Raw genomic sequence first — 141,009 nt, forward strand, 5'->3', positions numbered from 1 at the left:
ATGCCAAAGTTAGAATTTGAGGGAAAAGTGTTTAGAGAAATTTAGAAAATTTTAGAAAAGAATTGGACTTAGATTTTTGGAGAAATGATGGGCTATATATATGGGTGTGGCCACCCCTATTAGGAGAATTGGGACCGGCCACATATGGTTGATTTGTGGGATTGATTGCAAGATATTATGTGAAATAATATCTTGCATTAATTTGGTAATTAATCCGAATTTGAAAAGAATAATTGGGAGTTACTTTGTGGGTGAGGATTTGATGAGGAGTGAAAAGAGTGTTTTAAAAGAATACCATTTTGATCACCTTTGACCTCGATTGAGCCGTTATTATCCGTTGCATGCGCGTGGGAATCCTGGTGTGCCTTAAGGGTAATTTTTTCTTTTTCACCCAAAAGTCCACGTGTCACCTTCATAATTTCCTTGATTATTTTTGGCTCCGCAAATGCCCCCACACCTGTTGGGTTGCTCGCAGGAAATGGCAACAGGTGTAGAGATTTTCCCTTGCTTTAGGAAACATAACATTGTTTCTTATTTTGATGTAGATTCCCACATTAGTTGGAAATTAGATCTTTCTAGGAAAGGAAAATAAATGACTTCAGAGAACAATTTATTCTACCCTACAAGAGAGAGAAAGCTAGAGGATATTTGTTCCCCTTCCCCTAGCAATCTTCTACACTTGCCCGTGCAAAGGATCGTCTTTCGTTGCTTTTTTCGTCTCTTTCACGCCACACTGGGGTAAGAAAAAAAATTAATTTTCGTTGTCTTCTTCTTAGATAGTGTTGTCACGGGGTAGTCGTTGGGGTGGCGTGGCATGTTGGCTGGCAAAAGCCAAGAGTCGGCTCGGCAGGGGCCAATAAGTGTTGTGGCAGGGACCACTGCTTGGCCTGGCTAGAGCCAAGGGCAGCTGTGCGGCTGGGGCCGCGGATTGAGGCGCTGGGGCGCAGTGCTAGTTAAGCCACATAGCTCATGTCATTTGGGCTCTTGGATCTGACGCGTGCCAGGTCGGCAATTGAGAGAAATGAGGAAGTCGTGTGCCCCATAGACTGCTGAAATGCTGGGCATGTAGGTCTCCTGCTTGTTGGTCTGAGAGAAAAAATGAGGAAAAAGCTAGTATGGGTTGAGCTCTTCCACTGAGTATCGTGAATGGCGTTGGCTGCTTAGTCCTCTTCGCTGAGAAAAATGTGGGCTGCTTCCGAGAGATAAGATAAAGAGGATCAAGGCAGATGCATTGGCTTGTTTGATCGTTATCGTGGGGCCTACTATGAATGAAGGTGGAAATAAGAGATTTTCCCAGCCTGCTCAAGAGATGCTGGTTAAGAAAAAATCGAAGACTTTCTTCACTGCTTAGAGGGTCCGCTGCTACCGAGAGGTCTGTGATTAACTTGACTTCTTCTAATACGAAGAAAAATGAGGCTGTTAGATTTGAACTTGTGGCTCTTGGCATGCCGAAAATGGCTAGTACAATTGCTGATAAGATTGCTTAGCGTAGAGGTTCTGTCATGCCCCTAGTGCCGAAATTTGTACCAAGACGTCCGTTGTGAGCTAAGTTTGGTTCACATTTGGAGAAGCTTTTTACTACAAAGAGCGATAAGGTGGATTTTGCTGCTAAAGTGGCGCCAAGGCCCATTCCCCTTGCTATTGAGACTGATTCGCCTGCTAAGAAAGAGGAGACTACTCACGTGGGCAGTTGTGAGAAATCCACCAAGCCTGTTTCTGGGGAGGCTGCTAAGATTTGTGCTTTTTTTAAACCAGTTTGCTTAAAGACATGGACGTGTGTGCAAAGCTTATTAATGGCATTAGAGGGGTTGTTTGCCCAAATTCCATCGCGAAGTATATAACCGAGTATAGAATGACGACTTTGCTTGCTATGACGCAGAAAAAGGTGATTTTGGTAGCTGAGTCTATGCTTCTTAACCAAGAGGATACCTAGGCTACCAAGGAGGTGGCAAAGACCATGGTAGTTGAAGCTTATTCCTCTGCCGAGAAGATCAAGAGGTTGGAATATGAGCTCGTTGCTTTGAAATGATTTAATATCTCTCCACCCCATTTTTATGCAGCTTGAGACTGCAGCTCGCCAAGAGATCGTTGATTTGAAAACTAGGCTTGATGCAATCCAAGTTAAGTATGAAAATGCAGAGAATGAGATTGGATGTCAACTACCTCAGATTCAAGTAATCCACTTCAAGAAGATCATCAATAGGCTTAAACCCCAAGTGTTGGAACTTCAAGGTGCATTGAAGATCAACGAAGTCTAAAGAATGAAATGTATGAGTTGCAGCGCATCCGTGTTGGTCTGCTCAAGGAGAACGAGTAGTTGAAGGGTGAGAATGTTGGGCTCGAAGCTTTGCTTGTTCAGAGTCAGACTGATTTCTACAAGCTGGGTTATGTATATCATCTATTTGGTAGTCCATCTAACTTTGAGTTTGTTGGGAAAGACTTTGAGACCTTTTCTATTTCTCTGGAAGACTTGTTTGCCTTACTTTTGAGGCTTCCATTGGTGAAGTAGTCAGAGAAGTTGGTGCCTTTGTTGGGGCAGCCGAAGGTGAAGCGCTGGATGGAACCGTTGCTAAGAGCGTCGCGGTTGCTGAATGTGTGGCGACCGAGTAGTTGTGGGATGTCCAAGTTACTGAAGAGTAGTCTTCTAGGTAGCCTTTAGGATTTTCTTTGTTTTCCTTGTTGCTTTTTGTTTTGCTTGAACTCCTTCAGCCTTTACTAGTTGTTTATCAAATTTGCTAGAAAATTTAATAAACTTGCTTCCTTCGCTTTTCTTTATCTTCGTTTCTTTTGTTCACTCCTCACTTTTGATCTTTAGACTAGCGATAGACGTGCTATTTTTCAATAAACAAACAGGCCCATGTAGCCTATGCAGTCGTAGGTGTTGGTATAGAATTTTTGCAAAGTTGTTAGCCATAGGATCGGCAGCTGGACGCCTTACTTACAGAAGCAGACTAATCCGCGTGACCACTTGGCTGTTAACCTTGGCTTTCTTTAATCCTTTGAGCTGTGTGGCCTGCATCACAACATACTAAAGATTTTTGGGTTATGAAATTTGCTAACCTTTCGTATCAAAGTACATGGTTGTATGGAATTTCGTAAGCAAAGGTCCTAGAAAACTCCTTGCTTTTTATGTAACCAATTATGTGGGTTGTGTAGCAAGTATTAACATTTTAGGAATTAGTGAAGATCTAAATGATTATTCCGTGTTTGGCAGAGGTGAAGTTTATCAACTGCGTAGCATGTCAGCAGTGGATAAAGCTTAGTATATGTACGCTAACCTTTCACAAAAATGTGCGGTTGTATAAGTTTATTGCGGCTTATTGCTCGAAGGGCAAGCCGTAGGTAGTCGTCTGAAATCGTAGGCTACATTAGTGCACTCAGTAGCAACTTTAGGGTTCCAAGGCTGCCGTTCATAGAGCGTATTGCGTAATGTGCCTCCTCCGTCTCTGAGGCCCGGTTCCCCACGGATTAGGCCAAGAGACCCAAAATCCTTTAATTAGCTAAACCTTGAAAAATACCAGTGTGGCTACTTCTAGGAATCCCAACGCAAGCCATTGTGCACCTACTTATACTAGGGTAGCCTAACTCATCCACGTCTGGATATTCAGAGTGTAAAGTTTATCCTCCCGCATTGGAGTGCAAACCCATGTGGGTGTTAGGGAATTGGTTTACCCTATCGCATTGGAGAACAATTAGTTTATCCTTTCGCATTGGAGAGCGGATCCAGATGGGTGTCAAGGAAATGGTTTACCCTCTCGTACTGAAGAGCATGGTTGGTCTCCTAGGGGGATCAATTCCTGCGATAAGTCCTTAAGAAGGGCGCGATCTTCTTTTGAAGTGTAGGAATGATTAGTTGTTGTAAATATGCAGCTATGCCAAGTTGTAGATTACTTCTGAATTCCTCATTGGAAAACAAGTGAAACGAACAAAAACTTAGCTATAAGGTAGGGACTGCATAACAACTGGATAGTCCTCGGCTTATGAGGTGGTACCCGTCGAGCTACTTGAGTCTTTGGGCTTTGATGTAGCAGGATGTCAAGCATGGTACTTCCTTAGATTGTAGGCATTTCATCTTTTCGGAGCCATCTTTACGAGCAATGATGAAGGCTTAGGACTAAATCTCTGGGCTGGAATTGTCGGATCTTGGCCTCTTTGTTATAGCTGGATAAGAGCTGTTGCTGGTAGGCTGCGATGCGGGTGATGGTCTTCTCACGTTTCTCCTCTGCCAGATCTAAGCTTATGGCCAACTCCTTACTATTCTGCTCGATGTTTGGCAGTAGAGTGCTGATACTTAGCACGATGACATTGGGAGGAATGATTGCTTTTGAACCAAATGCCAAAGAGAAAGAAATCTAACCGGTTGCTTGTCGTTTGGTTGTGCGATATGGCCATAAACATTCGGGGAGTTCGTCTGGCCATTTTCCCTTCTTGTCGAAAAGGATTTCTTGAGGCAGTCGAGAATCATCTTGTTGGATGCTTCGGCCTGCTCATTGCCTTGGGGATACCTTGGCATGTACATGTGCTGCTTAATGCCATATTTTAGGAAGAACTTTGCCAAATCTTTGCTTACGAATTGCGGGCCGTTGTTTGTGACGATGTATTGAAGGATGCCAAATCGGCCAATGATGTTTCTTCATATGAAGTGCTTTATGTCTGTTTGAGTTGTGGTTGTCATGGGTTCTACTTCTACCTACTTGGTGAAGTAGTCAATTACCACGATCATCATGCATCTGCCCTCAATAACGGGCGACATTGGCCTTACCAAATCGATTGTCCACTACATAAATAGCCAATGACTCGTCTATTGGTATAACTCGCTGGCAGGCAGTGTTGGTACTGATTTGTAGCGTTGGCAGTGGTTGCACTTTTGTACTAACTCCTTAGCGTCTTGATGCATAGTAGGCCAATAATATCATACGTGAAGAGTCTTTTGTGCTAATGATCGACCTCCGGATTGATTTCAACAAAGACCTTCATGGATTGAACTTATAACCTTTAGGTCGTCGAGAGGGGCTAGGCATCAGAGATGTGGTTTAGTGTAAAATCTTCGAATTAGAATGTCGTTCCACATGTAGTAACGTGCCATCTTTGTTTGAAGATTTCTAGACTTCAATTTTTCCATAGGGAGTGTGCCATTAACCAGGTAGTCTATAATGCAATCTTGCCAGTTTAAAGTTGTACTAACATATGACACCTCGGCTGTTGGCTCCGCCTCTATGCTTGGCTTGTCTAGATACTCCACCAGAACAGAGCATTTGAGTTAGTGGTCAATGACGGAGCTTAGTCCGGCTAGCGCGTTTGCGTGGGCGTTGTCTGCCCGCGGAACTTAAGTAAGGGTGTAAGCTTGAAACTCTTCTAGTTATTTTTATACCTTCTTTAGGTATTGCGCCATTTTTAGATGTTTTACTGTGTACTCCCCAGTAGTTTGGTTGGTGATTAGTGAGGAATCAGAATGAATTGCAAGTTTTTTCACTGCTAAGTTTTTTGCTATTCGGAGGCCTGCTAGTAAGACTTCATACTCTGCTTCATTGTTGGATGCTTTAAAGTCTCAAGTGATCACCTGCTCAAGCATCAAACCGTCTGGGGTGTCAAAGACCACGCTTGCTCCCGAGTCCTTGTAGTTTGATGCGTCGTCGTCTTGTAAATGCTAGAAGTCTTCATCAGGTGAAGTAGGTGTGGCTAAGGCGTGCTCAGTTGCCTCCGAGATGTCGTTAGGTTGCTCTGTTGTGTCGCCTAGGTTAGGCATAAAAACATGGTAGGGAGCCATGAAGCTGTCATTGGGTCGCTTTGTTGCATCGCCTAGGCTAGGCGTGAAAGCACTGTAGAGAGCTGTAAAGCTGGGGCTATGTTACACACAATATGAGATGCTCAACTGCAAGTATTAGGCTACTAAGGAGCTGAATTATGGAGCAAGGTTCGGTTGGGGCATGTAACGCGCAGCAGGATGTGGTGCTTAACTGCTAGTACATGTTGCTCCTATGTAGAATCTTTTGAGGCAACGAGAACAAAACTTGTTTCCGAGTGTGTCCTTCTAGTGTTCGTCTACCCTTGGTGCGTCTATTGGGCTAAGTTGCTGCGTTTGTCAAAAAATTTTGCATCCGCCAGTGTCTGCGTCTTTATTGTCGCGTGTCTGGATTAGGGCAAAATAATGTGTTCATGAGGATGATTGCATGCATTTGAAGGTATAACTTGAGCTTCCGGTGCAACAACTGTTGCCAAAGTTAGCTTTTAAATTTCTAGTAGCTAGTTTCTGCATCGAGAAGAGTTTTTGAATTGTGGAAGGTAGTCGGGCCCCCAACTATTCTTATATGAACATGCGCATAGGTCCTCCGCTGCTTCAGGTTTGGATAGTATGGAGGTAATATCAGGTACTCTTTCAAGTCCTTGAATCTGGATCGGAGAGCCTTGTCCCAAAGTGCATGCTTCTCTACCAGAGCGAAAAAGTATGCCAAAATTAGATCTTCCTTCATGATCAATTTTCCGAACAGCAGGTGGTCTGCTAGAAATCTTTTTTGGAAGGTTGCTCTAGCTATCAAATCGTTGCATCCAACTATCTTTGCCTTCTCTGCTTTTTAACCTTTTCAGATAGTTGTGAAGCGACTCCTTTGAGTTCTTGACATTGAATAAGTGGTTAGACTTCTTCTTGATCGAGCAATAGGATGAATATTCTTTGGTGAAAACCAAAGAAAGTTCGTTGAAACTTCGGATGGATTATGGCAGCAGGGTGTAGAACCAATCTTACTCCTCGCCTTGTAGAGTAGTGGTGAATATCTTGCACATGAGATCGTCGTTGTTTTGATAAATGATCATTGCGCTTTGGTAGTGATTCAAGTGTCTCTCCAGGTCTCCATTTCCTTTGAAGGATGTGAAATGTGGCATGCTAAACTTGAGTAGAGGCTCTATTTGCTCAATCTTGTCCGTGAAGGGTGACCTGCTCATGTTGGTCATATCTCGTTGTAGGGCCTTATTAGTGACAACGTTGCATTGGAAATCACATAATCACTTAGTCAAAAGCCTCTCTACTTCTTCCTGAATTTGCCTTTGGTAGGGTAATGGAGCTTTCGACTGCCCCCGTTCTTGACCTGCTAGTCTAAGTTGTTCTTCTATATGCTTGGATCGTCTACACCACGGTGCGGTGCATGTGGTACATCCCTAGCAGGCAAATGAGTTCCTCGCAAGCTTCTGGTTAAACTTAAGCTAGATTGAGTGATTAGGTCTCTCCGTCCTTCATGCTGCCTACTCCAGTGTGAGGTGGTGAATGCTCTTTGTAGGCTTAGCCACTAATAAACACTTCGTATGGAAGGTTATTTATGTTGATTATCAGAGATTGGACCTAACAGTGAGTGTATGCTTGCTCGTGGGCCTAACCGAGAGTGCACGCTCCTCCACGTACTAAGACGAGAGTATACGCTATCTCGGGGGCCTAGTCGAGAGTGTACACTGCCAGGACGCTCAATTCATGGCTGGTCTAATAGTTGTTTGCCGAGATACTGCTGGAGAGGTTCTTCGTCTGCCTATGTCCTATTTCTGGACACCTTGTCAGGGGCACGTTGCATCTCGGTGCACTGCAGGAGCTGATTCACCAAGGTCGTCTAATGTGCGAGGGTGCTCGTCAACTCTATAACTTGTCAAGACAAGTGTTGTTCTCCATTTAGGTTGGAAGAGCTTGGACGAAATGCGTCTCCTTAAGTAGTGGAAGTGTGGTAGACTCCAAATGAGAGATTTGAGTTGGGAAATGTCAAATCTATGGAGAAATGGGGTGAAAATGCCCCATGTTCAATTTTCAGCCTTGAAATTTGGAGCCGGGACGGTTGAACCGGTCTTGGACCGGTTTGGGCTGCTTGGGACACCACGAATGTGGGCTGCTCCATGTGCGGCACGCGTGGGAGTTAGGCCTGGGCTCGGCTCGGATTTGCATTGGGCTCACGCCGAGTCATGACTCAGGTAGACTCATCCTGGGCTTGGGCCCTTGAAGCTTGAAGTGGCACGGCTTAGGCCATCTGGTCATTGGCTCAGCCTTGGAGTGGATTGGGCTTGCGATGGCCTTGGGCCCGCAAGGCCTGGGCTGTTGCTCTTGCAGTGGCTACCTGATTATGAGTATGTTCAACTTGGGCCGAGCTGGGTTCCCTTATGGCACGGGTCTGGGCTCGACGCTACAAGGTGGCATAGGTCTGGGCTTGAGGCTGCAAGGTGACTCATTCACCGTGGGTGTGGGCCACGCCGAGGGTTGCCACAATGGTGGCTACTATGGTGGCTGCTATGGTGGTACCCCCATGGGGGTGATGTCGCTCCATTCATTGCCTTGTTAAGCCTTGTAGATTGTCGTGGTCCAAATTCTTGAATGTTGGAATTTCCATTCGTCGTGGTTTTCGATTATTTTGTCATTGTACTTTTCTTTTATGTTTATTCAAAGAATTAAAAAAAAATTTCAAGAAATAAGAACGTACGAAAAATCTACGAATGAACAAAAAATTAGAAACCTTAAATGCGAGAGTCTTCTACAAGAGTGTGAATCAAGATTCTCAATGAAAGTACCAATTTATGGATGCAAATTTCCACCTTCTTCTTCTTGGACAAAAATACACCTGCAAAACAATTAACACCTAAGATCAAGGCCTAGATCTTCACGAGCCCACAAGGAATGAGGGGGCTTTAGCTGAAAAATCACTGATATTAAAGTTAGAATTTGAGGGAAAAATGTTTAGAGAATTTTAGAAGAGAATTAAACTGAGGTTTTTTTGAGAAATGATGGACTATATATAGGGGTGCGGCTAGCGTTATTAGGAGAATTGAGACCGGCCACATATGGTTGATTTGTGGGATTGATTGCAAGATATTATGTGAAATAATATCTGGTAATTAATTTGGTAATTAATACCAATTTGAAAAAAATAATTGGGAGTTACCTTGTGAGTGAGGATTTGATGAGGAGTGATGAGAAAGTTTTAAAAGAATATCCTTGTGATCACCTTTGACCTTGATTGAGCAGTTATTGTTCGTTGCATGTGCATGGAAATTCCGGTGTGTCTTAAGAGTAATTTTGTCTTTTTACCTAAAATTTCACATGTCAATAAGACATAGTTAATCTATCCATTCCAGAAACCAGAAAGACTCACAGAGAAAAGTTTCACTGGAGCAAAATTGTTTGCCATCTTGAAATATTTCAACGAAAATGTCGTCGGAGTCGTGAAACGTTGAAAATGTCGTCGGAGTCGTAAAAGTTTCACTTGCATCTTTAATTTGCTCTTCAGTACGCTATAAAAATACGTATTTCTAGAAACCCGAATTATATTTGGATTCCGAAGGACCCGGCCCAAGTAATAACCCCAACACAAACACCCACGAAATTTTATGCGCGCATCTTTTCTAATCCCCATCGTCTCCTCCACGAGCACCCCTTTCCCTCTATTTCCCAAACCCTAAATTCCCAATTCCTCTAATTTCAAAACCCTAACAGCCCTTCCCTCTCATTTCTCCGGTGACCCCGCATTCTGCAACTGCTAGATTTCTCTTCCGAATTCCAGGTAAAAACTTAAATCTGTGATTAAATTCTCTGATTCCAGTTTGTTCTAAATTATCAAGTTTCAGTTAATTCGATTAAATTTCATGTTAAAACTTTGAAATTACTTCTGCAATTGGAATTAGCAAAGTTCACGTTTCGTTTTTGAGATTTGGAATCACTTTCTGGAGTTCAAAATTTGAAAAGCATTGAGAATTGCTAGAATTTGACTGGGTTGTACTGTTTTCCAGGCGAAAAAACCCTAGCCATGGCCTCCTACAAGGACGCAGACCCTTCCCTAGGGTTCCTAACCCGAAAGGACACTGAGGTCAAACTCCCACGACCCACTAGGGTTAAGAACAAAACCCCAGCCCCCGTCCAAATCACTGCAGAGCAAATTCTTCGGGAGGCACGTGAGCGTCAGGAGGCTGAAATTCGACCTCCCAAACAGAAGATAACTGATCCCACTGAGCTTGCTGATTACCGTCTCCGTAAGCGCAAAGAATTCGAGGACCTAATCCGGCGTGTGAGGTGGAATGTCAGCGTCTGGATCAAGTATGCCCAGTGGGAGGAGTCCCAGAAGGACTTCAAGCGCGCTCGCTCGGTTTGGGAGCGTGCCCTTGAGGTCGATTATCGAAACCACACCCTGTGGCTCAAGTATGCGGAGGTGGAGATGAAGAACAAGTTCATTAACCATGCGAGAAATGTGTGGGACCGTGCTGTTACGCTCTTGCCTAGAGTTGACCAGCTCTGGTACAAGTACATTCACATGGAAGAGATTATAGGGAATGTTGCTGGTGCTCGACAGATATATGAGAGGTGGATGAATTGGATGCCGGACCAGCAAGGCTGGCTCTCCTTTATCAAATTTGAACTTCGCTATAATGAAGTGGAGCGTGCTAGAGCAATTTTTGAGCGGTTTGTACAATGTCATCCAAAAGTTGGTGCTTGGATTCGGTTTGCCAAGTTTGAGATGAAGAATGGTGAGGTTGCGAGGGCAAGAAATGTATATGAGAGAGCAGTGGAGATTCTAGCCGATGATGAGGAGGCTGAACAGTTATTTGTGGCTTTCGCTGAATTCGAAGAACGGTGCAAAGAAACTGATCGAGCAAGGTGTATTTATAAGTTTGCACTTGATCATATACCCAAAGGAAGGGCCGATGACTTATATAAGAAGTTTGTGGGTTTCGAGAAGCAGTATGGAGATAGGCAAGGGATTGAAGATGCAATTGTGGGAAAGAGGAGGTTTCAGTATGAAGATGAGGTTAGGAAGAACCCTCGTAATTATGATGCGTGGTTTGATTATATAAGGCTAGAAGAGAGTGCAGGGAATAAGGATAGAATTAGAGAAGTTTACGAGCGAGCAATTGCTAATGTTCCTCCGGCTCCGGAGAAGCGATATTGGCAACGATACATTTATTTATGGTATGTGGTACATATACTAAGCCTTGGTTAGTTAGCGACTGTGCTAATGCTTTGACTTTAATGTGGCTTGATTTGTTTGAATAATATGTTGCTGATTGTTGCTTCTTTTGCAATGTTAGGATTAACTATGCACTCTACGAGGAGCTTGATGCTGAAGACATGGAACGTACTCGAGATGTGTATAGGTAAGCGTCATTTTGTTAAGCTATGTTTTGTTGATGTACCTGAAGATTGTTTTGTTCTTGACGTATTTTTCTTTTTAACTACTATTCAGGTCAATATTGATATGAAAATACTTATGTATAAAATTGGAAATAAATCTTGTTCATCTTTCTCGGTACATGCATTGCTACAGTACACTGGGACTGACAAAAGGTTTAACTGGATGTATATGAGGATAAGCTTGAAAACTATTACCCAAAGAAACTAATTTTTTCTTTTGGGTGAAAAGAAAACTAATGTTTAGTTGAACATTATGGGTATGAAGTTATATTTTTGGTGTTCTTATATGATATGTACCATTTTAGTTTATCATGACAGTGGACTGATGAGCCTTCGGCTTTTTTTGTAGTAAATCATGATTTGTTGTAGTAGTGTTTTAGACATCTCTTTGTTGCACCAACTAATTTGATGGTTTACACTTTGGAGGTTTTTGCAATGCATATTGCGGTTATTTGGTGAAAATATTCATGCAAATTAAAACAAGGATTCACAGTATAAGTTTACATTTGTTACCTTTGACATAGTTAGCATGTGGACACATCCTAAATACTTTGAACAGATTTCTCAATAACTAGAAATTCTTCCAGGGAGTGCCTTAATCTGATTCCTCACCAGAAATTTTCATTTGCAAAAATATGGCTTCTTGCTGCCCAGTTTGAGATACGGCAGCTGAATCTCAAGGGTGCACGACAGATCCTTGGCAATGCAATAGGAAAGGCACCCAAAGATAAGGTAATGTATATTTAGCAAATACACACTCATTTTACAAAGTTCATTTAACAAGTCAAAATGTATAGCTAGCATTCATAATATGCTTCCTTAAAACAGATATTTAAGAAGTATATTGAGATTGAGCTGAACCTTGGGAATATGGATCGATGTCGGAAGTTGTACGAAAAGTATCTGGAGTGGTCCCCAGAAAACTGTTATGCGTGGACCAAGTATGCAGAGTTAGAGCAATCTTTATGCGAGACAGAACGAACCAGGTCGCTTTTTGAACTTGCCATTGCCCAGCCATCACTTGACATGCCTGAGTTGTTGTGGAAGGTAAGACACAGGAACATCCTTTTTCTAATACAACTTTTATTGTTTGAATTTTGATAGTTTCTTATGGAATATAGTTAACCTTTTCTGCACTTTTGTACTCTTCTATGATGTTTCATTACATCTGGTATAATACCATAGATTTTAGTTGCACCAGTGCCATGCATAGTTATAATTCTTGACTCTTAAAACTTGAATTCGAAGAAATAGCAGAAGCAACTCTGTGCAACGCACCTATTATTCTCTGTTGTATCAAAGTTTTATTCATTGTATATCCTTTCTACTGATTGATTTATCACTAAAGCTAGTTTTGATATGGAGAACATGTTCCTAGCTACTCATTATACCAACAGCGATTCTTTCTAGAAAATCTATGACAAATATATTTGTTGGCTACGGCTGATGTTATTAATTTATGCACTACAGGTTCAAATGACAACATTATATTTGTTACTAATTTGATTGATAATTTGATAACAGGCATTCATTGACTTTGAAATATCGGAGGGTGAATTTGAGAGAACTAGAGAACTTTACGAGAGACTCCTAGACCGGACAAAACACCTCAAGGTGTGGATCAGTTATGCGAAATTTGAGGCATCTGCTATGGTGCAAGATGGCGTGGATTCAGATATGTCCGAAGATCAAGCCCAGGATTATCTCCTTGAACAAAAGAAACAATGTCTTCTGCGTGCCCGAAGTAAGCAGTTGTTACTAGATACAATAGTAATAGAGAGTTGTCTAATTTATATTCCTTTACAGTTGAGAATATCTAACCCTTGTGTTTTTTTTTTTGGGCTTCACCAGGGGTTTTTGAGAAAGCTGTTAACTATTTTAGAACTTCAGCACCCGAGTTGAAGGAAGAAAGAGGTATGTTGCTGGAAGAATGGTTGAATATGGAGGCTAGCTTTGGAGACTTGGGTGATGTTAGCTTAGTCCAATCTAAGCTTCCAAAGAAACTGAAGAAGAGGAGGCCAATAATGACTGAAGACGGCCCTGCTGGGTATGTGATCAACTCGCTCGTTTTTTACATTCCTAAGTTTTTATATTCGTTTCTCATTTATAATTATATATTCATCTCGCTGTAGAGAATCTTTTAGTTACTGAAAAATGGAGCAGAGTTTTAGTTTTCTTGTGTTCAATTCCATATGGCGAGTTCATTTCGTTTTTCCATATGTCAACTGATCTGTGTTGGGATTTGGCAGGTATGAGGAGTACATTGATTACATGTTCCCAGAGGAAGCTCAGACGACAAATCTCAAGATATTGGAAGCTGCCTACAAGTGGAAGAGGCAAAAGGTGTCTTCCGATGAGGACTAGTAAGTTTTTGCATTTTGTAGTTTCGTGTACTGTGTAAATACAGAGAAAAAGCGTCGTACGCCGATTGCTGAGCAAAATGGTTGCTTGGCTGATAATCATCTTGATTTTGAGAAACCATGCTTGATGGTGATAGAGAGAATGTCTAACGAAACTCTTTTTACCGTACCAAAACTCTCGTACTAATTACTGTACCAAACTTTCAGTTTGGCAAAATTTATTACCATTACCGTACCAAACTTCGATATATTGTCAAATGGTTCGGTTGACATGGTATGACAATGGTAATTACCATTTTGTTTTGGGACAAAATCTGTTTTTGTTTTTTTAACCCAATTCAAGGGCACACTTTATTTTTGTATCTTGATCTCATACATTGTAGCTTAAATTCATCTATTATTCATCATTCACAATTCACACACATAATAATTCAAATGATGCATCAAGATTCATGAAAATTAAGCTTATAACCCAAATAAAAGTTACGAACCAAAACAAATAGAAGTTAACAATCCAAATAGAAGTCAAAGTTTCAAACCAAATGAAGATTGGAACTAAACTTCAAAATGTAAAATTCATTAATCAATTCTTCAAGCTTGAGATGTTAAAGCTTTTGGAGGAGGTATTGAACTTATAGAAGATTGAGCTTGTGTCAAGTCTACATTTCAAACAAAGAAAACATATTAGTAGCAAGAAGAATTAAAGTTGAAAACCATTTAATAACAAATTTACTAAAAAAATTAAAGCATATCTTATTTGTTTCCACTTCTTCCATTTCCTTGTAAAATTGAAGCATATCTTCCGTTGGTTTCTTGTAGAAGTTTACTTCATCCGTCCTAAGCTAATCGCTAGTACACACTAGTGCCTCTACCATTTTAGGAGTCAATGATGCCCTGAAAGGGTCCACAACCCTCCTCCTTAGACTAAATGCATTTTCACTAGCAACGGTCGAAGTGAGGATTGCAAAGATATCCATGGCTATTTGTGAAAGAATTGAGAACTCTTTTGTGTTTAATTTCTACCAACTCAAGTGATCAAAGTCACCAACAACAAAGCTAAAATAAGTAGGGTTTTATTTTCAAATTATTGGAATATTATAAAAATATATATTATAATTAATATGTGTTATATAATTATATATTATATAATTTATAAATTATATTATATTTTCGATACGGTATGGTAATAACGTGGTAATTATATCCATTACCAATATCGTACCATGAAATTTCGGTACGGTACAATACCATACCATTACTGATTGGCACAAAAAATTCGGTACAAAATTGGTATGGCACGGTTGGCATGGTAATTTAGCAAAAAAAATTGTACCATGAAATTTCGGTACGGTACAATACTGTACCATTACTGATTGGCACAAAAAATTCGGCACAAAATTGGTATGGCATGGTTGGCATGGTAATTTGGCAAAAAAAATCCACCCCTAGAGAATTCTCTTATTGATGTAAAAAAAATTGTCTCTTGGTACCACTACAGTCTACCATTTATGTTTGTTGTAAGTGAGAAATCTTCAGTTTGAATATGATAAATAAAGAATTAGATATCATTTTGTTTTATCAAAATTTTAATTTATAAATCATTACGGACTTGTTTGAAAGTGATTTTGAAACACCCAAAGAGATTTCAAGTTTCCTCCTTTCCCATTGAGTTAGACATTTAAATAGAGTGTGATTTTTACGGCCACATAATTATTACAGTAGGCATATAGACATTGAAAATTGGACATTAAAACTGAATTAACTGAGGCTAATCACCCCAGATCTCCCATGTGTTACTTTTTTCTTTTCTTTTTTTTAAAAAGACAGATTATCTGGTGACTTCGTAGATTAGCCGGAAAGACTTACAGAGGCAGTCTTCCTCTGGCCACCATTGTGTGGTTCATTAGCATCAAGAATCGAACCCAATACGTACTTTGTGGAATATAGACCTAAAATTTGTCATCAACCATTGAATCATTCCGTGATGATTAATCTCCCATGTGTTACACTCACAATCACATGTTCCATGTCTATTTAATTGGCTACTAATTATAAACGTGGTCTATATTATTAATGATCATAAAAAAGTTAGGTATATGGGATACCTAAACTGCCAAACTGATAGATACCTCAGGTGCCCAAAGGTCAATACTCAAACTATTGACAATGATTCACACAACAAAACCATCAGGAAATACGGGCTTATAATATTCAACAATTTATAAGTAAGAAATGTCATGATGTTTAAAAAAATAATGATGTTATTCGTATTATTTATTTGTACCGTTATTGTATAATATTGGCAAGTAAGATAGACATCGGTCATTTAAATCAATCATAATTTTGATTCAATTAAAAACGAATTAAAAAACCAAAAAAAACAAACGAAAAATCCTAAAACCTAGCAACGTGGACCTAGGTTTCAAGTTGATCACTTTATCTGGCCGGCAATCAATCCCCGCCATGTTCTGTAAGACGGCGGGAAATACCGCACGTGGTAATTACAGAGTGAGTACCAAATTATGCCAAGTGTCAGCCTTTTTGGTCCCCAGTTAGCGCGAATCTCAGACGTTGATTTCCAATGGTTTCCGTTGTAATATTTGGAAAATCAGAAGAATAACCAAAAATCGAAAGAAGCGCCAATTTTTGGTTCTCCACAAAGGTAGGGGTAGGACACAAGAATAACCAGTTAAAAAAACCCAAGGAAATTACAGTTATTTCCTTTCCCATTCTTTCAATTTTTAACTCCCAAAATCCCGCTTTTCTTTTTCATTATTTTTTTGGTTTTTGAGGGAAAAAGATCTTAAATTCTGCTCGAATTGTAATCAAATATTTCTTTTTCCGCTGGATGAAAATGGCATTCCATTCCAGTTTCAGGTAATTTTTGTGGATAAATTATTCAAGATAATTTTATTTTATTTACTTTTACTGCGTGTTCTGCTTTAAAGATTTTCTAGTTCCAACTCGAGAAATATTTTTTTTGTTTGGTTTTATCTTACAGTTTGATATGAGCTAAGGAGCATGATTCAATAATTGTTTAGATAATAGGATTTTAGAAAACAAAAATATTTCCATTTCTTGTTACTCTTTGATGTGATTCTATCATTTACTTATTGTTTTCCTCCATTTACGTAACTTAGATGAATTTAATATAATTATTATATTGTCTGTTTAAAAAAAAAAATAGACAAATGAAATATAATATCAATAAATAAGGCTCCTCATTGTCTAATTTGGAAAAAGAACTTAATATTTTGGCAAATTTACTCTATTTGTTTTTTTGTTGGGAAATGTAAAGGTTATTCTCACATGTTATTTTATTGTTTGTGTATATAAATGTAGTGTTTTCCTATGCAAAACAAAGATGCGTTGAGAAAATTTCACTTTTATTCAAATTTGTTCAACTTTGATTGTCTTAGGTTGTAGAAAGATTATTCAGAGCTTACACAATAGATTTCGAGAATTGAAATCGGTAAATTCCTTCAATTTTAGGTTTGAGCGCTAAAAGATAATTATATGCCCTAAAATAATTAACCATGTCAATAAATAGTATCAAAGTTGAAGAAAATCGAGTAGAATCATCAATAAGAGCTTTAGACTTTAAAGTTTCTGGTATAAGATTTGGTAAATCGTTTCGATTTTAGGTTTAAGCTATAAAGGACTATTATGCCCTAAACAATCAACTTTGTTGATAAATGAGATCAAAGTTGAAGAAAATTAAGTAGAAGTGAGATTTTTCAATGCGTTCTACACAGAAAATTATACATCATTAAAATGTACTTGTGATTTCCATTGTTAGTGTCTTAATTTTTCTTTTACTTACTAAATCTTTAGTTGACCCTGCCATTACGATTGCCTGCACTGCTTGATGAAACAAATGCTATAACTTTCAACTCAATGAAAGAAATATTTAGTGGAACTTGAAGAATCACCAACCCATAGAATGCTTATAATGGTAATGAACTAATAATCCATAAGTGTTTCTCTGTCAATCTTACTCTCTAATCACAACATACATTTTCGTAAGAGCATTTTACTTCTTAGCTTTTCGATACGGATTATGATAATTTTTCTTCCCTTTTATTTGATGAGATTTTATATTTTGTTTGAATCTTGTTCTTGTTTGATTTTCAGGTCTTAGATATGTTGCGTGCAAGACGGATGGAGAACTGTGTTTGTGTGTGGTGATTTTTGAGTATTTGCTTAAGTATCCAAAATAGAGATGATAAAACATCGCTGGAGAGAGCTAGCTAAGTCCTTTAATAATCATGTTGATCCTGAAACAACTGAGCGGCTGAAGAGGACTAAAACAGGTGTAAACTTCTTTCCTCTCAACCTTTGATCTTCGACTAAAATGCCGGTCACTCATTCGATCCATGGATCCCGAAACAGACATTTTATTTTTAGGGAATTTGCCAAATTTCTGTTTCTGCAATGCCATGAAGAAAAAGACCATAACTGAGTACGATTTTCTGGAATTGATCTTCTTCTTTTTTTTTTTTTTTTTTTTTTTTTTTTTGTGTTGATGTGATTCAAATGTAGGGCATCAGTTCTTTTTCTAAAGTGAAACTGCGTTCTAGGGTTATAAAATTATGGCAGTCTGCTTGTTGCGCAAGGAAACCATTAAAAATTGTTACCCTAAATATTATGTGATAATATGAAAATTCGGATGCGTTGGTTGTGTGTTAAATTTGACAAATTTTCGAGTTTTCTCCCCGAATTCGAGAGTCGATCAATATGTTATTCCTTTTTGTTGCCACTTCATTTGATGTTGAAGTTATTTTTTATCTGCAGAAATTGAAAACAATGTGACAAGGATCTTCAAGCTTATAAAAATCGAAGACCAAGGGAAGAAAGATGTAAACCAAAAAGATTTGAAGCAAGAGTCGGAACTTGTTGCACTCATTGAGAACTTCTACCAACAGTACCAGTCACTATATGCTTTATATGATCATTTAGTAGGAGAGTCTGGGAGAATCGTTCATGGCAAGAAAGAGCAAAAAGGTTTTTCCATGTCTCCCCCAAGCTCAGATTCCGAATATTATTCCTCAGAAGACGTTGAAGGTAACAATGCCAGATTGGAAAGAGCTGACAGCATCAAGCATGAACTTAAGAATGAATATTCCGAAGGATCTGGTGATCTGAAGCGAAAATCGGTCTCTGAAAATGGAGAAAAGGAGGCGATAAATTCAGAATATTTGGCAGCATTGAGAAAAATAAAACAATCAGATATTGTAGACAATGATCTAAAGGATGAAGTGGATGAAAAAGTAAGAGAACTCTCAGCTCTTGTCGAAGTGCATGAGGCTCATGGGAATCATTCCTCAGCTCGGGTAAAAGAGTTAGAGGGACAGTTAACAGGCTTTAAAATGGAGTTGGAATCCTTATGCAGCCAGAAAAGAGATTTGGAAGCATGGAAAGAAGGTAAATCTGCTGAAGCTAAACAGCTAGGAGATAAAAATATCGGACTACATGCGCGAATTTTGGAACTTGAGTTAGTTTTAAAAGAAAGAGAGGATGAAATATCTGATTTCAAGAACAAACTCAAGGAAAATGAGGAGAGCTCAGCGTCGAAAATTTCAGACTTGATGACACATGCCGAAAATATGCAACAGGAAGTTGATTTGTTGTGTGCGCAAAAAGGTGAAATGGAGAAAAAGATGGCAAGTAAGAAAAATGAATCAGCGACGCAAGTCAGAGGCTTAAGTGAGCAGGTCAATGCAATGCAGAAGGAATTGAAGATCCTGCACCAGAAGAAAATTGAATCACAAGCACAACTGGATGAGAAGAATAAAGAAATCTCCAAGCATCTGCAACAGATGGAAATTCTGAAAGAGGAATTAACAAAAAAGGACACGGTTGAGAGGAAAATGATGGAAGAAAAAGAAATTTTTCTTGTGAAAGTGAATGACTTGGAATCGGAAGTGAATTCTCTACGTAACAAAAAAAGGAATGTGGAAAAGCAGATTAAAAACAGAAACCATGAGAACAGCAAGTTGAGACAGGAAAATGAGAGTCTTCTTTCTAGAATTTTCAGGTTGGAGAGAACTTTGACTGAGAGAGGGGATGAGATTTACGCTCTTCGTGGAGAATGTGAGCATGGAAAGAACGAAGCTTCTGCTCGACTTATTGAATTCACGACGCAGGTCAGCAATTTGAAACAGGAAATGGATTCCTTGCAGGCTCAGAAAAGCCAGTTGGACTTGCAGATTGAGATACAGAACAAGCGCTATTTGGAAAAACTGACTGAGATGGAAAATCTAAACGATAACTTGATAGTCAAGATTGGCCAAATTGACAGAGATAACCAAAAGTATTTGGAAATACTGAGTGAGAAGGAAAATCAAAACCATAATTTGACAGTCAAGATTTCCGATCAGCAGAAAATTATCAAGAAACATGAAGAAACTTTCAAGAAGTTCAACAAGGAGCATAAACAAGCTAAAATTTGGTTTCCCCAATCTAAGTTAAATGTACAATTTGCCGAAAGGAAGATGGAAGAATTAGCAGAGAAGTACCGAATCAATCTTGAAGACAACGTGCGCCTCTTGTACCAGAGGATCAGGGTAGCGGAACAAATACATAACGAAAACAAGGAGAGCTACAAGAAGTTCAAGGAGATGTACGAGAAAGAAAATGAAGATCTTAAAGAAAAGCTATCAACGTATCAAGATCCAGACAGAAAGATGAAGCAAATATCGGAAACAGCGAAAAGTACATTGCATGGATTGGACTTAGTGGTGCTTAAATTTGAGGAGGGACACAAGAACTTTCAAAACCAGATTGCCAAAATATCGGAGGAGCTTGAGTCTGCAAAAACTTGGGTTAAAGAGAATGCTGGCAAGATCAAACGGTTAAAGCACAATGTAGATTGCTTGACCACACAACTGAATGAGAAGGAAGAGCAAGAACTTGTGTTGAGAGAGAAAGTTTGGGAGTTGGAAGCATCGGCGAGCAAGGAAACCGGAGAGAAGCTCAACTTAATGAAAGAGTTTAGCCAACTTGAGAGTCAGGTGGGAAATCTTGAGAGGGAAGTAAAGTACAAGGATGAAGATTTGTTGAGCCTTGGGGAGGAGAAGAGGGAGGTCATACGGCAACTCTGCGTGTTGGTTGATCATCACCGAAGCCGCTACTATGATCTGAAGGAAGCAGTGTCAAAGAGGTCAGCTGCAACAAGTACTAGAGGCAGCAAGACTACAACTTAGGCCTCTCTTATAACCATTGTTGTGATAATTTTTGTTTGCCATTATAAACCCTATTCGACTCTTGTTCTTTCTTTTTGTACAAGGTAAGTGGATGTGTTGCTCAAAGTGAATTTCACCATCCATGATATACAATGAATTCATGGGATATATACAAGTATACATAATTTGCATTGTTTTTGAGTTAATTAAAAACGAAAGCGATCATTCGATCGTTTTTTCTTTGTTTTGTTATTGTGGGAGGGAGAATTCGAACATAAGATTTATTTCAACATTAGAAGAAATGTATAATTATACTTGTTGTGAACGTCTTTAAATGGAAGGCCTCAGGATCAAATTAGATAAACACCACGTCCAATTAGTGAGTCAATCCTATGTAAAATCAAAATGTAATTTCTCACTTCACTATCGATCATATCAAATATTCTCCAAATTTGTTTTTGGCTTGGTGTCAAATTTGCAATGACTTTTTGAATGTATACGTGGGTCATGCCTTTTACATTTGAACCTTAAACAACAAGGCACCTTCGTTTATGTTCCAATTGAGGTGAAGAACAAACTAGGAGGTTGATGTTGGAAGATAAGATCCTACATCGGATAGATGACAAAATAATATAATTAATATTTGAGACCTTTCACCTCTAATACCACTGAGACCATTTGTGGTACAACACAACACTTAGCAATAGGTGGTTAAGTTGAGACAATATCGGTGATGTTGGTGGTGGACCATGTTGAGCCTATAAAGTTTATCATGTTATCAAAACAAAATATTATTTCGACACATTCTAGGCTTGAATTTTTCTTCTTAAGTTGAGCTTTCAGAAAATTGTACTAGATCCAGCTTAAACGTAACGACCCGTCCCTTTTCGTCACACTCCCCCGAAAACACCGACGCCACCACCATCGTTAATTTCTCGACAACTTCAACCACCAACCACCATCGCTGACTCACCATAACTTCCTAAATACCATCCAACTCCTGTTTAGCGAGATTCAAGGAAGACCTTCTCGCATTAAGCAAGGAGATGAGCTTCAGCGATAGGCCAAGTTTTTCTGAATCCGCACACTTTTTTTCCGAATTCGATAGAAGAGGCCTAGATAGAGGAGGACTTCATTGAAGATTAGTGAGTGGACATTTATTTCAGAAAATGTTTTATTTATCTAAATTTCTAAGCATGCCTAGATAAATATGAATTTCAGTTATATTTTACAGATTATACCGGTATCATGATATATCTTCAAAGATAATTTATGGCATGATTTATGATTATGAGTTAGAAAGATTTTGAGATTTTACTACCAGACTTATGATTTATGATATATACTTTATGATTCATGATGATGACAATTTCAAGAATGTTATTCTTTTATTATACATATCTTGTGACAGCCCGTCTCGAATTTTCGTACCGTAGGGGTGAAATGACGGTTTTGCCCCTAGTGGATAATTGTTGTTTGTGTGGTTACTTTGGGTGCTTGATTGGTTGCATCTCAGCCACACATCCATCTTCATTTCCATCACCCTCTCCCGTTGACTCTCTCTATCCCGTATCCCTGTCTCTCTCTCTCTCTCTCTCTTCTTCATTAGTTTGTACGGACAAGAACCAACGTGCTCGAAAACGTTACGGATCGTGGAAGAAAATCATACCTTTGTGTTCGTGAGCTTCATACGAGTTCAACCATACCCATTTCAGGGTTGTAGGAAGCTTGGTGCGGTCCTTAGGAAGCTCGGGGTGATTCGTTTGAAGGTTTTGGACGTTGGGATCGTGAGTTGCAGGTTTGGCCGGATTTGGTGAAGTTTTTCCGACGAGATTTCGTTGATTTTAGTGCTTGAAAGTGTAAGGTTTTGTTCCTCTAGTTGCAAGCTTCATTTTGGTACCAATTTCGTGAAATTTGGGTGAAAAACGAGTGAGAAATGAAGTTTAGAAGTTTTTCCAGTTTTCCGGTGACGGCGACGGCGCCGGAGGTTGGCCGGAGAAGATGACGGAATATTCCGTCAGTATGGACGGAATATTCCTAACGGCATTAGGTTAACTTTAACGGAATCTGTTAGATTTAACGGAATATTCCTGACGGCTTTAACTGATGCCGTCAGTGTGTCAAGCACGTGCTTGCGCGTGGGAGGCGCATGTGGCCGTGCCTTGGCCGGCGCGTGGGGGCGCGTGTGGTGTCGGAAAATTATTTTAAAAATATAGGGATGTTCATGAGGTTGAGTAGATCACGTTGGTGTATTCACACACCCCATTTGAGCATTGTATGAGAAGTTATTACCTAGCTTGGGTTATGTGCATTAAATTAACATTTTATAGTTGTTTCGCATATAAGTGAAACCTATCCCGAGGACGAGCATAGTCACTCGAGGCAAGGGGGTTACGACCCTTATACATATCAGTGAGTGGGCTTTTGGTTTTCCATATATACCTATATACTTGTGATTTTCCCAAAAAATGAAATGAAATGTCTATATGTTTTAAATGCCATGCATTGCGTTGCCTATTTATTTTTGCATTAGTAGTTGCCTATATGTATGTTTAGTGCTACGGACGTACAGGTAAGTGCCAGGTAAGTTATGGTTTATGTTTGTGATTAGTAGTGATGTGAGATACGTAGAGAGCTCATAACCTGCACCCCCGGTGTTAGTGCTCCCGCCCAGAGTAGGGCCCAGTTCTTCACGTGATGTTCACTTCCCGCACCACACGCTCATCTTGGATCCAAGTTAGGTGCACAGTCCTGTCGTACAAACCACTTTAGATGGTTCCGACTCGTAGGTGACCAACGATTATTCACCCAGTCTTCACGTGATCGTAGTACTTGAGCGTACTTATTTACACCCAGTCATGTCATACAGACCACTTTAGGTGGTTTCGACTCGTGTGCAGGTATAGTTAGTGAGTTGTGGATTTGAGCTCTAGATTCAGCCGTACGGATCACGTTAGGTGACTCCGGCTGACAGACTACAGGGCATTGATTGACATTACCTGAGTACTTGCATTTTATTTGGAGGCATTCGACATGGCATATTTCTAAGCATGTTTTATATATATGTGTATATTCTATTTTCTGGGAAACTATACCGGTTTTACGGCGAGGGGTTAGAACTTTGTTAATGAAATGGTTTTGAAAAGATTTGTTTTTGCCTACTCACACTTTCTGTTTTGCGCCCCTCCAGGTTCTAGTTTGGATAGCTCTTTTGGTGGCTCTCGAGGAATTCTCGGCATATTTAACAAACTATCACCAGTGTAGGACCACCTCTGGGTGTGTTTATTTAGTGTTTGTTCCCTCGGACTGCACTAGGTCTTTTATGCTCTAAATATTGTTTTTCACACTTACGCTTGCACATGTATGTTTTCTACTTGGTGTATAGCTTGGTTTTTATTTATTTGTACTTTTATTATTATTTTCAGCTTCCGTACTGTGCACATGGTTACGTCACCCTCGCATGACGGCCAGCACGCCCTGATTTTGGTCGGGGTGTGTCATATCTTGTGGCACGTATACACCCATACATACTTAAAGTATTATTGTACGCTTCCACGACTTTGAGACATATCTTACACGTGTATGAATATTTTCAACTTGTCCACATTGTGACATGTCCTTCCGGTTTGTCATTGCCTCGACATTACTTGACAATGACATGATTATATTTCCAACTTACACTAGCTACGCCTAGTGTATGATTATATTTCCAGCTTACACATGTATTGGTACCATATTTATACTCTCAACTTGTCATTATTCGAGATTAGTCAGTAATGACATGATTATACAATTATATTCTCTACTTGTTATTGCCTCAAGATTACTTGGCAATGGCTTAATTATATTGTCCAACTTCCACTAGCTATGGCTAGTGAATGATATTGTATACTATGTAGCTGGCAAGTAGATGCTCAATATACATGTATCTATTAGCTCTCAGTGTATACAGATATATATATATATATATCAATATCAATTTTTAGTTTTTATGACATGCTTATGTTTTTCTAAAATTATATGTAGAGAATATATGTATTTTCAATAGAGGGTTAGTTGTTCAGAAAAAAAAAAATTTGTTTCAAAAAACTTTATTTTTCGTCCACTTACATTTTTATGTTTTGTGTCCCCTCATGAATTAGAAGCATTTTATGTAAGCATATACGACGTCGAGGCATCATTCCAGGCTCTAACATATCCTTATCGAGTAGGTTACCTATTCTGCTTTATTTGTAAAACTAGTATTGGACAATTATGCTATGAACCTGTTGTCATGCATGTAAAGGAGGGTCGAAGACATATTAAGGGTGGCCCTTCGGGAATGTGTTGAAATAAATGTGGTTACCTGTGGGTGTTTTACTTTGGGCTTATCTTTGTTTAATTGAAATTCTGCTGAATTTTTGGTAGATTTTATTAGTTGATAACTTTAGTTATGTTTTCATGCATATCATGGTTTGGTCACTCATTTGGGTGATGGCCAATGTGCCTCGGTCTTAGTGTCCATTGAGCACTGGGTTCGGGGTGTGTTGTTAAAGATATTGAATGACTCAGTCCTCAAAAAGTTCCATTGGCTCTAGTCCCCAAAGGATGACTAGGCTCTCTAAAAGTTACATTAATGCCGATATAATGACTCGACTGATTCTTGATGTGGGAATTGGTCTCGTGTGACCCATATAGGGTCACTCGTGATGGAGCGTGTTGAAGAATAGAATCCTACATCAGACATTTGATACAATAATATACAATTAATATATGAGAGTTTCACCCCTAATATTACTGAAGCCTTTTGTGATAAAGCCTAACACCTAATAATAGGTCGTTAAGTTGAAACAATATCGGTGATGTTGGTGGTGAACCATGTTGGGCCTATAAATTTTATTAGTTCAAATGTTGCGTTGTAAAGAATTCTAAACTCTACACACTATTCGTGTTACCAATGGGTTGTTAACCATTTTGGAATTTTTTTTTCACTTTTTTTTAAATTGTAAGCTAAAATCTTGTTTGGTAACTATTTTCAATTTTCAGTTAAAAAGAAAAACTAAAAACTACTTTTTTTGACTTTTCACAATTTGGCCTTGAGTTTTCAATTTTTGGTTTCCAGCTTTTATTTATTTTTTTTTTAAACTGAAGTATTTTTCAAACAATTGAAAACGAAATAGTTATCCAATGATCCATCTAATCGTTTTTTTTAAATGCAAATGGTTTTCTTTTTTTTAAATCAGTCTAAACTTTTAAAAGCGAGATTTGATCTCGATGCATAGAATAAATATATGTACTCTAGCCAATATGATTACAACCTCTCGACAAAATCGATATCCATCCCATTTAATCCGGTAAGGACAAGGTTGGAACTAGCAAATCCAAACCCGTCATCAATTGTTGCTATCTCAAACTGTCTGTCTGGATCATGGTCCAAAAGCACAAGAAGCCCACTTCATTCTCCATTTCATGTTATAAATAACATGACTACGGCCACGTCTGTTATTTGTTCCACAAAATCCAGATCCGTCCTGTTTAATAGAACTACTATTAATTCTACCAATCATGATAGAAGTGATGCAGGACCATCAAACCCGAACGTACACAGACCACATCAGATTAGTACCACCCCTCACAAATTGTTGCTCATCCCTAACAGTCCGTTTCGATCATTGCCCAAAAGTAGAGGAAGCCCACTTCATCCTCCATATCCGGCAATTATTGCCGCCGACGAAATTCCTAAAGCCCACATGGAAGCGAGTAGGACAGCGAAAACAACAACGAACGAACCTGCGCGGCAATATGACTGACGTGGCGAGACCTCATGGGCCATTCAGTACGCAATAATTTCCCACCAAAGCTCACGGCACAATCACCTTCGACGCCCCAAAATTTGACCGCACTCGGATGAGAACTTGGCTGGCAACTGTCTTGATGCCCGGACGCACTTATATGTAATGGATACACGATAATAAAAAATAACGGGTAAACTATACTAATAGTTCATCAATTTTAACTTAATTAGAGTAAGGGTACTTCAACTAAAAATTTATTACTATTTTTCTTAATTCATCAAAATGTGCAACTATGATTTTTTTCGTCAACTTTGTTAGAACTTCCGTCAAAATGAGTAACGTGTCATGTACGTGAGGTTGAATCTAGAGGCAAATATAGAAAATCAAATAAGAAAAATTGTATTAATGATCCCTCAACTTTAATCCAACTCGAGAACTGTTCATTCAATTCTAACCCAATTGAAGCAATGATTCTTCTAACATAACTCATTTTTTGACAGAATTCTGACAGGGTTGACGAAAATGACTATAGCTACACGTTTTGATAATTTGAGAGACCAATGATAATAAATTTTTAGTTGAGGGACCATTGCTCCAATTTGGTTAAAGTTGAGGAGTCATTGCTACAACTTACTCAAAAAATAACTTATACATAATGAGTTTATCATCTTGTGATGCTCATTTTAATAAGAGATGTACTATCCACGCATCTCATTTTACTTCTCATATACTTCTTATTAGTTTCTGTCATTTAATTTTATTAAATTCTTTCAATGGCAAAAAAATTAAAAAAGTACTTGCAAAGTAAAAAAAAAAAAAAAAAAATTGTGATATGACAACTTTTTAATAATGCATATTTATATCATACGTAGTTTTTTCTCACATGACATAATTTATTAGACGGAACGCTGCGGGTAACTGTGATTCGTATCAATGCCAGGAAGAATGGCACTAGTGTAATATAGCTTCAAAGACAAGGGCAATTACGCACCGGAAGCTCCAAGATTCCGCACCTTCGGATATTTGAAGGTCGACAAATGGAGTACAGTCACTTTGAGCGCCTCTAATCAAAACAAAATCTCTTTTTCCCTTTCATTTTATTTTTTGGACTTTTCATTTTTCATAAGCCTCTCTCTCTCCTTTCCCCCCCCCCCCTCTCTCGTCAATCGGAGGACTGGAAGGCTGGAAGCTTCTCTCTGCTCGATCACCGGTCGAGAATCGGCTCTGACCTTTCGGCTTCAGGTGATCATCGACTTTGTTTTCTTCTCTGAATTGAAGTCTCTGGTTTTTTTTTTTTTTTCAGTAGAATTTTCGTCACTGGATTTCTTGAACTTCTTGATCGGAGTCGGATCAAACTTCTTCTTCTCCGCCATATCTGAATTTTGCATGCTCGATTTCGCTTTCTCTTCATTCTGTAAATTCTTCAGTTGCTCGATTTATATCTCTCGATTTTTGTTGACGATAATCTGCAATCGGATCAGCCGAGTTCTGGAATTGAAATTTGTTTTAAAAATTAATTAATAAATTTTTTTCTGTTTGGCTAAAATTTTTACTCGCTTTGTTCATAACTGTGGTAAATTATTTATTTATTTGATTATTTTCTTACAGCGGGGTGGTTGCTAAGATTTTGAGGTCAGCAATTCCCGACGAAGCTTCGTCAAGACGACTTGAAGAGGAAGCAAAAGAGTATTAAGGTAAATATCTTTTCTTCCTATATTTGACTGTCAGCTGGAGTTACAGGTTTAAAGTGGCAATTACGTAATTTAGTAGTTTTTAAAAGGGCAGATACGGAATACAGAAAGTAACGATATGGTTTTTGCTACTTTTAATATATTCGAGCATTTGATGACAATTACTTGGCTTTTAGTTAAATGGAAAGGAAATAAACAAAAAGAAACAGCTCATTTTTCGAATTTTATTTTTGTGTACACACGGCCAACAGCTCATTTTTTTTCAGGTATGCATGTTAGCTGTCTTTTCTGGATCCCAAATCGGCCTTATAGGGGATTCCCCTTTTCTAAAAAGCTGACGTGGCATCAAATTTTGGACTTTTACCAATTTGGATTCACTCAAAATTTTTCTAAAGTAGCCATGTTTTTTTTTTTTTTTTTTTTTTAGTTTCTAATTATTTAGAGATTATTGCACTCGCCCTCTTCACTCAAGTTCGAACAGTTTTTCTTACGTGGTTTGAATATTAGAATTATTACTTAAAATGTTGCTCGAATAAAAAAAAAAAAGAAAATTCCATGTTGGTGTAAGCAAAAATAATTGGGGGTTTCAAATTGAAACAAATTTGAGGAGTAGTTAATAATTTACTGTAATACCTAAATGTATTAATTAGGTGAACTATTGTGTGGTCTTGAAAGACAATCTTCCGAGATTTACTCAAATTTAGAAGATAGGAAGGTGTTCGGATGCATGTTTGACCAAAAAAAAAAAGGTGGTTCGGATGCATGTGGCTTGTATGGTTATAGCTACCATTTGTTTGAAAATGAAAATTTTACAAAGGAAAAGAATAGAATGATGCAACTAAAATTGTTTTTTTTTTTTTAAGCCACCGGCTTAGTTCAGCGGCGACGTTGGATAGGGTGATGGGTAGGTGTAAGCTAGAGATTCTGGGAAACAATGTTTAGAAAAGAAAAAAAAATTAGTTTTTTGTGATGCTACCGAGGATTGGCTACTTAGTACTACAATTTAGTAATATTCCTCTTTACTTGTAAGTGAAAGGTCTTAGATTCGAATCTCGAGAATGGCGTGTTCGCAACCAATTTATTGGTCCACCCCCTTAGTGTAAATATATCTTTGTATAAAAAACAATGGTGCTACGAAGGATTGAAAATCAGTCTAAAATGGATTCAGATTCGGTTGGTTGGTTTGAAATCTGTTGTAGGTAGAGCTCTTGGTTTAGCTTTGTACATGCTTCCTAAAGTAGCTATGGCAAGGACCATGCTAGTTTCCATGTGTAGATTCATGGACAGTAACATTGGTCCATTATTTATTGCACCTTAAAGATGAGACAACGGAGAGAGACTTCCAAAGAATGGGTTGTTGTGAATCCTGTTTCACCCAATTCTTTCTCCTGTGAACTAAACAACTAAACTAGAATGTATAATCTATTGCTTTTCTTATGATAGTTTTAGACACAGTGGAGTGGGGATAAAAACTGAGTAAGAAGTCCATACCTGGATAAACATACTGTACAAACCTCATGACATTGACATGAATAAACAAAGTTAATGACCAGTAGTGTTAAAGGTAAATTGTCAATGTAACTCTCTTCTGAATGCTTTTAGCACTTGATATTATCTACTTACATCTTATGCTTCTACAATGATTTAAAAGGGGAGAATTTTTGTGTTTCAGACTTTGAGCTGGAGATGGATACAGCCTCTTCATAACCCACATCTACTGGGGAAGCGTAGAAATTGAAGCGATGCCAAAGCACCGCGTGGGGGAGTCAATTAAGTCCTTATTTGGAAGTCACATCAATTCACAGAAGCATGAAGAGCTGAAAGGAACTAAAATAGGTAAATTTTCCTGTAAAATTCTGCATTAGGCTTTGAGATGGCATTGCAGCACTATACAATGCAACTGGGATAAACTTCACTATGATTAATATTTTGGTGGATCGATGAAATGGAAATTTAAAGAAGTTTTCTATTTTTACTGCAGGTATTGAGGAGAAGGTGAATAAAATATTGAAGCTTCTAAAAAATGAAGAGCTTGAAAAAGTTGACATCCCAGTAGAGAACTCCAAAGCGGAACCTCTCGCTGAGCTAATTCAGGATTTCCACAAGGATTACCAATCACTGTATGCACAATATGATGAACTAACCGGAGCGCTGAAGAAAAAAGTTCGGAGCAAACAAGAAAAGGACAACAGCTCTTCATCAAGTTCAGACTCAGATTCCGATCATTCTTCAAATGAAAAAAGCAGTAAAAATGGAGTGATGGAAAGTGACTTTCAGAAAATAACTGATGGGATGAAGCAGGAACTTGAATTGGCACATCAAGAAGTTGCTGACCTGAAGAGGAGATTGACAGCTACAAGTGAAGAGAAGGAAGCTTTAAGCTCAGAATGTGCAGCGGCTTTGACCAAGATAGAAGAAAAGGAGAGTGTTGTTATTGACTTGAAGACTGCAGCTGAAAGGTTAGATGCCGAAAAATCACTACTTTTGGTCGAGAATGGTGAGCTAAAACAAAAACTGGAAGCTGGTGGAAAGATAGAAGCTGAATTGATTCAAAAAGTGGAAGATGTGGAAGGAGAGAGAGATAACTTGATTAAGGAGAAAGAGACAGCTCTGAGAACAATTGAAGATGGAGAGACTATTACAGCGGAATTAAGAACCGTGATTGATAGGCTGAAAGATGAAAAAGTAACCCTTGAGCAAGAACTAGAATCTGTTCGAGGGGAAGTCATCCATATAAAGGAGAAGCTGCAATCTGCAGAAGAGCAGGTATCAGATTTAAGCCACAATCTGAAAGCCAAGGAGGAAGAAACCTTGAAAATTGCAGAGATCTCGAATGAGATTCAGCAGGCACAGAACGTGATACAAGAACTCACAACTGAATCTAGTCAGCTAAGGGAGAAATTGGGTCAGAGGGAAGTGGAATATTCGGCTCTGTCTGAGATGCATGAGCTGCATGAGAAGAAAACATTGGCTCAAATTATGGAATTACAGGCTGCTGTGACACGGCTGGAACTGGAGCTGGAATCTTTGCGAGCTCAGAAAAGAGATATGGAAGTGAAGATTGAGAGCACAGAAGCTGAAGTAAAACAACTGGGAGAGGTGAGTGCAGGACTGCAAGTCCAAATTTCAGAAGTTGAGTCAATATCAAATGAGAAAGCAGCAGAACTTTCTGCTCTCACGAAAAAACTTGAAGATTACAAAAGTGAATCTATTCAGCTGAAGGAGAAATTGGGTCAGAGGGAAGTGGAATACTCAGCTCTGTCTGAGATGCATGAGCTGCATAAGAGTAAAACGTTGGCTCAAATTACGGGATTAGAGGCTGCTGTCGCAGGGCTGGAACTGGAGCTGGAATCTTTGCGAGGTCAGAAAACAGATATAGAAGTTGAGATCGAGAACAAAGAAACTCAAGTGAAACAACTAGGAGAAGAGAATGCAGGACTGCAAGCCCGAATTTCACAACTTGAATCAATATCAAATGAGAGAGAAGCCGAATTTTCTTCCCTGGCGAAGAAATTTGAGGACAGCAGTAATGAATATGGTCGGCTACAGGAGAAACTGGGTCAGAGGGAAGTGGAACACTCAACTCTGTCTGAGATACATGAGTTGCATAAGAGTAAAACGTTGGCTCAAATTACAGGTTTAGAGGCTGCTGTGGCAGGGCTGGAACTGGAGCTGGAATCCTTGCAAGGTCAGAAGAAAGATATAGAAGTTGAGATTGAGAAGAAAGAAACTCAAGTGAAACAACTAGCCAAAGAGAATGAGGGATTGCAAGCCCAAACTTCAGAACTTGAATCAATATCAAATGAGAGAGAAGCTGAACTTTCTGCTCTCACCAAAAAACTTGAGGAGATCAATAGTGAAGCTATTCAGCTGAAGGAGCAATTGGATCAGAAGGAAAAGGAATACTCAGCTCTGTCTGAGAAGCATGAGCTGCATGAGAGTAAAACATCAGCTCAAATCCTGGGATTAGAGGCTGCTGTGGTAGGGCTGGAACTGGAGCTGGGATCTTTGCGAGGTCAGAAAGAAGATATAGATGTTGAGATTGAGAACAAAGAAACTCAAGTGAAACAACTAGCAGAAGAGAATGCAGGACTGCAAGCCCGAATTTCACAACTCGAATCAATATCAAATGAGAGAGAAGCCGAATTTTCTTTCCTGGCAAAGAAATTTGAGGACATCAGTAATGAATATGGTCGGCTACAGGAGAAACTGGGTCAGAGGGAAGTGGAACACTCAACTCTGTCTGAGATGCATGAGCTGCATAAGAGTAAAACGTTGGCTCAAGTTACAGGTTTAGAGGCTGCTGTGGCAGGGCTGGAACTGGAGCTGGAATCTTTGCGAGCTCAGAAAAAAGATATAGAAGTTGAGATTGAGAACAAAGAAACTCAAGTGAAACAACTAGCCGAAGAGAATGCGGGATTGCAAGCCCAAACTTCAGAACTTGAATCAATATCAAATGAGAGAGAAGCTGAACTTTCTGTTCTCACCAAAAAACTTGAGGAGATCAATAGTGAAGCTATTCAGCTGAAGGAGCAATTGGATCAGAAGGAAAAGGAATACTCAGCTCTGTCTGAGAAGCATGAGCTGCATGAGAGTAAAACAATGGCTCAAATTACGGGATTAGAGGCTGCTGTCACAGGGCTGGAACTGGAGCTGGAATCTTTGCGATGTCAGAAAGAAGATATAGAAGTTGAGATTGAGAACAAAGAAACTCAAGTGAAACACCTAGCAGAAGAGAATGCGGGACTGCAAGCCCGAATTTCACAACTTGAATCAATATCAAATGAGAGAGAAGCCGAATTTTCTTCCCTGGTGAAGAAATTTGAGGACAGCGGTAATGAATATGGTCGGCTACAGGAGAAACTGGGTCAGAGGGAAGTGGAACACTCAACTCTGTCTGAGATGCATGAGCTGCATAAGAGTAAAACGTTGGCTCAAATTGCAGGTTTAGAGGCTGCTGTGGCAGGGCTGGAACTTGAGCTGGAATCCTTGCGAGGTCAGAAGAAAGATATAGAAGTTGAGATTGAGAAGAAAGAAACTCAAGTGAAACAACTAGCCGAAGAGAATGCGGGATTGCAAGCCCAAACTTCAGAACTTGAATCAATATCAAATGAGAGAGAAGCTGAACTTTCTGATCTCACCAAAAAACTTGAGGAGATCAATAGTGAAGCTATTCAGCTGAAGGAGCAATTGGATCAGAAGGAAAAGGAATACTCAGCTCTGTCTGAGAAGCATGAGCTGCATGAGAGTAAAACATTGGCTCAAATTACGGGATTAGAGGCTGCTGTCGCAGGGCTGGAACTGGAGCTGGAATCTTTGCGAGGTCAGAAAACAGATATAGAAGTTGAGATTGAGAACAAAGAAACTCAAGTGAAACAACTAGCAGAAGAGAATGCGGGACTGCAAGCCCGAATTTCACAACTTGAATCAATATCAAATGAGAGAGAAGCTGAATTTTCTTCCCTGGTGAAGAAATTTGAGGACAGCGGTAATGAATATGGTCGGCTACAGGAGAAACTGGGTCAGAGGGAAGTGGAACACTCAACTCTGTCTGAGAAGCATGAGCTGCATAAGGGTAAAACGTTGGCTCAAATTGCAGGTTTAGAGGCTGCTGTGGCAGGGCTGGAACTGGAGCTGGAATCCTTGCGAGGTCAGAAGAAAGATATAGAAGTTGAGATTGAGAAGAAAGAAACTCAAGTGAAACAACTAGCCGAAGAGAATGCAGGATTGCAAGCCCAAACTTCAGAACTTGAATCAATATCAAATGAGAGAGAAGCTGAACTTTCTGCTCTCACCAAAAAACTTGAGGAGATCAATAGTGAATCTATTCAGCTGAAGGAGCAATTGGATCAGAAGGAAAAGGAATACTCAGCTCTGTCTGAGAAGCATGAGCTGCATGAGAGTAAAACATCGGCTCAAATCCTGGGATTAGAGGCTGCTGTGGCAGGGCTGGAACTGAAGATGAGAACTTTGCGAGGTCAGAAAGAAGATATAGATGTTGAGATTGAGAACAAAGAAACTCAAGTGAAACAACTAGCAGAAGAGAATGCGGGATTGCAAGCCCAAATTTCAGAACTTGAATCAATATCAAATGAGAGAGAAGCTGAACTTTCTGCTCTGACGAAGAAACTTGAGGACAGCAGTAATGAATATAGTCAGCTACAAGAGAAACTGGGTCAGAGGGAAAAGGAATACTCAACTCTGTCTGAGATGCACAATCTGCATGAGATTGAAATACTGGATAAAATAAAAGGATTTGAGTCAGAAGTTACAGGGCTAGCACTGGAGCTGGAATCTTTGCGACATCAGAAGAGTGGCTTGGAAGTAGAGATAAAGAGCAAAGAAACTGTAGCAAAACAACTGGGAGAGGAAAATGTGGGACTGCAAGCCCGAATTTCAGAACTTGAATCGACTTTGAAAGACAGAGAAGCTGAACTTTCCTCTCTCACAAAGAAACTTGAGGACAGCAATCATGAATCGTCATCCAGAATAGCAGATTTGTCTGCACAGATCAATAATCTGCTAGCTGAGGTAGATTCTTTGCGTGCCCAGAAAGTTGAGTTGGAGGAACTTATAGTATCCAAAGGTGATGAAGCATCGACTCAGGTCAAGGGATTAGTGGAGCAAGTAAACGTGTTGCAGCAGGAATTGTTGTCAATGCAGAGCGGGAAAACTGAATTGCAAGTGCAGCTTGAGAACAAAACTCAAGAAGTTTCTGAATTCTTGATACAGATACAAAATCTGAAAGAAGAAATAACAAACAAGATAACGGATCATGAGAGGGTTGTGGAAGAGAAAGAGAGTTTGACGGCAGAAAAGAGAGAGATTGAGATAAAGGTGGACTCAATACACAACCACAAAAGTGAACTCGAAGAGGAGATAAGAACAAAATGCCTTGAGAGTGATCAGTTGAGAGCACAAATTGTTGAGCTAAAGGATCAAATAGTTGAATTTGAGAAGAGACTAACAGAAAAAGAGGCCGAGTTTTCTTCCCTCCAGGAGAAACATGACAGTGCTGTGAACGACGCTTCTGCTCAAATAACAGCCTTTGTGTCACAGGTTACTAGTCTACAACAGGGTTTGGATGCATTGCAGACCAAGAAGAACCAGATGGAGTTGCAGTTTGAGAGGGAGAAACAAGAACTTTCGCAGAGCCTGACGCAATTGGAGAATGAAAAGGTTGAATTAGAGAGCAAGATAGCTGATCATCAGAGACTGCTGAATGAACACGAGGAGACATATGGCAAGTTAAAAGATGAATATATGCAGCTGGAGAGTCATATGCAGGACAGTAAGGTCAACCACGATGCCGCAGAAAGGAAAATCGAGCAAATGGCAGAAGATTTCGGTAAGAAAATTGAATCGAAAGATGAGACAATAGCTGATTTGGAGCAAGAGGCTGAATATCTGAAACGAGATCTTGAAGAAAAAGGGTACGAGCTTAGTTCTTTGGTTGAAAACTCCCGTAATGTTGAAGTTAAGCTCCGCCTGTCAAACCAGAAGCTCCGGGTTACAGAGCAGGTATTGACCGAGAAAGAGGAGAGCTTCAAAAAGGCAGAACTGAAATTCCTGGAAGAACAGAGAGCACTTGAAGACAGGATTGCTAGATTGTCTGGTATAATCTCTGCTAACAACGAAGCCTATCAAAGAAACATCGCACTTGTTTCAGAAAATGTTAACAGTTCTTTGAGCAGAATGGAATCCATGATCAAAAAATTTGTGGACGACTATGCAAAATATGAGACGTGCATTCTGGAAACATCACAGCAGCTTCACATTGCAAAGAATTGGGCTGCAGAAACAAATAGTGTAAGAGAGACGTTGAAGAGGGAGGTGGAGGACCTAATTGAACAACTGCGAGATAAGAAAGAAGAAGCATTGGTGCTTGGAGAGCAGGTCGAGAGGATGCGGGCAAAGGCAAGTAAGGAAGAAGTGGAGAAGGGGAGTCTGATCAAAGCCGTGAGCCAACTTGAGAAGAAAGCGGCGGACTTGGAGAAGGTGGTGGAGGAGAAAACAGAGGGAATGCTGGGATTAGGAGAGGAGAAGAGGGAAGCCATAAGACAGTTGTGCATATGGATCGAGTATCACCAAAGCCGGTACGATCATCTCAAGGAAATTCTCTTGAAGACAACTCCGGCAAGAGGCCAGACGAGGGCCTCGACGTCTCGTCCTTGATAATATTTTTTTTTTTTTTCCTTCGATTGCAATATGACAGTTTTTAGTCCCTTTGCATCATGAATTTTTTTTATTGATTCCATTTTTTGTGTTTCTTTTGAAGGCTAGTGTTTATAAAGCATTTTAGGTAGAGCTTGGAACGTATATGCGCGAGTTTGCTTGTAAATTTTGCTTTTGTTCTTGTCCATTTAATGCAGTCATGTATAAAATGCAGATGGTTCTTTGTTAACCTCATTTGCACCGAATGTTACTGGTTTGGACGAAAAATAAGATATTTCGAATCCATCAACACATACACAATCACGTTATCTGTAAATGTAATATTCAAAGATTGGCACAAAATCTTCGAACTTCAAGTGCAAAAGTTCCAACTCATCCCTCGCAAAACTGCGGTTTTGGCGAATCCATGTATTATACAGCGTCACTTTTAGTTTGCCAACTGATTCGCTCAAAAATGCCCGCAGTATACAAAATTACTCGTATTCTGTAGAAATCAATCCATTGTAATGCATCATTTCCTTGAAAGATAATACTTATTGTCACAATGCCAAAGCATATGAATAGGAAAGCTAAAAGCTATAGTCGTTCGGCTGAAGACAGATAAGTGTATAAGATGGATGGGAAGGACTATCAACATGGGCTATACGTCTGCTTCTAAACTTCCTCCTAGAAATTATTAAAAAATCCCGACACTTTACCTTCTCCTACGCAGTCCATTCCCGCTCATTTCCGGATTTAGAACAGAAGTTAAACATGTGGCTCACGGTTCTCTATGCTTTTAGTCAGATATCCTCATCTCAACTCCAAGAACGTCCTTCACTACCTCATATGTGACAAAAGCAATTGCTATGGAAGGTACCACCTAAAAGAACAAAAATGCTTTGTAAAGCTTGGATAGAAGATAAGTATGCAAAGATAAGCTAAGATTTTAATTTCGATTCCAGGATATGCCCTTAAACACTGACCTTAACAGAGTTTGGAACCAAACCCTTGTACAGTGCTCCAAACCCCTCATGACGGACTGTTTTCCTGAATGCATCAACCATACCAGTATATTCTAGGGATGCCCTGCTTTTTCCATCACCAACGACAACCGAAGCAGCATCCTTCCAGCCTACCATCTGCATTCTTCTCCGGATGACATCGAGAGGGTAAGCAACCGTCTGGCCCACAGTCCCAGCAGCAGCCCCACATGCAAGCCTCGTAAGTACACTCAACTCAGAGTCCTGGACTAGTCCAAAAGGTCTACTTTTGATCAACCAATCTTTCAGAGATTCATAAACAGCAAAATTGAGACCAACATACGGTACCTGTAAACAGAATAGAAAACATTTAGACATCTCATACAGAAATGCGAATAAAACCTTTCCTCGCACAATATTACCCTAAAAAAATATCCCATCAGAACTATAAATCATCATCTACACTCATCAAAGTGCAGATTACGACAATGGAAATGTTAATGAATGAACCAACGATTTGATAGAGGATTCTATTTATTTTAGCACCATAGAGAATACAGAAATAAACAAACACTTCACTTACAACTCCTATGACAGAAGGCAGCCAACCTCTGTACAGAGCCCGGGGTCCTTCTTCCCTAAAGACGGTTGTGAGAGCATGATATATTCCCCTATATTGCCGAGGCGACATGTCTGTCTGAAGAAATAATAAAGTTCAAAAAAATTTAAGCCATCAAAGTGAACATGTAATAGTAATTTAGTGGATCACAGGAAGAAATCTCTAAATTATACCTGGACAGTTAAACGACCTCGTACCATGTCCATTGGGTAAGTTGCTGACATGGCAATAATTCCAGCACATGCACCAGCTCCAAGGCGTAATACAGGTGTGAGTTGAGCATCTTCTGCAAGAGATGAACAACAAATATCACTCTAGAAATCCATTAAGGCCACAATTTTCATAATTTTTTCCCAAAATTGGATCTTTAAGACATACATTTTACATGAGGGAAGAACTTGACCACAGAGAGCACACAACTGATTCAAAGTTAACCAAAGAAACTCATTGGCAATCAGATCTCAGACAACAAACACAGACTGAATGAATTCAGCCCAGGAAATCAAAAAATTTAATTTACGTGCTTCTCTAGGTGGAAAACTACAAAACACAAAAGGGGATGGTTTGAATTGTTTAATAATCCAAGCATCAATCAATACTACTATTCCTACCCCCAAGAACCTTCAAGTTATCATTGACAAGCTACACAATGAGGATAAGACTGGCACAGTTGCCTAGAACTGTGAAAATTAGTTTGAATTGATTCATTCCAAATGAAGCCACCAATAATTTCATGGTAATTGACTTTGCATAAGAAATAGGCACGAGGTGGTCATACCATTTCCAGTTTGCTGTCGGTAGAACCATAAAATACCCCTATTTGGACAAAGTACATAAAGGTGAAAAAGTTATCAGAATGCAGCTGACAGGAAATATAACTGCCAATACAAATCAGTACACATATTAAAAAATTGTGGGGGTGGTGTGGTGGTGGTGGTGGTGTTGGAGAAACTGGACATGGAGAAGCATACTTTGATGCTTCCTCGTAGCTAAAGAACTTGACTGCTGAATTAGGGACTATGCGAGCACAATTAGTTCCATTGCCTTTAAACAAGCCTCTGAAACCCTCAGTCCTCCATATGTACTTCAAGCCCTGAATCGTCCCTTTGTATTTAATACTATGAGGGTTTTGAACCTGCATTTATGGAAGATGCAAATCCAATTTAGTTTGACTTAACATAAAATGCTTAGGTCCTCGTCAACCCCACCCACCCCGGTACCCCAAAAAAAGAGAGTATTGATTAACATGCATTCAATTACAGTGATAAAGGTTTCATAAACAGAGTATTGACTAAGGATCAAATGGTACATCACTAAATTTCCCGTATGTGCAAATAAGAGAATTACCTGCAGCAAAATTTTTAATCTTTCCAATGGAGCAACAGCAGTTCGTGACCTGCACCGGGTAGTCAATACCAGATAGAGAAGCGTAAGGTTTGAAGTTCACCCACATCACTCTTGTTGCATGTAACACAACACAACAATGCCTATAGACAACTACATTCATGCATAACACATAACTATTTGTTCTTAACACTCAATGATCTAAAACCCATTCAAGAAAGAAATAGCAACTCCGACAACAAGGAGTGGGTGCTTCCTGTTAAGAAAACAGCATAGAGATCATAAAACATACAATCTTCACACAACAAGATCCCATTTCCTCGTCAAGTGTTCCATCCATTTCCTACAAGTATTTTCGTTTTGAAATACATAAAGACATAATACGACTCCTTACAATATACTTCCAACAAACATTGAGATTCAACTACATCATTGTTAAATACTGCTCTTCCATGAAAGACTAGAATCCATGAAATTTAAAAAAGGTTTTCCATTTCCGGGCAACCAAGCATTAAGTCCAATTTCATCCCACAAGTTTTTGAAAAATCACAGAAAAAAAAAAACCTACAGCAAATTCAGCATAAAAACAAACCAAAGCAAAAGGAGTAAAGCAAAGCAATCGTATACACCCACAAAAAATAAAAACTTTATAATTTCTACTTATTAAATAGAAAAAAATCAGTATTTGCTACGAACTCACACTCCACCGGCAACTCCTCCGGCAACGAGGGACTTGGCGATGCTAAGCAAGACATGGCCGGTCGGCGCCTTCACTCCTTCGCTTGCGAGTTTCGCCTCCTCGGCCAGGTTCACAATCGTCGACACCGCGGAATCACTCGTCCTCTTCACATCCTCCGACGCCATTAAACCCCACGCACAACACACGCACAGAGAGAATCTCAACGGGTCGCCAGAACCCTAGGAAGACTCCCGGACCAATCCGCGTCCAATTCGATCAACGAGATTCCCAGCGATTTATCGGCGAGTCTGCGGCCGCAGGTGTGCGGACTGCGGAGAGGAGGCGTGCCGTTGGGTACGAGAACGCGATTATATATGTACGACAAAATGATTTGGTCGTTGAGGGTTATATATGTACGGCCGTCGTCACTATAACCAGCACATTACTACTACTGCTACGCTGCTTTTACTATTTTCTTTTATTTACTTTATTTACTTTTTTTGGGTTTTGATGTTTTTGGTTGGTGTTTATTTCGTAGGAAGTTGCGAATTTAGGAAACAGAAATGATTCTTTATAGACTTTATGTCTCTTCATTATTTAACGTTAATTTTCGTGTTAATATAATAAAGTATTGTGTAAAAAACATGAAGTAAAAGAAAAGTCTACAGAAAATCTTACTTTTGAAAAAGTCTCTTTTCCATTTCTCGAAAGAAAATAGGTTTCTAGTTGTATCGTACGCGTCATCGCATTTTTACCAGACGGGCTTGCCTTGTTTGTTGGTAGTTAGTGTGATTAATGGTTCTGATCAGTTGATATGGAAAAAGATCAAAATGTATGGTTCATGATGCTACTGACCGGCCAACATATTCATCATTCATAAGAGTCGAATTTGATATTCTACTTGCAAATACAAATGATTAATACTAGACTGTAATGATAATAATAGAGCAACACTATATACTTTAAAATTGAAAAAAATTCCATGTTGAAGTGAAGTAGTAGAAGTAAATTTTATTTCTTTATGCATAAATAAAAAATTTAGTGTAACACTAGTATTATTATCTATTGACGTTTCTTTCCAAGTGTAAAATAAGGTCTCAGGCATGACCCTCATGAACCACAGATTTAAAATTTATTAGTATTGCTTTGATGCTTGATTGTGAATAGTATTCAATTAATCATATTAAGGTGAAAAAGTTCATTTTATCAACCAATTTGGTGCTTGATGGCCACATAAATCAATTAAGAGAAGAAAAAAAAGTTAATTCCATCTATCAATAATTATGATTATGGTGTAAGGGGAGCATAACTTAATCAGTTAAGAACATTCATTTTTCCATTTGACGATTTAAGTGCTAATATCGTCTGTATTTGTTCCTCCTCTTATAATAAACATTTGTAGTTTTTGTATATGTAGTAGTTGTTTAGGAGTTTACAACAATTGCCTGTTTTAGCAAACTGGTTAGAGATTATTTTCTTAGTTACTACAACATTATATTCAATTGACACTTTTATATTTATTTTAATTGATCATTGAAAATTTCAAACTATTGTTTCTTGTAAAAAAAAAAACATTGAAAAATGTTAAGGGGACTTTCAAAAGTGGGACGTTTCATCGACTCTCTATTACCTCACAATTTAACCTCAATTTCTGTGCCAATGTTATAAAACATTGTACCAAAATGAGAATGCTAGATCGAATTTGCAAACCAAAAGATGTGTCATCAATAGGAAATAAGCACGTTAATCAACATTTAAGTAATAATCAAATTATCAACATCCACATAGTTTGGTTTATAAAATTTGGTTTAGAAATTTGGTCTCTTTAGCATTATCTATGCCAAAAACACTTAATGACAAATAATCCATGAAGAGTCTCATTTTTTAGTGAGTTCCTTCAACATTTCTCAAAAACATTTTCCATCTCATCTTATTCATATTTTTATTTTTATTTTTGACAAAAAATTTGTTTACACGATTTATTGAGGATGGATTGGTCACGATCTCATATGATCTTATCTCATTAATTAGAAGATGAAATTGGTAGAAGCTGAAATTGATGTTTTTGGTCCACAAGTTTGCTTTCAATTCAAGCACGACAATATCCGAAACAAATCAATAATTTCGATATCGAAATTCATCCATTTCTTGGGCGAACAAATGCAAACCGCACACGTTTGCAGGAGTCAATAACATGAAGGCCACAAGTTGATGTAGGAAAGAAATTGGGTTATTTTACATGCCATATTAATAAAAAAAGGAGGAATCTATGTTCGATCAAGAAAATCGATTGAAAAATTGGAAATTCGAGGATTAGTAGATTATTTGTTGCTGCTATTTCACGAAAGTAAATGTTTTGAATAATAGTCAAAGATTACAAACCTATGGCCAATTTGACTTTTTTATGGTGCAACTTAACCTAGAAACCTTAGGAATCAGAATAAGGAAAAGAAAAAAAAAAAGACAAAAGATCAAAATTGTACTAAAATTATAAAATCTCGTATTAAAAATAGCAAACGACATAATTCCTCCAAATTCTGTCTGAGCTCATACCAAAGCAATGAGGGCCACTTTAGGTTTTTTTTAAATAAATTGATTATGTTGTTATTTAAGAACAATCAGATGCAAAATAAAGTAGTTAACAGTTGTTATACTGTATTTTTAAAAGTGTTGTGAGTACAGAAAGGAGTGTAAAAATAGTGTGTAGAAGGAGAAATAATGTCATTGTTTAAAATTAATGAGCTTATTACAGGAACTAAAAATATTCTAAAGGCTCAACTCCGCTTTTTATTAAAGCAGCTTTTAAAAGCAACCTACATGGTGCTTTTAAAACCTGCTGTCTAGAGGTCAGTGCTTTTAAATAGGCAGTATATTTTATGTTTACCAAACATTTTTTTACTGCTTAACTTTAAAGTTAAGCAGTTTTTGGTGAATAAAACAATACCAAATTGGGCCTGAGTCTTGTAGCAACAAATAATCTATAAACTATGTGAGCACAATGAGTCTTGTAGCAGCAAATTCTACTTGGGCCCAAAATAGATAAGCCAATGAAAAGTTGTGTTAATTGAACAGCCTGAAAAATCCAAAATGTCAACTGTGAAACCTCGCCCTAAATTAATTGTAATTTCATATTAACAGGAATTATGAGATTACCATTTTGCCCCCTATCCATCACCATATCCGGATCCCCCTTCCCTTTTTAGATTTTCTGTTATTATTTTATAACACTCCATCTCTCTCTGTCTGCTTGCCACGTGGCACCACCCCCACCTCTTATCTCCCTTTTTCTTCTTCTCTCTTCTCCCCCGAGTCACTCTCTCTCTTAGCTTATTCTCTCTCTCTCTCTCTCGCACACTTTCTACCTCCTTCTCCCCGAACCTACACACACCCAAGATCGAGACAATGACGGTTGACGACACCATCCTCCATCATCACCTCACTTAGTGATCTCTCTCCCTCCTCCTCTGTGAAGCACAGAGAACCCATGAAGTGTTCCGGCAAACCCCGTGGCCTTCAAGCCAAAATCCAGCCGACTCGAGCCACCTCACGGCGTGTTCTAGGTACGAACCTCTTCCTTTCTCTCGTAGCTTCAATTCTAGGGGTAGATCGTCGAGTTTAGTTGGGTAACGGAGTCGATTGGAGCTCGAGAAGCTCCGGTCTTCTCCCTCGCAAAAATGGGTCATACCCGACCCGAGACCCTAAACCGAGTCTTTTAGCCCAGAACTTTGGGCTGGGCTTTCAAGCCTAAAGCTCGTTAAAACCCAAGCCCAAAATCCCTTTGAACCTAGGCATTTGGCCCGTGCTGACTTAGGCCTTCGGCCCAATGAACCTAGGCCCAAACCCACTAAACCCAGCAAGTAACCAAGCCCAACCCAAGACCTGGATCCGGCCCAAACCTGATTGGATCCCAAACTTCAGGCCCGCATGGGTCCATGTGGGGGCCTGTGCATGGGCGCGCATAAGGGCATGCATGTGCCAGTGCGTGGAGCACATGCGCCTCCGTCGTTCATGGCAGCGCTGGTAACTTTTCTAGCCAACTTTCCGGCGACCCATCTTAACGCGTGGCTGTAAGGGCCGCCACCTTGCTGCGGCGCGTGAGGGTGCGTGCGGCGGCGCATGGGAGTACCTGAGGTCCCCCTTATGATTTTTGACGTCTTGAATCCGTTTATGATGTTCATTTTCCGAAATTCAATCATTATAGTAGAGTTTTTTTAAATTGGACCCTTTATGTGCTTAGGTACGATTATTAGCAGCGTTTCCGTCCCTTCTATTTCGTACGACTCTTCGATGATGAAGTAACTGTGAGCAAACCCCTTCAAAATGCATAATTTTACTATTAGAAATGCATACATAAAAAGTAAGATTTAATGGTTACGTTTTATGAAACGTTTATGAGTAAATTAGATTTACACTTTACGAGATATCATGCTTTACTAAGAATATTTTGGAATACCATACTTTATTGACTTTACGTTCTTCGTAGTATATATGATTGAAGACTATATACTACGAATCGGTTTTACGATATGACGTTGTAGCTACCGAACTCCGATTAAGATATATATATATATATATATATATATTAGAAATATTATGTTAATGTTTTTATGTACTTACTTAGTGGTTACTCATACGATCTGCCTACAGGCGAATGATATCTATATTGGCTTCGGTCAGGTGATGTAGGGGCCTACGGGTTGAATGATATCTATATATTGGCTTCGATTGAGTGATGTAGAGGCCTATGGGTTGAATGATATCTATATATTGGCTTCGGTTTGGTGATGTAGGGGCCCACGAGTCGAAAGATACTTATATTAGCTTCGGCCGGGAGATGTAGTGCCTACGGACGAATGATACTGCCTACAGGTGAATTATCTGCCTACGGGCGCGTGATGTAGAACCTTCGGATGAATGAAGAAGTGTTCTATTTGCCTTCGGGTGAAACAAATATTATATATATATATATATGTATGTATGTATATGCCTTATATATATACCACTACTAAACACATTATATACGATATATGTTTTATGGAAGGTTTTATGGCATGTTAGGGTTTTCGGAAAACCTACTACTTATTATGCAATATGAGTTTTCATAAACTTTGGGTGTTAGTACGTTGTTGAATAATTATGTTAGTACTATTTATATATCAACTTGGTCCACTCATGTTTTGTTTTGCGCCCCTTCAGGACATAGGAACGAGGCATACGAACCGAGCTACGAGGCATTCCCCTACCAGTGATATTGTGCCATCCTCTCTGCTTTTGACATCACTTGTAATAGTACTTTTTGTTACACCTTCCGCTTGTATTCTGAATTAGATGTATGCTCTGAATATGTCATGCATTATCACTATCATTTTATTGACGATTGAATATTATTATAATATTTTGATAAGGTTCGTATTTAAATTTTACATTATGAGTAGTTCAAGCGAAATTTATACGCATGTTTCACATGTCCTCGGCATATGCATTCATTAAATGGTCTGCGTCACCCTCGGGTGTCGGCCAACACGTGACCATCCCGTTGTCCTCTAGACATCGAAATCAGAGCATGTCATCAACTTTCATGATATGGCAACATCAAATAATCTACTAACCACGAATTTTTAATTCTCTAATCAATTTTCTTAATTGAACATGGCTTCCTCTCTTTTAAATTATGGCATGTAAAATAACCTAATTTCTGCCCTTACATCCCAAGTGAAACAAAAACTTGGAAAAGACATTGCATGGCATTGTCCGGTGGTTTTCATGAGTAATGCCAAAACTAATGCTCTAATAGTATGACATACTGCCGCATTTGCAGCTGTTACATTCAATCCAAAAATTGGATATAACAGCCCTAAGTGACGGATTATGCAATACACCAGTATATGGCAGAAATATTAGTTAGTTAAAAACTTAGGATATATTTTAGGACGTACCTTTTTTTAGGGATGAGTAGGATATGCTTTCAGAGTTAATCATGTTAAGATAAATATAGCAGTTAGAAAGTGCATAGTAGTGTTGTGACCACCTATGTGAGTGTAATAGGCTAAAAATTAAGACTTCGACTCATTTGGAACCAAAAATTGGCGTCGACAGTTTTTTCATCATTTCTTAAAAGTTGTATATTCTGAGCTAATTTTATGCAGTTAATTAGAATATTAACCGTCACTTAGTACTACAATCTTTTCACTTAGCATATTTAGACTTAATCTACTCTCATATCCCTATTTTTCCAATTCTTTAATGTAGATAATATCGTTTATTAAAAAAAAAAAATTAGAATAGTAACCGAGTCGTATCGTGTTTGTGTTTGCTTTGACATGTATGGTATGCGAAATTTAAGACTTGAACAAGAAAACTCAAAAACTAACAAAAAAGAGTAACAGAAAACTACGCGTTAAAGCACCATTGATGTTGATAGTACGACGATCATTTGGCAAATTAGAATGGGAAATGATTACGTATATATTCCTCATCTTCAATTCACATTCCAAAAGCTATACCTATCACATACTAGTTGATCATTATTCCCGCACACTAGATAGATTTAAAGAAAATTTTGTTTTGTTCTGAAATTGACGATATATGTGCAATAGAAAATAAAGTAAATAAGACATAATATTTACGAGGTTCGACAAATATGTCTACGTCCTTGGGACAACATTAGTATTTTTCTCTCATTATAAAAAATAATAGGAGTATAAAGATAACTCTCACTATATTTCTATCTTCACTCTAGCCTTCCTTTTCTCTTATTTTTTTTCTTTTCTCTCCTCTCTTTCTTATCTTACTTCCGTGTTTGTTTTCTTTTGCATGTGTCTCTTTGAGAGCTATTGTGTTCCTTTATATAATTGAAAACAAGTGGGATGTGTTTCTCCATCAAGCCACTTCTTTTGACAATTTGTGAATGTATGGGGTCATCTACTCAAATCATATAATGGATGGAAGACATGTGGGCGTCCATATATACAACATATTTAAATTTATCTTTGTTTATTGTAATCTTATAGGTTTGTATTTTGGGGTTTTATTTCCTTTCACTTTTGAACTACTCATGATTTGCAAGTTTGCAATGCTTTTCCAATGGCGGCTTTAATGTGTTCATTTGTGTATTTACCTTGACGACCATAATATACCTATGAATATGATCACCCTTTGAAGCAGAAGCAACAGCAGCAGATCCAAGTTCTACGAATCTAACTTTGCCACGAGCAAAATCCAAAACGACAATATTAGAGCAATATTTGAAGTAAATGCCACGATCCCAATCACCTGCAGGCCCAAGATGAACACCAAGGAAACAAAAAGGAGTCTGCCATCTTCATGTCTATGCAGTTTTCTTTTTCTCGCACTAACTTATCATAACTTTTCATCACCTGTATGTCAACTATGTATCTTCAGCAAAAACTGAACCAACTTCAACAATGACCATACAACCTCTCACAATAACCAAGTGAAGATTACGACGGCTTAACTTTGGAAATTTGGAAATTAGGGTTGAGGAGTCCATTCAAACCTTTCCTTTTTCAAGTTAAGAGAAAGTATCTAGTTTTTTAATTCAATTTCAAGACTATCATCATCAGAAGAATCATGAAAGAGATCTTGTGGGAGCAAGAACTAGCATTGTAGCCCATACCATACCACTCATATTTGCAGTTTGGAGGTTCATCAAATTCACTTGGTGGGAGTTTTAAACTTCTCCTATTAGAGGATTGACTAGGACAACTTGGCCTCCTAATGATCTTGCTTTTTGAAGCAAAGCAAGCCGTAGGAAGAAAACGTGAGATTGTAGTGGCCAGTTCTAATGAAGGTTGGAAAGTCGAAGGCAAGTTCATTCTTGCCTATATGATGATCATACAACAATGGTAAGGTGATTAACTTAGACCTGGTGAGAACTATGAGCCGAGGAGGCGGTGTCAGCTTCTTTAGATCTTCATCATCAATAGTAGAAAGAGATGGGCGTGACAAGGCTACGAAAGGTCTTAGTATTAACATATGATCCTATATTACTGAGAAAAGAGAATTGAGCAGAGAAGATGAGGCAAAAGGGAAACTTAGAGAGTACAAAAGCTTGTATTGTATTGATCTTTTGTTACCGTACAAATGAGAGGGAAAATCCCTTTTATACAAAGCAAAAACCGCCTAGCTTATCTTACAAGCTAATACAATGTTGACATGGCATTCCTTATTCAACATCCTCCCTCAATCTGTACTGGGATTTCCCAGTTGAAGATTGCTACAATGCTTAAGAAACTTTGGATTATGCAATCCCTTAGTTAAAACATCTGCCATTTGATCTTTGGTAGAAACATATTAAACCTGCAAATCTCCCTTTTGAACTCGCTCCCTTATGAAATGAAAATCCATTTCTAAATGAAAATCCATTTCTAAGTGTTTAATCCAAGAATGCTGAACTGAATTAAGACTTAGAGCTATGGCAGATTGATTATCACAACATAATAGAGGAGGATTGTGTAACACAACACATAAATCTCTCAAGATCAGTCGAATCCAAGCAATATCAGTAGCAGCATGGGCTAAGGCTTTGTATTATGCCTTTGTGGAACTCCGTGAAACCGAATTTTGTTTTTTAGATTGCCACGAAATAGGATTAGCCCCAAGATAAATGACTTAACCAATGATTGACCTCTTGATGTTAACATCAACAGCCCAGTCTGAGTCACTTAAGCCTTTGATATCAATACTAGTACCTGAGTGAAAATGTAAACCACGTTGCATAGTGTCCTGAAGAAATCGAAGTATCCTTTTAACTAGACGGAAATGAATATCAGTTGGAGCATTCATGAATTGACAAACATTGTTGATAGCAAAGGCTATATCAGGCCTGGTAAAGATAAGATACTGTAAAACACCAACAAGACTTCTATACAATGTTGGATCTGATAAGAGTTCCCCTTCTGTGATAAGAGTAGATTGATGTGGTTAACAAGAAGTAGAACAAGGCTTACACCCATCCATTCCAACCTTATGTATCAAATTCGTGATGTATTTTTCTTGATTCACAAAAATGGTACCATAAGATTGACCATGGATTTGTAATCCGAAGCAATAAGTCAATTGCCCCATGTCATTTAGATAAAAAACTTTAGCCAAATTAGCAATGACATATTGAATATGAGAAGAATCAGATCCAGTGATGGTTATATCATCAACATACAAAAATAAGATAACAACCCCTATCTCAAAATTCTTAACAAACAAACTAGAATCTAAAAAAAAAGGTCTTAAACCCAAAAGTAGCCAAGTAATTATTAAATTTATCATTCCAAGCCTGTGGGGCTTGTTTGAGTCTATATAAGGACTTCACAAGCTAACACAAATGTAGGATGATCAGAATGAAGAAAACCTTGAGGCTATTTCATATAGACCTCTTTAAGTAATTCACCATGCAAAAATGCATTTTTAACATCAAGTTGTCTAAGGGGCCACATGTATGTTGTTGCCATTGCTAAAATGATTCTTACACTGGTATGGCGAACTACAGGACTAAATGTCTCTATATAATCTAGTCATTTCTCTTGCCTAAATCTTTGAGCCACAAAACGAGCTTTATAAAGAGCAACAGTTCTATTAGGATTCCGTTTTATAAAATTTTGATCCAGTAATATTCTTATCAGGAGGTAAAGGTACAAGAGTCCAGGTACCTTGAGTTTGCAATGCATCGTACTCTTCTTGCATAGCTTGTTGCCACTAAGGAATTTGTGATGTAACCCTGAAAGATGAAGGCTTATATGAATCTATGATATCAGCAAGAAATGTAAAACCTCCTGAAAAATGTGCACTATTAGAGTCAAGGGCTAAATTTGACGAAAAATTGATGCAAGAGCAATGTAATCTTTTCTAGTAATGGTACCAGTTTTAAGTCTGGTTTGGATACTATGAGAAGTATAAGCAAGTACTATATCACTGGAACTTGAAGAACTAATATATGGCAGTAAGATCTCTAACTTTTGTGATGAATGGATAGGCAACATAAAAGGATTGGAAAGAGTAGCAGGATAACTGGAAGAAACAGAAACTGAACTGAACTGTCTTGAAGTCCCATTATCCTGTGAAGAATTCTGCAAACTTGAAGAGGAAGACTGAGGAAAAGTTCCAAAACTAGTAACACCCTGATGTTCTTGAAATAATTGCAAATTCACTATAATAGGCCTAAGTGGCATGGCAGAAGGCTGGAATGAAGTGGGGTGTTGTAAATTTGATATACCAAAGGCACAAGGGAAACATGTTTCATCATGTATAACACTTCTGGAAATGACAACCTTTGCACTGACCATATTATAACAAATAGCACCTTTATAACCAAGACAATATCCCAAGAAAACACACTGAATAGACCTTGGTTGAAGTTTATGAGTATTATAAGTTTATGAGTAAGATTAAGTTTCAAATGGAGATTTCATCTTTAAGTTCTTAGTTGGCATTCTATTAAGAAAACAGAAGGTGCCACTGCATAATACCAAGACTTGAGAGGAAGTGTAGCAGCATTTAACAAAGTAAAAGTTGTCTCTACAACATGTTTATGCTTCCTTTTCCACTAAACCATTATGTTGGGGTGTGTAAGGATAGAGGATAAAGGGTAGAATTAGATTAATGACTTTTATCTTGGTACTAAATTGATTCTCAACATAAGCACAAAATCTCACAAATACACCAAAAACTTCTGATTTATTTATTAAAGGGTAAATCCATACAAATCTTGTGGCCTCATCTACATATGACACATAGTATCTAAATCCATCAATTGCTACAACTAGAGAAAGACCACAAACATCAGTATGGACCTCATAAAATGGTATATCAACTCTATCTAACTTTTCAGAAAAGGCTAGCCTTCTCATTTTTCCAGTAATACAATGAGAACAAGCATGAGTAATTACATCACTAGAACTTGACACACTAAAGTCTTTCAACAGTGCTTCCAAAATTTCATTTGAAGGGTGCCCAAATTTGTGATGCCAGAGAGAAGGCTTAACAACTTTGCCTAATAATGCAGAAGAAGAAAGTACACGTGAAGTAAGCAAAGAAGGAAACACATGCATAAGAATCCTAAACAATTCATTGTTGCTACTCTTTCCGTTGTACAGAACCACCTATGTTGCCTTGTCTTGCACAAAAAATTGTATGTCATCACATATAAACCAACTGTTATTAACCTTGCACAGTTTTTTCACAGAAAGAAGATTTACAGTTAATATAGGAACATGTAATGTATTTTTAAGATGAAGAGTGTGAGAAAGAGTCTTGATAGTTCTAGTGCCAACATGTTGAACATTCAATTCTTCACCATTTTCGACTATAATCTTCTTATCACCAGTGTATGGAACTGTTGATTTTTAGAGAGTGATGTTAGGGCTCATATGGTGAGAAGCCCCAATGTCAATAATCCAAGACTCACCCTCATAAGAGGTTTGATTAGTTAATGCTTGCATAGAAGAAGGCACAAAATTCCCTTGATCAGCAGAAATGTCTTGAGAACAAATTGAAGAAGTAGCTTGATTGAACACAGAAGGTGCAGGTTGAAAACCAGAATACAACTATATAGGAAATGGAGACACTCCTTTAAGACCAAAACCACCGATAACATGACATTGGCAAAGGAATTTGGATGCTGAAATTGAGAAGAGAGGTCCTGAAAGGCATAGTGAACAGTGATAGAAGGAGGGTGAGGAGCTCTTTGATAGGCATAATTACCCATATATCTGCAATCAATAGCAATGTGTCCCCTCTTTCCACAAATTTGACATTCTTGAACAACTTGACCACCACCAGATCTGAATAGACAAGTAACAGCATTATGGCATTTCCTAGAGCAAATCTGACATTCATGAATGATTTCTAGTCTATGAAAAGTATTACCAACCCAAAATTGACCATTTATGTTACCATTAAACCGAGGTTTATAACCGCCATTACCTTTGCCCTTATAGCAATTATTATTCCCAAAAGATCTATTACCTTGACCATTGAAATTGGTAGTATTTGATGGACCAAAAATTTTCCCATAAGATGAGTAACCAAGAAAAAGAGAATTCTGAAGAAAATCATTTCGCTGAGACACACCATTGGACTGAGAAAAACCATTAGGTGCAGACTGCAGATCCAGGAGCAACAAATCCATAACCAAAATTCTGAGGAAATGACATAGCGCCAACCGAAGAAGTAAGAGGTCCAGGCATTGAACTGGAAAAAAAAAATGACCAAGCATATAACTTGAGGAAGAAATGCTTGGATTGCCTACATTAGTGTACATAGCAACCATACTTTGCACAAGAAAATGCATTCTATTTTTAATAGTCTTTTCTGCACCTAACAATTGTATGTAAAATTCTTTCAAGCTAATAGGTGTCTCTCTAGCAAGAATAATTGTTTTAATCATTTCAAAGTCAACTAGAAGACCACTTAATGTTGCAATCATTACGTCATGATCTGAAATTGCTTCACCAGCAGTAGTGAGTTTATCCTTAAGAACTTTTAGTCTCAACAATTACTTATCAGCAGTATCTCCACCCCTTTGTATTGTATGTAACATAGCTTTCAAATGATTAACATTGGCACTGGAAACCGACATATATTTATCTTGCAAAGCAATACATGCATCATGAGCTGTTTTACAACCAACGACATGTTCAATTGCATCATCACTTACTGTAGTTAAGAGAAGACTAAGTAGGTCCATATTAGTTTTAACCCACACCTTATAGGCATTTTAATCTCTTTAGTAGTCAGGAGTAAGAACATATTTGGGTAGACAGATAGAATCCCTAGTAACATGGTCCAAAAGATCATGACCATGAAATATCGAACAAAACTGAAATTTTCATTTGATGAAATTATGATCATTCAGTTTTATAGTCAACATTCCCAAGAGACTATCCAATTTCACAGAATCAGACATGGTTACTCAACTTAACATTGCAAGAATAGACCCAAATGAGAAAATCGAATCACAAAATTACCTAGATACAAAATTCTTCAAGAATCACTCCAAATATCATAAGATATAACTACAAATCTCAGATCTTGACAAATATACTGGTAATTGACCTTAATTCATCAAAAAAGTGTTTGAATTGGCATCGGCCTTCTCGAAGACCACATTGAACAGAGAACAAACAATTCAACAGTCATAGACAATCTTTATGGCATCAGCCTTCATTCTATACAATCACAAGAATCTAACAAAGTAGAAAAGCATACAGCTCCCAAAAATTAAAAAAATTAAAAAAATTAAAAAATTAAAAAAATAAAACCCCAAATTCCAAAATTCTTGAAGATTGAACTAAACACACAAATACAAGCACACCTGATATGAAGCGAAGCAACGGAAATTCATGTCAAGAATCACAGTGTAAGCAAGACTGGCTCCATGATACCATATTAACATATGAATGAATTTAGGATATTTTTTTTTTCTCAGAGTAACTTAAAAAAAAAAAAAAAATTATGTGGACAATCCTAATTTAATTTTATGAAAATTTTAACCCAAAAATATTTAGATTCCGATAAATATTAAAAAAATATCTAAACTGACATCATGAAACTCGTGAAACACTATGAAAGAATATGAAACATAAAATAAATTTTTTTAACTACTTTTGCCGTTGGATTTAAATTTGGACAGTTACTTCTTCTTTTTTTACAATTGAATTTGATCATATTATATTTTAGCCGTTGGATTCAATGAATTTATAAATATAAAACTAAAAAAAATACATATATATGGTGGGCCAGCTCCACTAACTCAGGGAGAATCCTGAGCTAAATTTGCCCCAAAGGTTGGAGCGTTGAGGTAAGTTTAGAACTTAAAATTTGAGTTGTACTCCAAGGGTTGAAGTAGGTGTAAGTGTGAGGAAGGGAGATGAAAGGGTAAACGCGATTTGAGAAAGACAAAAGATGAAAAATTAGAATGGAAAACCTGATACTTTCATATCATTGACAACACAATCGCATGGCTATTTATACAAGTAAAGATATAACCGTTGGGCAAGCTTTTGGTTACGTAAGCGAAACTATACAATGAATTACATAACTACATTCTAATAACATCATAACATCAAAGCCATTCGATCACCCGTAATTGGCATTAGCTCCTCTTGAATGTGGGGATTCCTCAACTACCTCGGAACGTGGGGATTAGCTTCTCTTTCTTATTCATCTACTCCCCAATCTCTTGTTTATATCTCCACCCAATGCCAAGCTTCTGGTTATGATTGTGGTGGGTACGTACTCGTCCTTATTGTCATCAAATTAGCTAGGCAAGTAATTTAATACTTTGCAGAAAACTTAATTACTTGCACATGTTAAAATTATGTAACACATAACAGCAAATTCGGCTACCCAACATCGTCGTGCCACATGTACCAATCACGTATCTAACTAGTATGTACTAGCCTTATTTAAATCTCCATAGGTTGGCCTCAAAACGGAACAACCCAAATTAAGTTTTCTATGTGATGAAGAAGAAAGAGAAACAACAAGAACAAGGTGCTAAAGTTTGGGACTGTGGTAGTCCATTGTATGATTCTTATGAGTTGGCTTCAGTTGGTCATATTCTTGAGCGGTACACAACACCGGCGCCGGTGTTGCCATTTCTCTCTACTAGTGAATCTAGTGAGGAGGACCGCATCGTAAAGACAAAACCAAAACGGTCTAGTTTGTGGAGGTGGAAGATGATCAAGAAGGAGAACGATGGTGATCAAAAGAAAGTGAAAAAGTTGACCGGATTTTATACTGTTTTTCGAACGTTGGGTTTACGCAGGAAGAGAGAGATATAGCAGTGAAGGGTAAGATACATAGAAAGAGAGGTCTCTATCTGTATAACTTCACTTTTTTAAGTTCATGTCCATTTATCTACAACATACTGAAAATTATAAATCAAATTATCGACAATATATTATCGATCACATATAGAAGACATACTTGCACTTTTTTAACTGCACTAGAGAAAAAATGTACATATTCCTGAGCAATTATTATGTGTAGCCTTATTGTAAAGACTTGTTTTCTTTGATTTTATTTATAAGCGTGTATACAATATATACAGATACATATAAGATGTTTTATGAAATCAAATTAATTTTGGGATTTAGACATCCCTAACTTAAGGAGATGGGGAGATATGAGCGGGACTAAAATCTTCTCTTAACACTTGTATCAATGAAGGCTAATTTGCAAGCTTGCATATTCATTTCCAGCATGAGAAAGTTTATTGATCAAGGAATTGGTCAATTATTTTTTTTAAGCTTTCATATGTCGTCGTTGTCAAATACCTAAGACGAAAATAGTTTATTGTGTAAAATGTCAACAGACAAGTAACTCAATATTTTTTATACAAATGGTACTATTCGCGCATTGCGATCATTGAATTGAATGAATTGAGGAGAATCAAATGACAAAATTTAACAGGTGTCAGAAAAGTGTGACTTGTTTTGTAATTTTTTTACAAGATGATATTTTATTTTGAACTCTCTAACATGCGAGGAGAGAGTTACTCGAACTTATATCTAATTAGAAAAGTCAACTAGGCTAGAGCAAGCTCATTCATACCTAGCTATGCAAGATCCAAAAAAGGTTGGTAAGGAGCTATTGTTCTCGTTCTACACTAGGTCATCCGAGTCGTCCAATATATGCCGACATGGGTATGTGCTTTGCCTAGAATTTTCGAAGATGGGATGTTGCATTCTAAGGCCTTTTCAGAGAACAAGAACATAGTTACACAAAAGAAAGTGATTTCAACACACCATCTCTTTTCTTATACGTCTATATTTATTTTTGTCTCTTGATTCTTATTTGATTTACTCAATCTAAACATCGTAAATATAGTTAGGCATGCAAAAAAGAAAATGAATGTGTGAAAATCACTCATCTTTCGAAAACGAGTGTGTCAACATCACTTCCATGTCCACAGATACATCTGTACGTATACCGATACATGTGTACATATATTAATATGTGCACAAATAATACCAAAGTTCTCTTCTAGCGCTAGTGGTTTGCGCTTTTTGGCTTTTCGTGCATGGGCTGGGGTAGTCTTGCTGTGGTTCTGCTTTACTATTGTTTAATTTTTGCAAATTTATAAACAGATTAAACAGATAAATTTACACTAAAACATGCAACCCGTTTCAAACTCATAATCTTTTGAAGGTAGGAAACAATCCTTTCCACTAAAACAAACCTTTTTTTTTGTTCACCAACCTATAATATTTCAGTTTTATAGAACAAATTTGATAATTAAAAATAATAAAGAAAATACAGCAATAAAAAATAAAGGCCTCCGTCTAAATTTTACACAGGACTGACCTTGCAAAACATTGGGAGAGTTTTGTATCAATTATCTCTTATATGGAATGAAAAGTTGCAAAGGGTATGAGTAAGAATCAATATATAGCGATAGTATTTTTCTTTTTTGAACAAACAATATTATCTACACTAAAAAGAAGGGGGTTAGGTTTACCTTTACAATAGACTAGCAATAATATGATGAGAGTCGAACTGAACAATAGTATTTTTATCCCAACTAAGAAAGATATGCTGCTAATTTTGGTTTTAAAAAAAAATTCTCTTTACCTACGTCTTTAGTCAACGCTGACCAATCCAAATTGCCAAATGAGGTGCTACACATCACACTCATAGAGACTAAGAATTTATGTGGACCACATTGATGGATAATACGAACAAAACAAAATTAAATGCATGTAGCGACTTAAGCTACAAGTCAATCATAAAAATATTAGAATGTTAAATATAACATTATGTTCAGAATGTAAGTTATGCAAGTTGTAGAATACATATTTCGATGTGACGAATATCGTTGAACAAACAATTAAATGTCTGCTAAAACAGATATTCTTCTTTAACATTAATTCATTACGTATAAAAAAAAAAATGAAACAATTTAACGAGAACCACTTAAACTATTGGAAAGTAGATAATCCTTTTTGTTCCACACACACAATCAAACAAAAGTACGGATTGGCTTTTCAAGCCAGCTTTTTTCTTAACGCGGGAGTGACGTTCTCCGACTTTTCTCCAACTATACACAAAAGTAGTACTACTACACGTACTCACTCTGACTCAGTTTCCCGGAAAACTATCGGGGGACCCAAATTTGCAAGTTTCGTATATAGTCCTCCCTACCCTTTCAAACTATTGCAGCATAAGGATATTGCTGATGAAGATCAGAGGGATTGGATTGCATCACAGCGTAGTTCGAAAATGTAAATGCATCAAAGTGTTCTTAGTTTGAATGTTTGAAACTTAAAAGCTATTTGTAATAGACGGCTAAGACTAAAACATTTAAACGATGTAGAGTGTGTCATCTGTCTAGTTTGTTATGGTTTTAAGTTGTCGCGGATGTGAGCTCTCTCACACGAGTGAGGCATGTGAGCTTCCGACGGTTATTTCTTGTCCTATTCAATTCACCACAGCATATGTGTGTGTGTGTGAATCCGTTTGCTTCTGTAATCGAATCCAAGAGAAATACAAACTTTACAAAGAGAGCAACGTACTCTCCAAGCTAACGCCACCGACAAAACCTCTCAAATTACAGAAAACAACACAAACTATTATCTCCAATTTTTATTTTTTTCCGAGAAAATGTCAACTGTAATTATTTTTTGAAAAGCAGGAGGAACATATGCAAGTTTCAGAAGCCTCCGTGTTCTCTCGAGTCCCAAAAGCCAAGTCCAAAGTCCTTGTTGATAGCTTTCGGGTAAATTAAGGTTTACGGATTCCTAAGCAAACCTGAATTGAGTTTTGTTGGTTTTCTGGTTTCTGGTTTTCGTTTTCGATGCTTAATGATGTCTGAAAGGGCCTAAAGTTCAGTACTTGACCCTGTTTTTATCCCTTCCATGTTGTTTGGTAGCTGAGAAAATAAAATGAAAAGGAAAGAAAATTCAATTGACTTTTGGAAATCTGAATTGTTTATTGTTGTTTCAACTCTTACGTTGTTATGATACCAGGTTTTCATCTTTTTGTCTAGTTCTTGTTGGTTATGTTTATGGTCTGTGAGAATTTTAAGGTTCTAATTTTTTGTGATTGTGGGATTTGAATTATTGTTTCCAGAGGCATTGGATTTGAGGAGAGTGATGGATTTGAAGGGAGGTAGAGTAAAAGAGAGAGTTTTCGGAAAAAGAAATGATGAGTCGATTAGTGGTAGTTCATCAAGAACAGACAGCAAAGAGGTTATGGTTGATAATTATGGTAATAATGTTAGGGAAGGGGTTAAGGGTTTAAGATTTGAGCAAAGAGGTGCAGCTATAGAAACCGAGTTTGTTGAAAAACATACTCGATTTTCGCAGTTCCCGACTGATAATTGGATCTCTGGAGATGAGATTGAAATGAACGTGAGTAGGTATATGTCTGTAGTTTCAAGTGTAGAAGATATTTCGGCCCCCTTAATGAATTTTGCTGGGTCAGTGAGATCAAGGGAAAGTATGGACCAGTTTCGAGGTGTAGAAGAAGATCGGTTTAATGGGTTTTACGTGAGCCCTACGGTTGGGGCTCAGCGTCGAAGAATGCCAACTTCTGCTTATCCTGACGAGGGGCCTTCAACCTACGAGGTAGACTCTTTTGATGGTACGAGTGAAGTTGAAAATTTAGAGCAGAATCGAGCGGAGCTTCTGAGGAAGTTGGATGAGCTGAAGGAGAAACTGAGCAGATCTTATGATGTGGCAGATAAACCAAGGGAACCGGTTCCTATGGAGAGGAGTAGAACGCCGCCTGATCTTTATGGTGACCTGATAACTTGTACTCTTTCGATGCAGCCTTACGCTGTGGACGAGCAGATGACAAGACCCCCTTACTTCAACTATAGCCATGGACCTGTAACTTTTACGGATCATCATAATATGGTTATGCAGCAGAAGAACTTCTATCCTTCTCAAAGGCACCCATGGAATGTGATTCCAGAAAATGAGGATCCGTCTCAGCAACAAATGAAACGGAGGCCTCCCCATCATCCACTCCAATACCCAAGACCACCACCTAACGAAAAATTTATGGGACGGCGCATGCAATTCAATGCAAATCCACATGAAAACGCTTCTCACTCACCCGCTTGCTCTTGTTCAGGCTGCTACAACCCAAATTGGGTAGCTCCACCCCAAGTCCCGCTTGATGATTTTGGAAATCGAAGGGTTCCAAAAGCTCCGATTAATTTGAATTCCAACCACCATGTCAATCCTATTACATTTCTGCCACGTGATTATAATCCACGACATGCTAGTCCTCCTCCATTGCACACAAGGTGGCAAAGTGATTCAGAACCAAGAACCGCTATGGCAATCAATAGGCGCGGACGAATCTTCCATCCTGTAGCAGGTGGTGCCCCATTCATCACATGCTTTTGGTGCTTTGAAATACTGAAACTGCCGAGAAAACTTGAGAATACGAATAAGAATCAGTCAAAACTGCAGTGTGGTGCCTGTTCAACTGTTATCTCACTTGAAATCAAGAACAAAAAGCTCTTTACTTCTAAAGATTCCAAGCAACAATCTTCTGAGGTTGGTCAAAGTTCTAATGAGGCATTAAAAGGCAGCGTTTTAAGTCTTCATGGTATTCCGAATGCAGGTGACACCAAATCCCCCTGTGATGATTTAGATCATTCTGATCAAACCTTGCCATTCATTGACACCGAAGACAATTTACCGACAGAAGATCAGAAGCTGGACATGGATGAATCTGAGAAGAGGCGAGGTCCTACTTCAACATCTTCCATCCCTTCCAAGGAGGAGGAGGAGATATCAGATTGTGTGATCGCTCGGCTGGACATGGATGAATCTGTGAAGAGGCAAGGTCTTACTTTGACATCTTCCGTCCCTTCCAAGGAGGGGGAGGAGATATCAGATTGTGTGATCGCAAATACAGACGTTTCTGGCTCTGCTGAGTTGCCAACAAAAGAGTCCTTTTCTCCAAAGCGTCCAGGTTCGCCTCTTTGGGAGCAGCCTGGTAGTTCTAAACATAGAGTAAGCAGAGCCGAGAAGGGAAATGACAGTGACTGCAAGAACCAAGACAAGGCACTCTTTAGAAAGATCGCTTCTCGACAGAATTCTGTGAAAGATAGTTCAGTGGAAACCAATGTGGATGTTTCTTACAATGAATATCTCAATACCAACATTTCTAAAGACTCTGCAGAGGGAAGAAAAGAACAAGATCCCCCCAAAATCGGCAAGGGTGCAGATTCCTTATTGGTGGGTCTCATAAAAAAGAGCTCTAAAGATGTCTCAAAATCTAACCAAGGTGTGGAGAAAACAAGGCCTACTGTTTTTATTAACGGGCAACCTATTCCGGATCATGTTGTTAGGAAAGCTGAAATGCTCGCTGGCCCGATTCGACCTGGAGATTATTGGTAAGTCTGCATGTCGCCTCCCAACTTTTAGTGTATGACATGTAAATTCCTTCTAGCTGAAAAAGTAACTTGTTTCGTATCCGCATTTTTAACTAGGTATGATTTCAGAGCCGGATTCTGGGGTGTGATGGGCCAAGCTTGCCTCGGCATAATTCCTGTGAGAACAATAAACTTTTGATTTGTAAATATTCTTGTACACGGTTCATGTGGACTTATAATAAAGCATTCGTTTCGTTTTGCAGCCTTTTATTGAAGAATTCAATTACCCCATTCCAACAAATTGTGCTGCTGGCAATACCGGTGTCTATGTAAACGGGAGAGAGCTACATCAGAGAGATTTGGACCTGCTTGCAGGGAGAGGACTACCAACTACAAGAGAGAAATTTTATATCGTCGAAACGTCTGGGAGAGTGGTGGATGAGGACTCAGGGGAAGATTTAAAAAGCCTCGGCAAACTTGCCCCCACGTAAGTCCTTGTGCTTATATAAGTTTGATTACAGTGGCATGTTGATTACCGTCTTCTTGTTAAGATCCTACGTAAAGAAAATTGCTCGATCGATATCAAACAACTTTGCTTGATCCTTATTTGGCTATTGCCCTGTGTCTGCAAGTGTAAACTAAGATTACTGTCATTTTCTTTCTTTGCATTTGTTAATTTCTTTGCATATATGATAACCACCATTTGGTAATATATCAACCTTCATAATTAAAGATGTTTATGTATCAGCTTGTCTGATGGCTTATCATTTATTAATTTGCATTCGTGTTGATTCATTCATGATCGTTGACGTTTTATTGGACAGAATTGAGAAGGCAAAGCGCGGATTTGGCATGAAGGTCCCCAGAATGGTTGTGTGAATATTCACTGTCGTAGTTTCGATTTTCGCGATTTAAATCTTGTATGCTTCGAGTCTTTCAAGATGATAATGACGGGTCAATCACCGTTTAAACTCTTGGCGTGTTCTTGGATCCTATGTGTTTGTTAGTTGTTCATACGTTTGCATCTCTGCGAGTGTAGGTGATATGTACATTGTATCATCCAGTTGTGTTCGAGGCTGGATAGATTTTATCATGCTGTATTTGTACAGTATAGTTCTTCTGTATTATCGACGTGCTTGTTCATACATTTGGATTTCGCTTTGTTGATCCTCGTTGTCCCGGCGAGATTCCTGCTACATCGTACACTGCAAGGTACAGAACACATTGCACTGATGTGAACCATGTTGAATAAGAAGAGTATCCAAGATAACTCTAATGATCCCAAGAAGAAGAAAATAGAGCACACTCTTACAGAAAGCTCACAAAACAAACTAATTAGCAAAGCTTTTCTTATTTAGCTCTAGGCTTTGTTTTTCCTTGGATGATATACAATGCTTGGGGACTTGGGTATTTATAGCAAACCAAATGAAAGCTACACCACACACTTAATTAAACTAAGATTATTTAGTACCACACAAAACCCACTAATTGCATCTAATTTTTTCCACTCAACCATACCTAACATTACCTAACTTTGCAATTGTAAGCAATTACATCATCAAACTAGATATGAACTTGGACTTTAGATTGGGTTGTGGATTACTTATGGTTTTGGGCTTGACATTGATTCTCAACACTCCCCCTCAATGTCAACTCTCATTCTTTGCACTGTGCTGAGCAGACAGCGAAAATTTTCGAGCTTGCCTGTACTTAAACTTTTGGTGAACAAGTTCGCAACTTGATCATTCGTCTTGACCTGTCTCATCTCAATCTCTTCTTGTAGAACCTTTTCTCTGATAAAGTGGTAGTGCACTTCCACATGTTTAGTTCTTGCATGAAAGACTGGATTTTCCGCCAAGCGAATGGCCAATTGGTTATCACAGTACAATGGTACTGGATAATCTACTGGTTGATGTAGATCACTCATCAACTGTACCAGCCATGCATTCTCTTGAGCTGCCATTGCTGCTGCTCTATACTCTGCTTCTGTGGTTGACAAAGATACCGTTGGCTGTCTCTTGCTACACCAAGAGATGGTTCCAGAACCAAGCTTAAACACATACCCAATTGTTGATCTCCTGGTGTCATGATCTCCCGCATAGTCAGCATCACAATAACCAACTAACTTGCAGTCTTCACCTTTCTTGTACAAAAGACCATAGTCAATTGTACTCTTCACATATCTCAGTATTCGTCGAACTGCTTCCAAATGAGGCTTCTTTGGATTTTGCATGTACCGACTCATCACACCAACTGCATAAGAAATGTCAGGTCGAGTCAAGGTTAAGTAGATCAGACTACCTACCAATTGTCGATACATTGTCGCATCTTCCAAATCTTTTCCTTCATGTGCACACATTTTGGCGTTTGGTTCCATCGGTGTCAAAATTGGCTTGCATTCGAGCATTCCAAACTTCTTCAATAAATCTTTGGAATATTTTTGCTGTCAGAGAAATATTCCTTCTTGTGTGCGATCAATCTCTAGACCAAGGAAGTGCTTGAGTTGGCCAAGTTCCTTCATCTGGAAACGGACTGATAAATTCTCCTTCATCCGAAGAATTTCTGCCTCATCATCACCGGTTATGATCAAGTCATCCATATACACTAGCACGATAGCTAGCTTTCCTTCATTGGCGTTGACAAACAAGCTGGAATCTGCAGGTGTTACTGAATAACCACTTTGTGTTAGAAACTCTGCAATCTTACCGTACCACGCTCTTGGTGCTTGTTTCAAACCGTAGAGTGCTTTCCTTAACTTGCACACGTACTCAGGATAAGCTTCGCTTTTAAAGCCCATTGGCTGCATCATGTAGATCTCCCGATCTAACTCTCCATGCAAGAAAGCATTCTTCACATCCATTTGGTATAGATTCCAATCTTTGTTAGCTGCAAGTGCAAGTAGGACTCGTACTGTTGTAAGTTTTTCCACTGGGCTAAACGTTTCATCATAGTCTAGTCCGTACTGTTGAGAAAAACCACGAGCTACTAGTCGTGCCTTGTACCTCTCGATTGACCTATCTGGACGACGCTTTATCTTGTAAACCCACTTACAGGATATGGGTTTGACATCTCTTGGCTTTGGTACCAGATCCCAAGTTTGATTTTGCTCAAGTGCATCAAGCTCTTCTTTCATAACTGTCATCCACTCAGAACTCTGTGATGCTTCTTCGAACATCTCAGGTTCTGTTGCTTCTTCAATTATGGCTGCATTGGCGTATTTGGGATTTGGTCTCCGTGCTCTTGTTGACCTTCGGAGTTGAGATTGTGGAGTTGATTCTTCCGGTACACTAGGCCCACCTTCTTCGTCTGGTTGTTGATACATGCCAGTTTGCCAAGGATTCTGAGTCACTCTCTGTTCGACATCATCGTCATTTGGATCTCCTGATTCATCTGAACTTGGTTAGAGTTGGATAGTATGCTCCCCCATCTTCTGTTGCAGCTTTTCTCCAAATTCTCTAAAGTCTGGTAGCACCTCCTTCTCTGATGACCACCAAGAAGACGCTTCATCAAACACCACATCTCGTGAAGTGTAGCACCTTCCACTTGTTGGATCACAACATTTCCGCCCCTTTCTCTGACTGTCGTATCCCACAAAGATACATCTAACAGCTTTCTTGTCAAATTTGCTCCGTAAATGATCAGGAACAAATACATAACATACACAGCCAAATACTCGAAAATAGCTAACTGTAGGTTTCATGTTCCACAGATTCTCAAAGGGAGAAACAAATCCTAACCTTGGTTGAGGAAGTCTGTTGATCACAAAGGCTGCAGTCCTCATTGCTTCAGCCCAAAACCTTCCCGGTACGTTCTTTGCATGTAGCATACTTCGACAGACTTCTGCAAGATGCCGGTTCTTTCTCTCAGCTACACCATTTTGTTATGGTGTATTGGCACAAGTGTACTGATGACATATTCGACATTCCCTTAGGTATTGAGAGAACTCACTTGAGCTATATTCTCCCCCGTTATCTGTGCGCAGGCAACGGATCTTCTTTCCCATTTCTCCTTCGGCTGACTCTCTGAACTCTTTAAACTTTGAGAATGTGTTAGATTTTTCTTTCATAAAGAAGACCCACACATACCTTGAGAAGTCATCAATGAATGTTACCATGTACCGCATACCACCAACGGACGGTTGCTTAACTGGTCCGAACACATCAGAGTGAACTAACTCTAATGGTTCTTTTGCTTTAAAGTTCGATTCCTCATATGGCAATTGGTGTGCTTTACCATACTGGCATCCTGCACATACTGTGTCTGTTCGCACGTCCAGTTGAGGAAGCCCCTTAAGCATCGACTTTTTCACCATCACACTTAGCTTGGAATAGCTAACGTGACCTAACCGCATGTGCCATAGATCTGATGTCTCATTTTTCCTTGTCCTATCTACATATGCAGATTCTGCTGACATTACGTAGACTGACTCCAATCGTCGCCCCTCCATTGTTGGTGTTTCTGAGATTTTGAGGTCACGATACACCTTCACATCTCGTGGACCGAACAAGACATGGTGGCCTGATGATGTCAATTGAGCCACAGATAGCAAATTTTTCTTCATTCCTGGGACATGATAAACATCTTGAAGTGGCACCTGGTTAGAATTATATCGAGGCTTAACTATTGTTTTACCGATGTGAGCTATCGGTAACCTTGAGTTGTCGGCTGTCACCACCACACGACCTCCCTTGTATTCAGATATATTTTGCAGCTTCTGTTTATCACCCGTCATATGATTTGAGCAGCTCGAATCTACGATCCAATCATTTTTGTAGTCAATGCGTTCTGGTGTTGTTACCGTGAGGGCTAATTCTTTTTCTTCCTCCGTAGCGAATAATGCTTCAGCATCCCAGCCATTTTCACTATTCTCCTTCGAACTGGAAGTAGCAGTATTACTTTCAACAGGCTCTTTCTTGGTCCAACAATCTTTCGCCATGTGGCCCATCTTCCCGCAGTTGTAACACTTGCCACTAAACTTTTAACTATTACCGCGATTCTTCCAAGCTCCCTCTGGACGAGAGCCTCCATTTCCTTGGTGACTTTGCACCTTTTCTCCATCCTTTTTAGATCCACTACCAGTGTACCGCTTGAAGGTGCCTTTGCTTTTGTTGGTGTAGAGCGCTTCCTCTTCACTCTTCAGTGAGACTCCTCCCATTTGCTTGGCCATAGCTTCTTGACCTGCAAGTAAATTTTCAAACTCAACAAGCGATGGTTATGTCGGCCATCCTTGTATAGAGGCAATGAACCCTCGATATTCGGGTCTCAAACCATGGATAATTCTTCTCTTCATCCTGGTTTCCCCAATAGGAGCTGTTGGATCTAATTCTGAAATTTCGCGGCATATCGACTTCACCTTGTGAAAGTACTGGGCAATCGTCATGTCGCGTTGTACCATCGATAGCAGCTCATTCTCGAGAAGTTGCAATTTTGTATCGTTCCTCTTTGAAAAGAGTGTAACAAAAGTGTCCCATGCTTCCTTTGGCGTTTTAGCATCCCGAATGTGCTCCAACATTTCTTCTTCTATTGTGGTCTTTAAAGCAAACATTGATTTGCCTGCTTTAATTTTCCACTTCCGCAAGACGCCGTTAGCATCTTCCGCTGCCGGTTGTGTAACTTCACTACCACCGACAACCTCCCACAAGTCTTGACCTTGAAGGTAAGACTCTATACACGTTACCCACGTGTTATAGTTTTGGTTGTTGAGCTTCTTGATTCCTCCAACAACTTGAAGATCACCCATCGTATCGGCAAGACTTTGACTACACCGAACAAGCTTGAGTGACTATCGTGCAGAGTAATACACTACTCTCGACACAAAGAAGCTCCCTCTCAAGGTTTGTGATAACCCCAGCAATAATCTCAAGAAATCTTTTCTGATGTGGAAGATCAGTCAAAACTGCAACCACAGAGCATACTCGGAATTTCAAGAGACTTTACAACCAATGCTCTACCAAGAACTATCCCTGACCGACTTGGCTCTGATACCAATTGTTGAATAAGAAGAGTATCTAAGATAACTCTAATGATCCCAAGAAGAAGAAAATAGAGCACACTCTTAAAGAAAGCTCACAAAACAAACTAATTAGCAAAGCTTTTCTTATTTAGCTCTAGGCTTTGTTTTTCCTTGGATGATATACAATGCTTGGGGATTTGGGTATTTATAGCAAACCAAATGAAAACTACACCACACACTTAATTAAACTAAGATTATTTAGTACCACACAAAACCCACTAATTGCACCTAATTTTTTCCACTCAACCATACCTAACATTACCTAACTTTGCAATTGTAAGCAATTACATCATCAAACTATATATGGACTTGGACTTTAGATTGGGTTGTGGATTACTTATGGTTTTGGGCTTGACATTGATTCTCAACAAACCAATGTTTGTCAAGCTTCTACCAAGTAGATTTCAAATTTTCATGTGTAAATAAGCCTCTGATATATATACTGGTTTCTGATTCTGTAAAAGTCAAGGTGGCTTTTTTGTAAAATAAAAAAAGATTAAGAGGGAAATTTTGGATCAGATTGAAATCAAATCCTACCTTCTAGTAACTAGTTGCAATCTGATGCCCTGACATGCTAATACTCCCAACATGTCGACAGAAGGCACGTAATTGATATGTTATAGACTGTCTTAGTTTCATTTTCTGTCAACAACGAGACTGTCATGACATTCTCTTTATCGTTATATATTTGCATACTATATACGTACATATGTATTTTTTTAAACTACTTTCACTTTCTGTACATGTCGTCACAATTCATTAAATTGCACTTTTTTGTACTCCAACTTATGATCCACATATTATAAATATATGCATACTTTTCATTTTTAATACACGTTATTTAGTCATATTTTTAATAATACACATGAAATTCACGTATTTTATACATATTTTTAACATATTATTGAAAAACAAAAATAAGTAAATATTAAAATTTAAGAAAAAGTTCTAATCTTTCAAAGTATCATTTTTACAAAGTTGCTAAATAATGCACGTACGTATTTTCACATAATATACCCGTTTCATATTTTACTATGATTCTCATTAGTGTTTGTTTTATTCAAGTCAACCAAATATTAAACACACCTTAAAAATGCTATATTGTGTTGACAAAGCATGAGACCTGACAGATCTTATAAGATGATCGTAAGATAATCATAATAATAGTTATAAAAAAGGGAAGAGGAATAATAATTGTTATTTAAACTTTTTTGAACAAAAGATACTATCTACAGACTTAGCCTCAAAATGGGCTAACATTAATATGATTCAAATTTGCCTTTGATGAGAATTGAACCTAAAAACTCTCACTTATACCATCTCCATCCCTTGAGAATAAAACTTAAAAATTTAAGCCACAAAATTTTAAGCAATAACTCAGAAACGGTTTTTCTCCTCCAATGGTTATGGCTTAAAATTTTAGTCTGAGAAATAATGATGTTAGCTTTTTTTTTTTTTAATAACTTTTTTGAAAAATAAAATTTATGTAGGTTATTCTAATTTTATTTTTATGAACAATTTTACTTAAAAATACTTAAATTCTAATAAATAATTAAAAATCATACAAATACATAGGTATTTATAAAGTTTTAAGTGGAATTTGATTTAAATCATTTCTATAAATTATTTTAGACATTATATTTAATTTGAGGCCGTCAAATCTTTTATTTTACTGTTAGATTTGATTTCATTTGATCACTGTGACATCCCACATCGTCCAGGGAGAGTGATCCTTATATGTATATTCTCATCCTTACCTAACACGAGGCTTTTTGGGAGCTCACTGGCTTCGGGTTCCATGGGAACTCCGACGTTAAGCGAGTAGCGCGCGAGAGCATTCCCAGGATGGGTGACCCATCGGGAAGTTCTTGTGTGAGTTCCCAAAAACAAAACCATGAGGGCGTGGTGGGGGCCCAAAGCGGACAATATCGTGCTACGGTGGTGGAGCGAGCCCGGGAAGTCGTCCCACCCGGGCCGGGATGTGACAATTTGGTATCAGAGCCTAACCCTAGGCGCGTGTGTGGCGACGAGAACGTCGGGCTCCTAAGGGGGGTGGATTGTAACATCCCACATCACCCAGGGGAGTGATCCTTAAATGTATATTTTCATCCCTACCTAGCACGAGGCCTTTTAGGAGCTCACTGGCTTCGGGTTCCGTAGGAACTCCGAAGTTAAGCGAGAAGGGGGCTAGAGCAATCCCATGATGGGTGACCCACTGGGAAATTGCTCGTGAGTTCCCAGAAACAAAGCCGTGAGGGCGTAGTCGGGGCCCAAAGCGGACAATATTGTGTTACGGTGGTGGAGCGGGCCCGGGGTTCCGTAGGAACTCCGAAGTTAAGCGAGAAAGGGGGGTTAGAGCAATCCCATAATGTGTGACCCACTGGGAAGTTGCTCGTGAGTTCCCAAAAACAAAACCGTGAGGGAATGGTAAGCCCAAAGCGAACAATATCGTGATACGGTGGTGGAGTGGGCCCGGGAAGTAGTCCGCCCCGGGCCGGGATGTGACAATTTGGTATCAGAGCCTAACCCTGGGCGCGTGTGTGCCGACGAGGACGTCGGGCTCCTAAGGGGGGTGGATTGTAACATCCCACATCACCCAGGGGAGTGATCCTTAAATGTATATTTCCATCCCTACCTAGCACGAGGCCTTTTGGGAGCTCACTGGCTTCGGGTTCCGTAGGAACTCCGAAGTTAAGCGAGAAGGGGGCTAGAGCAATCCCATGATGGGTGACCCACTGGGAAATTGCTCGTGAATTCCCAGAAACAAAACCATGAGGGCGTAGTCGGGGCCCAAAGCAGACAATATTGTGCTACGGTGGTGGAGCTGGCCCGGGAAGTGATCCGCCCCGGGCCGGGATGTGACAATTTGGTATCAGAGCCTAACCCTGGCCGTGGTATGCCAACGAGGACGTCGGGCCCCTAAAGGGGGTGGATTGTGACATCCCACATCGCCCAGGGGAGTGATCCTTAAATGTATATTCACATCTCTACCTAGCACGATGCCTTTTGGGAGCTCACTGGCTTCGGGTTCCGTAGGAACTCCGAAGTTAAGTGAGAAGGGGGTTTGAGCAATCCCATGATGGGTGACCCACTGGGAAGTTGGTCGTGAGTTCCCAAAACCAAAACCGTGAGGGAATGGTAAGTCCAAAGCGGACAATATCGTGCTACGGTAGTGGAGTCGGGCCTGGGAAGTGGTCCCACCCGGGCCGGGATGTGACAATTTGGTATCAGAGCCTAACCCTGGGCTCGTGTGTGCCGACGAGGACGTCGGGCTCCTAAGGGGGGTGGATTGTGACATCCCACATCGTCCAGGGGAAGTGATCCTTATATGTATATTCTCATCCTTACCTAACACGAGGCCTTTTGGGAGCTCACTGGCTTCGGGTTCCGTAGGAACTCCGAAGTTAAGCGAGAAATGGGGGCTAGAGCAATCCCATGATGGGTGACCCACTGGGAAGTTACTCGTGAGTTCCCAAAAACAAAACCGTGAGGGAATGGTAAGCCCAAAGCGGACAATATCGTGCTACGGTGGTGGAGTGGGCCCGGGAAGTGGTCCGCCCCGGGTCGAGATGTGACAATCACAGTCATGGGTTATAAGTAAAAAAACAAAAGATGGTTTTGAAATATGATAGTTTATGGGTCCAGAATAATTTAAGCCAAACTTAATTTCTGAGGAGAATTTAGCCCAAAGATTTATTTTTTCCCAAATGCTTATTTTAGCCCCATGATTGGAGATGTTTGGAGGAGGTTTAAAGTTTATATTTTAAGCTTTATTCTATGGCTCAAAGATGGTCTTACAAGTGAAGAGAAAAACCATTAAATCGTAATACTAAGTGACCATGCTACTTGAACTAGATATTCTATTTAAAAACCCTAAGTAATTGAGAGAAGCAAACGTATCATATGCTGTGTTGTGATGGAATCCAAATTGAAGTGGCATCACTCACCAGCACATGAATTTGACAAGTATGCTGAATCTTTATTCGGTTGGTAAGGTGAATATAAATCGAAAAATATATTAAGTTAGGTTGGTTGATCAAAATAATATACTCTTTTTTTATATTCAAATTTTAATATCTTTAATAAAAATTGGAGTAATTTAAAAATCATCATATAAAACAAACTATAGTTCAAATTTAATATACATAACAATGCAATTTCAACCCTTCATCTTCTAAAATGTTTCTTTAATAAAAGCTTGAATTACCTAATTAGTTGATCAAGTAAGCCTTAAATAGGATCAAAGACGTTGGTGGAGTGGTTCTTTCAAATACATGATTTTTGAAGATTTAATGATGTTAAACAACAATTCAACGTTAATATTATCGAAAAAGAAAACAACTATTAACACACACACATTCTCCTTTCGAAGAGATTTTTTACCGTTCAGGGTGCACAACCTGGTTAACAAGTGTAATATATAATTGGTTGAAAATTTGAAAAAAAAAATATTTCAATTAGGATAAACATTTCAATATCAACATTTAATGGCAAATTTAACAAATTAACTAAGATTGTACAAAATTGAAATGAAATAATAAGTAATGTATGAGCTTGAAAAATTTTAAAATTTTGTATAAGATTGCAATTGACAATAAACCTGAGCATCGAAAATGTAATTTACCCTACCAATTAATTGTATTATAAAATTAATATACCAAATCGTGTTATTGGCACATTAAAAAATTTCTGAACTCTAAATCATTGGAATTGTAATTGGGACAGTTGTCGGTGAGTAACTCTCTAATGTGTAAATTACAAACTGATGGATCAGCTTTTTTCTATTGTGAAATATAATAAAGTGATTTATTCTTCTGGAAAGAACCTATTCAGTTTCTTCGTAATTTTTAGTACAAGAATTATCTGCCATCCTACTTTCGGTATTCTTTCGTATCTTTCTGTTTGTGTAGTTATGGTTAAACCACGTCCACATTTTATATTTTTATTCATTTTTGTCTTATTATCTCTATAAAAAAAATAATATAAAATATTGACATGGCTTAACCGTAACCACACAAAACAGAAGGGCATCGGAAGTAGAAGAACAGACAATCATTGTCCTAATTTTTAATCTTCTTTTTAATGAAAATTAAACTTGTAATTAACAGCCACTTTTCGTGCTCTCCAGTCTCCAATCATGAATCACTTTATTAAATTCATTAAAAATAATTAATTGCTGGCTTCACTCACTTTATCTTCAATCCCATTGCTGCATTCTACGATTAACTTGTGCATGATTAACAACTAACAGGCATCCACAGCAGCCAAAAGCCAAAAAACACACCAGAAGAAAACCCTCTTCCAAAATCCAATCTAACATCTCAAAAGTTTTGATCTTTTTATATAATCCCAATCAAACAAGTAATTATTTTTCTGGGTTTTAATCCTTTTAGCTCAACATCCACTACATTCAGAGATCTAGAGGGAGAGAGCAAGAAAGCAGTGAAGGCAATGAAGCTGAAATGGATGCACTGGTTTAATCACAAGCACAAGCATTTGGTGGTGAAGTTTGGAGTTGCAATCCTTCTGATGGGTCTAGCTTTTCGTCTCTTTCTCTCCACCTCCAATGAGTTTTCGCCTAAAACAGAAGCCCCTTTTCCTGAGGAAACTGAGGATTTAGAACAGCCAATTTTTGTGGAATTTCCGCAAAACGAAGATCAGGATGAGATGCCTTTTCCCAGAAAAGAAGCCCAGAAAGAAACCCATTTTCCCGAGAATACTGTGGATTCAGAGCAGCCAATTTCGAGGCAAGTTCCAGGAGATGGAGATCAGGACCAGATACCTCCACCAAATGGTATTACTTAATTCTCTTTAATGGGCTGTTGTTGTTTTTCTATTTTTGTATTGTATGTATGAGAAATTTAGTTTGGAGTGAACTGCTGTTGTTGGAAAGTCTTGCTCTGTGATTGATAGTTTAGGTTACTAAGATCTGCAGTTAGGAAATTGGACTTATGCTCCAATATGTTGGGAATTGTGGATGATTTTCGGTATAGTTTTTGGCTTTCCGTATCATTTCAATGTTTTGTTGTACTGCTAGTTATTCTGATACTATTAGTTGAAAGATCCTTTTACTCTTCGTGGAATCTCTCATTTCAGATAGCAAATTCGATTGCAATTGCATTGAGTTAGTTTTCAATGGAGATAAAGTTTGTGCGCTTGTGCAGGAAAGTGCGATCTTTTCTCTGGGGATTGGATTCCGAGTACTTCGGGCTCAGCTTACAATGAGAGCTGCCCCACAATTGAAAATCCTCAGAATTGCATAAGAAATGGGCGGCCTGATACAGGGTTTCTATACTGGAAGTGGAAGCCACGATATTGTGAAATCCCAAAATTTGATCCAGGGAGATTTCTTGAAATGATGAGGAACAAAGCATGGGCGTTGATTGGTGATTCGATATCTCGCAACCATGTCCAGTCGTTGCTGTGCATGCTCTCCAAGGTATGTATTTGAATTCATAACTCACATATAAATGTTGGCTTTGCACAAATTAACAGAATATTTAGTATTAAAACATAAAAAAGAAAATAATCCTTCATATGCTTCGGTTGGATAGATGTGTTGGAGTTGAGTTCCTTAGATACGTAATAACTAATTTTTTCATTGATGGATGAGAAGGTGTTTAAAAGAGGAAAGGTAAAAGCGCTTATGGGGCATCCTGCCTCCTGAGAAGGTTGAAGGGATAGAGGAGGAACCTTTCTTTTGAGGAATAGGTTGGAAAGGCTCTACCACCCTGGCCAGAAACTAAGAAAGAGGTCGGTCAGAAAGGGCCCTTAGGTACTCGATATTTAGGATATCCTAATTGCTAAAGTCTCAATTTGTCCTAGAAGCATAACATGTTAGGATGTGGAGAATGTGTTTAATTCTCAGTCAGATACTTCCCTAGCCACCCTTCCTATTTTCGAGTAATACATTTTCATGGTTCGTCTGCCTCTTCTACTGAACTTGATTCAGTTTTCATCCTTGAACTGTAAAGTCAGTTAGTTTATCACAGATCAAGATAAATAACTTTTGATGATAACAAACCTTTTAGTTTCCAGTAATGTGATCCCCTTGAGAACTTTTTGGACTAATTGTAGAAAGTTTCAATAACTTGTGAATAACTTCTTTAAGCATTTTTGCTAGTGTTTGCTCGTCTGTTGTTCTTAGTTCGCTAGAGCTTCCGTAATATTTTGGTTTTGCACCTTTCCCAGCTTAATTTGGTTTGAGCAACCCCACAACATGAAGCATAGAAGGAAATATAACTATATACAGATATAGGGTCATGGTATACAAATACATGCCAGTGAAACTGTTTTATCTAGAAAAGTTAATTGAGGTGGTATAAAGTTGTTTCCCCACTGTCTATCCATGTCTGTACGCGCACACCTGCACATATAAAGTTACCACTATAGCTGTAAAATGACAAGTGTAGATTTGTTTTTTACTTTTGTCTCTGGAATTTTGGTCCATAGTTCATCTGTTTACAACATGCCATCTTTAATATTTGAGATTCTGGGTTGTTGGAACAAATGGTTGATTATTAGACTGTTTAAGCCTAGAACTTGACTCCTTTGAAGAGGTTGTTTAAAATTTGATTGCAACGTTGTCCTTCAGGTTGAACGAGCCGTTCAAGTGTACCATGACAAGGATTACAGGTCCAGAAGATGGCACTTCCCCTCTTACAATTTTAGTGTCTCAGTTATTTGGTCCCCATTCCTTGTCCAAGCTGCTATTTTTGAAGACTTTGATGGTGTGGCATCATCTGAAGTTGAGCTGCATCTTGACAAGCTTGATAAGAAGTGGGTGGATCAGTACCACGGTTGGGACTACATGATAATTTCAACAGGGAAATGGTTTCTCAAAAGTGCTATCTACTACGAGGGCAATGAAGTTCTGGGATGCCATTACTGTCCTAAAAGGAACCTGACAGAGTTGGGATTTGATTTCTCTTATCGCAAAGCCCTGAGATTTGTGATGAACTTTATAGTAAAGTCAGATTACAAGGGCACAATATTTTTCAGAACATCCACTCCTGATCATTTTGAGGGCGGGGAGTGGAATACTGGGGGAAACTGCAAGAAAACAGCCCCTGCTAAAGAAGGTGAGGTTGAAGTGAAGGAGGTAAATAAGATTCTGCGTGGCATTGAACTGGAGGAGTTTCCGAAGGCAGCTGCAGAAGCTTCTAAACATGGGGTGAATCTCAAACTCCTTGACCTTTTCCAACTTTCTTTGTTGAGACCTGATGGACATCCAGGTCCATATAGACAGTATCATCCATTTGAACAAGGCAGAAACGCGAAGGTTCAGACTGATTGTTTGCATTGGTGCTTACCAGGACCTATAGAATCTTGGAACGATATATTAATGGAGATGATAGTAAATGGATAAGAAAATCAGCTTACTTCGCTGCCGGAATTCTTTTTTTTTTTTTTTTTTCCCTTCTAGATCATGAGAGAGCATATAATGGATCCTGGTAAAGTTTCTTGCAGAAGTTTCTGATGAATCGTAAATTCCTTCTCTGCCTTGTCTATACAACAAATTTTCATTCTTCTCCGGTGAACCGGTTCATCTTCGCCACGACTGAATCTTTACCGGCGTCAACTGGCCTGTGATTTAGATCCTCATCTGTAGTTGCAAAGAAAAGAACACTGCAAAATGATCATGATGTTGTGTTAACCGCACTGTCAACAAGAATTCGACTCTCGCGGCATCGCCCTCCCATCCATCGAGCAGAACTGCAACCTGTGTCATTATTGTATGCTATAAGCTTATAACTTTGTAATCTTGATTCAAAATCTGTTTTTTATTTTATTTTATTTTATTTCCGAATTTCATTTAATTTGTTATTTCCCAAAAAAAAATAAAATCATGTTACTTTATGTGCTGTTAAGTGTGAAAAATGATACAAATTTTTTTATGCAAAGCTTGCATAATATCCAAATTGATTTGTTCCCATCGATCCAAATACGTTCCTCATCGGGAACAATTACAAACATTGCTCAATACTACTCCCGTGGGTATGTCAAATTTTACGTGAATTTGATGGTAGGAAGGAGGTTCAACCTATATGCTAATTCTATGTGAATTGGTATATGAATTTTTTGCGGCCAAATTTGATATGTGAAAACGGGCATTAAGGATTGGAGGAAGAGAAAATTTAAATATTGAAAATTTATTTTGGTTGATTTCTTTTTAAAAATGAGTCCTACATATAATTTTTTTTTTTTTTTTTGTCAAAGAGATCAATAATGAATCCTAAATATATCATTTATAACAATAAAAACATATGGGTTGGAGGAAGAAAAAAAATCTAATATTGTCATGTTAGTCATCAAATTAATATTTGTGCAGTATTATATGCCCTAATCTAAATTCATTTGTATGTGGCATTAAGGTGTAATGTTTTTTATGATACTTGCATATTATATTCGTGAATTATGAATTTGACACTGCTGCCTACATTAAAGCATAATCTTTTTAGATTGACAATATGTCATTTAAATAATTTTATTCTAAAACTAAAACTAATACATTGAAGGGTAATATTTTCTATTTGATTTGCATATTATATTAATGGACTGTGAATTTGACACCGCATGCTACACAAGTTCTTCTAACCAATAATTCGGATTGACATTTTGTCGTTCAAAGAATTACCGTGAAACTAAAACCAATACAATCACGAATGCATATGGTAAACTTATCCAAAAAAATCATTTGAAAACCTTATTGAAGAAGTAAATTTGAACAAAAACTATCGAAAATTGAAAAGTAAAATCCATCTATGGTAAAGAAAACAAATTGTAATCTCTATATGGTAAGGGCTTGTACCCATCTTCTACCAACGGTCAAGGCTTATTACCGGACGTCAAACAACAATTCAATCTCGAAAGTTAATTTGAATTTGAAAAAACTTACCGTTGGGCCGCCCCCTCTTTATATACAACCTCTCTCTCCCCCCATACAACCACTCAATTTCAAATTCAAAATCCTCCGGCCTCCTCTCTCTCTCTCTCTCTCTCTCTCTCTCTCTCTCTCTCTGCCATGGCTGACACTGCAATCGCGGAAATGCCCAACAGGAAGCCAAGGGCCAGCCGAAGGGCACTCAAGGACAAAAACCCATCTGGAAATGCAGCCAATATCCTCGCAGGAAAGGTCTCGGACGCCGCTCCGAGCCCGATCCAAACACCATCGGACTCCAACCCAGTGAAGGAGAACCACGAGAGCCTCTCTCAGACTCGCACCTCCCCCAAGAAGTCGGGCAAAGCTGCGGCTTCTAAGAAACAGGCCAATCAGAAGAAGACCCAACCGTCGTCATTCGAGAAAGAACTCGAAGAAATGCAAGAGAAGCTGCAAGCGATGAAGCTCGAAAAGGAGAAAACCGAGGAGCTCCTGAAGGAGAAGGATGAGATCTTGAAGACCAAGGAGGAAGATCTTGCTATGAAGGGCCGAGAGCAAGACAAGCTTCAGATGGAGTTGAAGAAGCTGCAGAAGCTCAAGGAGTTCAAACCCATCATGGTCTGTTTCCTTGATCCCTTTTATTTTCTTCATTTGCGTCCTTATTTCTGCATGCGTTGTATTCTCCTCTGTTTGGATGCTGAGAAAATAAATTATGGATCTGAAGTTTGGTTGGGTGATTCTTAATTTTGGGTTCTTAAATTTGTTTGGTTACTTGTTAATTGTAAAAAAAAAATGGAAAAAAATCCCTGAGCGTTCTTGACTTATATGTTCTTAGGGTTTCTGTTCTCGATCGCCTTTCCTGGAATTTGTTTTGTTGCATTGGCTTGATGATTAGGGTTCACATGAAATTTGGTTGATGATTTGGGATTTTTATGCTTTTTGGTTACTGGTAAATTGCCCAAAAACGGGTTTGTAATTTTTAATTTCTTGGGTGTTTGATCGAAGCGGTTTGATGATTTTGAAATGGGGTTGACATAATGGTTACTTATTTTTCATCAGGCATTCCCAATTGCTCAACCAGTGCAAGACAAGAAAAAGAAAGGTTGCCCTGAGAAGAAAAGGCCAGCTCCTGCTTACATCTTATGGTGCAAAGATCAATGGGCTGAGGTAAGTTACAGATTAGAACACTACGATTGTTCGGAGATATACGTGAGAAACAATTTCTAATTCTGCTTTTGTGGTTTTGATGCAGATCAAGAAGGAGAACCCTGAAGCAGATTTTAAGGAAGTCTCAAACATTTTGGGGGCCAAGTGGAAGAACGTCAGTGCTGAAGAGAAGAAGCCTTACGAAGAGAGGTACCAGGCCGAGAAGGAAGCTTACCTGAAAGTGACTACGAAAGAGAAGCGCGAGGTGGAAGCAATGCATCTCTTGGAGGAGGAGAACAAGCAGAAGACAGCTATGGAGTTGCTTGAACAATACCTACAGTTCAAGCAAGAAGCTGAAATGGAGAACAAGAAAACCAAGAAGGAAAAGGATCCATTGAAACCCAAGCATCCAATGTCGGCATTTTTTCTGTTCACAAACGACAGGCGACCAGCTCTGGCTGCAGAGAACAAAACTGTCACTGAGGTATTTGAAAATCACCATCCCCACATGAAAAGCCTCATAGCATATTTTAATTTGTCAATTTTGGGACTATTTCGTAGGTTGCAAAGATCACGGGTGAAGAATGGAAAAACATGACGGAGGAAGAAAAATTGCCTTATGAGGAGATGGCTAGGAAGAACAAGGAGAAGTATATGCAAGAGATGGAGGTTTACAAGCAGAATAAGGAAGAGGAAGCTTCCAATCTCAAAAAGGAAGAGGAAGAGCTGATGAAACTGCAAAAGCATGAAGCCCTGCAGCTTCTCAAGAAGAAGGAGAAGACTGAAAACATAATCAAGGTTTGCTTACTACTAAGCAAGCTGCGGTCTCCATTATTTTACTGATTTTGTTGCTGTTGTATTATTAGTTGGTTGCTAATCGAGTTGTAACGGATTAACAGAAAACGAAGGAGGAGCAGAAGAAGAAGAAGAAGGAAGAAATGAAGAATGTTGACCCCAACAAGCCCAAGAAGCCTGCATCCTCTTACCTCTTGTTCAGGTAATGTTCCTCTTTAAATGCTGTAGTCTTGTAATGTCTTATACATGAAACCCTGTAAAGGGCAAAATCGGGGTCACGCGATGAGAAATAAAAACTGATTTCGGTTTTGTTTTGAATAATGCAGCAAGGAAGCAAGAAAGGCTCTGTTGGAGGAGAGACCAGGGACTAACAGCACCACCATTACTGCAATGATTTCACTGAAATGGAAGGTACGGGATTGAATTTGGGTTCGGAAGTCGCGTTTGGTAACATGTTCACGACCCTAAATTAATTAAAACTGATCCTATTTTTTGTTTCACTTGTTGGGTTATATAGGAAATGAAGGAAGAAGAGAAAAAGGTTTGGAATGAGAAGGCAGCTGAAGCAATGGAAGCATACAAGAAGGAGGTAGAGGAATATAACAAAAGTGCTGCTGCTGCATCTACTACCTCTGTTAATTGATGATCAGACGGTGTTCAAATGTTGGTGAAACATTTGTAGGAGTTTCATGCCCATCACTTTGATGGCTAATTTGACTTTTTTCTTTCTTTCTTTTTAGTGTCAACTTTGATGTCAGCCTTAGCATTTGCTAACTATGAATGAAACATTTGAATGATTCAAATTCAAGAGTAAACCTGATCTGATTATTGAACAAATGTTTTCCTTGACTTCACAAAACTTCATATAATCACTTCAAACAATGCCCTACAAATCAGTTGGATTGTTGGTACCATAACATCCAAGTCTTTGCTTGCTTGCTTGCTGTGCACAACTTCATACAATCAATTCTCTGGTGGCGGCAGAAATTGGTCACCATTTGCATAACCACCGCAGACATTACATGGCTCTAAAACTTGATATGAGCAAGGCCTACAACCGAGCAAGGCCTACTACCGAGTGGAATGGGGTTTTCTCCAGTGAATGATGGAAAAACATGGCTTTGCCCAGGTTTGAATTAATTTGGTGATTAACTGCGTCATGTTGGTCTCCTATTCCTTTTTAATTAATGGTTAATGGTGCACAGACGGCCATAAGCCCAATATTTTGCCTCCGTCTCCAACCGAGGGCCAAAGGATCATAGGACTCGTTTTAGCCCTATCATAAAAAACCATCTTCAACTAAGGATCAAAGAGCCATAGGGCCAAACATATTATTATTTAAAAACTACAACTTAAATTCAAATCCAACGGCTAAGTAACGTTAGCTAGCCGTCGGATTTGAATTTTTTTTGGGCTATAAATAGGACCGAATTGTTGTAGGAATGGCTTAGGTATTGCTTAAAAAAAATTTTTTTTTTTTTTTTTAATTTCATAAACCAGGGCATAATTCAAAATTTTTTAATGATTTAGGAATGGCTTAGGAAAAAAAAAAAAAAAAGGGGGGGGGGGGAATTTTTAAATTTCATAAACAAAAATTTGGCCCAAAAGATAAAAAAAAAAAAAAAAAAAAAACATTTGAATCCAACAGTAACTAGCCGTTGAATTTCAAATTTTGGCAACCATTCCTATTAGTTATATCCGATAGGTTTAATCAAAATTTTGGCCCAGCTTAGGGCTGGCTGGCTAGCTGGATGGACCAGCCGATTGGCCCTTTGGCCCTTTCAGATTCTGTGGGGTCCACAGCCCTCTGGCCTAGCCCTTAATTGGAGACGGTTTTCGGGCAATTTTCGGCCCCCTGGACCCTTCGGTTGGAGATGGCCTAAGTTTGTAGATTTTTGTAAACTAAATGACATAGAAGTTGATGGTTGGATTATTACTTAAGTGTTAATAAACATGCTCATTCCTATTGGTGACACATCATTTAGTTTGCAAAATTTGTTTCCAAATTTAGTTTCTCTGGCATTACCCCACTTTATTTCTTATGAACTAGATAAGGGTAATTTATGATTGGTTGTCTCAACTAATAGGATTGAAGGACATATTTGCCATCAAATCTTAACAGAGATTTAACGGAAGGAAATTACAATTGAATCATATTGCTAACGGAAATTACAATTGAATCTGTATTGCTAACGGACTGGACCATAAGGTCATGAATAAAAAATTTTTCAACCACATGGACCGGATTAAAACCAGGGTCACACCACAGGGATCATGAAAATGATTTGGCCTTAATTTTTAGGCGTAAAAGATTATTCTAGTTTAAATTGATTTGTTTCATAATTTGTCTTTTTATCTACATGGACAAATTTAATTGCCACATAGCAAAAATGTGGGCTGCATTTACCACATCATCCTATAACAGAAAATTTAACGTATTTTTTAAATTGATGTATGACATTGGTATAAAATCTTGAGCCCTTGTATGAAATTGACAAAAATTAAAAGACATGTATGAATTTGAAATTAGATGAAAATTTGAGGGGGCAAAATGAAGTTTACCGAGATTTGGTCCTCGACTCTGTTGTAAACTAATTGGAAAGACCAAAACACCCCTTAAGAGCATCCCAATGGAGGTTTTATATTTCATGAGGCTACTACGTTTTAATCCCTCCTGAGAAATTTCATGTCCCATGAGTTAGAAAATGGGGCTAGATCCACCACTTGGACTAGCAATTCCTTTCTTAAGTAGCATAAAATTAGGCTACATCTAGCCCAAAAAAACTGTGGGTCTCACGAGAAAAGTAGCAACTCATGTGAGCTAAATTCTATCACTCTCATTCCACTTGCAAATACACTTATACTCTCATTTAATTCTTTTTCCTTACATATTTTTGTTCCAAAAATCCTGCTACATTTTGTTTGTATATTTAATGCTTTAGACATAAAATGATATAAGCTATTCTACTAAAAAGGCTCACTTTTATTAATAAAAAAAAATTAGATTTCTCCTTTAAAACTCATTTTTCTTTGCCTTTAACAAACCATATATATTTTTTCCTGACTTAAACCTGTTTATTGGGTTTTAACACAAAAAAAATAATTTATTTTGATATATGACTCAGATTACAAAATTTTATCGGCCTAAAATGCCCCTTATTATGTGATAAAACATTTGGTTGTGTTTGTTTGTAATTTACTGCAATTAGACCAATTAATGATTGATTTAAATTCCATGAGAATTAAATTTTCAAATTGATTTAGTGTTCATGGGCATTCGTGTGTGAAATTTTTAAATAAGTTTTTTTTCAAAATTGTAAGATACTAATTTACCAATTTGTATGCTAGGTAAATTGTTGTGTTGCAAGTGAAAATCAAATTATTTCAGAAGTCAGAGTAGGGGTTTGTATCTTTCAACGGATGACATTGAGATAAGAGAATATAATTTGGGGTGTGCTATCCACACGCCTTTTTTTACATCTCACACATCCTTGTTAATTTATGTCCGTTGATCTTCTTCAATTCATCCGATCCGACGGTTAAAAACCAAAAAGGTGTGGAAGAAGTAAAAAAGGGTGTGTGGATATCACACTCCTATTATTTAACGAACGGTTCATAAGTGATAAAATTTAATTTTGTCATAATTTGAACTTTTTTAGATTTAAAGGTTCATAAAAAAATTAAGATAACATGTTTAAAAATCAACTTAAAAAAAGGTGACACAAAAAAAAATTATTACGTAATCATATTATTACATAAATAGCCCCATATAGAGCCCGAAAGAAATAGCCTCTTATTGTGAGATTTTTTTTTTTTTTTTGAATAAACGATACTATCTACACTAAGGGAGAGATGTGGGCTTAGCCTCACAATGATCTAGCAATAATGTGGTTCAAATTTATCTTTGGCAGGAATCGAATCGACATCTCACTTACAAGTGAAGAAGAATACCACCTACATGGATTCTTTTATAAAGCCCTAAAAATTTCTCGGAACTCTAAAATGGACTATATCGAGTACTTTTTTCAGCCCATATAGAGCCTCTCATTGGAAATGCTCTAACAATACCTCAGCTGTAGGAGAAACAAGGGGCAATTCTGTAAAATAACTGGTGAGGGGTTTCAGTTTGACTGTTTGAGAATAACTGAATAAGTTAAAGACGGCGTCAAGGTTTCCCTCGGGTGGCAAAAGGTCTCCCCCGCGCATTTTAGCGTAGTGGATACGCGCAACCAGCTACTTCCAAGTTCCAACAACTCCGCTAACCTACGCCGCCTCCTGCCCACATTAAATCGTCCCTTAACCTGCACACCCCCTGCCGCATCTCCTCCTCCTCCTCCTCCTCTCTCCGCGGTTCTCGAATCAAACGATGACGGGGCCTCCCGATCCCGAACCCCTCCTCGGAGCCCGCCGCGAAAGCGACGCCGGCGCTGTCTTCGTCCTCCAATCCAAAGGTCAAACGCCAGCCCTCCCCACCACCCGTTTAATCAACTGTATTTTTGAAATTCCGATTTGTATATTTACTTGGTGTGTATGCAAATACAGGGCAGTGGTGGCATGCGGGGTTCCATCTGACGACGTCGATAGTGGGACCCACAATACTGACCCTGCCGTACGCGTTCAGAGGGCTGGGGTGGGGGCCGGGGTTCCTGTGCCTGACCATCATGGGCCTGGTCACCTTCTACTCTTACTACCTCATGTCGAAGGTGCTCGACTACTGCGAGAAGGAGGGTCGCCGCCACATCCGATTCCGTGAACTCGCCGCCGACGTCTTAGGTAACTACCCTACTTATGCGTCAAGACGACGTCGTAGCTTGTTATTTACATTTTGCTTCCCTGACGAGGCAGCAGAGTCGTGTTCACATCGCTGAGATCGTTTTTCGTGATTTGGGAATGTTAGCTTTGATTTTTGCATGCACGTGGTGTCTCTCAGACTAATAATACAGTGTCGCGTGGAAACTTACACATGGTCTGTTAGGGATGCCACAGTGACGATGTATCTATGGCATGTAGGTATTTGTTGGGTTTGCTAATTTTTAGTCCTAGTGCTAGACAAGTTGCATTTGATTAAGCATTGCTTTTGAGTCATATGATGCTTCCGGCACAAAAAAAAAAAAAAAAAAAAAAAATCCTTAATTGTTTATGAGTGTGATGCTCTGTTTCTGACCTGCTGAATAAGCACTTGTATATAAGGAGTCTTGGATTATAAACTAATTAAGTGTGGGATTTTGGCTGTTTGCTTTTTTTCTTATAGGTTCAGGATGGATGTATTATTTCGTCATATTCATTCAAACGGCTATAAACACTGGGGTTGGAATAGGAGCAATTTTGCTTTCTGGGGAATGCCTTAAGGTATATATTGCATCATCATTATCATTACTTCACTTCAACGCATGCAATAATGTGTTGGTTTATCACCAAAAGATATTAGTTTATCTATAGGAGAAGTGATTTCTGCACACTCGTTTTCTCCCTTTGCACAACTTTGGATTGAATAAATCAAAAGGGCATCAAGGGACAAAAATAAACTTGGTCTACAGAAGGAGAAAAAACGGTGTGTCGAAATCATTTCCCTGTCTTAAAGGGTAATGCTGTTTTTTTTTTTTTTTTTTTTTTTTTTTTCTTTGTTTCTTTGTTTTGTTTTTTGATTTTATGTTTAGTGAGGTGTCTGATGACTGATGAGTACGGCATGCATTTTTGCTCATGTATTAAAAAGAATGATATTAATATGTGAATTACTCAACTTTTAGACATTTGTTCAGTGGAAGCTATTAGCTTCCCACATGCTTCAGCTGCCTTTGGTTTGTAAAGAGTTGTGGCAGTTGCTTCACAAATTATAATTGGTAAAATTTATAGGCAACAAATTAGTCATCTCTTAATTCCCAAAATCTTATCTCTATGCTGACATTTCTTTTTTTCGTTGAACATCCATATCTGCCTAGGAGATTAAGATTAGTAAACTCTTCAGCGACCAAGATTTTCATAATCTTCATTCTTCACCCACAGTTAGGAAGGTCTAAAAATGCATTCACAAAACCCACATTCAATTAGCTTCACAGCAATCAATTGGTCACATTCCTTAATATCTATGCACACCTAGCTGCATTGATCAAATCAGTACCTCGAACTTGATTTGAAATCGGGCGAAAATTTGTATTTAGATTCATTTGGATGTGCCCAATTAAGAACATAGCTGAAGCATTTTTTGGATCATGACTTTAGTTGTGACCGAAAGATCACAGGTTCGAGTCATGGAAACAGTCTCATTGCAAAGCAAGGGTAAGGCTACGTACAATAGACGTCCCCCTCTGATCCTCGAAAAGTAGGGAGCCTTGTTGGCTTGCGGTCATCCTTTACCTTTTGTCAATATGAATTTATGTTCAGAGAATGATCAGAAAGAGCTAGTGCATGGATATGCCATCACAACGGCTATCAAACCATTAGGGAAGCATAATCCAAATCATCAACTTATTCTCAATCCTATAGTTCTTTTCAATTCTCATACAGTTGGAAAGGAAAGTAGTTGGGTTTGAAAGAACAAAAGTATAAGGGTAATTGAAAATTTGGATAAAACTTAATTTGATCAAGCAAATAGCACATTGTTGTGTTTTTCGGCAGAATGATCAGATAGAGCTAATACACAATTTTGCCATCATCACCACTTTCAAACCAATAGGGATACGAATCTAAGTCTCATTTCAATCTCCCAGTTTCACATCAAAACCACACACAAACATAAAAAACGAAAAACAATTAACAGAAAAGCACTTGCTTGTTGTAGCCTCAAGGAAGCTGAAGCAGTCTTCTGTAAGCGCAAAGCAAGTTGATCACATTTGCATGTTGAGCTGGTTCAGCACCAACAAACCCGTTACTACTGACATTTTCTAAACCAAAAAGAAAAGAACTTTCATATTGAACTTCGATGGAACAATGTCATACGGATCAATGAATATTTGCATGCTTTCATTGTAAGTGCTAATAAAAAACTTAAATTATGTTTTATTCAGAAACTATTTTCTATGGTAGATGTGTTGGTTTTACTCTTTTTCAGCATTACAGTGCAGTAGTTAGATTCTATTAACCTTGCAATGTCTTATTGTCAACTTGTTTTATTGTAAGATTATGTATTCAGAGCTTTCTCCGAATGGATCTCTGAAATTGTACCACTTCATAGCCATGGTTACCGTGGTAATGATAGTCATCTCTCAGCTTCCAACTTTCCACTCCCTCAGGCACATCAACTTTGTTTCGCTGCTTCTCAGCTTGGGCTACTCATTCCTGGTGGTCGGTGCTTGTATTTATGCAGGTACTTCATCCTTCAACATCTCTTCAACGTACTCATTTATATTTTGCTTTCATGCGTTACTTATACAAAGAAATTGTATAAATGTATCTTTCTGGCCATCTTTCATGCAGCTTGTGCTTTTTCCCTAGTTCAAAATTTCATTATGTTCGCTAGGAAAAAAAAGGAGTTAATAACTTGATTCTTCTGGAGGAGTTAAGAGCAACAATTTTTTTCTCTGCACCAAAACTTGCATTGGTCATTAACAATTCTCATCCCTCATGAGTCCTAATTAGGCATGCAATTTGGATTTGTATGACATGCATGTGCATAAGTGGACTTTTATTGTTAAAATGGAATTATAACAATCAAGATGTTTAATCTTCAGTAAGTAATGACGGATTTTTGTCAACAAGGGGCCACATAACCTATTCAGTTATTCGATCTATCATGAAATTTGTTTATCTATTATAGAAAAGAAATTTCTAATTGTGTGGTAAACATCTCTTTTTTCCTCTAGGTACCTCTAAGAACGCCCCTGCAAGGGACTATTCGTTAGAATCTTCCACTTCAACAAGGCTCTTCAATGCCTTCACTTCCATCTCCATATTTGCTGCTATTTTCGGGAATGGAATACTACCTGAAATACAAGTAAATACTGCATCTTTAGATCTTTTTATCGGTTTTAGAATTCCAAGCTTCAAATGCTAGTTTGCACAACTGTGACGTCATCTGGTAGCTTCCTTGGAAACACGGATGTGAATTTCTAGTTTTGTTTTGTAAATCTCAATTTTCATCTAGTTTCAGTGTGAAAATGTGAACATAAATGACAATGCCAAACAATCTCTTGCTTGGCATATGCTTCTTCATAAAATTTTATCATATGCCAATGGATCGATGCAGGCAACCCTGGCGCCACCAGCTACTGGAAAGATGGTGAAGGGTCTTGTGATGTGTTACACAGTAATTTTCATTACTTTCTATTCGACAGCAGTGTCCGGATATTGGGTGTTTGGGAACAAATCTAGTTCAAATATTCTCAATAGCCTAATGCCTGATGAGGGACCTTCTCTCGCTCCTACTTGGGTTCTTGGACTTACTGTGATCTTTGTACTCCTTCAGCTTCTTGCCATTGGCCTGGTAAGCTCACAGCTTACTCTTGCCCTTTTAAGAAAATTGAGATTTTAATTTCTTAGGCTGTATAAATTTGTATTGAGGTTGTCTTTCTCTGATATGGTGCAGGTTTATTCTCAAGTTGCTTATGAGATCATGGAACAGAAATCAGCAGATGTCAAACAAGGAATGTTCTCAAAAAGGAATCTCATTCCCCGAATAATTCTTCGGTCGCTGTACATGGTACTCTGCGGATTTTTTGCAGCAATGCTTCCATTTTTCGGCGACATAAGCGGCGTGGTTGGAGCTGTCGGCTTCATCCCATTAGATTTCATCCTCCCAATGCTTCTCTACAACAAAACCTACAAGCCTGCAAAATCATCATTCAATTACTGGATGAACATATCCATAATCATCGTCTTCACAGGTGCAGGACTTTTGGGCACATTCTCCTCTGTAAGGAAACTGGTTCTTGATGCCAGCAAATTTAAGCTGTTTAGTGATGATGTGGTTGATTAAGCTCTCAAATCAAACCGCCATTGCCCGGCCCCGGCCCTGAAGAAGCTGTATCATTAATAGAATTATGATAGGCTCATCGTTTGATTTTTATGAGTCTGTAATTGTAGTATTAGAGCATAAATCATTATTACATCTAGTTTTGTTCATGTTAGAATATCTCTACATGAACTCGTGTATCAACATATGTTAATGAGCACTTGATGTGATATGTTTATATATGCGAGATTATGTGATATCAATCATTATGTGTTTATTTACGCAATATTGCAACATATGGCATTCTTGGAATATTGCATGTTACGGTAAGTATTTTCATACTGTACATAGTATGTAATTGTACTTGTTTTTCGGTGAGGGGTTATTACGTTTTCAAAAAGGTTATATTTTTAGGTCCACTTACCTTGTTTTTCACCCTTCCAGATTTTAGTGGCAAAGCTTTCGTGTCAACGAAGATTCTTGGCAAAAGTTGGTATAGGAGAGTACCTTCAATGGTATAATTCTCATTCTAGTTTTACTGTACGTTACTTATGCTCTGACATCACGTGTAAAATGAGTTCATTCTCACTCATAAGCGCACTCTTACATTTAGGCATTTTTAGATTTAAATTTACTCACATTTCTACATAACTACACTTTATGTCTTCGTCACTTTTCTGATGCCAACTAGTACAGCTCAATTTAGAATCCAATTGAACATTCCGGGTCAGGGTATGTTAACTTGAATACGAGAGGGAATAGGGAGACACCGGTCTTCCCATATTTTCACACAATCGACCCTACCAATTTGCCAACAGGATCCCCTGTTTATGATAGTCCTGCCTCTATACACACTTCCAAAAAAAAGGAGTTCCCATCTTTTGTAACCACATCCAGGAAAGAACATTGGCGATGGTACTTGGCTTTTAGGACCTGTGCGACAATGGATGATAACAACCTGACTTGTTAATGGTTTGATTTAAAATTTGTTATTTTTATGTCGAGTTAATGGTTCGCCTAATGTATAAACCTAGCAAACAGGTCGTACTCTCATCGTTTTTATGTCAAATCCGTTATCTTAAATTTTTTTTTTCCGTCACTATATCATCTCCCTTGATATTTTTTTTTCTTCCGATTCTCTCCTCCTTTCTCATTCTCTCTCTCTCTCTCTCTCTCAGGATAATCTCATTGCTTCGTCACTTCACCCTTTTCTGTTCGACAGTGTCAAAACATTTGGTAAATTTTTGTGTAAAAGTACTGTAAATGTGTATAATGACCAAAAAGATATGATACTAAACTTCCACGTAAAATTATATATGCTAAATTTTAGAGCATCTCCATACTCTCTCTCTCTCTCTCTCTCTCTTCAATTCCCAAATTTTCTTTGTTTTTTTCCGTCACTCTATCATCTCTCCCTTTATTTTTTCCATCCGATTCTCTCTGTCTCCCTCTCCCTCTCTCTCTCTCTCTCTCAGAGTCGAGAGAATCTCTTGCTCCGTTACTTCACCTTTTTTCGTCTGCCACTCCGCCCTCCGTCGTTTGTCACTCTACCACTCCGCCCTTCGCCATCTGCCACTTTGCTACTCCGCCGTTAGATCCACCACCACCGGTCCACCATGGTATCATATCGACCTTCACGCAAGTCCATTGTATATCATACAAAACCTACCATCATCGTTTCATCATTGCAATCTACAGTAGATAAACAGTGGGACAATGTCTTCGAATAATGGATGAATAGTTGGGGCTGGCCGTGGTTGGGGGTTAGGCGTGGTCGCTAAAGTGTGGTCGGGGGTGGAAGACGGTTTCGTTTGATATGGTGGACTAGTGGAGGTGGCGGGCATTGGACAACGTAGTGAGGGTAAAGATTGTCTTTTTATTTAAAAAAAATTGAGGGTATTATTGAATTTTAGAAAGTTGTATTAAATGGTATATTATTCACTCCGCTTCTGATAAAAACATTGATTTGAGAAGCATGGTATGCCTTGCTTATACTTTTTTATTGATAACTAGTGATTGGCCCCGTAGGACAGTGTCTTCGAATAATGGATGAATGGTTGGGTGGCCGTGGTGTGGTGGCTGGAGTTTACGTATGGTCGCTAAAGTGTTGTCAGGGGTGGAGGACGGTTGCGTTTGATATAGTGGACTAGTGGAGGTAGAGGACATTGGACAATGTAGTGAAGGTAAAGATTGTTTTTATATTTGTAAAAATGTGAGGGTATTATTGAATTTTAGGAAGTTTTATTAAATGATACTATTCATTCCGTCTTTTTTACAAAAAAAAAAAAACTATTTTGAAAAGTATGGTATACTCTGCTTTTTATTTTCTATTGTTAGAGGGAACGCAGTTTTTGACAAAGAAAAAAAAACTATTTTTTGGGATGCCTAAATTAAAAAGTTTTTAAATAAGAGTATTGCTATGTAAATTAAATTTGTAAATTTAATTTAATTTTGGCAACTCCAAACTTGACCTTCCAGACACATTCCCCAATTGATTAATTTAAGACTTTATGCATCAACTGTATGGGAAATATCTATACTGATATTAAAAATGGCATATGATGCACAATCGATTAGTTTAAGACTTTATGGATCAACCGTATGGGAAATATCTGTACTGATATTAAAAATAGGATATGATGCACAATGTGATCACGTCATGGGTACATAATTTTCTTGCTGTAATTTTGTAGTTGGTCAAACTTTATGTTGTAATTAAAAAATATTAATGCGCATAAGTGTTTACACGCAAAAGTATTCATCTCGATGTTCCAAGCTTGATTTTTCCCTCGCTCACCATCACTTGTATCCAATACATGTATATATTTTTTTTTTTTTTTAACATGTAACCCAATTTACCAACAACAAATATCCCTCTTTCTTCATTTTTCTTTTTTTCTTTTTAGATTGGACAAACATATCGTGTTTGTGTCATACTCGTTATTTTAATAGATTATGTTGTATCAAATCAATTATCTTAACAAGTTCTTAATAGGTAACCCAATACTAACCAGACTCATTAACAGGTTGTCATGGAACCTGTTATTTGCGTGTAGAGTTAATGTGTCATGCAAGAAATTGTCATGCATAATGTCCAAACCTAACAAACGGATCACGTTCGTGTCGTTCTTGTGTCATATCCATGATTTTAATGGGTTTTTGTAACAACTTGACTCATTAACGAGTTTTTAATAAGTGATTTAATAACGAACTAACTCATTAACGAGTTGATCCAAAGCCTATCATATATAGTCTCTCTGTTTTGCTTGCCTTCTAAGAATCCTCCCCCGTTAAGGTTTTGTGTTCTAATTGGTTTATATTGGAAAAAACAAACAGCGGTACATGCATCGGCTTTTACTTTAAGCAAGTCGAAACAACTTTTTTTTTTTTTTTTTTAATTATCTTTAATTTCCCTTTGTTTTCTGTTTCTTGTTTCCCACATTTTGGTCATGAATGATAATTAATATAATCACGATCATAATACTAATGATATCACAAAGACTGCAATTATGAAATACAGAAAAGTCAAAGGCCAACTCAGTCTCTCCATTTCAATGATCCGAGGGCTGAATAAATTGGAAGCTTAATTGGAAAGGTTGCACACGGCAAAAGGCAGAAACTAAAAGTAATGGTCCATGTGTTAAGGCCGTGAAGATTGCAATTTGCAAGCAGCTACCCTCCTCTCCCTCTTACTTACATGTCACCATAAAACTCATAACCAACGCGTTTGATCCTTCACCAACCATTTTCAAAACCCCAAATAATTACACGTATAAAACCCATCTCTCAAACCTTCTCCAACTTACCACCACCACTTCTTGCTTCTCTCTACTTTTCTCTCTAGATCTGTCTTTGTGATCGATTACGAAGTTATGGAGGTCGGCGCGTGTAGCTCAAGCAGTAAAGAGCATTTATCATCAACCCCACGTCAAAAATCAGATCAAGAGTTCGGCTCTTGTTATGCCCTTCTAAAGAGAGCTGATGAAGAGCACAAAGTAACAACTCAATCTGAAGCAACGGAAGTTGGAGGAGCTTATAGCGTGAGTGCTAAACAGAATTTGTCCTCAAACCGGCACCGTCGCTCACAACAAGAGTGTGGCTCTCGTCCTGCCCCTCAACTGAATCAAAAGAGAGTTCATGATCAAGGGCATAAAGCAATAAACCAATCTAAAGTAATGGACGGAGGAGGAGCTTATAGCATTGGTGCTAAAGAGCACTTATCCTCCAACCCACGTCGACGCTCACAGCAAGAGTTTGACTCTCGTCCTGCTCTTCATTTAAATCAGAAGAAAGTTCAAGACCCCAAAGCAAATGAATCCAAAGTTGTAGCAGCGAATAAGCCTAAGCTTGTGTGGGATTGTGGCAGCTCACTATACGACTCGTTTGAGCTCGACTCGTTCAAACGCCAACTCGACTCGGCCATATCATGCAGAACCATGTCAATGCCTCATCTGTCCGACCGCCGAGCTCCTCCTCCTCCGCCACAACCAGCCACCACAGCCTACACCAAGAAACCCTCATCAAATAAGCTCTCCCGTTCGATTCAAAAGCTCCTGCGCTCTGTGTTCAAGCCTAATAATAAACCAAGTAATAATAACAATTCTGGTGTCGTTCTTAGAATCCAAGATCATCAGCAAGCAAATATCAAGGATGGATTTTACGCTGTCTACGATACAACAGGTGCACTTACGACAATTCCAGAAGTGATTCCTCACGAGTTAGATTTCGGTGGCCTCTCCCCCGAGATTGCGACGTTGGTCAGAAGAACTGGATCGGAGCGATTTACAGCTTCTAGTACTGCTAATATTGGTATTTCATTTGCTTAATTAATTTATATTTTTATTAAATATAGCTGTAGAATATGAATAATACTAATTTTTACACGAGCGCGCGCATATATATATATATATATATATATATATATATAGGGAAGTGTTATTGGTATTTCAAAAATTTCATTCTACACTCTTCACAAGTGTATTTTTCTTTCCTAATATAGAAAATTTAGAGTGTAAAATGAGATTTTTGGAGTGCTAATAACAATTTATATATATATATATATATATATATATCCTATGTGTGTGTCGGTATGTAATACGTTTTTACCTTTTTATGTATATAGTATGTTATAGACTATTTTTTAAATTAATTTTACAAATCATGTGATGTATCACTAGGAAATAAGCACCTTAATTAATACTTAAAATAATAATCCAATCATCAACAATCACGTCATATGTTTACAAAATTTGATTTAAATAGTTGGTTTCCCTAACATTACTCTTTTTGATATAATATAGTAATTTTTTTTCATGGATATGTATGCATGTATGTGTGTGTGTGTACATATATATATATATATATATATATATATATATAGTATATTGGTTCATGAGTTTGGTTCATTAATTTGGTATAGTGTGCTAAGATCCATGCTATTATTTATCATATCGCTTAGGGGTTTAGCAACTTTGACGATTTCATTAATGGTTACCCTAATCTGGTCAATATGTGTGGCTTGGTCAATTAACTCTCTCAAACTTTTATTTGAGTGTTATAATTAGCCTGTTTCGTGATAAAATTAGTTGAAAGAATATCCTCTCCGGATCTATTTTATGAGGATCTCCTAGCCGTTCATCGTATATCGTGCGGTTAGTTTTCATCTGGTATTATTTGTGTTTAATTTTAAATAAAAAAATCAACTGATTTCTGACCGCACGATGCAGAATGAATAATTAAGTTGTGAGAATCCCTAGAATCCCACAATTTGGATTCGGATGGAATCCAAATCCAAATTAATTTACATCTTATTATATATAAGAGTGACAACACGGTAGATATTACTGAAAGCAAATATATATATATATATATATATATGTGTGTGTGTGTGTGTGTGAATTCATGAATTAGTTGGTGATACCACATAAATATTCAACTTTTAGATTTTTGTTCAACCTAAATCCTAAACTTTTAGGTTGCGCACTCTTAACTTTAGAGGAGGATTCTCTACCCTCCTATTCTCATCCATTTTCATTTTCTCCTTTCACACATTGTTTTTTGTCTTATTATATATATAAAAAAATCAATATAAGATGTTAACGTGACTAAATCGTAACCGTTCAAATAAGAAGACAATCTTTCTATTCGTTTATAATAAATTTAGCCTTTGAAAAAAAAAAAAAAAAAGAACCCTCCTCCCTTAACTTTTGCTTTTGTACAGTAGCTATTTTCTTAAATTGATGACACAACTTCGAATAATCCGGGTTTGGTCTGCTTGTTAATTTAGTAACGTTCATATTTTAACAATATAACATACTGTAGCTTGTTAATTTAGTCCGGCTTTGGTTTCTAAGATCATGCAATGAAGCTGCTTAATTAGGGTATTGCTTCTACATCTAGAAACTGAATGTGCCATTATTCTTGGGTCAAAAGGGCTGTACATTCTAGTTTAAAATAATGCTCATTATTGCTAAACTAGCATTAGTGCAAGGGAATTTTGACGAAAAGTTCTCGATACTGTTTACTTTAACGAAAAATCATATTTTTACACTAAAAAGTCAATCCTGGTACTATTCACTATACTTTTTATTTTGTCCTTATTGTTAAAACTTAAAGTTTTCAATTTTTTTTCATTAGTTTTCATTTAGTACAATGGAGAATGAATTGTATAGAATGAATTCACTGTCATCATAACGTCTTGATCTAATAATTAAATTATGCATAAATTTCTCTATGTGTAGCATTGCATTATAATCAAAGACTTCACAACACATAGAACTATTTCATGCAAGTTGCTTCCCACTTCCATGACACCACAAGGTTGCATGGTTTAAAAAGGACAAAAATGGTATACGCACATAATCCATGAGACTAGGTATATTGGAAATTGACGATATAGAGATTAGAGATGGGCAACGTTTAAGGTGTGAGGGTAACTGTGGTTATTTACTCATAACCGTTTAAATTTTTACCCATATAATCATTAACGCGTTGGGTAATTGAATAAATGGGTATAAGATAACCGTTTATAAATGGTTAACCGTACCCATAACCGCTTACTCATTTAATCATAACCGCATAGTCATTTATTCATTTACCTATTTTTAACCCATTTACCCATTTTTTACCATTTACCCTTTTTTTTCATCCGTTTACTCTTTTTTTAATAAGTTGAATAAAAAATAAATTTGTCATAATTTTTCTTTTCTGACAGTTAAACGCTGTTACAGAAACATTTAACATGCATTTCTGTATTTCAATTTTTAAGTACTCGTACCATTCCAAAAATTAAAATAATAATTTACGAAAGATACTTTTAGCTGTTATCAATAAAAGTAATATAATATAGTATTTTCATCATGTCTAACAGACCCATCACTGGTTAAACCTGATTCTTTTTCTTTGTCGTTAATAGAGGATATGTTCCAAAATGTGAACGTAAAGATGAAGCACCAATACTGGAGCCCGATGCTAGCCTAGTTTTCCAATGGTTAGGGACAGCTTTCACCTCCCCACAAAAACTTTTTTTTCCTTCAAATACTACCAGACAACTGAGGTTCATTTTCTCTTCCTACCACGGTCATCATCCAAGCTTGATTCACTTTGGTCCAAATCTGGATCAAGATTAATTGGTTCATTATTTTGATTCTTGCTTTGAGTCTCTATCTTTTTTTTTTTTTTTTGAACAAACAATATTACTACATTAAGGAGGGTAAGTTTAATCTCACAATTAGCTAGTAATAATGTGGTTCAAATTCGTCTTCGAATCTCTATCTTACTAACTACTACAAACAACCACACTTTAACCAAACGATATAAGCAAATCATATTTGGTCACAATGTGTATTATGGGGAGGATTTCGGAAGAAACTTGTCCAAATGTTGGCTGAGTTAAAACCTCAGTTTTTCAGATTTCCAGGTAAATCTGGAATTACAACTTATTTTTGACTGCTGCTAAACTTGAGCTTTCCACATATAACTCTCTGTTGAAATATATGGAAGCTGAAATATGCAAGCCCTCACAGTTGTTTTATAAAAAAAACTTTTGTATATTTACTTATTTTGTGAACCGTTTGTTCTTGAAGAGATGATAATAGATAGGTAATCGAAGAGAGAGAGCGGCGATGGGACTCTGGAAGAGGAAGAAAAGTTTTTAAAGATTTTCGTTTTTATTTTTTTAATTTTTTAAATATTAAAATAAACTGTTAAATGGATAATTGTTTGTAACGGTGGGTAATACTAGGTCTGGCAAACAGATCGTATCTGTCGTGTTCGTGTCGTTTTCGTGTAACATCTGTTATCTTAACGGATCGTGTGGGTAAAGTGACCCGACCCGTTATGATCCGTTAAGAAAAATATATTTGTTTTCTTAAATTTGCACATACCACACATTGCCACATAAATATTACTTCAAAACATTAAAACACATTTATCGTTTACGTACTATATCTACACTCGAAAATAAGAGCCTAATAAACAAACATTCATACACTACAAGTCTATTCCAAAATATTAAATGTGCAAGGATATGCAAAATGAAAAAGTTTTTGTTTTCAAGGTTGTGAAGTCTTTCTCAAAAGTTTAAACCTTGCCAATGGAACTCAAAGCTTGCATATTATTCATTTTACAAAATCCTTAATTTTTATCGATCATCATAACACAAGAGTTTGTGATATCTACTAATGTAAATATTTTAAAATGAAGATCGAATTCATTGATTGTATTCATATAGGGTCAAGGAGTGTAGCTGTAAAAAAATCATCAAAATCGAAGTTAAAATAATCAAGGTCCTGGTCAAACAACTGATGGCTGCTAAACTTGGAAAAACTACCTAGAGAAGCTCATGAAAGAAGGCAAAGTTGACAGATACTTGGATAAGTTAACTGCGCAGCCTAGAAAGAACGCAAACGCCGACGAAGAGCCGCTAACTAAGACGATTCAGATTAATGGCATATTCGTAGAATCCGAGCACTTAGGGGGTACCAACAATTCTAAGAAGAGGAAAATCTAGTAGGCCCTACTGGTTTCGCAAGTTCAGGCAGTTAACACCCAATCCTAGACCTATCGTTGGTTTCACCGAGTAAGATGCTGAAGGCGTCGTTTTCCCATATAGTGACGCACTGATGGTATCTGTCCAATTAGCCCATGCCATAGTCAGCAAAATGATGGTTGACAATGGAAGTATAATCAACCTGCTTCAGCTCTCAGTAATTCAGAAGATGAGCCTGGAAAGCACAATAGTATGTCGAGCGGAGGTACTCACCAGATTCAACGAACAAACCTCGACTGTCATCGGCAACATTACACTTGACGTGAGAACACCGCCAGTTGTCTCAAAGCAAACGTTCACGATAGTAAGCGACCCGTCTCCCGACAATGGGATTCTAAGGCGACCTTGGTTGATAAAGCTGGATGTTGTCACCTTCGTCAAGTGTCAAAAATTTGATTCCACATCCTTGGAGGAGGAGTCGGAGAAATCAAGTCTGACCAGGCTACATCTTGACAATGTACTGTGTAAGTACTGAAGGAATCAAGGAAGAAGACCTTTATCCCTGTAGAGGCCACCAAGGTCCAAAGGGACGATGAAGTTGCCAAATAGCAATTATAGCAAACGGATTAAGAAGATGGGGTCCAAATCAACATGCCAGCAGACAAGATAGGATGGAAACTTGAAGAGTACGCCAAAGACATCATTCTTGATCCCTAGTAGCCGGAGAAAACTGCTAGAATAGGTTCATGTCTGAGCCCGAAGGAAAATGAGGAACTTATGGTTTTGACCCCAAGATAGCTTGCCACAAACTGCATGTCAACCTTGCTGCCAAACCGATAATCCAAAAGATAAGACATTTCGCACCCGAGCGAGTGGTAATCATTGAAGTGAAAATTGACAAGCTGTTGGAGGCCGGATTCATAGAAAATGTAGCACACTCAACATGGCTCACCAACGTCATGCTAGTAATAAAGAAAGAGAATAGCAAATGAAGGGTTTACGTATATTACACCAACTTCAACAAAGCATGCCCGAAAGATCCTTATCCAGTTCCATGAATCGGTTTACTAGTAGATTCAACTTCTGGGAACTAGCTACTCAGTTTCTTGGACGTATACTCCAGTTATAACCAAATAGCCATGTATGAGCCCGATAAGAAGAAAACCGCATTCGTGATCGAGTGAGGCATTTACTACAACAAGGGGCCCTTTGGCCTCAAGAATGCGAGAGCCACTTACCAAAGTTTGGTAAACATGATGTTGAAGAAGCAAATTAGAGTAACCATGGAGGTCTATGTCAATGACATCATAGTGAAGGGCAAACAGCAATCATACCACATTGACAACTTGGCGGAAACTTTTGACATCCTTAAAAAGTACAAGATGAAGCTCAATCCTGCCAAATGCACATTTGGAACATCTTCAGGCAGATTCTTAGGGTGCCTAGTAACCCAACGAGGAATCGAAGCACATCCCAAGCAAATCCGAGCAATCCTAGAAATTAAATCTCTAACTACCTTGAATGAAATTCAAAGCTTAATCGGATGAGTAGCCACCATTAACCATTTTTTCTCGAGGTCCACCGATCGATGCAAGCTTTTCTCATAGCAATCAAGAGGGTACAATGAGACAAATGGGATGACGAGTGCGGAAGATCATTCCAATACCTGAAGAAGTATCTCACATCGCCTTCCTTACTATCCAAAGCAGCGGAGGACTTATACATCTACTTGGTAGTCTTAGAAGTAGCAATGAGCTTTGCCTTCACACAAGAAGAGTTGGGGGCCTAATTACCGGTATTCTACACTTCTAAAGCTCTTCTTGATTCGAAAACTAAATATCCGAAGATCGAGAAATTAATTTTAGCGCTAGTTGTTGCGGCTCAGAAGCTCTGACCGTATTTTCAAGCTCATAAAGTCGTCGTCATGACTCAGTATCATCTACGATCAATCCTACATGGTTTAGACGCTTCTCAATAAGTGATGAAGTAGGCATTAGAACTTGGCCAATACGATTTAGTTTTTTCACCTTGCACAGCAATAAAGGTCCAAGCCTTGGTAAGCTTCATAGCAGAATTCACGCTTAGCCTAAGCGACATAATAGAACGGCCTAACGATGCCCCGGAGGCAACCGAGCCCACCCTAGTCGTGCCTTCTCTGCCCAATGGAGACTTCTAGCATTTGCATGTCGATGGCACATCCAACTACAATAGCTCAGGAGCAAGCGTGATCCTTGTCACCCCATATTGTTCAAAGCTTGAGTAGGCGATCACTCTAGGTTTCAAAGTATCCAACAATGAAACGAAGTATGAGGCCCTACTAGCAGGCCTCTGAATGGCGAAAAACTTGGCAGTGAAAAAGCTTGCAATTCATTCTGATTCCCAGCTAAATCACCAGCCAGACTACTGAGGAGTACACGGTAAAACATCCAAGGATGGCGCAATACCTAGAAAAGGTAGAAAAGCATTTCAAACTTACACCCTTACTTAAGTTCCGTGGGCAGATAACACTCACGCAAATGCATTAGTAGGCTTAGGCTCCGTTATTGATCACCGACTCAAACGCTTTATTCCTGTGGAGTATCTAGACAAGCCAAGCATAGAGGTAGAGCCACCAGGCGAGGTGTCATATGTTAGTACAACTCTAAAATGGCAAAGTCTTATTATAGACTACCTAGTCAATGGCACACTCTTTATGAAAATATTATATTCTGGAAAGCTTTAAACAAAGGCAGCATGCTACTACATGTGGAGCGGCATTCTCGTCCGAAGATCCTTCACTGGACCACATCTCTGCTGCCTAGCGCCTTCTGACAACCTCAAGGTTCTGAGTTCAATCCACAAAAGTGTTTGTGGAAATCACTCCGGAGGCTGATACTTAGCACAAAAGGCTCTTAACGCAGGCTATTATTGGTCTACTATGCATCAAAACGTTAAGGAATTAGTACAAAAGTGTAACAGTTACCAACGCTATAAGTCGGTACCAGCACTGCCTTTCAGCGAACTACACCCGCAGACGAGGTCTTGGCCGTTCATGCAGTAGGCAATCGACTTGGTAGGGCCAATGTCGTCCGCTACTAAGGTCAGAGGCATAATGATCGTGGTAACTAACTATTTCTCCAAGTATATGGAAGTGGAGCCTATGACAACCACAATACAAACAAACATATAACTCTTCATATGGAGGAACATCATTTGCCGATTTGGCATTCCTCAATTTGTCGTCACCGACAATGGTCCGCAATTCGTGGGCAAAGATTTGACAAAGTTCTTCCAAAAATATGGCATCAAGCAACACATGTACACGCCAAGGTATCTCCAAGGCAATAGACAAGCCGAAGCATCCAACAAGACGATCCTCGGTTACCTCAAAAAGTCCCTCTCCGACAAGAAAGGAAAATAGCCAGACAAACTTATTAGATGTCTATAGGCGTATCGTACAACCAAATGACGAGTAACTGATGAGACTCTTTTCTCTTTGGCATTTGGTTCGGAAGCAATCATTCTTCCCAATGTCATCATGCCAAGTATCAACACTTTACAACTAAGCATCGACAAGAATGGAAAAGAGATGACCACAAGCTTAGATCTAACAAATGAGAAATGCGAGAAGGTCACTACCCGCATCGCAGCCTACTTGTAGCAGCTCCTCTTCAGCTACAACAAAAGGGCTAAGATCCAGCAGTTCCAGCCTGGAGATCTAGTCCTAAGGAAAGCCTTCATCACTTCCTAGAGAGAAGGCTCCATAAAAATGGAGCCCATCTGGGAAGGTTCGTACAAGATTAGCAGAGTAGGCGGCAAGAGTAGCTACATTCTCGCCACCATGAACTACAAAGAAATCGAAAAACAGTGAAATGTCTACAATCTAAGGAAGTATCACGCATGACCTCTCGCTACATTAGAGCCCGAAGACTAAAGCGGGTAAATGGGCACTACCTCGCGAACCGAGGACTATCCACTTATTATGTAGTTTTTATTTTACAGCTAAGTTTTCGTTCATTTCACTCGTTTTTCAATGAGCAATTCAGAAGTAATTTGCAACTTGGCTCAACTGCATGCTTACAACAACTTATCACTCTTGCACTTTAAAAGAAGATTGTGCACTTCTTAGAAACTCATCGCAGGAACTACACCCTCATAGGGACCAACCATACTCTCTAGTGCAATAGGGTAAACTAATTCCCCGACACCCACATGGATCTGCTCTCCAATACGGGAGGATAAACTTTACACTCCAAATATCCAGACGTGGATGAGTCAGGCTGCCTTGGTATAACTAGGTGCACGATGGCTTGCGTAGGGTTTCCTAGAAGTAACCATAATGGTCTTTTTCAAGGCATAGCTAACTGAAGGATTTTGAATCTCTTAGCTTAATCCATGGGGAACCAGGCCTCAGAGACGGAGAATGCACATTATGCAGCATGCCCTATGGACGACTGTTCTGGAACCTTAAAGCTGATACAGAGTGTACTAAGGAAGTCTACGGTTTCCAGAAGATTGCCTAAAGCTTGCCCTTCGAGCAGTAAGCCGCGCTAAATTTATACAACCGTAAGTTTCTATGAAAGGTTAAACAAGTTAACGTGCATATACGAAGCTTCATCCATTGCCGACATGTTACACAGTCAATAAACTTCATTTTTGCCAAAGTGCGGAATGATTTATACTAATTCCTAAAGTGTTGTGATACTTGCTATGCAACCCACGTAATTGGTTACATAAAGTATGTTGTGATGATGGCCACACAACTCAAAGGAATGAAGAAAGCCAAGGTTAATAGCCAAGTGGTCACACAGACTCGTCTGCTTCTGTAAGTAAGACGTTCGGTTATCGACCCTATGGCTAACAACTTTGCAAAAGTTCTACACCAACACCTACAGACGCATAAGCTACGTGGGCCTGTTTGCTTATAAACAAGTAACACACCTACTGTTGGTCTAGAAGTCAAAGGTTGGTCATGAACAAAAGAAGTGAAAGAAGTTAATTAAATTTTCTAGCAAATTTGATAAACAACTAGCAAAGGTCGAAAAAGTTCAAGCAAAACAAAAAATAACAAGGAAAACAAAGAAAATCCTAAAGATTACCTAGAAGACTACTCTTCAGCAGCTTTAACATCCCACGACTACTCAACCGCCACACCTTCAGTAGTCGCGAGGCTCTCAATAGCGGCATCATGATGCCGACGCTTCACCCTCTACTGCCCCTGCCACGGCACCAATTTCTCCGACTACTTCACCAATGAAAGCCTCGAAAGTAAAGGCGAGCAAGTATTCCAGAGAAATGTAGAAGGTCTCGAAGTTTTTCCTAGCAAACTCAAAGTCAGACGGCCTCCTAATGTGATAGTTTACAAGCCTAGCTTATAGAAATCGGCCTGACTCTGAACAAGTGAAGTCTCGAGCCCAGCTGTCTCACCTTTCAGTTGTTTGTTCTCCTTGAGCAGACCAACACGGATGCGCTGCAGCTTATCCACTTCTTTCTTCAGAGTATCGTTGATCTTCAGTGCACCATGTAGTTTCAACACTTGAGGTTCAAGCCTATCAACGACCTTGTTGAAGTGGATCACTTGATTATAAGCAACAATTAGCTCTTCATCCTTTACAGAAGCAACGAAACGAAGCTCAGAGACAACACGTTCAAGATCATGAATCTGAGGTATGTAACATCAAATCTCATTCTCTACACTTTCATACTTAACTTGGATCGCATCAAGCCTAGTCTTCAAATCAACGATTTCTTGGCGAGCAGTCTTAAGTTGTAGAGAAGTGGTGGCAAAGATGTTAAACCCTTCAAAGCAATAAGCTCAGACTCCAACCTCTTGATATTCTCAGCCAAAGAGTAAGCTTCGGCTGCCATAGTCATTGCCACCCCCTTGGCAGCCTTGATATCCTCTTGGTCAAGGAGCATATACTTGGGTGCCAGAATCATCGTTTTCTACATCATAGCAAGCAGAGCAGTCATCCTATATTTGGTCGTATGATTTGCGCAGACAACCCCTTTAACACTACCTACAAACTTAGCACACACGTCCATGTCTTCAAGCAGATTTGGTTTCAAAAGTGCACAAATCTCAGTAGCCTCCCCAAAAACAGGCTTGGTGGATTTCTCACAATTGTCAATGCAAGCAGTCCCTTCTTTCTCAACAAGTGAATCAGTTTCAGCAGCTAGAGAAGTAGTTTGACTCATAACAGCAAGTCTCTCCAGCAGTAAAGTCCACCTTATCACTTTTCATAGTAGCAAGTCTCTCCAAAAGTGAACCAGACTTAACCCATGACAGACGTTTTGGCATAAATTTCAGCATTGGGGGCACAACGGATCCTATACGATGAGCAATCTTGTCAGCAATTGTACTAGCCACCTTTGGCACTACAGGCATCATTGGTTCAGATCTAGCAGCCTTAATCTTTCTTCCCCTTGGAAGAAGTCAAGTCAATCACATGCTTATCTGTAGCAGGCGGATCCTCACGAGTAGCGGAGGAAGTCTTCGGTTTTTTCTCAACTGACATCGCTTGAGCAGGTTAGGAAAATCTTTTTTTTTACACCTTCATTCACAGCAGGTTCCACAATGGCAATCAGACTAGCCAACATCTCTGCCTTGATTCGCTTTATCTCCTCTTTCAAGGGCAGCCCACCTTTTTCTCGGTGAAGAAGACTAAGCAACCAACGCCACTCAAGATACTCAGAAGGGATACTTAGTGCAACATGCACCTTCTTCATATCTAGAGAAGTCTTGGGAGTTGAATTGAATTCCAAATCTACAAGAGTAGAGGAGGACAATCAGTAAATCAGAAAGCAGCTCAGCAAAAGTATAAAGCAACCTACTTATCGGAGATAAAAACCCTCGAAACACGCAGCTCAAGGGAAGAATCAGACTCCCACTCTCCACTTATCTCCAAAGTCTCCTTAGCCCAGTCATGATCTCCCTTACTAGAATGATCAAATAGCCTATGACGGGATCACAGCTGCCCAACTCCCTCGATATGGCCAATGTCAAAGAGGTACCAGAATTCGTTGACAATTAGATCTAGTCAAAGATTGAGAAACCCCACCATCACACGGGCCGCATTTGAAGAACATTGAGCGGGGGCACACTTCATGGAACAAAGCACTTCTTGGAAGAAACATGGCATGGGAAAAGTAAATCCCAACACAAAGTAGTAAGGGTGAAATTTGATAGCTCTCCGAGCCCTACTACATGGCTCATGACAGTTACCTTCCTTGATACACTTCACACGCATCCCTGACAAAATGGCATGCTTATATACCTCAAGGAAGTCTCTAAACGAGTCATCGGAGCTAATCTTGAAATGAGCATCCTAGAAGTAGCCCACCTTACTCAACGACCCGCATTGACGATACAATGGCTGCAAACCATAGTCACTCTTATGGCTTGAGGAAGACATTCTTAATGAAATTTTACAAAGATGCGAGGAAAAATTCATTAGATGGCTGCACAAAAAAAATAAAAATAAAAAGTTGGTGTGCCAGGCCCCACGACCCAAGCCGCAGAAGCCCAGCAACCGCGCCAGGTTCCATAGCCTGGCCTAATTCCTTCTCGGCCCACAGGCCTCAAGACCCAAATCGACTGGAGAAAACTGGCGCCCCCACGCCTCCCTCTCTCTGACACTCTTTCGCATGGGCCGAAGCCCAAGTCCATCTCACCAACTTGGCCTATGCTAGGTCTGGCCCAGCACTCAAGCGCTCATCAGCTCGGCCTGAGCCGAGCCGCACCTGGCCCAACTAGTCACCGCCGCACCAAGCCAACAGCAGCCATGTCGTGGCCCTCTCCAACCAATTTTTCACACATCCTCAACCCTCGTCGTGCCAAATTTCAAGCTCTGTTGCTCCCAAAAATTACTAAGATGAGGAAAAATTAATTTTTTCTTACCTTGGTGTGGCGTGAAGACGAAGAAAGCAACGAAAAATGGTCCTTTGCATGGGCAAGTGTAAAAGATTGTTAGGGAAGGGGAAACAAATATCCTCTAGCTTTCTCTCTCTTGTAGGGTAGAATAAATTCCTCTCTGAAGTTGATTTAATAATCTACTTAAGGTAGACTTACATAGACTTTAGAAGTAATTTATTTCCCTTTCTTAGAATGATCTAATTTCCAATTAAAGAGGGAATCTACATCAAAATAGGAAACAATCATATGTTTCCTAAAACAAGAAGATCTCTACACCTGCTGCCCTTTCCTGCGAGCAGCCCAACGAGTGTGGGGGCATTTGTGGAGGCAAAAATAATCAAGAAAATTATGGAGGCGACACATGGATTTTTGGGTTAAAAGGATAAAATTACCCTTAAGGCACACTGGGATTCCCACACGCATGCAACGAACAATAACAGCTCAATCAAGGTCAAAGGTGATCAAAATTGTATTTATTCAAAACCCTCTCATCATTTCTCATCAAATCATCACTCACAAGCTAACTCCCGATTATTCTTTTCAAATTAATTGATTAATTACCAAATTGATTGCAAGATATTATTTGACATAATATCTTGCAATCAAGGTCAAAATTCTACTATAAGTGGCCGGTCCCTATTTATCCAAATAGGGCCGGCCACACCCTATATATAGCCCTTCATTTCTCCAAAAACTTAAGTCTAATTTTGTCCCCAAAATTCTGTAAATTCTTTCTCTCAAATTCTAACTTCGGCATTAGAGATTCTTCGGCCAAAACCTCTCCCATTCATCTTGGGCACGTGAAGCTCTTGACCTTAATCTTAGATATTATTTTGCATGTGCATTTTCATCAAAGAAGAAGAATGTGAAAATTTGCATCTACACATGTCATTCAATTTATGATTGTCTAAAACAATACTGTTATAAACCTGCTAGATGATACGAGATATAGGTATTAATGAGTGAGTGATACTTGTAATGTTGTTTCCAGGCGGCCGGATTAACATTGCTAGCTCGGTCAATTATGATACAAACAACTATGTATGATTGTAGCCTACTAGAATGAAAACTCAAAAATAAGACTCGACCTGGTCTAATTTTCTTTCACAATATTAATGATGTATAATTGATTGGTCACGGGTGATGGACCCCAAAATAAAGAAGGGGCTTTTGGATCTAGGTCCAAAAACCTAGATAGTTTTTGAGACCGAGTCCAATTATCCAATTACATATTTTGATATCAATTTTGCCCCTTCAGATAAAAATATTTAAATTCTTTAATTTTTTATCATTTATTCAATTTTTAAATTTTGAATATTTAAATACTCAAACTAAAATATTATCTAGTAACTACCTACTATTTATGAAGAAAACAAGACCGATATAATCTAGTAACTACCTACTTATTGTATAGGAAGAAAATGCTTTATACCTACAAAGCAGATATAATCTACCCGCAAAACAAAAATAAACTACCTATTGTATTGGAAGAAAAATGCTGGGAACCTACATGGCGGAACATAAAAATATAAATATGATATAATATACCTCCATTAAAGGAACGAATTTGGAGGGAAGAACACAAAAATATCATCCATGAAAAGAAGAGACAAAAAAGAGGAGGATTGATAGAGGAAATTGTTTGGAAGAACGAAAAAATGAGGGATGAAACAGACTGGGGGTTGAGGTGATTATATGGCTATAACTAATCCTACAATTAAGGGATTAGTTAAACCACAAATTATCTCATAATTAAGAACTTTTGTGTATGTATTACAATTCGTAAGCCTAAGGGGTAAATATGGTACAAACCACAAATAAACATACATGAAATCTCAATTATTGGACATATTTCAATGAAGTGGACTAATTCTACTAATCTCTCACAAAATTGGATCTATATCAAATTATCCCAATAAAGAAAGATAACGGAAGCGATTTAGTGAGTTTAATGGAGTGGGCCTAGCGGGCTTCCATGTTATTAAAAATGTCGATTTTATGTACAAGGCCATTCGTGACACCACCTCTATGGTCGTGGATGTTGTGGCCCTTTGGCAGATTAATTTTGCGTAACACTTTCAAATTTAATTTTGATTTGGGTGCTCTTTTTAGTTTGGAGCAATGTTTTTCTTTGAAGAGGATGCGGTGGAGGTGGAGGTTTGCTTTTTGCTGCTTGAGATTAGAGTTTATTTATTTATTTTTTAGAATTGTTGCCTATCGGCCTAAGTTTCTGTAGGTCTCCCTTTATGTATTGGGTTGTAGATATGATTTTGCTTAAGTTTGCCTACTCTATTATGTTTTGCTTTGTTTATGTAAGATTTTTTTGTTTTGTTTGAATTTAGGCCCACCTATCACAAATTGTAATATTCCATTCCATTAATGATATTTTACTTTCAACAAAAAAAAAAAAATAATAATCAAATCTTGTGACCAGGTGAATAAATAAGCTATAATTTGCCCAAGTACTCACTTACAAAATTTCAAATTTTGGTCTATTCTTTTATACAGATGTATAGATGGAGAAACATTTGAATTCATGACATACCCTATTAGGGTAAAAGTTTTAACTAGTTAAAAAATTGAGCTATAAGTTTTGTGCCAAGACTACAAATGGTTTATGGGTTTTGGTTTTAGTTTTCATTATGTGTGCATTTACTTATATATTTTTTCTACATCTTTTCGACGATCATTCGTTCACTTTTTTTTCATCCTTCATTTTTTGTACATATTTTTCTCTACTATCAGGATCGGCCCAAGCCCATTGCAGCTAGATGACCGGCCCAAAAAAATTGAGAGAACCAAAATTGTCATAATGGTATATTCATATATGTTTTTATTAAAGTATAAATTTTTATTTGGATGTTATATTCAGCCTGTTACGTGATAAAATTAATTTACCTCTTATAATATATAAGAGTGACAACACGGTAGATATTACTGAAATCAAATATATATATATATATATATATATATATATATATATATATATATGAATGCATACACGCGAAAAAGTTGGTGAAACCACACAAATATTTGTTCAACTTCTAGATTTTTGTTCAACCTAAACCCTAAGCTTTTAGGTTGCGCACTCTTAACTTTTGCTTTTGTACAATAGCTATTTTCTTAAATTGATGACATAACTTCGAATAATACGGGTTTGGTCTGCTTGTTAATTTAGTAACGTTCATATTTTAACAATATAATATACTTTAGCTTGTTAATTTAGTCCGGCTTTGGTTTCTAAGATCCTTCAATGAAGCTGCTTAATTAAGGTATTGCTTCTACATCTAGAAACTGAATGTGACGCCACTTAGTACTATGGTCTAGTGGTATTCCTCTTCATTTGTAAGTGAGATGTCTTAGATTCGATTCTCGCCAAAGGAAAATTTGAACCACATAATTGTTAGCCCATTATAAGGCTAAGCCCACCCCTCTCCCCCTTAGAGTAGATAATATCGTTTACTTAAAAAAAGAAACTAAATGTGCCATTATTCTTGGTCAAAAGGGTTGTACATTCTGGTTTAAAATAATGCTCATTGTTGCTAAACTAGCATCAGTACCATGAAGAATGAATTGTATAGAACGGATTCATTGTCATCATAACGTCTTGATCTAGTAATCAGATTATATATAAATTTTTCTATGTAGCATTGCATTATAATCCAAAACGTCACAAGACGGAGAATTGATTTCATGCAAGTTGCTCCCCACGTCCATGACACCACTAGAATGCATGGTTTTAAAAGGACAAAAAAGGGTATGCGTACATAATCCATGAGATTTTACAGATAGGACTAATATAATATTGGAAATTGACGTAATAGAGGTTAGGAATGGGCAACGGTTATGGCAGACAGGTAACTGCAGTTATTTATCCATAATTGTTTAAGTTCTTACCCGCATAATCGTTTACTTATTAGATAATTGCATAAACGGGTATGGAATAGCCCTTTGTAAATGGTTAATTGTACCCATAACGCTTACCCGTTTAACCATAGCCGTATACCCGTTTATCCATTTACCTGTTGTTAACTGTTTACCCGTTTACCCGATTTTTACAAGTTGAAAATTAAAAAATAAACTTTTTCATAATTTTTTTTTTTTTAACAATTAAACGCCGTTATAAGAACATTTAATACGCATTTCTGTATTTCAATCTTTTAATCTCAAACCATTCTGAAAATTAAAATAACAAATCACTGAAGATATTTTTAACTGTTATCAATAAACGTAATATAATATAATATTTTTATTTAACAGACTCATCACTGTTATACTTGGACTCTTCTTCTTTGTCGTCATTAGAGGACATGTTGTAAAATGTGAACATAAAGATGACGTTTTATAGCGGAGCTCAAGGCTAACCTAGTTTTCCAATGGTGTTACAGACAACTTTCTCCTCCCCACAAAACTTTTTTTTTCCTTCAAATACTGCCAGACAATTGAGGTTATTTTTCTCTTTCTACCAGAGTCATCATCCAAGCTTGATTCACATTGGTCCAAATCTTGATCAAGATTAATTGGTTCATTATTTTGGTTCTTGCTTTGAGTTTTCATCTTTTTTTATTTTTATTTTTATTTTTTAAATAAACGATACTATCTACACTAAGAAGGAGGAGAGTGAGTTTAGCCTCACAATTGGTTAGCAATAGTGAGGTTCAAATTCATGTTTGAGTCTCCATCTTACTAACGACTACAAACAACCAGACATTAACCAAACAATATAAGCAAATCATCGTTGGTCACAGTGTGTATTATGGGGGGGATTGGGGAAGAACCTTGTCCAAATGTTGGCTGATTTAAAACCTCAGTTTTTCAGATTTCCAGGTAAATCTGGAATTACAACTTAGTGTTTAACATCTCACAGTTGAAATATGTGGAAGCTGAAATATGCAAGGCGGGTGCGGCCATCTTGCCCTCACAGTTTTTGATTAAATAATAATAATAATAATAAATAAATAAAATTGTATATTTACTTATTTTGTGTTTCTGTGTGGGTTAATATTTCTACTTTTAGTTGATAAATATCAATTCATAATTTACTGTTGATATATGATTTAGTAGTGAATTTTCAAGGTTGGAAAGGATTACGATCTGAAGAAATAAACATGATGTATTTATTAGCTTATTACTTCGAAGTTGGAAATTAGTTACAATCATACTAAGAGAGGACGTACTTTCTATGAATAACGTGAAGAAAACAAGTATCTGTGTGTGATCGTAAAGTTACTCCGCAACACTTGTAACGTATTCTTTCATCGAAATTTATACGTCTATACATATTCTTATTAAGCTAACGAAGGTCAATGATTTTGGTGGGAGCTGCCATCGTCAACGATTAAGAGTGGGTAACGAACTGATTGTTTTATGGAGATGAGAGATATGTGGATGCAAATTTTCATCACCTCTTCCTTTGACGAAAATGCACCTGCAAAATAATAACACATTCAATTATGGTCAAAAGCCTCACGCGCCAATTATGAATGGGGGGGGGGGGTTTTGACCGAAGAATCTTCGATGCCAAAGTTAGAATTCTGAAAAGAATGTATTTAAGAATTTGTGGATAGCAAAATGGCTTAGCAGTGGGATAAGAGAAGTATTTATAAGAGGGTGGCCAGCCCTTAGGGTGAGGAGTGGCCGGCCTTTTATGGTGTATTTGGGTGTTATTAGCAAGATATTATGTGAAATAATATCTTGCAATTAACATGTCAATTATTCCTCATTTAAATAAGAAGTTTTGGGAGTTACCTATTGAATAAAATCAATAAAGGATTGATGAGGAGTGATGAGAGGAATATGAAATAAATTCCATATTGATCACCTTTGACTCTTCCTTGATTGAGTCATTATTGTCTGTTGCATGCGCATGAGAATTCTGATGTGTCTCGAGGGTAATCTCATCCTTCTTGTCCAAAAATCCACTTGTCACCTCCACGATTTTTGGCATTATTTTTTGCTTCAAAAATGCCCCCACACTTGCTGGGTTGCTCATAGGAAAGGGTAGTAGATGTAGAAATCTCCAACTTTAGTGCAGATTCCCGCTAGGACTTGAAATTAGATCTTCTAGGAAAATAAAATAAATCGCCACCAAAACCTACTTAAGTCTACCTTAAGTAGGGGATTAAATCAACTTTGGAAGGCAATTATTTATCCTTACAAGAAAGAGAGAAAGCTATATGATATTTGTTCCCCTCCGCTAGTGTTCTTCTTCGTTTGCCTGTGCAAAAAAACTGTCTTGTGTTGACTTCTTTGTCTTCTCTGCGCCGCACCAAGGTAAGAAAAACTTAATTGTTTTTGTCTTCTTTTTGGGTAGTGCTATTGCGGGGCAGTTGCCGGGGTGGTGAGACACGCCGGCTGGCAAAAGCTAGGAGTCGGCTTGGCATGGGTCGAGGAAATGGTGTGGCAGAGGCCACAACTTAGGTTGCTCGGCTTAGCTGGAGCTAAATGCTGGCTCAGTATGCGTTGAGGAAATGGCATGGCATAGGCCACGGTTTGGGCTGCCACGTTTATATTGCTTGCCAAGAAGGAGGAAATTGCTTACATTTGATTTCTCAACAACCATAGATAGAGCAATTGAGGACGGAGCTACCAAGATCAGAGCTGCTGATGATGAAGTGTCAGTTGAACAAATTGTGAGTGCGAAGTGGCTGCTGAGGGCAGAATCATTGTTGGAGAGCCCAATGTCATCCAAACTGCTAAATGAATAGTCTATTTTGTTTAGCTTGTGTCAAATTGTGACGACCTTCTTGTAAGTTTATCAATTTGTAGAAATAAATCGCTTTCTTCGCTTTACTCCATCTTCGTTTTTCTTGAAAGTAGCTTGGTTGAAACATGTTGCAAAACTTTTAGCCATAGAACTGCTAGTTAGGCACACTACTTCGAAAAAGTTGACAATCCCACAGAATCACTATGGTTGTGATTTTAGCTTCTTGGGCATCGAATTGTTGAGTTTGTCGTCGGATGTTGCCATTTAACCATTTGCTGCTTAGTTGGTCTTCGAGTATTCGATCATTTGAGATGTGTGGCTTGCATCACAACATAATAAAGATCTGTGGAATATGAAGATCGTTAACTAATCAAATCAACATGAGTGGTTGTGTGGAAATTCATGGGCAGTTTGTCCCCTTCCATTGAAGAGTAGATCCAGATGAGTGTCGGAGAATTAGTTTATTCTTTCACAATGGAGGGCAAATCCAAATAGGTGTCGGGGAATTGGTTTATCCTCTCGCACTGGAGAGCATACCCAGATGGGTATTGGGGGATTAGTATACCTTTTCGCACTGAAGAGCAGACTCAGATGGGTGTCAGGAAATCAGTTTATCCTCTCGCACTGGAGAACTTACCTAGATGGGTGTCGGGGGTTTGGTTTACCCTCTCGCACTTGAGAGCATACTCAGAAAGATGTTGGGGAATTAATTTACCTTCTCGCACTGGAGATCAATTAGTTTAACTTCTCGCACTGAATAGTTTAGCCAAATGGGTGTTAAGGAATTAGTTTACTATCTTGCACTGGAGAGCTTAACCAAATAGGTGTCAGTGGATTGGTTTACCATCTCGCACTGGAGAGCATGGAAGTTGTTGTTCTGAGTGCAGCTGAAGAAAGCTAGACTACTGAACAACTAAAATAATCCTCAGCCTGTGAGGTCTTGTTCGGCAATCTTCTTGAGACTTCGAACTGCTTGTGGAACCCATGTAAGGGTGTAGTTGGGAAGCATAGTGAGCTGCTCTTAGACCATCTCCAAGTATTGCGCCATCCTTAGATGTTTCATCGTGTATTCTTATGATAGTGGTCAACTGAGAATCTGAATGGATTGAAGCTTCTTCACCACTAAGTCTTTTGCTAATAGGGGTTATTAATAAAGCCTCGTATTCTGCTTCATCGCTGGATGCTTTGAAGTTTGAAGTGTCGTGGGCTTGGCCGACGTAGATAAGAGCCATATAGCACGACTAGGAGCCGTGGTGCAAGATCAGCACGGCTAAAAGCCATGGTGACAAATCAAAAATGGTCAAGAGTCATGGAGCAGGAAAGGATTAAAATATCGGCCGTGCAGATAATATCGGGCCTAAAATCAACAAAAATGACAAATATAGGCATTGAAACACATAATTTTGGTCTAAAACTTTCATAGATGTTGTGTACATTATCAATGAATGTATTGAACAAATAAAACTCAAAATTTACTAATAATAAGATATGCATATGATGAAATATAAGTGGTATATAATGTGCGTTAACGAAAAGTTTTCTAATAAAATGTTTATTATAATGAACAAACCATGCATAAATCCATAATTTGTTTAAACATTAGATTACAATTTAGATAAGTGTCTAACTACATAAATGAAGAGCTCCTATGAGGTTCAAACAATGGGGAACAACCATCTAGATTCATACAATAGTCATACCAAGTCATGTAACCCAAGTAGTTTGTAAGCCATGTTTGAACATGATGCACATATGTCTCTCTTGAGCTCCCTACTGTCCTCCCATACATGGGATAGTTAGGATTAACCCAACTAGTAGGTCCATAGTCTGTTTCATCATCTTGAGCTCCATAACTAGTTCCACTATAAACAGACATGGCATACCCATAGCCATCATAAGATTTATTTGAGTTAGTATTAGGTCTAGTTCCTAAGCTCATAGATTCAAAACTGATCGCCATGTTATCTTCAAATGGATTGATTGGTTGACTTCTTTTCCCTGAGTATTGCTTCCCAATTATGCCAATGCCTGGTCCAGCTTCTCTGCATCCATGATCCTCATATTGGGTAGCATGAGTAAAATCAGCCTCGATAGTAAATGAGCTATATTGTCTTCCTTATTCAATACTCCTGATCCAGCATTACTTCCTCCATCATTATCTAACGAATTGGATGAACTTTCCTTTCTACTAGTACTGGCATCGTCTTTCAAGAGACGTCTTTGACCTTGCCGAGTGCCAAACATATCCCTTTCAAATGATGAAGTATCTCCACTCCTAACATCTTAGGATATGACTTTATCAACATTAACTCCTTCTTAGGCAGCATATTGTGCTATAACGGCATCAAGGTTGCCTTGTTCATCATCTAAGTGAGCTGTCATAATCCATTGTTGAATTGGATTATTATCATCATCAGATGGTTGTCATGCAATGTCAAGAAGGTCTATGTAGTCATTTTCAGACACATGTGCATCATTTTCTTAGGGATATTAAAGATATATTTGACCAGAAATTTAATATTTGGATTTGTGTATTTCTTTCTCTTCAGATAAGACATGTATGTCTCCTCAATTCATTGTGCATAGATTCTTTATAGTAATAATTAATGGATACTCCAAAAAATCTTTTGAATTGGATATTGCCAAAAGCCTTCACACATATCTAATCACTACCCACATACCTCCAAAAAATCTTTTGGGTTTCAATTTGCTTCAAAACTTTTGAATTTTTTTTGGGTTTTGTTATAGGTATCGTGAAATATCGAGAATATCGGCAAAATATCGGAGATATCGCACTTATCGGGGATATATTATCGATATAGGGGAAGATATGGCCTTACCCCCCAGTATCGGTATCGACAGTTGAAAATATCGATATATCGGTGTAGCGGTCGATATTTCAATCCTTAGGAATAGGTAGGCACGACTGTGGGCATGGGGTTGAGGTTGGCTTGGGCCAGGTTATGAGTAGCACGAGGAATTGGACCACTAGGTCTGCAATGCTTGGTTACTGGTGATGTGTTGCTCTAGTATTGAATCGTTTAGAGTGATGAAAACAAGACCTGCCTCTGGTTCTTGGTGGTTGGGCTGGTGTGTCTTTCTGGTACCCGTTTTCCTTGGCGTGCCATTAGGCTAAGTTGATGCGTTTGTCAGAACAGAAGTAATCATTGTATTTTCCTGTGTATGTGATATGGTTATATCTACTTGATCTTGTCAATGAAAGGTGACCTGCTTATGTTGGTCATGTATTGTCAAAGCGCCTTGTCAGTAGCTTCGTTGCGCTGGAAATCGCACAGTTATTTGGTCAGGATCCTCTCAACTTCTTCTTGAATTTACCTCTACATGGGCAACGAAGCTTCTGGCTGCACCCGGTCGTGACCTTTTGGTCTAGGTTACTTTTCTGTGCTCGACTCTTTTATATCGCGGCTGCGGTTGTATGTAGTACGTTCCTAGCAAGCAAGCGGGCTACTCGCAGACTACCAGTTAAACTTGAGCCAGATTGAGTGACTGCTTCTCTCCGTCTGTTGTGCTGCCTACTTCGATGTGAGGTGAATGATGTTCCTTGCGAGGCTAGCTGCAAATGAACACTTCGCTTGGAAGGTTATCCACGTTGTTTATCGGAGTGTGGCCCATAACCATGAATGTATACTCGTTTGTGGGCCAAACCGAGAGTGCACGCTTCTCTGCGCATTAAGACGAAAGTATACGCTATCTCGGGGACCTAAGTGGGAATGCACATTGCTAAAACGCTCATTTGTGGCTGGTTGAGAGGCTGATTGCCGAGACTCTGCTGGAAAGGGTCATCGTCTACCCTTGTCCTACTTCAAGACCCCTTATTTGGGGCACGCTGCATTTCGGTACACTACAAAAGCTGATTCACCAAGATCATCTGCTGCGCGAGAGTCTTGTCAATTCTATGACTTGTTGAGACAAGTGTTGTTCGCCATGGGGATGAAAAAGCTTGGACGGTAAGTTTCTCCACGGGTGCTAAAAGTGTAGTGGACTCCAGGTGCAAAATTTGAGCCTAGATATGTCAAATTTGTAGAAAATCAGGGTGAAAATACCCCAATTCAATTGTCAGTCCTAAGATTTGAAGCTTGGACGGTTCAACTGGTCTTGGACCGATCGGGATCGCAAGGTGGACTGCGATAATAGGTTTGGCCGTAGAAATGGACCAAGCCACGTGAAGGGCGCGTGGGCACAGTGTGGTTTGGCTTGCTTGACCTTGGGCCAAGGGTGCATTGGGCTCACACTGGCCTTGGGCCCGCGCTGTTGGGCTACTTCATTTGTCGTAACTGCAACTGCTTGGGCCATGTTTAAGCCTCAGCTGCTATAGCAGCGTCGTCGGCCTGCTGGATCTGGGTTGCCTTATGGCACGAGCCTAGGCTCGTTACTGCAAAGTGGCAGCTGTTGTTGCTTCGTGGCCTTGCTACCATGAAGTTGTCCCATTCCATACTGCCACAATGGTTGCCATGACTACCGTTGTGGTGGCAAAGTTACTCATTTTGCCGCCGTGTTGAGCCTCTTGGATTGTTGTGGTGGGACTATGTCATAATCTCCATCACTTGGTCTAGATCTTGGAACATTGGAAGTTTGGTTCGTCGTGGTTTCCGAATTTCCCATCATTATACTTTTCTTTTATGTTTATGCAAAGAATTTTATAAAATAATTTAGGAATAAGAACGTACGAAAAATCTACGAACGAATGAGAAATGAGAAACTTTGAATGCAAGAGTCTTCTTTGAACGTGTGAATCAAACTCTCAATGAAAGCACCAATTTGTGGATGCAAATTTTTGCCATCTTTTCCTTTGACGAAAATGCACCTGCAAAATAATAACACCTTCGATTAAGGCCAAAAGCCTCACGCGCCAATGATGAATGGGGGGCTTTGGCCGAAGAATCTCCAATGCCAAAGTTAGAATTCTGAAAAAAAAAAAAAAAAAAAAAAAAGAAGAAGGTATTTAGGAGTTTGTGGCTAGCAAAATGGCTTAGCATTTTGGTGAGATAAGAGTGATATTTATATGAGGGTGGTCAGCCCTTAGGGTGCGAGTGGCCAGCCTTTTGTGGTGTATTTGGGTGTTAATTGCAAGATATTATATGAAATAATATCTTGCAATTAACATGACAATTATTCCTAATTTAAATAGAAAGTTTTGGGGGTTACCTTTTGAATAAAATAAATAAAGGATAAATGAGGAGTGAAGAGAGGAATATGAAATAAATTTCATATTGATCACCTTTGACTCTTCCTTGATTGAACCGTTATTATCCGTTGCATGCACATGAGAATTCCAATGTGCCTCAAGGGTAATCTCGTCATTTTCGTCCAAAAATTCACGTTTCACCTCCACGGTTTTTGGAATTATTTTTGGCTCCACAAGATAGATAGGTAATCGAGGAGAGAGATGAGAGGCGATGAGATTCTGGGAGAGGTAGAATAGTTTTTAACGTTTTTAGTTTTAAATTTAAAAAAAAATTTATAAATATTAAAATAAATAGTTAAATGGATAACCATTTGTAATCGAGGGTACTACCCATAATCACCCATTTATATTTCACAGGTAACGGTTATAATCATAAACGGTAACTGTGAATTTTAAATGAACGGGTAACCATGTTTATTCATACCCGTGGGTATTTTGGCCATCCCAAAGATACATAATCAGTTGAAATGCATTTATCTAATGTCTCTTCCAATCCAAGCGATTCGAATACAACACTTGTTTTGGGGGACCTAATGAGATGCTGATGAATGGTTGTGATGACACTTGAAAAAAAAAAAAAAATTCTGTAGGTACATTGATATTTAGAAGTAGGCCTGGCAATTCTTGACAACGACCCAATAACCCGACACGATACGACACAAAATTAACAAGTGTTCGGGTCAACACGATAACGAATCGCGTTGTTATCAGGTAACACGATAAGCACCTGTTACAGGTTGGTTTGGGTATACACAGTGGGTAATGACACACCCCGACCCAGAAAGTCCACTTGGACCCTGAATCGAGCTGTGCTGGCCGACACCTGGAAGGTGACGAAGCCATAAAATGTGATAGTGTATAAAAAGTGAATGAATTTGAATCCAAAAGTGTCTAAAATACCAGAGTGCGCTACGAGCGGGAACGAACCCATTTCACGCGCGATGTCAGAGCATAAGTAAGGTACAGTAATGTGGGTAAGAATCATACCCTCAAAATATCCATCAATACTAAGATTCGCCACAGATTCTTGTCGATATAAACTCAGCAACTAAAACCTGGAGGGCACCAAACAGAAGGTGTGAGTAAGCAATAAAACCAAGCTTCCCAAAGTTACTACCTCTCTAAAAGTAATGCCCCTAAATGTAAAACCCGTATCGTTTTCCATAAGATAGTACAACATATATACATATATCCAAACCATACTCGGAAATGACCAAAATCACGGTTTGCCATCAAATCCACCATACATTAATAAGTAGGCCAAATGAACTAAATCAATACAAAGTGATATATCAGTCAGAGTCATCTAAAATGACATATACAACTTATCCATATCTCATCAATCATGGCTAGCATATAAGTCGGAGTCACCTATAGTGACCTGTACAACTTATTCATATCTCGTCAATCCTGGCTAGCATATAAGTCGGAGTCACCTATAGTGACCTGTACGACTTATCCATATCTCATCAATCCTGGCTAGCATATAAGTCGGAGTCACCTATAGTGACCTGTACGACTTATCCATATCTCATCAATCCTGGCTAGCCCATAGCTCAATAAGTATACCTGCACACGAGTCGGAACCACCTAAAGTGGTCTGTACGACAGGACTGGGTGTAAATAAATACGCTCAAGTGCTACGATCACGTAAAGGCTGGGCGAATAATCACGGGTCACCTACGAGTCGGAACCACCTAAAGTGGTCTGTACGACAGGACTATGCACTTACCTTGAATCCAAGGTGAGCATAAGGTGCGGGAGGTCAACATCACGTGAAGGACTGTGCCCTGGCCACGGGCGGGAGCACTAACACCGGGGTGCAGGTTTATGAGCTCTCAATGCATCTCAATATAACATGTGCAACTCATGGCAACCAGTACGACAGTATCGAAGTTGCCTAACTCATAACTGTAGTCATGCTATAACTCAATCGATTCAATTAATACCATAAACTCACCTGAACTTACCTGGGTGTCCTAAGTTCACCTTTGCACTTGAAAGCATTCCCAAAAATTATATGCAAGTAATATACATATGGATATATCATGATGCAATCTACTACTCAACCATGTCGTAGCATTTTCAATTATAAACAATATGGTGTGAAGTGTACAATCAATAACGCCCTACTCCCAAACTACTTATTTTCAGGGATAATTATCCATAACAATCCAATTAACTCTAATTTAACTAACTAATTCACAAAACTAAAACTTATCTTTACCAATTTCCTTCGCATTACTCAATTTCCCCAAGCAAGGCTTTTGTCTCAAATATTTTATGGCTGCATCTAACGTCTCGTTAGACTGCCTACGTACCCTAAATAGGGATCAAGCCATTCGTAGTTCATATAGGTACTTCAAGCATTCACAATAATTATATGAAGGTAATATACCTAATCAATTTAAAAGTGTCGATAGAACTCTCAATAATATGCACAATAAAAAGGAAAAGATCCACTCACCTGGAGTCCACGCTATACTTCTCTAGCACGCGCATCGAGGCGTCCTGAATGATTGGTCATTGTGACCAATTATCAAATCACATCTCAGAACTCTTATCCGTAGAATATGTAATTCACATAAAACACAACCTCAACGACATTCTAAAATAGCTTGAGATCCATTGACCACAAGTCAACCGTCGATCAAAGATCGACGGTAGGGTTTACAACCCTGTATAACTTGACCCGGAAGATCCGCATATCAGATTTTCAATCCGCAACTCCCAACAATCCACAATATGTTTCTAGAATAACATATTAAAATTTCATTACGATCCAACGGTCAGATCTCCGCCAATTGCCTAAAACAAGTGGCCGTGAACATTTATTTTACTAACTTACAAATCCAAGGAAGATCCGTAGGTCGGATTCCCGATCCGTAAATTCTTATAATCTTTAAATATTACGTATTATAATGTATCCAATTTTGGTGACAATCCAACGGTCGGATCATCGATTCACATTTTTATCAAGTAACGTATCATAACGAATTTAAGTTTCAACGATCAACCTACGTCATTCAAATGACAAAACTGAATTCAAAACATTCGACATAGCCTAAAAATAGCATTGGTGGCTCACTGGCCACGCGCCGCCGCGGGTGGCGGTCGGCCGCCCCAACTCGCCGGAAAATCCAACTATTTCCAAAAATTCTCAAACTTCACAGAAATGAAGATCTTAGTGAATGGAGCAACTTTCATACCTGCCACGAAGTCCAAAAGTGGACGGAAGATGGTCAATTTTGCCCACGAAGCCGGCGGGTGCCAAAAACTTCCCGACGTCGATTCGTCGTCTACGGTGGTCCAACGGGGTCAAGGTTGGTTGGGTTTTGCTCCTGGGATGATGGGCTACAAAGACCAAGTGGTGGCATCGGCCATCGCTTTGCCGATTTGCCGGAAAATGGAGAAGGGTGGCCGGAGCACCGTTGATTTTCGTCAACTTTCGTGGCCTCAAACCTCCACATCCCGTGGTTAATCAAGGTGGTTCTTGGGTGGGTTTTGTAGAGGGGAATGAGAACTTCAAGATGGTGGTGGTGGCATCGAAAAACTCCACCGGAGTTGGCCGGAATAGGCGTTGGAAAATGGACCCACGGTGGGTGCGGGTATGGGTGCACGGGAAGCTTTTCCCCTGTTTTTTTTTTTTTTTTTTTTTTTTTTTCTTTTCTTTTCTTCTTTCTTTCTGATTGGGCTTCCCCCCACAAAGTGGGGATTTAATTTAAATAAACACTAACCTTGAATAACCAATTTCGAACGTCCGTAACTATACCGTTATAATCCGGACTCGCAAACGGCTTTCGCCTATACGTTCGTACCAATGAGTACTATGAGGACATGCTAAAAGAATAAGTCCCACATCTTTCAGGTCGATAGTCAACGGAAGTCAAAGTCCTTACCTCTAGGGCAATTTTGTAAATTCACGCTTTTAAAATAAAATAAAAACGTAAAATTTGGAACGGGTTGTTACAGGTAACACGATACACGATAAGCAAAATATTAATTTTCTAATTTTATAACCCTAAAAAAAATACTATAATAATTATATATATATATTAATTTAACAATTTTATACCCCTAAAAACTATAATAATTATATATATATATATATTAAATTAAATACTAAAAATTGGTGATCATTGGATCGGTTTAAATGTACATATCATTCAATTTCTTAAGTGATATACGTAAAAAATAAATAAATTTAAATCTACTTAATAAATATATATCCACCATTGATGTTGATGGGATACGAATTCTACGAAACTAATTTCAACGTTCTAACCATCAAACTTATTTGTATATGCCAAAAAATCGCAAAAAATAAACATTTAGAGATCAAGTAACGGGACAAAATTTTTCGATGGTTATCAACAAAAATTCACGATTTAACGGTTATTTTAACTCCAATTTTGATAATTTTTTACAACTACATTCCTTGACCTTATACGAACACAATTAATGAACTCGATCTTCAATTTAAAATATTTACACAAGTGGATACCACAAAATCTTATGTTATACTTAATGAAAGTATAAATCGTTTTGATGGGATACGCATTCTACGAAACTAATTTCAACGATCAAACCGTCAAACTTGTTTGTATATGCTTCAAGTTCTCATATGCCAAAAATTGCAAAAAATAAACATCCAGAGATAAAGTAACGGGACAAAACTTTTCAACGGTTATCAACGAAAAATCACGATTTAACGGTTATTTTAACTCCGATTTTGGTGATTTTTTATAGCTACACTCTTTGACCCTATATGAATACAATGAATGAACTCAATCTTCAATTTAAAATATTTACACTAGTGAATACTACAAAATCTTATGTTATACTTAATGAAAGTATGAATAAACTCTCAAGTGTTAGTGAATCTATGATTTTGATGGGATACGCATTCTACGAAACTAGTTTCAACAATCCAACCGTCAAATATGTTTGTATATACTTCGAGATCGTATAATACAAAAATTGTAAAAAAAAAAAAAAAAACATTCAAAGATCAAGTAACGGGACAAAACCTTTTGACGGTTATCAACGAAAAATCACGATTTAACGGTTATTTTAAATCCGATTTTAATGATTTTTTACAGCTACACTCCTTGACCCTATATGAATACAATGAATGAACTTAATTTTCAATTTAAAATATTTATATTGGTCACCACAAAATCTTATGTTATACTTAATGAAAGTATGAATAAACTCTTAAGTGTTAGTGAATATATTGTTTTGATGGGATATGCATTCTACGAAACTAATTTCAATGATCTAACCGTTAAACTTGTTTGTATATGCTTCGAGATCACATACGCTAAAACTTACAAAAAACAAACATTCAAATATCAAGTAACGGGACAAAACTTTTCAACGGTTATCAACAAAACATCACAATTTAACGGTTATTTTAACTCTAATTTTGATGATTTGTTACAACTACACTCCTTGACCCTATATGAATACAATGAATGAACTCGATCTTCAATTTAAAATATTTACACTAGTGGATACTACAAAATCTTATATTATAGTTGATGAAAGTACGAATAAACTCTTAAGTATTAGTAAATCTATTGTTTTGATGGGATACGCATTCTATGAAACTAGTTTCAACGATCCAACCATCAAATATGTTTGTATATACTTAGAGATCGCATACGCCAAAAATTACAAAAAAAAACGTTCAGAGATCAAGTAACGGGACAAAACTTTTTTATAGTTAGCAACGAAAAATCATGATTTAACAGTTATTTTAACTCCAATTTTGATGATTTTTTACAGCTACACTCCTTGACCCTATATGAATACAATGAATGAACTCGATCTTCAATTTAAAATATTTACACTATTGAATACCACAAAATCTTATGTTATACTTAATAAAAGTATAAATAAACTTTTAAGTATTAGTGAATCTATCGTTTTGATGGGATACGCATTCTACGAAACTAATTTTAATGATCTAAGTGATCGGTGACAATAATATATATATATATATGTGTGTGTGTGTGTGTGTGTGTGTGTTGTTTCCTTGGCTTTTATCTTGAATGATATCTTCTTTTACTTTGTTAACATTACTTATGTTTTTTTTGGTCGAGTATGATTTTAATTTGAAATTACTAACTATTTTTCGCTTTTGATTGTGTGTTGATTTCGGCTGAATCAAATCAAAAATACATATTTCTAGTTCCAACCGAAAAATTTTTGGAAATGAATATGAGTACGTAACTTAAGAGGATAGTCAACTTTGTAACATTTACTAAACAATAGTAATGGAAGAATTTGAAGAAATGTATATGTATCAAAGAAATGAAGTTTTTAACCCAAAAAACAAAAAAGGAACTTTAACAAAAAGCTCTCGGTACTGTTCACTTTAACAAAAAAACCATATTTTACACTAAAAAGTCAATCCTGGTACTATTCACTTTACCCTTTATTTTGTTCTTATTGTTAAAACTCAAAATTTTCAAATCATTTTCGTTAGTTTTTCTAAAATATATATATATATATATATATATATATATATATAAAAAGATACAATACTCTCCAAAACAGGAAATTATTTGGATATTTTTCAAATTTGTACTTAATTAAGTTATACATACCTGACTTCGCACAATAAAGTGGAAAACAATTATAATATACCTGACTTGAAAGTTAATTGGCATTCAATCTGTTGTGTTTTATTCCTTTGATAGATGGAGAAGGTTGAGTATCGACAAACCACGAAGGAAAAACACGATCATAAAAATTGTACCTAGAGAATAGGTCTTCTGAAGAAATCTGCACGTATAAACACATGTAATTTGTATAGAAAGTTACTAGAAAGTTAAAAGTGATTAAGCCTTCCTTAAAAATAGATTGATAAGAAATTCAAATTCAAAAATTGTTATCAAGAAATCTGGGAGAAAGATGAAGGACCACTGAACAATGAATTTGAATTCTGATAAAAATTTAAAACGTGGGAAATATACGGAGAACGTGCAAAATCTATAGGAGGGTAAAATAGTAATAACAATGCAAAAAAATCAACCTAATCAGAAAAATTGCTGACATGGAATCCTAGTCATTGGAGCTACGTCAAAAGTAATTAAAAATTGAACTAATCCCAATGTTGGGCTATAGAATTGGATCTATTTCAAATTTCCTCTATATATATAAAATTAAAAGTTGGGCCCCCTGTAGATGGGGCTCATTTGGCACTCCTCCAAAGTCCGCACCGGCATGGTGGTGGGAACATTTACTGAGTTATTTGTGATTCACTCGTATTCTTCGCATACCTTTCACTTCGATTTTTCATACTTATTTATAGTATGATTTAAAAAATTATATGAATTTTATAACGAGGGAATACTATATTACGAAAAGTAAGATTTTAGTATATCCTTTTGTTTTACTTACTTATATTTTTTGTTTTGCGTTCTTTAAAAAATTAGTATCTGAATTCTATCGTAAGGAGGGATCATTGGCGGATTTTGACACCTACTTCTGACAATGTAGAGAGTTTATTTCTTGTTAATTGTGTAATATCCATCCTACCAGGATGAGATTATTCTTACTTTTATTGCACTATTTTTTCATGCTCTAACACTGCTTGCATTTGTAGTAAGAGATCTTCCTGCAGTGTGCACTCTTACTCCTATATTGAATTGGTTTTAATTTACTCGTACATTTTACACTAGTTGCATATTATGACCTTTAACTTTCAGGTATTTACCAACATACTCATCGTATGTCGATATCTGCATATCATGACTAGTCAACAAACGACATGCGCATAAAGTTCTCGACGAAATTATATATTTATATATACTAAAACCCAAACTCTCGGTTACTGTTTATTAACAGTAAAATGATGAAAATACCCTTAAAATACCGTGCTGGCTGCCTTTTGTTTTGGCTTACCTACAATGAAAAGTCGTTTTGCCCTTCCTCTCCAGCTGTCGGCTATCGCTGCGTGTTCTGGCATCTTCCCTTTCTTTTCACTGTTTTTCCTTCTGTTGCTTCTCACTTCTTTTCCTCTAATTTGACTTCGTTTGTTTTGGGTTCTGTGGTTTTGGTTTCGTTTGTTCTCTCTGCCTTCTTCTCTGTTGTTCTCTCTCCCGGAAACCCTTCGATCTCCATTTGCCGTTATCGTCCAACTCCGATTTAGCCACCCTTCGGGAACTCCATCTACTTCAATTTCCCTGCATATCTTTCTCTCCGAAGCTCCAAATTCTTGGCCAAATAGAACATCGAACTCCCAGGTGGTCACCAGCTCCAGTTTGAGGTCGAGAAGCACTCGGTCAACGACGTTCCCGACGCCAAGATTTCGTAAGGTCTCAATATCGAAGAAGATTTCTTACGCTCTTTGTCAACGATGACGACCTGAGGCAGATTCTGTCCCGTTTTGAAGAAGATTTTTCAAGCGACTTTGAATTCACGGTGAGTCCTCTCGCCCTCTCTAGAATTTTGTTTGTGATTCTCCATTATTAACACCCGTTTTCTTGCTTGAAATCAATCTGCGACTTTATTTGCAACCCTCCCTTTTTTTTTTTCCTCCATATTTAACTTTTTAACCCTATTTTGTATCTTTTGGCTGATTTTGTGGGTCTTGGTCAGTGCTTTGGGTCTTGGTGAAATTCTAGCATGTTTATGCACGCAGTTTTTGTTATAATGTATGGATTGTGTTTTGTTCAGTTTTAAATGTCAAAAGCTTTAAATTTTTTTGGGTTCAATTTTAAATGGGTTGTTATCAACCATTGAATTGCTTTCGGAGTTCTCATTTGATAAGAGAGATTTGGGGGGGGGGGTTCTTTTAGGTTAAACTTTTGATCCATGGGATTTTTAGTTAGGTTGTGTCCACCCTAATTCAAGTTTTCTATCTTCAGATCACCAGCAATAATCTCATCAAGGTCCCAGGACGAATCACGAGAATTCACTGCCGAATTGGTACGTACTTATTCTTTTGCAAAAAGCCCTTTTCTTGCCATTTTTCTGTTTTAGAATTGGGACCAAAATGATTATGAGTGATTTTGAAAAACACTGAGATAGAAAAAATGGCTATCAAGCAAGCAGCCCGTGAGTATTCAAACATATAATTTTCAGTCAAATGAAATAGTTGGTACCACAAGCTTTTAAGTAGGGAGGGATGTTTGATTATATAATATTGCATAAGAAAACAATCCAAGTTGAAGTTAACCAAATATATGGTGCAACAACTGTTAGTTTCATCAGTCTTCATCACACTAATCAAATGAGCCTGAGGTGTTGATTTTCACAGTAACTACTGACTTTTTAGTATGTTCCGGATTATTTTATAGTGTTAATTACTTTTTACATTTTTGAGGTTCGGAGTGATTTTAAAGTGTTAATTACTTTTTTGTTAATGTGTATGAAACAATATTTATCCTTTTTGTTTGCCATGTAAATATCTCTCTAGTTTGAACTTCGTATTCTTTTTTGCCTGTACATAGACCAGCACTTCAATTTTTTGTATCCAAATGCTGGTTGCGCTTGAAGGATGGTTCCAAGTTTTAAAATCCAACACATGTCTGTAATATTTTTCGTCTGTATGTAAATAAACTACTTTTAGCCTTTTGCATCTGCATTCTACAACTTAAAGATTTTGTTTTAAGCCTTTTGCAACCTCTCTATTTACCATGCCGTTAATATTTGATCATGCCATTTCTACATCCTATCAGCATGGTGTTAAGTATAGTTTCCCAGCTGCAATCGTTATGAATTGGCGTTTAATGAAGCTGTTGTAAGGCCTCTTTTCTTGATGTGTCTCTATTTTCATTTATTATTCTTTTTTTTTGATTTCTGATTTACAGATAAATTTTATGTCTAAATTCTCATTTTGCCATGCCACAGATTTTGTCTTCGTAATCAAATGCTTCGTATTACTGTCTGATTTTGTTCTTCTCCACTTTCAAGAACCACCGCTGTTTATTGAAGGTATATAATCCGTTCAACCGTTTAGTATTCAATGTATCAAATATTTTGCGTTGTTAATTTTCTGTTACTTTCGTTGGTACCTCTCTTTTCTTCCTAATTTTTTTCCCTTTTTTATCCGCTTCTCTTTTGCTTTTGTTCAACCCATTGTCCTCAGTTTGTAATCTTTCATTGGATAAATTTGATCAACCCATCTATTCTCAAGTGATATCTTTCATTTTAAACTATTTTAACCACTTTGATCTTAAAGGTGTTTAGTGATAACCTGAACATATTATTTTTGTTTTCTTCACAATGGAACCAAACTCAATTGGTGGTAAAAACGTATAAAACCTTGAACTACACCATGAATCCAATGTTAGTCATTAATTAATTACAAAAGTAACTTCACCATGGGCTACAATCATATCCAGCATTGTTCCATGATTGTTAACAGCCTTTAGAACCAAATTTAGCATCAATATGTTTTACTTCTCCGTCTCAATCTTAACCATTAGCAGTTACAATTTTGTATTAATCACCGTCATCTTATGCCTACCTTATTGTATGTGAAACGATTATATTTATGCTCATTGTTATTTATTAGAAACTGTTTTTGTATCTGTCCATATCCAATCATTAGTCTTTTTTTAATGGAATTTGTTGTTTGGTCATTGCTCTAATTCGTTTTGAAGATTTTGGTTTCCAAAATAGCTACTTGGATTGCCTGTGATTTGTTTTCATCGCGTAATCCCCCCATTTCGTCTATATTATGGATTGCGATAGGTATTTATCAGAGAAGTGTGTGGAGGATAACAGCTGAGCTACCAGATCCTTATCCCTATAAATCTCCCTCAATAGGCTTTGCCAATAAGACTTACCACCCAAATGTTGATAAAATGTCAGTACTCACTATCATAAACTCCTACTATTCTAAATTGTGTGGCACTATTAATTGAACCAAATTCTAATTACATCACCCTGTGTTTCCAGATCTTACAAGCATATTTAAAGTGTTCTTGCCACAACTTCTGCTATATCCCAATCCCTTTGACCCTTTAAACAGAGAGGTTACAACTTTAGTGATGAGTTACCGAGTTGTCCATCAACAAAGAGTTAAGGGTATTGATTGTTTTTTACATTTGTGTCTCCCTGTCATCATACATCTGTTTTCCGTTGTTTTTCACTGAACTTTGAACTTTAGTGTATTCATGTCAGGATTAGTGCTAATTAGAACATAGATTGTTCAACTACAATCTTTTGAGTAGTCTTAACCCTGTTGTTGCATTATGTTGCTACTCTTACTCCTGCACATGTTGACTTAAGTATGTTTGAGTTGAAAACCTTTGCATTCTGTTACATTTAAGAAGTTAACTTAAGTTGATAAAAACACAATGGTTATCAAACGAGACCTTAATTTCTGCATAAATGAGTTTTAATATGGTCTTGGGATTTTCAAAGTAATATTAACTAGAATTAAACAGGGTGCTAAATGGTCGAGAACACATTAAGCCACTATGAGAAAGTGAGGTGCCATGTGTTATAGATACTAACTTAGTTTTCTCCATTTGGTTAATCATACTCTCACAATCCTGCTCGGTTCAGTCTGTTAATTGGAATGGTGGTAGTATCTAAGTCATTTTTGACAAATTACTACAACTATCATGCTCCATATGATTAAAAGAAGGCACCAAAGGTGTATTTTGATGCTGGCAACAACTGTTTTACCAAAAATTGCTCTCTCTATTACAATTCTTACTTTGTTAGTCTATCGAAAGCTTATAAAAATCGCTGTCAAGTATCTTCATTATTATGTAGTTTAAACACGCATTTCTACTGCAATTAATTAAGTTGGCACTACCTTATGATAATCCTGCTTCACTGAACTCAGCTGTTATTTAATGATTTCTTTATTTCCAAACGGCATCTGATGAGGTACTTTCACTGAAATTCTTTCCAGTGAAGTCATATTCAGGAAATGGGTCTACCTACTGAATCGTATGAGTGGTACATTGACTTGCCGCACTATGGGACCATCAAACATTGTGGTTTTGGTTTAGGATTCGAATGGATGATTTTATTTGCTACCAGCATTGACCACATTAGAGATGTTATTCCTTTCCCTAGACATACAGGAAGAACAGATCTTTGAATTAGTCCTTAGATAGCTACTAGGAAAGACAAATAGGAAAAAATCACAATCGTTACTTTATAGATATACAGAGATTTTAATCATTCAATTTATGCTAATTTTTATTTTTTAATTTCAATTTATATCAGCTTTTTAACTTTTATTAGGAGCTTATATGGTTATTCCTGTGTTTATTTTTGCAGAATTACAAAGAAGGATTACAAAAAATCACCTAATGCTTTGGAAAATCCCTTGGTGATTCTATTTGGTAAGCTTTAAAAAGCCTCATTTTTTATTCTTGGTTATTTTCCCCTTAATATGCATTTGTCATGTTTGTATGTTTGATACAAATCTGTCTTCTTATTAGTTTACTGTCATCTGTGAGGATTGTTTTTTACTACTTCCGTAATGTTTTGCAGTTACATAGATGACAGATTTCATATCACCTACCTGCCTCCAACTATGTAAGCCAATGTTCTTCTTTTCATTTAAAATGGCCTACAACAACTTCAATTGTTTTTCTTCTTTGTTGTCATAAAGATTCAATTCAATGTCTTTCATTCAATTGATTGTTTCACTTTCTATACTTTCATCTGTTTAGTTGCTGGAAAAATCTTGGCAAACAAAAGAACTCAATTTCAGTGCTATTGTTGTGATGAATACTTATTTTAACAAACTTATCAAATTTTGGATACTTTATGAATTTAAGATCTTCAGTTTTAGTATTTTTTATGAAATTGTAATGAATTTGCAAATTTGTCGACTATATCTTACATTCATGGTTCCATATTCACCTTTACCCATAACTATTGAATTTTGTCTCTTGACCGGATGAATTTTTATAGTTTCCACAATCTACAGTTGCAATGCTTTTGATGGATAAAGCACAGAGGACCCAGCTACTCTTATACAGCTTCTTTAGCATCGTAAGTTAAAATTCCATATCATTTTTTGGCTTCACAGATTTCATTATGTTAATAGCATACCACTTATGTGATACCAGTTGTTATCTTAGCAGTTTCTAACAATTGGTAAAATACGCATAAATGTGTGCATGTTTGAATTATACATACGAAACTTTCACATATTACACTATTTTATTATAGCTTTGAAACATACTTTTCCATACTGTTTCTAATCCCGCAGCAATGCATGGGCACTATTTCTAGTATATACTAAAAGAGAAAAACAACTGAAATACTGTTCATAGGCAGTGTATTTCCGAAAATGCCCTCACTTTAATGGTGTAATTTCAATGTTGTCTTGACCATCCACTTTGAATCTAGGTCGTCCATTTTTTTAGACACTCTGCTCGGTCTGTCCATTAAAGGACTGAAAAAGCCGGGCCTTTCCATTTGCTTCCAGTACGTTCCATTTGCTTCCGGTACGTTCTTCTTTCCCAACCGCTCCCAAGTCCCAACACGTTGCCTCTACGCACCCCTCCTGCTGCTGCTCTCTTCCTTTTGCTTCCAATACGTTCTTCCAACCCAGCCCCAATTCTCTCTCGACAGTTTTCCAGGAAGCACAACGTGAATCCCGTCCCAGTTCTCCCGATTCGAAGAAAAATCTTCAACTAGCTTTGATTTCAGGGTAACTCCTCTCCTTAGAATTTTGTTTGGGATAATCTTTTTCTCTCTGTTCCGCTGAATCTCTATGGCCTCTGATTGAATCTTTTTTGTTAATCATCTTCCAAAATGCCACCGCTACTCCCATGCACGTGTTGACCATCGCAGAAAGGGTGTCCCATCGGTCTAAATAAGAGTGGGTGGAGGGCAGTTTGCAGAGTGACAGAGGTGTGTCTAGGGTTTCTCTCCCCTTCCTCTTCTTCTTTTCCATCAAAACCCTAATATTTCCATCATCACCGCCTACACCACCAACACACCGTCCCTCCACCGCCTCTGCGCCCAAACCAACGTCCAAATGCACTCTCTTGCTTTGTTTTTGGAATTCGTTTTTAAATTTGATATTTTTTTTGCAGCTGTTGGACAGAGGTCGCATGAAAGGTTCTCTTCTGGGAGTTTTGGAGGAGTTGGGGAGGAAGTACAAAGTCTTCAGTAGCTGAGATTCAAAGCTGCTTCGCTTTCTTTCTCAAGTGTTTCATCAAGGAAGAAGATGGTCAGTGAGTTCTTGATTTAATCATCAACTGGAGTATTGTGGTCTGAATTCTTTCTTATTAAATTCAGCTGGTATTTTACCCATATTAAGATCTGTATGTGCATCATTTGTTTTTGAGGTCTCTAATCCCAAAGTCTTTTTGGTCAAATCCTTTCAGTGAATTAGCATGTCAAATCACGTTTGTTGATCTTTTTTCAAAAGCATATTTACTGAGTACATTACCTGCATAATACAGGCTTATATAATACAAGCTTAGGAAGATATCAGTATTTATGTTTGGGAATGAGCTTCCTGCCAAAACAGAGGTAATTGTCTTATATCTTCTTCTCTGTTTGTGTTTATATTTATTTTTCCTGAGTTGTGATCAAATATGACAAACAAGAACTACAAAGTTAGCAATGAATATTCAGCGATCCATTAGTGGTTGAAGAATTAATTGGCCGTATATCTTGGATTTGTAGCGTTTTCGTTTCCGAAACATGTGAGACTTTATGCTTTATGTATATCTATGTAATTTTATTTCCCTTATATATTTATGGTACAAAATATTAGGTCACTTACAATTTAATTCTATTCATCGTTGTCGTGTCTTTTCAGGGTAAACGGTTAATATTGAAGTCTATTAATACTGCAATTTAATTATATTCAATAACACTTCTAGTTATTTCTGCTCAAATTTTGGTATCTGGAAACGCTTTTAACCTTGCCGAAGCATTCCCAGACACTCTTTTAAGTTGATCAATCATTTGTTTTGTTCAACATGGCACGTTACTCTTTAATATTTATGTGTATTTATTATAAATTGAATCAATTGATTAGGATGAGAACTTCAGTTTTGAGTTTTGTTCTACAAGGACCCTGGTTGGTCATTTATATGTGTGAATTTTGTAGTGAAATTAAGGAGAGGATTAAGAAGACCAAGTAAAGAAGAGGCGTGGTTTTGCAATCTATGACTGCAGCTGTGACAAAGCTTTTCATAGTGGTCAGGATGGTAAAGGTTTAAAAATGTCTTATTTTATTCACATGTGTATTCTTTTTCATGTGCGTAAGCAAATGTACATGCATATGCATGGTGTGTGTGTGTTTCTTCTTTGCTTTACTTTTATTTTTATTGAGATTTGGTCAGTATTAAATTGAAATTGATATTTTAGACTTCACTCATTTTCGTAACCCAACATGTGAAGGGTTAATTCTATTTTTAATTCTATTTTTAGGTTGAAGGAAAATACGGTGTATAATCTTGGGAGTGCTTTCGATTCTAATCTCATCTCTAATATGAATATAGGTTACAACCGTGCCCTGTGTAATCCAAAAGCTAAAATCACACCCTCTCAATCTGAACTTCGTCGTAAATTTACTCTCTTTCCCTCTTAATTGTTTCTTAGGGATTCTCTGTTTTGATTTTTATCATCCAATTTGTTTAATTTATTGTTAATTTCAGGGTACTACCAGTTTTGTGCTGACTTTGATTCCACACTTCAGAAAGGTATGCCTCTAATTTATGATAAATTTTGCCAATTTGCTTCTCTTGATTTGGAAGGGTGTGACTCCAATTACTTTGTTTTCCAAAGCCATCTTAGCATTTGCATCCCCAATTGTCTAACAAAAGCTAATCCAATTGCTAATCTTAGCATCTGCATCACCAATTCACCATTATCTTTTGATTTTGAGTGCCTTTATCAAATAGAGGGCAACTGCACAGTTTTATATCTTCGATATACAAATATCAACGCTGATTTCTTTTGTTTACTAAATACATGCATAATCTGTCGTTCGTTTGAACTTTGATTTAAGTCAAACTTATAATACAGGTACTGGGACGTTGTTTGGAACAAAGTTGGAGGTGACGATGTGGTGGAAAAGTAAGTCCTCTTACTTTCCTCTCTACCTAGCATACTACATAATCTTTCCAACTTTGACACTAGAATTATATCCACAACTCAATTACTGGCTACGAGGACTGAATATAGAGTAATGGTTTAATAATGATTTTAGAATGGTAAATGATTGCAGAAGCAACATAGAATTCAATAGTTGATATTTTGGCTATAATTACTTGATTGAGAGCTTAATCTTCTTTTGGTATTTGTTTGATTTTCTTTTGTTGGCGGTGTTTTGTAGCTCATCAGAAACGGTAAGCAAATGAAAGCTATAACCAAAGGCTTATTTATTTTTTCCAAATGGTTTTCATTTGTTATAGGTAAACGGGAGCTACTGTGCTGCTTATGCAGTAAGGTTCACCATCATCTCTAGATACTAGCAGCACGTCAAAGTTGAAGTAAGCGTAAATGGCAAGGGTTTTGGCCGCAACTGGAAGTTGTAACGAGTGTAACTATACTGGGACATGTAATGAGAAGAAATGTTTTAAGTAGTTGTGGGGAGCTTATAAACATGTTTACTTCTGGCCTATGCTTACTCTTAAGGTAATTGACAAACTGGTTAATTACACACGAAGCTAAAAGCTTTTGGCCAACTAACCTTATCTTAATGCTTTAATACACCTGCTTTGTTTCCAATCCTGCTTAAAATTGACGAATGACTATTCTTGCAGAGTTGTATTGGACAGAACAGCTATCCTCGGGGAAGCTGTAGCACCTGAGGATTTTGAAGGTGATCCGATCAAAGGCCATTTGCAGCTAATGATTCTCAATTTCTCGAGTACACCAGTAAAGGTCCTCTATCTTTATTTCTCATGGACATTTTTTTTTTCTTGATAACATAGTTCACAAGGCTTTTAACCTGTTATTATGATTACTATTAACAATTATTCTTAGAGAGAGAGACGACGAAACCAACCAGTGCATTTTCAAGGAGTACTAGAACATCATTTTTGGAATTAGATAACAATACTTGCTATAATTTTGGTAAGGAATCAGTTGACAATGTGGGGATCATGGATTTCGGATTCGGCATTCTCTGAAATTAGCCAAGGAGTGGAAATTTTGATTGGTTTGATTGGTAATTTAGTATGTTCTTTAAATTCTATAATTACGAGAGAAACATAGATCATCGTATTATATATTTTGAACTATCTTTATATGTTTATCAATTTATTTTTTATGGTTTTCAGTTTCCTAAATGAAGTTTGATATGTATGAAATTTGACAATTTATCTTCCTTTGCATTCTTGCATTTGAACTGCAAATTAGTTTATGCTAAATGCTGTTTTATAATTTAGAGAAAAGGTTTCAATTGATTGTCATAAAATGCAGTTGCAAATTTGATGATTTAGAATTAGCTTATCCATCTTCCATATGATTTCTAATCCCGCTGCAACTCGCGGACAACAATTTCTAGTATCTAACTAAAATAACTGAGAAAATTTGTGCGATGGGGGCACTATTTTGTCTTCCATAGGCCCCTCAGAATTAGAATAATGGACATGCCAACAACTATGAGTTTATGAGGGTATAATAGCTATGTAGCCTACGTCTGTAGGACTAGTAGTGATTGAAGTCACAAAAATGACTTTTCGCAGTTACCATCTTCTCAAAAGAAGTTTAAAAGTCAGTTTACCAAACGAAAAATATATAAAGCACAAAAGAAACGCACAAATTAAAAAAAAATTTAAACGTAAGTAGACAAAAATAAAAGTAAAAAATTTTGCAAAGCTCTCTGTTGTTGGATATGTGACACTTACCTGCAAGTCTGCAACACAAAACAAAAATCTCACCTCACGGTCCACAATTTACTTCCAATTCATTTTTCATCACACCAAAACCTTTGCCTTGCGCACCTACTACTATGGCATTAGACACCCGAGGCCATAGTGGTGGCAGCAGCCACCACCACCCCCACAAACTGCTCAAGCCACCCCATGTAGCCATTGTCCCAACCCCGGGCATAGGTCACCTCACTCCCCTCATCGAGTTAGCCAAACGACTCGTTGTCCATCACAACTTCTCCATCACGTTCATCATCCCCAACGACGGGTCGCTTTTGACACCCCAAAAGAAGGTCCTCGAAGTCCTCAGTTCTCTTTCCATTTCTTATGTCTTACTCCCTCCGGTGAGCTTCGACGATCTTCCTGATGACACCATGATCGAGACCAAGATCAGTCTCACCTTGACTCGGTCCCTCTCGGCTCTTCGGGACTCAGTAAGGGTACTAAACGAGTCAACTCGGCTAGTGTCACTTATTGTTGATGTTTTTGGTGTCGACGCTTTTGATGTCGCCGTTGAATTCCAAGTGTCTCCTTATATGTTTTTCCTCAATAGTGCTATGGGGTTGTTGCTTGTATTTCATATGCCACACCTTCATGAGACAACTTCTTGTGAGTATAGGGACATGCCTGAACCGGTCCAACTCCCTGGCTGTGTGCCACTTCATGGTCGAGATTTCCCGGATCCGCTTCAGGATAGGACCAACCCGGGCTACAAAGCTGTGATTCACATGTGCAAGAAGTATGGTTCGGCTGCTGGGATCATGGTCAATAGCTTTGTGGATTTGGAACCGGGTGCCTTCAAGGCTCTTAGGGAACAAGGGAGAGGTATTCCACCGGTTTATCCGGTTGGACCGGTAATAAAAACCGGTTCAATAGATGGGATCGATGGGGATGAGTGTCTGAGGTGGCTTGATAAGCAGCCCAATGGGTCAGTTTTATTTGTTTCATTTGGGAGCGGTGGGACTTTCTCACAGGAGCAACTGAATGAGTTGGCCTTGGGTCTTGAATTGAGTGGGAATAGATTTATTTGGGTAGTCAAGAGTCCAAACGAGACGGTTAAAAATGCTTCTTATTCTAGTGTCAAAGGCGAAGAAAACCCGCTTGGGTTTCTACCAAACGGGTTTTTGGAGAGAACCAAAGATGTGGGTCTAGTTGTGCCGACATGGGCCCCACAGGTCGAAGTGCTGAATCACAGGTCAACGGGTGGGTTTTTGACCCATTGCGGGTGGAACTCGATACTAGAGAGCATCGTGCATGGTGTGCCTCTGATTGCCTGGCCGCTCTATGCAGAGCAAAAGATGAATAAGGTGATACTAGTTGATGGTTTGAAAGTTGCATTGGGGGTCAAAGAGAATAAGAAGGGCATAGTGGAGAGCCAAGATGTTGCTAATTATGTTAGGGACCTAATTGAAGGAGATGAAGGAAAGTTGCTAAGGGAGAAGATGAAAGAGTACAAAGAGGCAGCCAAATTGGTTTTGGCAGAAACAGGGTCCTCTACCAAATCACTTGCTGAGGTTGCTCAAATATGGAAGGGATTCAACTCAACAACTAATTTGTAACCTACTTTATCAATTATTGCTTCCTAAGTGATCAGTAACAATAATATATATATATATATATATATATATATATATATATTTGTGTGTGTGTTGTTTCCTTGGCTTTTATCTTGAATGATATCTTCTTTTACTTTGTTAACGTTACTTATGATTTTTTTGGTTGAGTATGATTTTAATTTGAAGTCACTAACTATTTTTCGCTTTTGACTATGTGTTGATTTCGGCTGGATCAAATTGAAAATACATAGTTCTAGTTCCAACTGAAAAATTTTTGGAAATGAATATTGATAGGAATTTTACCACCTGCAAAAGTAGGGATAAAAACACTTAAAAATACTTGCAAGAGAACAAAGTAGTTGTAGTATAAACGGCTCAAGCAAGGTCGTTTTCAACAGGGATTGAATGAATAATTTATGTTTAAAACCAACTCTTAATTCATTATTGAAAACAAAGTTTAGAAAATGTTGATTTTATGACCTAAAATATTAAAAACGAATTTAATTAAAAATAATTAAATAAATTGGGAAAGTAAAGAAAACAAAAGAAAATAGTTTTGAAAATAAATTTGAGCACTAGGGTTTTGCCGTCACCTTAACAATTTTACATAGTTCTTTCAATTACTTATGAATTACACATCCATATTTTGAAGGTTAGGTTTTCCTAAAGTATGTCCTACTTGGAACCTCCAACATAGAACGTATATCTAACATGCAATCCGTCCGTGGAGTCTAGATTGAATGTGAACATGCAAGACTCATTAAGTTTTGTGAAAACCTTTTGAAAAACCATATAACCCTTAAGACGTGTCGTCCATCCTCAGAAGTTACACATTAACCACAAGAAGCCTTAGTCAATTTCAGGGACAACCCTCCGTCAAAATTGCATCAAATTACTTTTCTAAATATCCTAATGGTAGCCAATCATTAAGACAAATAGATAGTTTAAAGCACAGTGATTAACAATCCAAAACTTGCATGCATAAATTCATAAAAAATAAAAAAAAAAACTACATATTCTTGCTAAGGCTTGTGGCCTTGCCCTAGCAAACGAAATTAGTTACTAACAACCATAAAACAAAATATTATTAAGAACATAGATAGAAAGCACCTTGAAAATAAACTTGAATTGTCAAAGCTCTCTAAAGCGAAAGTGTTGCGTTCTCCCCCCAATGTTGCGTAGTGAACCCTAATGGCTAACAAGCCTTATTTATACTAATACAAAATAAAACCCTAAAAAGTCTTAGAGTAAAACTAGGAAACATAATTAAATAATAAAATAGAAAATAAAAGGTTTCCTATTTGAACTAGAATTCGGAGTTCTCAGAAAATCATACTTTTTACTGAACAAATCAACTCCGATTTGGTCCCAAAAGGTCTCATTTGAAAGCTGAAGATGTCCCCTACAAATCCTCAGGAGGAATCTTTCTCAAAATCTGCCATTTTGACCTTGAAAATACCCAAAACGTCTAGAAACGTCAATCTGAACAAGTTGCGTGCTGGGCCTTAATTTCATCGCCACAGTCAAACGACTTGGTAGAAAAATCTGGAATTTCGACACAACCATATTGAAAGGCACATGAACATCCTCCAATTGGAATCATTCAAAATTCATCTGTTTGATCACTTTTTCCTCCAGAGAAAGTCAAATGTCTTACATTGAAAATATATAACAAAGTATCAAAATTCTACCAAAATAACCAATAAATTAATATTAAGATTAGGGTAAAATATATAATATAATATGGACTCATCAAATATGAGTACGTAACTTAAGAGGAAAGTCAACTTTGTAACATTTACTAAACAATAGTTATGGAAGAATTTGAAGAAAGGTATATATATCAAAGAAATGAAGTTTTTAACCCAAAAAAAAAGTACATAAAAAGATACAGTATTCTCCAAAACAGGAAATTATTTGGATATTTTTCAAATTTGTACTTAATTAAGTTATGCATATATAATTAAAAGTTGGGGGCTCCCTGGAGATGGAGGGATTTTTCGGTGTACCCGGCACACCAAAAAAATTTGGTGTACCCTCACTCATAATGGTGAGGGTGCACCAAAAAAATTTGGTGCACCCTCACTTTTTGTACACCAAAAAAATTTGGTGTACCCGTTACACCTAAAAATTTTCCCTGGAGATGGGGCTCATTTGGCACTCCTCCAAAGTCGGCACTGGCATGGTGGGAACATTTACTGAGTTATAGTATGATTTAAAAAAGAGTGTTGATAGACCCACGCCGTTGTTTTATTTCCCCACCCACGTTATAATCTCACCCACTATAAAAGTTCAAAATTTTGAAATCCTATTTTTCCACTCACCATGATTCCTAAAATAACCTTCACCACAGTCCCATTGTTTTGTTTTTACAACCAAGAGGACAAAATAGATGATTGGATGGAACCTAATCTAATAAAACAATTTTTTTGTAAAAATTTTCTATATCCAAATTCCAAAAATTTCTGAAAAATTCTGAATGCACTACAATGAGATGCCTTGAAAATTGGATGGGACCTAATCTAATAAAACAAACCCAAAATTTGCAATCACCATGATCGTACTCCAATATTAGACGATATCATTTGCATAGAATAATATGCAGAGTAATCAAACCCTAATTAGGTAAATTCAAGCTTATTTGAATTGTTTTTGGGGAAAAAATGGCCACCACAATCGGGATTTCAAATTCCAAGAATAAAGGAATTTCAATTTAGAGAGTGCAAAATTTTAATTCCTCTACATTTCAGTTCATTTGCAGAAGATAGCAAGAATTTATGAGGGCAGGTGCGAACGAACTCCAAAGAAAAATTCTAGATTCGAAGAGAGTGAGATGGGATGCGCTAGATTCAAAAAGAGAGAGATTCACGGCGTTGGTCAAATGCCATAAAAAACAATTCTATGATGCCTAAAAAGTGTCATCATGTGCATGGCGTTTATTAGGGACAAAGAGAGAGAACTTATGTACTAAAATGTTAAACATGGGACGCGAGAGAGAGACGGTGACGGTTGGTGGACAAGCCATAGCAGTCGATGTAGAAGGCGATAAGGGATAAACCAAAGAGAGAAGCAAGAAGGAGAGAGAAACAGAATAGGGGTTGAAAATTCTTTTTCTAGAAAATTAAACATGTTATTATTTTTATTTTATTAAAAAGTGGGTGGGAAAATAAGACAATGAGGTGGGATTAGTAGCACTCTTTAAAAAATTATATGGATTTTATAGCGAGGGAATACTATATTACGGAAAGCAATATTTTAGTATATCCTTTTGTTTTACTTACATTTTTCGTTTTGCGTTCTTTCAAAATTTAGTAGTTGAATTCTATCGTGAGGAGGGATCATTGGCCGATTTTGACACCTACTTCTGACAATGTAGATAGTTTATTTCTTGTTAATTGTGTAATATCCATACTACCCAGGATGAAATTATTCTTACTTTTATTGCACTTTTTTTCACGCTCTAACATTGCTTGTTTTGTAGTAAGGGTTCTTTCTACACTGTGCACTCTTACTCCTAGATTGAATTGGTTTTAATTTACTAGTACTTTTTACACTAGTTGCATATTATGACCTTTAACTTTCAGGTGTTAACTAACATACTCATCGTATGTCGATATATGTTGATATCCGCATGTCATGATTTGTTACGAAACGACATGCGCACAAAATTCTCCACGAAATATCTAACTAAAATAACTGAGAAAATTTGCGCGATTGGGGCACTATTTTCTCTTCCATAGGCCCCTCAGAATTAGAATAATGGACATGCCAACAACTATGAGTTTATGAGGATATAATAGCCATGTAGCCTCCGTCTGTACGACTAGTAGTGATGTCGAACTAGAGAGGGAAGAAACTTCGGATTTGGATCCTCGCTAGATCCTTTCATTGGGAATTTTAGGAATCAACGCATGTAGACCGTTGATAAAATATCGTGCGGCCATAATTTTTTCCTTTTTTATATTTTCATGCAAAACGAGGCTATTTTACTTTTAAAAATATAAAAAATATTTAATTATGATCGTACGATTTTTAATCAACGATTCACGTACGTTGATCCTTAAAATCTTCATGGAAAAGATCCGGCGAAGATCCAAATCTAGAAACTTCAAGCACGTAGTTGTCAAAAGAAGAAAATTAAAGTCACAAAAATGACTTTTCCCAGTTCCCATCTTTTAAAAAGAAGTTTAAAAGTCAGTTACCCAAACAAAAAATATATAAAAAACAAAACAAACGCGCAAATTAAAAAAATTTAAACGCAAATAGACAAAAATAAAAGTAAAAAATTTTGCAAAGCTTTCTGTTGTTGGATCTGTGACACTTACCTGCAAGTCTGCAACACAAAACAAAAATCTCACCTCACGGTCCACATTTTATTTTTCTATTTAAAAAAATGATTTCATTTTCTTTGGAGGAATGGGAAATTATCTTACAATAAACTAGTAATGATATATTTTAAATTCTTTTTTATCGATAATCAAACTTATAACTCTTCAATTACAAATAAATAAAAAAATACCACTACAGTATTAAGTTGCCACAGTTCACAGTCCATTGAAAATTCTACACCATAAAACCAACTCACAGCAGCGATGTCGTTTATTTTCCATTCTCTTCTTTAAATACCCTTTCTTTGCTTCCAATTCGTTTTTCATCACACCAAAACCTTTGACTTGCGCACCTACTACAATGGCATTAGACACCCAAGGCCATAGCGGCGGCAGCAGCCACCACCACAAACTGCTCACGCCACCCCATGTAGCCATTGTCCCAACCCCGGGCATAGGTCACCTCACTCCCCTCATCGAGTTAGCCAAACGACTGGTCGTCCATCACAACTTCTCCGTCACGTTCATCATCCCGAACGACGGGTCGCTTTTGACACCCCAAAGAAAGGTCCTCGAAGCCCTCAGTTCTCTTTCCATTTCTTACGTCTTCCTCCCTCCGGTGAGCTTCGATGACCTCCCTGATGACGCCATGATCGAGACCAAGATCGGTCTCACCTTGACTCGGTCTCTCTCGGCTCTCCGGGACTCAGTAAGGGTACTAAACGAGTCAACTCGGCTAGTGTCACTTATTGTTGATGTTTTTGGTGTGGACGCTTTTGATGTCGCCGTTGAATTCCAAGTGTCCCCTTATATGTTTTTCCCCAGTAGCGCTATAGGGTTGTTGCTTATATTTCATCTGCCACACCTTCATGAGACCACTTCTTGTGAGTATAGGGACATGCCTGAACCGGTCCAACTCCCTGGCTGTGTGCCACTTCATGGTCGAGATTTCCCGGATCCGCTTCAGGATAGGACCAACCCGGCCTACAAAGCTGTGATTCACATGTGCAAGAAGTATGGTTCGGCTGCCGGGATCATGGTCAATAGCTTTGTGGATTTGGAACCGGGTGCTTTTAAGGCTCTCAAGGATCAAGGGAGAGGAATTCCACCGGTTTATCCGGTTGGACCGGTGATAAAAACCGGTTCAATAGATGGGATCGATGGGAATGAGTGTTTGAGGTGGCTTGATAAGCAGCCCAATGGGTCAGTTTTATTTGTTTCATTTGGGAGCGGTGGGACTTTCTCACAAGAGCAACTGAATGAGTTGGCCTTGGGTCTTGAATTGAGTGGGCATAGATTTATTTGGGTAGTCAAGAGTCCAAACAAGACGGTTAAAAATGCTGCTTTTTTTAGTGAAGGCGAAGAAAACCTACTTGGGTTTCTACCAAACGGGTTTTTGGAGAGAACCAAAGATGTGGGTCTAGTTGTGCCGACGTGGGCCCCACAGGTCGAAGTGTTGAATCACAGGTCAACGGGCGGGTTTTTGACCCA

At 37.9% G+C, this 141,009-nt stretch overlaps 12 protein-coding genes, 1 long non-coding RNA gene and 3 other non-coding genes across 62 annotated transcripts in view; 11 read left to right on the plus strand and 5 right to left on the minus strand.

Annotated features, from left to right (window-relative positions):
* Positions 1-9,343: 9,343 nt before the first annotated feature.
* On the plus strand, positions 9,344-13,868 carry LOC103943754 (crooked neck-like protein 1). The gene is made up of 8 exons (XM_009354098.3): positions 9,344-9,524; positions 9,751-10,924; positions 11,044-11,109; positions 11,734-11,878; positions 11,975-12,193; positions 12,671-12,890; positions 12,998-13,193; positions 13,396-13,868. The coding sequence occupies exons 2-8, from the start codon at positions 9,768-9,770 to the stop codon at positions 13,508-13,510; spliced, it is 2,118 nt and encodes a 705-aa protein (XP_009352373.1). The 5' UTR covers positions 9,344-9,524; positions 9,751-9,767; the 3' UTR covers positions 13,511-13,868.
* A 2,770-nt stretch (positions 13,869-16,638) lies between these two features.
* Positions 16,639-20,821, plus strand: LOC103943755 (COP1-interactive protein 1). The gene is made up of 2 exons (XM_048589313.1): positions 16,639-17,819; positions 18,301-20,821. The coding sequence occupies exons 1-2, from the start codon at positions 17,729-17,731 to the stop codon at positions 20,709-20,711; spliced, it is 2,502 nt and encodes an 833-aa protein (XP_048445270.1). The 5' UTR covers positions 16,639-17,728; the 3' UTR covers positions 20,712-20,821.
* A 6,657-nt stretch (positions 20,822-27,478) lies between these two features.
* On the plus strand, positions 27,479-31,421 carry LOC103943756 (COP1-interactive protein 1). Its single transcript, XM_048589412.1, has 5 exons — positions 27,479-27,706; positions 28,073-28,158; positions 29,828-29,991; positions 30,137-31,357; positions 31,393-31,421. Exons 3-5 carry the CDS (start codon positions 29,898-29,900, stop codon positions 31,419-31,421), a joined length of 1,344 nt encoding a protein of 447 aa, XP_048445369.1. The 5' UTR covers positions 27,479-27,706; positions 28,073-28,158; positions 29,828-29,897.
* LOC125479671 (COP1-interactive protein 1) lies at positions 31,349-36,559 on the plus strand. Of its 2 annotated transcripts, XM_048589340.1 has the most exons (2): positions 31,349-33,797; positions 34,452-36,559. In XM_048589340.1, exons 1-2 carry the CDS (start codon positions 31,423-31,425, stop codon positions 36,328-36,330), a joined length of 4,254 nt encoding a protein of 1,417 aa, XP_048445297.1. In that variant the 5' UTR covers positions 31,349-31,422; the 3' UTR covers positions 36,331-36,559. The 2 variants fall into 2 exon arrangements, with proteins under 2 accessions (XP_048445297.1, XP_048445296.1); XM_048589339.1 differs by having other exon boundaries at positions 31,349-36,559.
* Positions 36,560-36,611: 52 nt separating this feature from the next.
* On the minus strand, positions 36,612-40,231 carry LOC103943757 (mitochondrial adenine nucleotide transporter ADNT1). 2 transcript variants are annotated; one of them, XR_007260162.1, is made up of 9 exons: positions 39,956-40,231; positions 39,259-39,307; positions 38,883-39,046; positions 38,690-38,727; positions 38,085-38,197; positions 37,876-37,989; positions 37,296-37,640; positions 37,029-37,192; positions 36,612-36,814 (listed from the first exon to the last, which is right to left on the minus strand). XR_007260162.1 is itself a non-coding variant. In XM_009354101.3 (8 exons), exons 1-8 carry the CDS (start codon positions 40,117-40,119, stop codon positions 37,109-37,111), a joined length of 1,071 nt encoding a protein of 356 aa, XP_009352376.1. In that variant the 5' UTR covers positions 40,120-40,231; the 3' UTR covers positions 36,832-37,108. The 2 variants fall into 2 exon arrangements, 1 of the variants encoding a protein (XP_009352376.1); XM_009354101.3 differs by lacking the exon at positions 36,612-36,814 and having other exon boundaries at positions 36,832-37,192.
* Positions 40,232-48,648: 8,417 nt separating this feature from the next.
* LOC125479616 lies at positions 48,649-49,972 on the minus strand. The gene is made up of 2 exons (XR_007260135.1): positions 49,600-49,972; positions 48,649-48,948 (listed from the first exon to the last, which is right to left on the minus strand). It is a non-coding gene; the product is annotated as an uncharacterized LOC125479616 (long non-coding RNA).
* A 632-nt stretch (positions 49,973-50,604) lies between these two features.
* LOC108866992 lies at positions 50,605-53,387 on the minus strand. 2 transcript variants are annotated; one of them, XR_007260133.1, is made up of 3 exons: positions 53,262-53,354; positions 53,003-53,133; positions 50,605-51,729 (listed from the first exon to the last, which is right to left on the minus strand). It is a non-coding gene; the product is annotated as an uncharacterized LOC108866992 (transcript). The 2 variants fall into 2 exon arrangements; XR_007260134.1 differs by lacking the exon at positions 53,003-53,133 and having other exon boundaries at positions 53,262-53,387.
* A 3,869-nt stretch (positions 53,388-57,256) lies between these two features.
* On the plus strand, positions 57,257-61,431 carry LOC103943758. Of its 3 annotated transcripts, none has more exons than XM_048589806.1 (5): positions 57,257-57,678; positions 58,022-60,305; positions 60,402-60,462; positions 60,548-60,771; positions 61,109-61,431. In XM_048589806.1, exons 2-5 carry the CDS (start codon positions 58,045-58,047, stop codon positions 61,161-61,163), a joined length of 2,601 nt encoding a protein of 866 aa, XP_048445763.1. In that variant the 5' UTR covers positions 57,257-57,678; positions 58,022-58,044; the 3' UTR covers positions 61,164-61,431. The 3 variants fall into 3 exon arrangements, with proteins under 3 accessions (XP_048445763.1, XP_048445762.1, XP_048445761.1); XM_048589805.1 differs by having other exon boundaries at positions 57,263-57,668; XM_048589804.1 differs by lacking the exon at positions 57,257-57,678 and adding an exon at positions 57,686-57,918.
* A 10,060-nt stretch (positions 61,432-71,491) lies between these two features.
* LOC103943759 (protein trichome birefringence-like 23) lies at positions 71,492-75,156 on the plus strand. The gene is made up of 3 exons (XM_009354106.3): positions 71,492-72,091; positions 72,462-72,736; positions 73,892-75,156. Exons 1-3 carry the CDS (start codon positions 71,749-71,751, stop codon positions 74,663-74,665), a joined length of 1,392 nt encoding a protein of 463 aa, XP_009352381.2. The 5' UTR covers positions 71,492-71,748; the 3' UTR covers positions 74,666-75,156.
* A 1,103-nt stretch (positions 75,157-76,259) lies between these two features.
* LOC103943761 (high mobility group B protein 6) lies at positions 76,260-78,933 on the plus strand. The gene is made up of 7 exons (XM_009354107.3): positions 76,260-76,795; positions 77,237-77,344; positions 77,430-77,807; positions 77,885-78,121; positions 78,223-78,320; positions 78,445-78,529; positions 78,636-78,933. Exons 1-7 carry the CDS (start codon positions 76,322-76,324, stop codon positions 78,759-78,761), a joined length of 1,506 nt encoding a protein of 501 aa, XP_009352382.2. The 5' UTR covers positions 76,260-76,321; the 3' UTR covers positions 78,762-78,933.
* Positions 78,934-82,289: 3,356 nt separating this feature from the next.
* On the plus strand, positions 82,290-87,286 carry LOC103943762 (probable GABA transporter 2). The gene is made up of 7 exons (XM_009354108.3): positions 82,290-82,569; positions 82,661-82,891; positions 83,370-83,467; positions 85,235-85,421; positions 85,918-86,048; positions 86,301-86,537; positions 86,640-87,286. Exons 1-7 carry the CDS (start codon positions 82,485-82,487, stop codon positions 87,027-87,029), a joined length of 1,359 nt encoding a protein of 452 aa, XP_009352383.2. The 5' UTR covers positions 82,290-82,484; the 3' UTR covers positions 87,030-87,286.
* LOC125479895 lies at positions 84,501-84,589 on the minus strand. The gene has a single exon (XR_007260352.1). It is a non-coding gene; the product is annotated as a small nucleolar RNA Z102/R77 (small nucleolar RNA).
* Positions 84,733-84,819, minus strand: LOC125479896. The gene has a single exon (XR_007260353.1). It is a non-coding gene; the product is annotated as a small nucleolar RNA Z102/R77 (small nucleolar RNA).
* Positions 87,287-90,401: 3,115 nt separating the features above from the next.
* LOC125479786 lies at positions 90,402-91,885 on the plus strand. The gene has a single exon (XM_048589777.1). The coding sequence runs from the start codon at positions 90,878-90,880 to the stop codon at positions 91,829-91,831; it is 954 nt and encodes a 317-aa protein (XP_048445734.1). The 5' UTR covers positions 90,402-90,877; the 3' UTR covers positions 91,832-91,885.
* A 31,822-nt stretch (positions 91,886-123,707) lies between these two features.
* Positions 123,708-135,332, plus strand: LOC103943765 (hydroquinone glucosyltransferase). 42 transcript variants are annotated; one of them, XM_048589238.1, is made up of 18 exons: positions 123,708-124,233; positions 124,680-124,740; positions 125,493-125,554; positions 125,665-125,748; positions 128,059-128,123; positions 128,275-128,319; positions 128,717-128,781; positions 129,142-129,239; positions 129,367-129,445; positions 129,589-129,648; positions 129,834-129,970; positions 130,206-130,275; positions 130,862-130,961; positions 131,185-131,318; positions 131,412-131,456; positions 131,782-131,832; positions 132,171-132,393; positions 132,522-135,332. In XM_048589238.1, the coding sequence occupies exon 18, from the start codon at positions 133,715-133,717 to the stop codon at positions 135,191-135,193; it is 1,479 nt and encodes a 492-aa protein (XP_048445195.1). In that variant the 5' UTR covers positions 123,708-124,233; positions 124,680-124,740; positions 125,493-125,554; positions 125,665-125,748; positions 128,059-128,123; positions 128,275-128,319; positions 128,717-128,781; positions 129,142-129,239; positions 129,367-129,445; positions 129,589-129,648; positions 129,834-129,970; positions 130,206-130,275; positions 130,862-130,961; positions 131,185-131,318; positions 131,412-131,456; positions 131,782-131,832; positions 132,171-132,393; positions 132,522-133,714; the 3' UTR covers positions 135,194-135,332. The 42 variants fall into 42 exon arrangements, with proteins under 42 accessions (XP_048445195.1, XP_048445203.1, XP_048445205.1 ...); XM_048589246.1 differs by lacking the exons at positions 129,142-129,239; positions 129,367-129,445; positions 129,589-129,648 and adding exons at positions 126,511-126,625; positions 126,718-126,846 and having other exon boundaries at positions 128,701-128,781; XM_048589248.1 differs by lacking the exons at positions 129,142-129,239; positions 129,367-129,445; positions 129,589-129,648 and adding exons at positions 126,511-126,625; positions 126,718-126,839 and having other exon boundaries at positions 128,701-128,781.
* A 4,385-nt stretch (positions 135,333-139,717) lies between these two features.
* The window catches only part of LOC125468306 (hydroquinone glucosyltransferase-like), a 1,716-nt gene continuing 424 nt past the window's right edge, over positions 139,718-141,009 (plus strand). The window contains exon 1 of the mRNA XM_048589101.1: positions 139,718-141,009. This exon is cut by the window's right edge and continues 424 nt beyond it. Within this exon, the coding sequence (XP_048445058.1) occupies positions 139,880-141,009 (1,130 nt within the window). The 5' untranslated portion in view covers positions 139,718-139,879.

This window comes from the organism of the source record quoted next, unplaced genomic scaffold (genome assembly GCF_019419815.1).
Source record: "Pyrus x bretschneideri cultivar Hongxiangsu unplaced genomic scaffold, Pyrus_bretschneideri_v1 Contig3, whole genome shotgun sequence".
Classification (NCBI taxonomy): domain Eukaryota; kingdom Viridiplantae; phylum Streptophyta; class Magnoliopsida; order Rosales; family Rosaceae; genus Pyrus; species Pyrus x bretschneideri.

What these genes read in the sequence shown, in the direction of transcription:
- LOC103943761 (XM_009354107.3), top strand. Translation starts at nt 76,322, where the DNA reads ATGGCTGACACTGCAATCGCGGAAATGCCCAACAGGAAGCCAAGGGCC. An exon ending in AGGAGTTCAAACCCATCATG is followed by an intron (nt 76,796 to 77,236) that starts GTCTGTTTCCTT and finishes ATTTTTCATCAG; the next exon opens with GCATTCCCAATTGCTCAACC. An exon ending in AGAACAAAACTGTCACTGAG is followed by an intron (nt 77,808 to 77,884) that starts GTATTTGAAAAT and finishes ACTATTTCGTAG; the next exon opens with GTTGCAAAGATCACGGGTGA.
- LOC103943754 (XM_009354098.3), top strand. Translation starts at nt 9,768, where the DNA reads ATGGCCTCCTACAAGGACGCAGACCCTTCCCTAGGGTTCCTAACCCGA. An exon ending in CGTACTCGAGATGTGTATAG is followed by an intron (nt 11,110 to 11,733) that starts GTAAGCGTCATT and finishes AAATTCTTCCAG; the next exon opens with GGAGTGCCTTAATCTGATTC. An exon ending in GAAAGGCACCCAAAGATAAG is followed by an intron (nt 11,879 to 11,974) that starts GTAATGTATATT and finishes TCCTTAAAACAG; the next exon opens with ATATTTAAGAAGTATATTGA.
- LOC125479786 (XM_048589777.1), top strand. Translation starts at nt 90,878, where the DNA reads ATGGAGGTCGGCGCGTGTAGCTCAAGCAGTAAAGAGCATTTATCATCA.
- LOC103943759 (XM_009354106.3), top strand. Translation starts at nt 71,749, where the DNA reads ATGAAGCTGAAATGGATGCACTGGTTTAATCACAAGCACAAGCATTTG. An exon ending in CCAGATACCTCCACCAAATG is followed by an intron (nt 72,092 to 72,461) that starts GTATTACTTAAT and finishes GCGCTTGTGCAG; the next exon opens with GAAAGTGCGATCTTTTCTCT. An exon ending in TGCTGTGCATGCTCTCCAAG is followed by an intron (nt 72,737 to 73,891) that starts GTATGTATTTGA and finishes GTTGTCCTTCAG; the next exon opens with GTTGAACGAGCCGTTCAAGT.
- LOC103943765 (XM_048589246.1), top strand. Translation starts at nt 133,715, where the DNA reads ATGGCATTAGACACCCGAGGCCATAGTGGTGGCAGCAGCCACCACCAC.
- LOC103943758 (XM_048589804.1), top strand. An exon ending in ATTCGACCTGGAGATTATTG is followed by an intron (nt 60,306 to 60,401) that starts GTAAGTCTGCAT and finishes ATTTTTAACTAG; the next exon opens with GTATGATTTCAGAGCCGGAT. An exon ending in CTCGGCAAACTTGCCCCCAC is followed by an intron (nt 60,772 to 61,108) that starts GTAAGTCCTTGT and finishes TTTATTGGACAG; the next exon opens with AATTGAGAAGGCAAAGCGCG.
- LOC103943757 (XM_009354101.3), bottom strand. Translation starts at nt 40,119, where the DNA reads ATGGCGTCGGAGGATGTGAAGAGGACGAGTGATTCCGCGGTGTCGACG. An exon ending in GGAGGAGTTGCCGGTGGAGT is followed by an intron (nt 39,308 to 39,955) that starts GTGAGTTCGTAG and finishes TACCCGGTGCAG; the next exon opens with GTCACGAACTGCTGTTGCTC. An exon ending in AGCTACGAGGAAGCATCAAA is followed by an intron (nt 38,728 to 38,882) that starts GTATGCTTCTCC and finishes TTGTCCAAATAG; the next exon opens with GGGTATTTTATGGTTCTACC.
- LOC103943755 (XM_048589313.1), top strand. Translation starts at nt 17,729, where the DNA reads ATGATAAAACATCGCTGGAGAGAGCTAGCTAAGTCCTTTAATAATCAT. An exon ending in GCTGAAGAGGACTAAAACAG is followed by an intron (nt 17,820 to 18,300) that starts GTGTAAACTTCT and finishes TTTTATCTGCAG; the next exon opens with AAATTGAAAACAATGTGACA.
- LOC103943762 (XM_009354108.3), top strand. Translation starts at nt 82,485, where the DNA reads ATGACGGGGCCTCCCGATCCCGAACCCCTCCTCGGAGCCCGCCGCGAA. An exon ending in ACTCGCCGCCGACGTCTTAG is followed by an intron (nt 82,892 to 83,369) that starts GTAACTACCCTA and finishes TTTTTCTTATAG; the next exon opens with GTTCAGGATGGATGTATTAT. An exon ending in CGGTGCTTGTATTTATGCAG is followed by an intron (nt 85,422 to 85,917) that starts GTACTTCATCCT and finishes TTTTTCCTCTAG; the next exon opens with GTACCTCTAAGAACGCCCCT.
- LOC103943756 (XM_048589412.1), top strand. Translation starts at nt 29,898, where the DNA reads ATGCCAAAGCACCGCGTGGGGGAGTCAATTAAGTCCTTATTTGGAAGT. An exon ending in GCTGAAAGGAACTAAAATAG is followed by an intron (nt 29,992 to 30,136) that starts GTAAATTTTCCT and finishes TTTTTACTGCAG; the next exon opens with GTATTGAGGAGAAGGTGAAT. An exon ending in AAAACTTGAAGATTACAAAA is followed by an intron (nt 31,358 to 31,392) that starts GTGAATCTATTC and finishes AAATTGGGTCAG; the next exon opens with AGGGAAGTGGAATACTCAGC.
- LOC125479671 (XM_048589339.1), top strand. Translation starts at nt 31,423, where the DNA reads ATGCATGAGCTGCATAAGAGTAAAACGTTGGCTCAAATTACGGGATTA.